This window comes from Acipenser ruthenus, chromosome 38 (genome assembly GCF_902713425.1).
Source record: "Acipenser ruthenus chromosome 38, fAciRut3.2 maternal haplotype, whole genome shotgun sequence".
Taxonomy (NCBI): Eukaryota; Metazoa; Chordata; class Actinopteri; order Acipenseriformes; family Acipenseridae; genus Acipenser; species Acipenser ruthenus.
In genome coordinates, this window is record NC_081226.1 from 9,743,948 (window position 1) to 9,888,126 (window position 144,179).

The window sequence follows — 144,179 nt, forward strand, 5'->3', positions numbered from 1 at the left end:
TAGCTGCAAGAGCAGCATTTCTGCTTCTGTGCTTCTGGCAGCATTTAGAAGTGCTGGAACCAGGCAGGAGCAGAGAAGGAGAAGGGAGTGACGTCACATCTGCAGACTGACCGCCGAACGGGGCTAAAACAAACAACACAAGGAGAACACGTGTAAGAAAGCATCCAGGGACACAAGAGACAAGCAAACACAACACACGTGTGCATCCGCACACACACACAAAACAACAACACAATAAACAACAAACAATTCAAAAAATAAATTGTTCAAGTCCCGCAAGGGCTGATGGGAATCCAGTCCCCTGGTTCTACTTCAACCATTTACGTTTGAACAACTAAAGTCAATTTGAATGTTCAACTAACTTAAAATGGACGAGTGTTATGAATACAATTTGAATTTGTAAGTGAATGTAACTTGATTTAATTTATTTAGAATGACTTTGGGGATTAGTGTGTATATACATACATATATATATATTAGCTCAAAGAGCCAGCTGCCCAACGTTTCGATATGTTGTACATATCTTTCTCAAGGGAGACTGTGTTTGAATCAAAACATATATATATATATATATATATATATATATATATATATATATATATATATTGGTTAATTTGTGCCAGGGCTGGCTAGGGCTCAGCCCGGCACCTCTGGTCTTGACGAGGCAAAGCGCCGGCACGTCTTCAGCTATGAGATTTAAAAATGTCATAAAATGTTTTGCTCTCAAATGCGTTGTCTTCCAATTCTCAACAGAGTTCCATCCATTCTGCACGTTCTTGCGTGCGCTAAACAGAGACAGCGCGGTCACGTTACCATTTCAGCTTCGTGCTATAAACATGAAACTGGCTGCGATAGAAGGGCTGCCACGCTCGTGTGTCATTTGTTAAACACAAATAAGTTTACCTGAGTTGAAAAACGTCTTGAACGATTAAAGCAAATTCCACACTACTGGGTTTGATTGAATGAGTCGCCCACAACAAGCTTCATTATGAAAGCTGAACATTAATTTCAATAAACACGTTTTTAATGAAAAACAAATTGTAGCCTACTTCACTAAAGTAAAAACTGGCTTCTGTTATTTTCAATTTGCCACTGCTTCCCATTATATCACTGCTTAATAACAGGAAGAACATTTTATTAAGGGTTAGTGTTGAAGTTAAACGCGTTGGTGCTGCCTGTCTCCCTATCCCCACGCAGGAACATTACCCTGCTAACCTCCCCTATTCAGCCATCAGCGGAGATGATTCAACCACGAACAGCGACATGGATGAGAATAGGAAAGTGGAGGAGGCTGACGCAGAGGATGAAGACATGGATATTGCAGAGTGATTGTAAATAATGAATAGACTGTCAGTTACCTGAATAGGTTTTTCCTGGTATCTGCTGTAATATTGTGAGCTGTGTGTGTGTGTGTCGGGTTTACAATCTACTTCAATTATATTCATCTTTTTTTTTCATTCATGTTTCCAAAGTGCAAAACAAAAACTACAACTGCAAAAGAGAAAAGGGAACCGATTATCAAGTGTAATAAAACTCTAAGATGTTATTTTTGTAATGATTTATCAATGGAAATTATAGAGGCATCGATACAGTACTGTGTGTATTACAGCCGTTAAATATAAAAAGGATGTGAACTCTTTCTTGTGTTAGTTTTGAATGGACGCTGTGCCTCTATGGAGCTCGATGGAGCAGCTGAGACTCAGCTTAAAAGCATAAAAGGAAGGTTTTATCATAATATCCAGAAAGAGGTGAATAAAGAGTTGTGAAGGAAAGAGGAAAGAGCGTTGGATAGGTTAAGGATTGGGCAGAGTTCATTAAATGAACATCTTTTAAGACTGGAGAAACATGAAGATGGAAAGTGTGAAAAATGTAAAGTAGCTGAAACAGTAGAACATTATTCATTAAAGTGTGAGAAATATGAGGAGCAGAGAAGGAATGTGGAGAGGAGGCTGAGAGAAATGGAGGTATAGGAAGTCAGTATAAAGAACTTGCTGGGGAAAGAGGACGGGAGACTGAATAGAGAAAGGATACTGACGAAATATATAAAGGAAACAGGAAAAGAAGGGAAGTTATAATAAATAAAGATGACAGAAAAATAAAGTAAAACAAAGACACACAAAGGAGTACAGATGGAGGGCGCTCATCATCTAATATAATAGATGGGATGCGTCCTATAGATTAACCAGAAGAAGAGCCTCCGCCTCGGAGCATGCGCACAAACTGCATCCGGGAACGCGGCGCTGCTGGCGTTTCAAACACACAGCAGGAGGTAAACACGGAGCCCTGCGGAGGATTTTATATTTGTGTGTTTAGTTAAACGATATTACATACCCGTTTGTAAGGCGTGGACGAGACTAAAAGGTAAGTTACAGTATTATTCATTTTAATTGAAGGTTATTTGTTTGTGACGCTTTGTTTGTTAAATGAACAGGCGTGACGTCATCAACAACACCGAGTCCATTTAAAATATAACAATTTAATCAATAAAAAATAAGGTACCGACGTTTTTATGTTTAATATTAATGACAACGTGTTTGAGTCTTAGTGTGTTAGCTGGGTATTTACATTGAGGGGCAGGCCAACTACCGCTATACCATAGTGTGTGTACAACACTGATCAACGAGGGGCGCGAAAACTGACTCATATATATATATATATATAGAGTTTAGCAGACACCTTTATCCAAGACAACTTACAGAGACTATAGGGTGTGTGTGAACTATGCATAAACAGCGTCTCACCCGAAACACGGAGCACAAGGAGGTTAATAATAGGGGCCGAGTTATTTTCGCAGGTTTTTACTGTTAGATTTGTGGCTATAACTCTTTAACTATAAAGGTTACAGGTATATGTCATACATGAAATGAATGCACACACACTAGACTTCCATATAATATAAATTAAATAGCCTGAGACTCCCCCTGCTCAATACAGATAACAAAAACCACAGAAAAAGGAAAGGTGGTTTTTAGAAAAACACATTTATTGTTTGTAAAAGATGTTTTAGCATGGCCAGCTCAAATCTGGCATTGCGCAATAAAACTTCAACATGTAGGGACATGAACATTTATTTTGGAACAAATTGGACTCAAAATAAAGCAATTATTGCCATATATACAAAAGGGACAAAAAAGCAACCAAAAAAAAAAGATTAATTGAAAATGTGCAAAAGAAAAAAAAAACATTCAAATGGTTTGTCCGAGGCACCCTGATTATGTGGCACACGATGGGGCTGCTCACTGTGGTTTGAATAGCCAGCAAGGTGGCAACCAGGGCAACATAACCCTAAACAGCTCCAGGCATCTGAGCCACAAACATGGGAGATTATATATATATATATATATATATATATATATATGTGTGTGTGTGTGTGTATAGTATATATATATATATATGTGTGTGTGTGTATAATATATATATATAGTATGTGTATGTATGTGTGTGAAAATAGGTCCTTGTGCCTTCGATGTCGCCATTTCATTTATATTGATTTTGGGTGTTTAAATACATCGCACAGACTCTTACATCTCGATTTGTATTTCATTACTGACAGTTTATCAATTTTCCAAAAACTGGAGGTCATGCTGTTTTACTAAACATTTTTAAACTTAAATACATAAATAATTACCATAACACACAGGATCGTAATATAGGGCCAATTGCAATGAACTTGCAGAGTTAGTACAGAGCTGCGTACAAAGTTGCGTACTAGCTAGTCCGGTACTATCTCGGGATCATCCCCAGCTGCGGACTAAGTTACTACCAATTGCATCAAAAAAACAAGCGGATCAAAGTTGGAGACTAGCTGATCCCCCAGCTTTAGTACGGTACTGAGGATCAAGCATTGTTGTTGTTCCCAAACAGGATCTGAAGGGGGCTCTGAATCATTCTTTCATTCATTCATTATCAGAACCGCTTCATCCTTTTACAGGCAGCCAGACACGGCTCAAGGCGGGGTGGCTCTGAATCAGATTTATTTAAAAGTGGTTTCTGTGAAGTGGTATGGTTTATATATTGCTAATGCTGCTTTAGTATTGACTTCAATATAATGCATACTGTATGTTTTCTAGGTTTGAAAGTGCTGTTGAAAAAGTTATTGAAGTTTATTGTAGTTTAATTAGAATAAAAAATAAATAATCAGGAGCCTTTTTGTGACTTTCTGCCCCTAGAAGGATGTTATTAGAATAATCGTAACTGATAATCAAATTGACTTGTAAAAGTGATAATGTCTCATCACTAATCCATGCCTCCGATATGATATGCTAGTCATTCACAATACAGATGCAGCTTCAAATAGCAGAGTGAAGAAATAAAAATGAATCTCTGTCAACTTTCCCCTGTGTAGTCAGTCTATATCAAAAAGTGTTCTCTTAGGAGGTATTCCTACATGCAGAGACTACTGGGTATGTTCCAAATCTGAAACAAATGTTAGAACATGTTGCTCGAAAGAAATCTGCAATAAATAATATATGGAATGGATACATTATGTAAACATTTCAACAGATAAAATCCTCTGGTATTATGAAGTTATTACAAGAAATTGTATGTCCCTTCATTAGCAAAGCCACCCCTGCTATTAAGGACAGATGTTGTCGGCCCCTTGAATGGCCTTCATAACCCTGTATTTAAATAAATACATGCATTTGTTTTTCAGCTGTTAAGCAGAATCCCGCGTGCTGCCATGGACAGTGTGAAGATGGAATCTGTCCAGATTAAAGAGGAGTTCCTTGAACTTGTCCCCATTAGAGTGGAGTTCTCTGGGCTGGCTTCCCTCCCCATTAAACAGGAGCTCTGTGAGATGCAATGTGACAGCAGTCAGCCAGAGGACTCTGAGGTTAAAGCTGAGCACAATGAATTGGAGATCCCCCAGACAGAAGAACCCCTTCCTGTTAAACAAGAAGAGGTGCTGGAAAATGTCCGTATTAAACAGGAGCCCTCTGAAGTAGAGTTTGACCACACGGAACCAGGGAAGGAAGAATCCGAGGACTTCAAACCAAACATCCCTGAGCTGGAGCCTGTACGCCTGCGGGAGTGTAGCGTGGTGCTGGAGAGAATCTGCGTGAGAGAGCAAGGCGCTGGAGAGGAAGGCTCTCCCAACAGCATGCAAGGAGGTGGAAAGGAAGACGGGCGCTCCCATTCAGAATGCAGTCTAGCAGGTGAGTGACTCCCAGTAGCTGTGACATTGTCATTCTAGATTGCGTGATATCCACAGTGTGGTTGAGAGGGAGGGAGGGAGGGAGCATGTAGGTTACATTACTAGCTGTTTGTTTTTTGCTGTACCACTCCAACCAGTTCAAGATAGGACTCAATACTGGTGAACTTCAGATACAGATAGAATGTAGTCATTGCTCTGGGAGTGGGGGTAATTATACCAAGTGGGAGAAACACTAAAGTACTGTATATATCATTATAAATGTTTAGTGTAACAGTATATGGATATTTTTGTAAATGTGTAAAGTAATGCTATTTAAAGATATAATTGTAGCGTGTGTTGGAGGAAATAGACCTGAAACATTACAGGAGGTCTTTGAAGGCAGGTTTTGATCCCAAGGCTCGGTTTCACCAGCATCAGTCTTTACTGACTCTGCTTTTACACATAAAGTAAAGACTTTGTTTATTTGGTTCTCTTAAGCTGTTGTAACCTATTGCAAGCCCCCACAGCTGAAATTCACATGCTTTAATCCACTCCACCACCTGCCCTAAGCCAGGGATGGAAATAAGACTCTGTTGCATAGCAGATTCACCTGTTCCAGGTTTTAAAATGAGCCTGATTAGCCCCAATGTATAGGTAACAAGCACAGGTGTGTCTTATTAAACTGCTAGTAAAACCAGGAAGGGATCAAACTGCTATGCAAAGGGAGGCTTATTTCCATTATTATTTATTTCTTAGCAGACGCCCTTATCCAGGGCGACTTACAATTGTTACAAGATATCACATTATACATTATTTCACATTATACAGATATCACATTATTTTTACATACAATTACCAATTTATACAGTTGGGTTTTTACTGGAGCAATCTAGGTAAAGTACCTTGCTCAAGGGTACAACAGCAGTGTCCCCCACGGGGGGGATTGAACCCACAACCCTCCAGTCAAGAGTCCAGAGCATAACCACTACTCCTGCCTAAGCCAACAAGCAGCCCCTCTTACTTTCTTTCCTTTTCATTTTTTCCAGGTTCCAGTCCAGCAGCTAAAACGAGGGCGGGCGCTGCAGAATATCCTGACTGTGGGAAAGGTATCACCCAGTTAGAGCATTTAAAAATGCACCAGCGAACTCACACAGGAGAGAAACCGTACCACTGCTCTGACTGTGGGAAGAGTTTCAGTAGGTCAGGAGACATGAAAGCACACCAGCGAATTCACACAGGAGAGAAACCGTATTCCTGCACTCGCTGTGGGAAGAGTTTCAGTCAGTCAAACAACCTTGTTTCACACCAGCGAATTCACACAGGAGAGAAACCGTATTCCTGCTCTGACTGTGGGAAGAGTTTCAGTCAGTCAAACAACCTTGTTTCACACCAGCGAATTCACAGAGGAGAGAAACTGTATCGCTGCTCTGATTGTGGGAAGAGTTTCAGTCGGGCAGGAACCCTGAAAGCACACCAGCAAATTCACACAGGAGGGAAAACATATTGTTGCTCTGACTGTGGAAAGAGTTTCAGTCATTCAAACAGCCTTGTTTTCCACCAGCGAATTCACACAGGAGAGAAACCGTATCGCTGCTCTGACTGTGGAAAAAGTTTCAGTGTTTCAGGACAACTGACAACACACCAGCGAATTCACACAGGAGATCAACCGTATCGCTGCTCTGACTGTGGAAAGAGTTTCAGTCAGTCAGCCAGCCTTAAAACACACCAGCGAATTCACACAGGAGAGAAACCGTATCACTGCTCTGACTGTGGGAAGAGTTTCAGTTATTCAGGAAACCTGAAAACACACCAGCGAATTCACACAGGAGAGAAACAGTACCACTGCTTTGACTGTGGGAAGAGTTTCCGTCTTAAACAAGGCCTTCAAAAACACCAGCGAATTCACACAGGAGAGAAACCGTATCGCTGCTCTGACTGTGAGAAGAGTTTTAGTCGGTTAGACAACCTTGTTTCACACCAGCGAATTCACTCTGGAGAGGATCCGTATTGCTGCTCTGACTGTGGGAAGAGTTTCCGTTTTAAACAAGGCCTTCAGAAACACCAACAAATCCACAGAGGAGAGAAACCTTAACCTTTAGCGGTCCATTTATTCAGCGCGTCTCAGGCGCGTCAGGTCCAATTTATTTTCACACGCGCAGTTTATTTTAGAACTGCTGTTTAAAAGTATTTTTTTCACAGTAAAATAGGTTACAGGACACTCAGTACTGCATCTCCAGCCCCGCCCCACCCCTTGTTGACTATTTTTCACATACGTCTTAATAATAGTACATACCGATAAATCATTTCCTGATCACTTGTTTTATCATCATTTATTTTATTACTATAACATCTAAAAAAAGCTCTGCAAATGTCTGATGTTCTTTGAGCGCTGGATGCAGAAGCAGCTATCTTGTTTGTGTATGTCCGTGTTATCTATGTGGTGTCGGGGCGATCTGTATTCATGAGATACGTCCTTTTTTATTTCGGCTCCTATCGGTCTCACTCGGCCATTGAATGGTTTTCTCGGCTTTTTCCGGAGAAAAAACGACTAGAGACCTGTGTTTTACGTTTAAGGGGAAATTGCGATGTCGGACCAGGTCTGACATAGGACCGCAAAGGATTAAAGACTGTTCTGTCATGAGGAAAAAAAATGTTAACCTTGCATTATGAATCTCAAACAAAAACACTTTGGAAATGTGAAATGCCAAGTTATCAAAAGAGCCCAGCCATTTAAAGTAGAGATATCAAAAACACAAGACAAGTTTCAAGAAACCATTGGGGCAACCTTGCTCAGCAGAAAACAAACAGGCACAACTGTAAAACCGATGAGGTCCAAGGTTGCCCCAGTTGTTTCTTCTAACTTGTATCAAAAACACAAGTTAACTTGGAAGAAACAATTGAGGCAACCTTGGCCAGCACCAAGCAAACAGGCACAACTATCAAAGAGGTGGGGGCCAAGGTTGCCCCAATTTCACAATTAACACATTTCTCATTTTTAATTCAGAAATCAATTGTTTCTACTAACTGGGCTTGTGTTTTTCAGACACAGTAAAAGCCGATCAAATGTATGAAAAACACAAGCCAAGTTAGTAGAAACAATTGGTTTCTGAATTAAAACTGAGAAATGTGTTAGTTGTGAAATTAATTTGTAAAGGAGGGATGAAAAGAAAACCAGAAGCCCAAATATACTGTAATGCAATGTAAGGTCTCTCTGAGAATTATTATCATTATTATTATTTAAAAGAAAAATAATCTTCCAACTGAATGTGCATTTAAAAAAATGTCGGGTTTACAGTCTACTTTAGTTATATTCATCTGTTTTTTTTTTCTTTCATGTTTCCAAAGTGCAAAACAAAAACTACAACTGAAAGAGAAAAGGGAACCTATTATCAAGTGTAATAAAACTCTAAGATGTTATTTTGTAATGATTTATCAATGGAAATTACAGAGGCATCGATACAGTACTGTATGTATTACAACCGTTAAATAATAATAAAAAGCATTCTTGTTGTGCTAGTTTTGAACAGTGTGGTTATGTACGTGTTCACATGTTCAAAAACGATTATAGATATATGCTACTTGAAAGAAAAAAGTACACCACCACAGAAAGCCAATTCTTACATTCGTGCATAACATGATCATTCATATAAAGTAATCGCCCATAGTTTGTTCTATCAGTACAGTGTAATACCACATTATATTTTAATGGTAAGGTTGTGGAAAGCAGATCACTCTCTCTCTCTCTCTGATCACAATGTTAAAAATGCCTGCACGCTTTTCCACTCGTGTGACGACACATTCATGTGACAGACATGGACCAATCAAAACGCGAGGCTGTTGTGCGGTTCCATCCCAGAGAGCGGGTGTGCGTCATCATCCGGGAACTCCGAGCTGCTGACGCTTCAAACAGAGCGCGGCGTTTCTCAAACAGCGCGAGATAAACACCGAGCCGTGAGGAGGCGGGTTAATTATTATCATTATTATTATTTGTGTGTTTAGTTAAACGATATTACATACCCGTTTGTAAGGCGTGGACGAGACTAAAAGGTAAGTTACAGTATTATTCATTTTAATTGAAGGTTATTTGTTTGTGACGCTTTGTTTGTTAAATGATCAGGCGTGACGTCATCAACAACACCGAGTCCATTTAAAATATAACAATTTAATCAATAAAAAATAAGGTACCGACGTTTTTATGTTTAATATTAATGACAACATGTTTGTATATTTGATATATTTTATATATTTTTTAGCTCAATGTATATATAGTTTATCCAAGGCAACTTACAGAGACTATAGGGTGTGTGTGAACTATGCATAAACAGCGTCTCACCCGAAACACGGAGCACAAGGAGGTTAATAATAGGGTCCGAGTTATTTTCACATGTTTTTACTGTTAGATTTGTGGCTATAACTCTTTAACTATAAAGGTTACAGGTGCATGTCATACATGAAATGAATGCGAACACACTAGACTTCCATAAAATAAATTAAGTAGCCTGAGACGCACCCTGATCAATATAGATAACAAAAACCACAGAAAAAGGAGAGGTGATTTTTAGAAAAACACATTTATTGTTTGTAAAAAATATTTTGGCATGGCCAGCTCAAATCTGGCATTGCACAATGAAACTTCAACATGTAGGGACATGGACATTTATTTTGGAACAAATTGGACACCAAATAAAGCAGTTATGGCCATATATACAAAAGGGACAAAAAAGCAACCAAAAAAAAAAAAGATTAATTGAAAATGTGCAAAAGAAAGAAAAAAAAACATGGGAGATATATATATATATGTGTGTGTGTGTGTAATATATATATATATATATATATATATATAATGTATCCGTAGCTATTCTTTGCAAAATATATTTTCCGGTATTCTGCCGCATTCATGTCTATGGCAGTGTGTGTGTGTGTATAATATATGTGTATATTTATTATATAGTATGTATGTATTTATGTATGTGTGTGAAAATAGGTCCTTGTGCCTTCGATGTCGCCATTTCATTTATATTGATTTTGGGTGTTTAAATACATCGCACAGACTCTTGCATCTCAATTTGTATTTCATTACTGACAGTTTATCAATTTTCCAAAAACTGGAGGTCATGCTGTTTTACTAAACATTTTAAAACTTAATACATAAACAATTACCATAACACACAGGATCGTAATATAGGGCCAATTGCAATGAACTTGCAGAGTTAGTGCGGAGCTGCGTACAAAGTTGCGTACTAGCTAGTACGGTACTATCTCAGGATCATCCCCAGCTGCGTACTAAATTAGTACCAATTGCATCGAAAAAACAAGCGGATCAAAGTTGGAGACTAGCTGATCCCCAGATTTAGTACGGTACTGAGGATCAAGCATTGTTGTTGTTCCCAAACAGGATCTGAAGGGGGCTCTGAATCATTCTTTCATTCATTCATTATCAGAACCGCTTCATCCTTTTACAGGGAGCCAGACACGGCGCAAGGCGGGGTGGCTCTGAATCAGAACATTTGAAATATTTGTAACAGTAATGTATGTATTTTACAATATTATGAGCTAATAATCATTTTTACTATGTTATAAATAGGCCGACAGTTACACATAGATATTAAGTCGTCTCTAACATATATTTATATGTCTGCACGTAATATTTTTTTTTTTTTTATTTAAGATATATATGCATGGTAAAGTACTCCATATCAGGGCACACGGACTTCCTATAAAATACTCAACCAAGTGCAATGCCATGAAATAAACCAAGCTGGTTTAATGTTGACACTCAACACACACGAGCTGTTTCGACACCGTTGTCATTGGACCACAGGTAGTACAAAACAGGGAAGGGGTGGTATTCCGAAGACGTATCCTAGATAATCACTTCTAAAAACACCCTGAGAAGAGCACTGATTATTTTATTTTTCAATGTGCCCCCAGGTCCTACTACATAAAATAACACTTAAATCACATTCTACCCACTGTGTCCCTACTCCTCAATATCTCTGCTCACCCCTAAGAACCACCAGTGTCGAGTCCCCTCAACTTAAAGGGAATGAAAAGACTTGCTGCCCCCCCGCCCCCCCAAAAAACCTACTATCGCATCCTACAGGCTCTACATGCATGACTGTAATGCTCCCCACACCTTCCTTCATTATTAGTAGTTAACAGTATTGTAGTCATAGTGAAATTTTATGTTACTATTACAATATCCGTACAGGCAGCAGATGCTTCAAATATAGTGATGGCATATATATATATATATATATATGTGTGTATTATATGCACACATTATTATTTCAGCAAAAATCAACTGCCAGTACATTCTGGGACTTTCACATGTCTTCCACTATTCCTCTTAGTATGATATTAAAATTCTTAGTCCATAGCAAGAGTTAAACTAAGTTAGTCCCATACTTAGTGTCCTCTAGAGGACAGCAGCAGTTATTTTTGGCTTCGGTGCAATTGAGACCATTTTTAGTACGCAGTTGCGTACTAACCACGGGATCATCCCCAGTAGTCACTTCAATATAATGCATACTGTATGTTTTCTAGGTTTGAAAGTGCTGTTGAAAAAGTTATTGAAGTTTATTGTAGTTTAATTAGAATAAAAAAAAAATAATCAGAAACCTTTTTGTGACTTTCTGCCTCTAGAAGGATGTTATTAGAATAATCGTAACTGATAATCGATAATCAAATTGACTTGTAAAAGTGATAATGTCTCATCACTAATCCATGCCTCCGATATGATACGCTAGTCATTCACAATACAGATGCAGCTTCAAATAGCAGAGTGAAAAAATAAAAATGAATCTCTGTCAACTTTCCCCTGTGTAGTCAGTCTATATCAAAAAGTGTTCTCTTAGGAGGTATTCCTATATGCAGAGATTACTGGGTATGTTCCAAATCTGAAACAAATGTTAGAACATGTTGCTCGAAAGAAATCTGCAATAAATAATATATGGAATGGATACATTATGTAAACATTTCAACAGATAAAATCTTCTGTTATTATGAAGTCATTACAAGAAATTGTATGTCCCTTCATTAGCAAAGCCACCCCTGCTATTAAAGACAGATGTTGTCGGCCCCTTGAATGGCCTTCATAACCCTGTATTTAAATAAATACATGCATTTGTTTTTCAGCCGCTACTAAACAGAATCCCGTGTGCTGCCATGGACAGTGTGAAGATGGAATCTGTCCAGATTAAAGAGGAGTTTCCTGAACTTGAACTTGTCCCCATTAGAGTGGAGTTCTCTGGGCTGGCTTCCCTCCCCATTAAACAGGAGCTCTGTGAGATGCAATGTGACAGCAGTCAGCCAGAGGTCTCTGACATTAAAGCTGAGCACAATGAATTGGAGATCCCCCAGACAGAAGAACCCCTTCCTGTTAAACAAGAAGAGGTGCTGGAAACTGTCCGTATTAAATGGGAGCCCCCTGAAGTAGAGTTTGACCACATGGAACCAGTGAAGGAAGAATCTGAGGACTTCAAACCAAACATCCCTAACGTGGAGCCTGTACGCCTGCAGGAGTGTAGCGTGGTGCTGGAGAGAATCTGCGTGAGAGAGCAAGGCGCTGGAGAGGAAGGCTCTCCCAACAGCATGCAAGGAGGTGGAAAGGAAGACGGGCGCTCCCATTCAGAATGCAGTCTAGCAGGTGAGTGACTCCCAGTATCTGTGACATTGTCATTCTAGATTGCGTGATATCCACAGTGTGGTTGAGAGGGAGGGAGGGAGTGAGCATGTAGGTTACATTACTAGCTGTTTGTTTTTTGTTGTACCACTCCAACCAGTTCAAGATAGGACTCAATACTGGTGAACTTCAGATACAGATATAATGTAGTCATTGCTCTGGGAGTGGGGGGAATTATACCAAGGATTAGAAACACTAAAGTACTGTATATATCATTATAAATGTTCAGTGTAACAGTATATGGATATTTTTGTAAATGTGTAAAGTAATGCTAATTAAAGATATAATTGTAGCATGTGTTAGAGGAAATAGACCTGAAACATTACAGGAGGTCTTTGCATATTAATATAATATTAATATAAATAGCGGATTCACCTATTCCAGGTTTTAAAATGAGCCTGATTAGCCCCAATGTAGAAGGTAACAAGCACAGGTGTGTCTTATTAAACTGCTAGTAAAACCAGGAAGGGATCAAACTGCTGTGCAAAGGAGGGCTTATTTCCATCCCTACCTAAGCCTACAAGCAGTCCCTCTTACTTTCTTTCCTGTTCATATTTTCCAGATTCCAGTCCAGCAGCTAAAGTGAGGGCGGGCGCTGGAGAATATCCTGACTGTGGGAAAGATTTCACCCAGTTAGAGCATTTTAAAATACACCAGCGAACTGACACAGGAGAGAAACCGTATTCCTGCTCTGACTGTGGGAAGAGTTTCAGTCTGTTAGGCAACCTTAAAACACACCAGCGAATTCACACAGGAGAGAAACCGTATCGCTGCTCTGACTGTGGGAAGAGTTTCAGTCAGTCAGGAGACATGAAAAAACACCAGCGAATTCACACAGGAGAGAAACCGTATCGCTGCTCTGACTGTGGGAAGAGTTTCAGTTATTCAGGAAACCTGAGAATACACCAGCGAATTCACACAGGAGAGAAACAGTACCACTGCTTTGACTGTGGGAAGAGTTTCCGTCTTAAACAAGGCCTTCAGAATCACCAGCTAATTCACACAGGAGAGAAACCGTATCGCTGCTCTGACTGTGGGAAGAGTTTCTGTTTTAAACAAGGCCTTCAAAAACACCAGCGAATTCACAGAAGAGAGAAACCTTAAAGACTATGTTAATTGGGACTGTTCTATCATGAAGAAAAAACTGTTAACCTTGCATTATGAATTTGAAACAAAAACACTTTGGAAATGTGAAAAAAGTTCTCAAAAGTACCCAGCCATTTAAAGTAGAGATATCAAAAAGACAAGACAAGCTTCATGAAACCTTTGGGGCAACCTTGCTCAGCAGAAAACAAACAGGCACAACTGTAAAACCGATGAGGTCCAAGGTTGCCCCAGTTGTTTCTTCTAACTTGTATCAAAAACACAAGTTAACTTGGAAGAAACAATTGGGGCAACCTTGGCCAGCACCAAGCAAACAGGCACAACTATCAAAGAGGTGGGGGCCAAGGTTGCCCCAATTTCACAACTAACACATTTCTCAGTTTTAATTCAGAAACCAAGTGTTTCTACTAACTTGGCTTGTGTTTTTCAGACACAGTAAAAGCAGATCAAATGCATGAAACAATTGGTTTCTGAATTAAAACTGAGAAATGTGTTAATTGTGAAATTAATTTATAAAGGAGGGACGAAAAGTCAGACGAAAACCAGAAGCCCAAATATTATGTAATGCAATGTAAGGTCTCTCTGAGAATTATTATTATTTTTTTTTTTTAAAGAAAAATAATCTTCCAACTGAATGTGCATTTAAGATTGAGTTCCAGCGCTCTGCCTCTCTGAGTCCTTCTCAGTGCTGGAGATTGAATTCTAGCGCTCTGCCTCTCTGAGTCCTTCTCAGTGCTGGAGATTGAGTTCTAGCGCTCTGCCTCTCTGAGTCCTTCTCAGTGCTGGAGATTGAGTTCTAGCGCTCTGCCTCTCTGAGTCCTTCTCAGTGCTGGAGATTGAGTTCCAGTGCTCTGCCTCTCTGAGTCGTTCTCAGCGCTGGAGATTGAGTTCTAGCGCTCTGCCTCTCTGAGTCGTTCTCAGTGCTGGAGATTGAGTTCTAGCGCTCTGCCTCTCTGAGTCGTTCTCAGTGCTGGAGATTGAGTTCTAGCGCTCTGCCTCTCTGAGTCCTTCTCAGTGCTGGAGATTGAGTTCTAGCGCTCTGCCTCTCTGAGTCCTTCTCAGTGCTGGAGATTGAGTTCCAGCGCTCTGCCTCTCTGAGTCCTTCTCAGTGCTGGAGATTGAGTTCTAGCGCTCTGCCTCTCTGAGTCCTTCTCAGTGCTGGAGATTGAGTTCTAGTGCTCTGCCTCTCTGAGTCGTTCTCAGTGCTGGAGATTGAGTTCCAGTGCTCTGCCTCTCTGAGTCGTTCTCAGTGCTGGAGATTGAGTTCTAGCGCTCTGCCTCTCTGAGTCGTTCTCAGTGCTGGAGATTGAGTTCCAGTGCTCTGCCTCTCTGAGTTCAACAAGGATGTTTTAGTATTTTGGAAAAAAAATATCTTAAAACAACCAATCAGCAAGGAGTAATTTTGTCCTCGGACATTAAATTTACATTTGTTTACAAAACCTGATGTGTGATACAATGCTGCAGGAACTTTCTCAAGCTCTGAATATTTTTTAAAGATTTACACAAACATTGCCAACATATTTGAGGCCTAATTCCTTTTTTGAGGTGCAGGCACCCCAGCATGCAAGCCCCTGCAGGACCAACAGCACCAATTAGGCTTCAAATCGACAAAACTCCTTTATCGTGCCAAGAATGGAAAGAAAACCAGGGTTTAGAAACAACCGCAACGATAAACAAACAAAAAAAGAAACAACATTCATTTATTACATTCTGGAATGAAAATGATATTCAGACTTTGTTTAATAAAGTTTTTTTCCCTTTCTGCCTGTTCTTTGTTTCTCTTTCCATTGTTTTCAAATGTACAATCTGGGGGAATAAAAACGCTCTTCCCATGGTCTGACACCTCAGTGGCCAATGACAAAGCATTACATCACAGCCAGCCAATGAAATTCAACATTACATTTAGGTTGCTTTTTCAGAGCAGCCAGCGAATCAAATAGCACTAATTTGCTTTCAGTTCTGGCTTCCACTTTGCAGTCATCCACATGTCTTTTATTCGCTCAAAATAAACAGGTGCTGTTATTAACTTCTTATTAAATTATCTACACAGAAAACAAGCTGTAAAAGTATGTGTGGCAGTGAAGCGTTTTGTTAATAATCAGAGGTTTGCTAGTTATATTCCTGGATATTAATAGTGAAGACATTTTATAATAATAATAATCTTTATTTTATAAAGCTCCTAGATGCACGCATCTCAAAGCGTAGAAACACAGAAACCACAGAGAACCATCTATCCATGCAGCATATTAAGAGTATACATAATATAACAAGAAATTACACAAATGAAAAACCAAACCATGATCAAAATGTCTGAACGTACCCATCATTCCCCGGGGCGCATGACGGCTCTCTGCGGCTCTGAGTGGAGGAGGCTGAAGTAGAGATATTGAGAGTGATTGTAAATAATGAATAGACTGTTAGTTACCTGAATAGGTTTTTCCTGGTATCTGCTGTAATATTGTGAGCTGTGTGTGTGTGTGTGTCGGGTTTACAGTCTACTTCAATTATATTCATCTGTGTTTTTTACTTTCATGGTTCCAAAGTGCAAAACAAAAACAACAACTGCAAAAGAGAAAAGGGAACCGATTATCAAGTGTAATAAAACTCTAAGATGTTATTTTTGTAATGATTTATCAATGGAAATTACAGAGGCATTGATACAGTACTGTATGTATTACAAGCGTTAAATAAAAAAAAAAGCATTCTTGTTGTGTTAGTTTTGAACAGTGTGGTTATGTACATGTTCACATGTTCAAAAACGATTATAGATATATGCTACTTGAAAGAAAAAAGTACACCACCACAGAAAGCCAATTCTTACATTCGTGCATAACATGATCATTCATATAAAGTAATCACCCATAGTTTGTTATATCAGTACAGTGTAATACCACATTATATTTTAATGGTAAGGTTGTGGAAAGCAGATCACTCTCTCTCTCTCTCTCTGATCACAATGTTAAAAATGCCTGCACGCTTTTCCACGCGTGTGACGACACATTCATGTGACAGACATGGACCAATCAAAACGCGAGACTGTTGTGCGGTTCCATCCCAGAGAGCGGGTGTGCGTCATCATCCGGGAACTCCGAGCTGCTGACGCTTCAAACAGAGCGCGGCGTTTCTCAAACAGCGCGAGATAAACACCGAGCCGCGAGGAGGCGGGTTAATTATTATCATTATTATTATTTGTGTGTTTAGTTAAACGATATTACATACCCGTTTGTAAGGCGTGGACGAGACTAAAAGGTAAGTTACAGTATTATTCATTTTAATTGAAGGTTATTTGTTTGTGACGCTTTGTTTGTTAAATGAACAGGCGTGACGTCATCAACAACACCGAGTCCATTTAAAATATAACAATTTAATCAATAAAAAATAAGGTACCGACGTTTTTATGTTTAATATTAATGACAACGTGTTTGAGTCTTAGTGTGTTAGCTGGGTATTTACATTGAGGGGCAGGCGAACTACCGCTATACCATAGTGTGTGTACAACACTGATCAACGAGGGACGCGAAAACTGACTCATATATATATATATATATATATATATATATATATATATATATATATATATATATATATAAATTAGTGCCTTGCAAAAGCATTCAGACCCCTGACCAATTCTCTCATATTACTGAATTACAAATGGTACATTGAAATTTCGTTCTGTTTGATATTTTATTTTAAAACACTGAAACTCAAAATCAATTATTGTAAGGTAACACTGGTTTTATGTTGGGAAATATTTTTAAGAAAAATAAAAAACTGAAATATCTTGCTTGCATAAGTATTCAACCCCCACACATATATTTGGTAAAGCCACCTTTCGCTGCAGTAACAGCTTTAAGTCTTTTGGGGTAAGTATGTACCAGCTTTGCACACAGTGTCGCAGTGATTTTGGCCCATTCTTCTTGGCAGATTTGCTCCAGGTTGTTCAGGTTGGTTGGACGACGCTTGTGGACCGCAATTTTCAAATAGTGCCACAGATTCTCAATGGGATTGAGATCAGGACCTTGACTGGGCCACTGTAGGACATTCACCTTTTTGTTCTTGAGCCACTCCAATGTTGCTTTGGCCTTGTGCTTGGGATCATTGTCCTGCTGAAAGGTGAATTTCCTCCCAAGCTTCAGTTTTTAAGCGGACTGAAGCAGGTTCTCTTGCAGTATTTCCCTGTATTTTGCTCCATCCATTCTTCCTTCAATTTTAACAAGATGCCCAGTCCCTGCTGATGAGAAGCATCCCCACAGCATGAAGCTGCCACAACCATACTTCACTGTAGGGATGGTGTGTCTTGAGGCATGGGCAGTGTTAGGTCTGCGCCACACATAGCGCTTTGAGATTTGGCCAGAAAGCTCTATCTTGGTCTCGTCTGACCACAAAACCTTTTCCCACATCGCAGCTGGGTCACTCTCATGCTTTCTGGCAAACTCCAGACGTGCTTTCAGATGGTACTTTTTGAGTAACGGCTTCTTTCTTGCCACCTTCCCATACAGGCCAGTGTTATACAGAGCTCTTGATATGGTTCACTGGTGCACCATTACTCCACTCCCAGCCACTGAACTCTGTAGCTCCTTCATAGTGATTGTTGGCCTCTCTCTGGCTTCTCTCACAAGTCTCCTTCTTGTTTGAGCGCTGAGTTTTGAGGGACGGCCTTTTCTTGGCAGTGCCTGGGTGGTGTGATGCAGCTTCCACTTCCTGATTATTGATCCAACTGTGCTCACTGGGATATCCAAACACTTGGATATTGTTTTGTACCCTTTCCCTGATCTATGCATTTGTATTACTTTATCTCTAACTTCTATAGAATGCTCTTTGGTCTTCATTTTCCTTCAGATTCACAGCCTGACCAATGATCCTTCAACAGTGGGGTTTTTATCCAGAAAATGTGACAGCAACTTTAATGGTTCACAGGTGGAAGCCAATGGTAAGGTAATTGTGTCCTCGTTAGGGCAATTTCTTTCATCGGTGTAAACTGGGAGCTTCCACAGCACAAGGGTTGAATACTTATGCAAGCAAGATATTTCAGTTTATTTCTTAAAAATATTTCCCAACATAAAACCAATGACATCCTTACAATAATTGATTTAGAGTTTCAGTGTTTTAAAATAAAATATGAAACAGAACGAAATGTCAATGTACCATTTGTAATTCAGTAATATGAGAGAATTGGTCAGGGGTCTGAATACTTTTGCAAGGCACTGTATATGTGTGTATATTATATGCACACATTATTATTTCAGCAAAAATAAACTGCCAGTACATTCTGGGACTTTCACATGTCTTCCACTATTCCACTTAGTACGATACTAAAATTCTTAGTCCATGGCAAGAGTTAAACTAAGTTAGTCCCGTACTTGGTATCCTCTAGAGGGCAGCAGCAGTTATTTTTGGCTTCGGTGCAATTGATACCTTTTTTAGTACGCAGCTGGGGACTAACTTCAGCCTCCAAGTTCGTTGCAATTGGTATCTAACTTGCGCACTAGTTTAGTACGGAGCTGCGTACTAACCACGGGATCATCCCCAGTTAGTACGCTGCTTTCAGTTCAGTGCAGTTGACCCACTGAGGATAAAGGGAACATTGACTGATTCTGCCAGAAAATGCCACGACAAAGATCCCACGTTGCAAATATATCAGCAAACGAGAGACTAAAAGATTTTCATTGCTTTGCTTTGAGCACTGTGAAGGTGACGCCCGATGCGATCCACAGGGGAAATTCGACATTGACTTGTTTTGGTCAGGGACGGGTGACCGTCTTCTTCATGTGAAAACATTCGCTTTCAGATACATCGATGCAGTAAATACAGCCGATGCCGAGCGCAGCACCTCGCTGTGGAATCTTGTCCTGTCCGATCGGAGGCGTTCTCTTTCGGAAGACAAACTGAAGGAGCTGGTGTTCCTTTATATCAGTCATGGAATTTAGAAAAAAATCCATTGTTTTCTAGTTATTATTTTTCAACTTATGCTAGTATTTTCATATCCAGTATGAGAGAAGGACCCAATACAACTGCACAATAGTTTTGTTACTTTGCACACACTTGTTCAGAGATACTGCATCATTTTGGATATTTTTTTTTTCTGTGCATAATTCCCTGGGGTGTAAGAGATTCGAAAGACTTTAAGAGAAGATTCAGGCAGTTGAGAGCATGAGAGTGCATTGTCAGATTGTGTGTGTGCTTTTCTTCTTTATTTAAAAGTGGTTTCTGTGAAGTGGTATGGTTTATATATTGCTTATGCTGCTTTAGTATTGACTTCAATATAATGCATACTGTATGTTTTCTAGGTTTGAAAGTGCTGTTGGAAAAGTTACTGAAGTTTATTGTAGTTTAATTAGAATAAAAAAATAATAATCAGGAACCTTTTTGTGACTTTTTGCCCCTAGAAGGATGTTATTAGAATAATCGTAACTGATAATCGATAATCAAATTGACTTGTAAAAGTGATAATGTCTCATCACTAATCCATGCCTCCGATATGATACGCTAGTCATTCACAATACAGATGCAGCTTCAAATAGCAGAGTGAAAAAATAAAAATGAATCTCTGTCAACTTTCCCCTGTGTAGTCAGTCTATATCAAAAAGTGTTCTCTTAGGAGGTATTCCTACATGCAGAGACTACTGGGTATGTTCCAAATCTGAAACAAATGTTAGAACATGTTGCTCGAAAGAAATCTGCAATAAATAATATATGGAATGGATACATTATGTAAACATTTCAGCAGATAAAATCCTCTGGTATTATGAAGTCATTACAAGAAATTGTATGTCCCTTCAATAGTAAAGCCACCTCTGCTATTAAGGTCAGATTTTGTCGGCCCCTTGAATGGCCTTCATAACCCTGTATTTAAATAAATACATGCATTTGTTTTTCAGCAGCTACTAAACAGAATCCCGCGTGCTGCCATGGACAGTGTGAAGATGGAATCTGTCCAGATTAAAGAGGAGTTCCTTGAACTTGTCCCCATTAGAGTGGAGTTCTCTGGGCTGGCTTCCCTCCCCATTAAACAGGAGCTCTGTGAGATGCAATGTGACAGCAGTCAGCCAGAGGACTCTGAGGTTAAAGCTGAGCACAATGAATTGGAGATCCCCCAGACAGAAGAACCCCTTCCTGTTAAACAAGAAGAGGTGCTGGAAACTGTCCGTATTAAATGGGAGCCCCCTGAAGTAGAGTTTGAGCACATGGAACCAGTGAAGGAAGAATCTGAGGACTTCAAACCAAACATCCCTGAGCTGGAGCCTGTACGCCTGCGGGAGTGTAGCGTGGTGCTGGAGAGAATCTGCGTGAGAGAGCAAGGCGCTGGAGAGGAAGGCTCTCCCAACAGCATGCAAGGAGGTGGAAAGGAAGACGGGCGCTCCCATTCAGAATGCAGTCTAGCAGGTGAGTGACTCCCAGTAGCTGTGACATTGTCATTCTAGATTGCGTGATATCCACAGTGTGGTTGAGAGGGAGGGAGGGAGGGAGCATGTAGGTTACATTACTAGCTGTTTGTTTTTTGTTGTACCACTCCAACCAGTTCAAGATAGGTCTCACTACTGGTGAACTTCAGATACAGATATAATGTAGTCATTGCTCTGGGAGTGGGGGGAATTATACCAAGGATTAGAAACACTAAAGTACTGTATATATCATTATAAATGTTCAGTGTAACAGTATATGGATATTTTTGTAAATGTGTAAAGTAATGCTAATTAAAGATATAATTGTAGCATGTGTTAGAGGAAATAGACCTGAAACATTACAGGAGGTCTTTGCATATTAATATAATATTAATATAAATAGCGGATTCACCTATTCCAGGTTTTAAAATGAGCCTGATTAGCCCCAATGTAGAAGGTAACAAGCACAGGTGTGTCTTATTAAACTGCTAGTAAAACCAGGAAGGGATCAAACTGCTGTGCAAAGGAGAGCTTATTTCCATCCCTACCTAAGCCTACAAGCAGTCCCTCTTACTTTCTTTCCTGTTCATATTTTCCAGGTTCCAGTCCAGCAGCTAAAGCGAGGGCGGGCGGTGGAGAATATCCTGACTGTGGGAAAGGTTTCACCCAGTTAGAGCATTTTAAAATACACCAGCGAACTGACACAGGAGAGAAACCGTATTCCTGCTCTGACTGTGGGAAGAGTTTCAGTCTGTTAGGCAACCTTAAAACACACCAGCGAATTCACACAGGAGAGAAACCGTATCGCTGCTCTGACTGTGGGAAAAGTTTCAGTCAGTCAGGAGACATGAAAAAACACCAGCGAATTCACACAGGAGAGAAACCGTATCGCTGCTCTGACTGTGGGAAGAGTTTCAGTTATTCAGGAAACCTGAGAATACACCAGCGAATTCACACAGGAGAGAAACAGTACCACTGCTTTGACTGTGGGAAGAGTTTCCGTCTTAAACAAGGCCTTCAGAATCACCAGCTAATTCACACAGGAGAGAAACCGTATCGCTGCTCTGACTGTGGGAAGAGTTTCTGTTTTAAACAAGGCCTTCAAAAACACCAGCGAATTCACAGAAGAGAGAAACCTTAAAGACTATGTTAATTGGGACTGTTCTATCATGAAGAAAAAACTGTTAACCTTGCATTATGAATTTGAAACAAAAACACTTTGGAAATGTGAAAAAAGTTCTCAAAAGTACCCAGCCATTTAAAGTAGAGATATCAAAAAGACAAGACAAGCTTCATGAAACCTTTGGGGCAACCTTGCTCAGCAGAAAACAAACAGGCACAACTGTAAAACCGATGAGGTCCAAGGTTGCCCCAGTTGTTTCTTCTAACTTGTATCAAAAACACAAGTTAACTTGGAAGAAACAATTGGGGCAACCTTGGCCAGCACCAAGCAAACAGGCACAACTATCAAAGAGGTGGGGGCCAAGGTTGCCCCAATTTCACAACTAACACATTTCTCAGTTTTAATTCAGAAACCAAGTGTTTCTACTAACTTGGCTTGTGTTTTTCAGACACAGTAAAAGCAGATCAAATGCATGAAACAATTGGTTTCTGAATTAAAACTGAGAAATGTGTTAATTGTGAAATTAATTTATAAAGGAGGGACGAAAAGTCAGACGAAAACCAGAAGCCCAAATATTATGTAATGCAATGTAAGGTCTCTCTGAGAATTATTATTATTTTTTTTTTTTAAAGAAAAATAATCTTCCAACTGAATGTGCATTTAAGATTGAGTTCTAGCGCTCTGCCTCTCTGAGTCCTTCTCAGTGCTGGAGATTGAGTTCTAGCGCTCTGCCTCTGAGTCGTTCTCAGTGCTGGAGATTGAGTTCTAGCGCTCTGCCTCTCTGAGTCGTTCTCAGTGTAGGAGATTGAGTTCTAGCGCTCTGCCTCTCTGAGTCGTTCTCAGTGCTGGAGATTGAGTTCTAGCGCTCTGCCTCTCTGAGTCGTTCTCAGTGTAGGAGATTGAGTTCTAGCGCTCTGCCTCTCTGAGTCCTTCTCAGTGCTGGAGATTGAGTTCTAGCGCTCTGCCTCTATGAGTCGTTCTCAGCGCTGGAGATTGAGTTCTAGCGCTCAGCCTCTCGGAGTCCTTCTCAGTGCTGGAGATTGAGTTCTAGCGCTCTGCCTCTCTGAGTCGTTCTCAGTGCTGGAGATTGAGTTCTAGCGCTCTGCCTCTCTGAGTTGTTCTCAGTGCTGGAGATTGAGTTCTAGCGCTCTGCCTCTCTGAGTCGTTCTCAGTGCTGGAGATTGAGTTCTAGCGCTCAGCCTCTCGGAGTCCTTCTCAGTGCTGGAGATTGAGTTCTAGCGCTCTGCCTCTCTGAGTCGTTCTCAGTGCTGGAGATTGAGTTCCAGTGCTCTGCCTCTCTGAGTTCAACAAGGATGTTTTAGTATTTTGGAAAAAAAAATATCTTAAAACAACCAATCAGCAAGGAGTAATTTTGTCCTCGGACATTAAATTTACATTTGTTTACAGAACCTGATGTGTGATACAATGCTGCAGGAACTTTCTCAAGCTCTGAATATTTTTTAAAGATTTACACAAACATTGCCAACATATTTGAGGCCTAATTCCTTTTTTGAGGTGCAGGCACCCCAGCACGCAAGCCCCTGCAGGACCAACAGCACCAATTAGGCTTCAAATCGACAAAACTCCTTTATCGTGCCAAGAATGGAAAGAAAACCAGGGTTTAGAAACAACCGCAACGATAAACAAACAAAAAAAGAAACAACATTCATTTATTACATTCTGGAATGAAAATGATATTCAGACTTTGTTTAATAAAGTTTTTTTCCCTTTCTGTCTGTTCTCTCTGTCTCTCTCCATTGTTTTCAAATGTACAATCATCTGGGGGAATAAAAACGCTCTTCCCATGGTCTGACACCTCAGTGGCCAATGACAAAGCATTACATCACAGCCAGCCAATGAAATTCAACATTACATTTAGGTTGCTTTTTCAGAGCAGCCAGCGAATCAAATAGCACTAATTTGCCTTCAGTTCAGGCTTCCACTTTGCAGTCATCCACATGTCTTTTATTCGCTCAAAATAAACAGGTGCTGTTATTAACTTCTTATTAAATTATGTACACAGAAAACAAGCTGTAAAAGTATGTGTGACAGTGAAGCGTTTTGTTAATAATCAGAGGTTTGCTAGTTATATTCCTGGATATTAATAGTTAAGACATTTTATAATAATAATAATAATAATAATAATCTTTATTTTATAAAGCTCCTAGATGCACGCATCTCAAAGCGTACAAACACAGAAACCACAGAGAAGCATCTATCCATGCAGCATATTAAGAGTATACATAATATAACAAGAAATTACACAAATGAAAAACCAAACCATGATCAAAATGTCTGAACGTACCCATCATTCCCCGGGGCGCATGACGGCTCTCTGCGGCTCTGAGTGGAGGAGGCTGAAGTAGAGATATTGCAGAGTGATTGTAAATAATGAATAGACTGTCAGTTACCTGAATAGGTTTTTCCTGGTATCTGCTGTAATATTGTGAGCTGTGTGTGTGTGTGTCGGGTTTACAGTCTACTTCAATTATATTCATCTGTGTTTTTTACTTTCATGTTTCCAAAGTGCAAAACATAAACTTCAACTGCAAAAGAGAAAAGAGAACCGATTATCAAGTGTAATAAAACTGTAAGATGTTATTTTGTAATGTTTTATCAATGGAAATTACAGAGGCATTGATACAGTACTGTGTGTATTACAGCCGTTAAATAATAAAAAAGCATTCTTGTTGTGTTAGTTTTGAACAGTGTGGTTATGTACATGTTCACATGTTCAAAAACGATTATAGATATATGCTACTTGAAAGAAAAAAGTACACCACCACAGAAAGCCAATTCTTACATTCGTGCATAACATGATCATTCATATAAAGTGATCACCCATAGTTTGTTCTATCAGTACAGTGTAATACCACATTATATTTTAATGGTAAGGTTGTGGAAAGCAGATCACTCTCTCTCTCTCTCTCTGATCACAATGTTAAAAATGCCTGCACGCTTTTCCACGCGTGTGACGACACATTCATGTGACAGACATGGACCAATCAAAACGCGAGACTGTTGTGCGGTTCCATCCCAGAGAGCGGGTGCGCGTCATCATCCGGGAACTCCGAGCTGCTGACGCTTCAAACAGAGCGCGGCGTTTCTCAAACAGCGCGAGATAAACACCGAGCCGTGAGGAGGCGGGTTAATTATTATCATTATTATTATTTGTGTGTTTAGTTAAACGATATTACATACCCGTTTGTAAGGCGTGGACGAGACTAAAAGGTAAGTTACAGTATTATTCATTTTAATTGAAGGTTATTTGTTTGTGACGCTTTGTTTGTTAAATGAACAGGCGTGACGTCATCAACAAGACCGAGTCCATTTAAAATATAACAATTTAATCAATAAAAAATAAGGTACCGATGTTTTTATGTTTAATATTAATGACAACATGTTTGTATATTTTATATATTTTTTAGCTCAATGTATATATAGTTTATCCAAGACAACTTACAGAGACTATAGGGTGTGTGTGAACTATGCATAAACAGCGTCTCACCCGAAACACGGAGCACAAGGAGGTTAATAATAGGGTCCGAGTTATTTTCGCATGTTTTTACTGTTAGATTTGTGGCTATAACTCTATTTATTTTTCTATTTACTTTATTTTTCTGAAAAATATTTCCCAACATAAAACCAATGTCACCGTACAATAATTGATTTAGAGTTTCAGTGTTTTAAAATAAAATATCAAACAGAACGAAATTTCAATGTACCATTTGTAATTCAGTAATATGAGAGAATTGGACAGGGGTCTGAATACTTTTGCAAGGCTATGTATGTATGTGTGTGTATATATATATATATATATATATGTATATATGTATCTGTGTGTGTGTGTATGTGTGTGTGTGTGTGTTTGTGTATATATATATATATATATATATATAGTGTGTGTGTGTATTGTATATATTGTGGCAGAGCAGTGCTCTGCCCTTGGAAATACTGGCAGGAATGGAGTTTAATTCTCCTCCCTGCCCAGGTTGATTGCATCAGGTGGGAGCAATCCACCAATTAATTATTCAATTACTATTCAACCACCTGGCATAAAAGGAGGCCTCAGCCTGCCAGCAGGGGGAGAGTTCTGGAAGGAGAAGAAGCGTTTTTCTGTGTGTGCTGTTTTGTTAGTTTTTGAAACCAGTGAAGGCAATGCCCAGCCTGGAAGCCGTATTTGTGTTGTAAGTTTTGTTTTGTGTTGATTGTTTGTGTTTGAAATCTTTTTGTTTTGGTGCTCGTGCCTGTTTATTTGGTGTATTTTGTTTAAATAAAAACTTTATTTTTGAACTTTTAAACTGTCTCTGAGCCTCACCCTCTGCCAATCTTGTCATATATATATATATATAATTATATTATATAGTATGTGTATGTATGTGTGTTAAAATAGGTCTTTGTGCCTTCGATGTCGCCATTTCATTTATATTGATTTTGGGTGTTTAAAAACATCGCACAGACTCTTACATCTCGATTTGTATTTCATTACTGACAGTTTATCAATTTTCCAAAAACTGGAGGTCATGCTGTTTTACTAAACATTTTAAAACTTAATACATAAACAATTACCATAACACACAGGATCGTAATATAGGGCCAATTGCAATGAACTTGCAGAGTTAGTACGGAGCTGCGTACAAAGTTGCGTACTAGCTAGTCCGGTACTATCTCGGGATCATCCCCAGCTGCGGACTAAGTTAGTACCAATTGCATCGAAAAAACAAGCGGATCAAAGTTGGAGACTAGCTGATCCCCAGATTTAGTACGGTACTGAGGATCAAGCATTGTTGTTGTTCCCAAACAGGATCTGAAGGGGGCTCTGAATCATTCTTTCATTCATTCATTATCAGAACCACTTCATCCTTTTACAGGGAGCCAGACACGGCGCAAGGCGGGGTGGCTCTGAATCAGAACATTTGAAATATTTGTAACAGTAATGTATGTATTTTACAATATTATGAGCTAATAATCATTTTTACAATGTTACAAATAGGCCGACAGTTACACATAAATATTAAGTCTTCTCTAACATATATTTATATGTCTGCATGTAATAATTTATTTTTTTTTGATTTAAGATATATATGCATGGTAAAGTACTCCATATCATGGCACACAGACTTCCTATAAAATACTCAACCAAGTGCAATGCCATGAAATAAACTAAGCTGGTTTAATGTTGACACTCAACACACACGGGCTGTTTCGACACCGTTGTCATTGGACCACAGGTAGTACAAAACAGGGAAGGGGTGGTATTCCGAAGACGTATCCTAGATAATCACTTCTAAAAACACCCTGAGAAGAGCACTGATTATTTTATTTTTTCAATGTGCCCCCAGGTCCTACTACATAAAATAACACTTAAATCACATTCTACCCACTGTGTCCCTACTCCTCAATATCTCTGCTCACCCCTAAGAACCACCAGTGTCGAGTCCCCTCAACTTAAAGGGAATGAAAAGACTTGCTGCCCCCCCGCCCCCCCAAAAAACCTACTATCGCATCCTACAGGCTCTACATGCATGACTGTAATGCTGCCCACACCTTCCTTCATTATTAGTAGTTAACAGTATTGTAGTCATAGTGTAATTTTATGTTACTATTACAATATCCGTACAGGCAGCAGATGCTTCAAATATAGTGATGGCATATATATATATATATGTGTGTATTATATGCACACATTATTATTTCAGCAAAAATAAACTGCCAGTACATTCTGGGACTTTCACATGTCTTCCACTATTCCTCTTAGGATGATATTAAAATTCTTAGTCCATAGCAAGAGTTAAACTAAGTTAGTCCCATACTTGGTATCCTCTAGAGGACAGCAGCAGTTATTTTTGGCTTCGGTGCAATTGAGACCATTTTTAGTATGCAGTTGCGTACTAACCACGGGATCATCCCCAGTAGTCACTTCAATATAATGCATACTGTATGTTTTCTAGGTTTGAAAGTGCTGTTGAAAAAGTTATTGAAGTTTATTGTAGTTTAATTAGAATAAAAAAAAAATAATCAGAAACCTTTTTGTGACTTTCTGCCTCTAGAAGGATGTTATTAGAATAATCGTAACTGATAATCGATAATCAAATTGACTTGTAAAAGTGATAATGTCTCATCACCAATCCATGCCTCCGATATGATACGCTAGTCATTCACAATACAGATGCAGCTTCAAATAGCAGAGTGAAAAAATAAAAATGAATCTCTGTCAACGTTCCCCTGTGTAGTCAGTCTATATCAAAAAGTGTTCTCTTAGGAGGTATTCCTATATGCAGAGACTACTGGGTATGTTCCAAATCTGAAACAAATGTTAGAACATGTTGCTCGAAAGAAATCTGCAATAAATAATATATGGAATGGATACATTATGTAAACATTTCAACAGATAAAATCCTCTGGTATTATGAAGTTATTACAAAAAATTGTATGTCCCTTCATTAGCAAAGCCACCCTTGCTATTAAAGACAGATGTTGTCGGCCCCTTGAATGGCCTTCATAACCCTGTATTTAAATAAATACATGCATTTGTTTTTCAGCCGCTACTAAACAGAATCCCGTGTGCTGCCATGGACAGTGTGGAGATGGAATCTGTCCAGATTAAAGAGGAGTTCCTTGAACTTGTCCCCATTAGAGTGGAGTTCTTTGGGCTGGCTTCCCTCCCCATTAAACAGGAGCTCTGTGAGATGCAATGTGAGAGCAGTCAGCCAGAGGTCTCTGACATTAAAGCTGAGCACAATGAATTGGAGATCCCCCAGACAGAAGAACCCCTTCCTGTTAAACAAGAAGAGGTGCTGGAAACTGTCCGTATTAAATGGGAGCCCCCTGAAGTAGAGTTTGACCACATGGAACCAGTGAAGGAAGAATCTGAGGACTTCAAACCAAACATCCCTAACGTGGAGCCTGTACGCCTGCAGGAGTGTAGCGTGGTGCTGGAGAGAATCTGCGTGAGAGAGCAAGGCGCTGGAGAGGAAGGCTCTCCCAACAGCATGCAAGGAGGTGGAAAGGAAGACGGGCGCTCCCATTCAGAATGCATTCTAGCAGGTGAGTGACTCCCAGTATCTGTGACATTGTCATTCTAGATTGCATGATATCCACAGTGTGGTTGAGAGGGAGGGAGGGAGTGAGCATGTAGGTTACATTACTAGCTGTTTGTTTTTTGTTGTACCACTCCAACCAGTTCAAGATAGGACTCAATACTGGTGAACTTCAGATACAGATATAATGTAGTCATTGCTCTGGGAGTGGGGGGAATTATACCAAGGATTAGAAACACTAAAGTACTGTATATATCATTATAAATGTTCAGTGTAACAGTATATGGATATTTTTGTAAATGTGTAAAGTAATGCTAATTAAAGATATAATTGTAGCATGTGTTAGAGGAAATAGACCTGAAACATTACAGGAGGTCTTTGCATATTAATATAATATTAATATAAATAGCGGATTCACCTATTCCAGGTTTTAAAATGAGCCTGATTAGCCCCAATGTAGAAGGTAACAAGCACAGGTGTGTCTTATTAAACTGCTAGTAAAACCAGGAAGGGATCAAACTGCTGTGCAAAGGAGGGCTTATTTCCATCCCTACCTAAGCCTACAAGCAGTCCCTCTTGCTTTCTTTCCTGTTCATATTTTCCAGATTCCAGTCCAGCAGCTAAAGCGAGGGCGGGCGGTGGAGAACATCCTGACTGTGGGAAAGGTTTCACCCAGTTAGAGCATTTTAAAATACACCAGCGAACTGACACAGGAGAGAAACCGTATTCCTGCTCTGACTGTGGGAAGAGTTTCAGTCTGTTAGGCAACCTTAAAACACACCAGCGAATTCACACAGGAGAGAAACCGTATCGCTGCTCTGACTGTGGGAAGAGTTTCAGTCAGTCAGGAGACATGAAAAAACACCAGCGAATTCACACAGGAGAGAAACCGTATCGCTGCTCTGACTGTGGGAAGAGTTTCAGTTATTCAGGAAACCTGAGAATACACCAGCGAATTCACACAGGAGAGAAACAGTACCACTGCTTTGACTGTGGGAAGAGTTTCTGTTTTAAACAAGGCCTTCAGAAACACCAGCGAATTCACAGAAGACAGAAACCTTAAAGACTATGTTAATTGGGACTGTTCTATCATGAAGAAAAAACTGTTAACCTTGCATTATGAATTTGAAACAAAAACACTTTGGAAATGTGAAAAAAGTTCTCAAAAGTACCCAGCCATTTAAAGTAGAGATATCAAAAAGACAAGACAAGCTTCATGAAACCTTTGGGGCAACCTTGCTCAGCAGAAAACAAACAGGCACAACTGTAAAACCGATGAGGTCCAAGGTTGCCCCAGTTGTTTCTTCTAACTTGTATCAAAAACACAAGTTAACTTGGAAGAAACAATTGGGGCAACCTTGGCCAGCACCAAGCAAACAGGCACAACTATCAAAGAGGTGGGGGCCAAGGTTGCCCCAATTTCACAACTAACACATTTCTCAGTTTTAATTCAGAAACCAAGTGTTTCTACTAACTTGGCTTGTGTTTTTCAGACACAGTAAAAGCAGATCAAATGCATGAAACAATTGGTTTCTGAATTAAAACTGAGAAATGTGTTAATTGTGAAATTAATTTATAAAGGAGGGACGAAAAGTCAGACGAAAACCAGAAGCCCAAATATTATGTAATGCAATGTAAGGTCTCTCTGAGAATTATTATTATTTTTTTTTTTTAAAGAAAAATAATCTTCCAACTGAATGTGCATTTAAGATTGAGTTCCAGCGCTCTGCCTCTCTGAGTCCTTCTCAGTGCTGGAGATTGAGTTCTAGCGCTCTGCCTCTCTGAGTCCTTCTCAGTGCTGGAGATTGAGTTCTAGCGCTCTGCCTCTCTGAGTCCTTCTCAGTGCTGGAGATTGAGTTCTAGCGCTCTGCCTCTCTGAGTCCTTCTCAGTGCTGGAGATTGAGTTCTAGCGCTCTGCCTCTCTGAGTCCTTCTCAGTGCTGGAGATTGAGTTCTAGCGCTCTGCCTCTCTGAGTCGTTCTCAGTGCTGGAGATTGAGTTCCAGTGCTCTGCCTCTCTGAGTCGTTCTCAGCGCTGGAGATTGAGTTCTAGCGCTCTGCCTCTCTGAGTCGTTCTCAGTGCTGGAGATTGAGTTCTAGCGCTCTGCCTCTCTGAGTCGTTCTCAGTGCTGGAGATTGAGTTCTAGCGCTCTGCCTCTCTGAGTCCTTCTCAGTGCTGGAGATTGAGTTCTAGCGCTCTGCCTCTCTGAGTCCTTCTCAGTGCTGGAGATTGAGTTCCAGCGTTCTGCCTCTCTGAGTCCTTCTCAGCGCTGGAGATTGAGTTCCAGTGCTCTGCCTCTCTGAGTCGTTCTCAGCGCTGGAGATTGAGTTCTAGCGCTCTGCCTCTCTGAGTCGTTCTCAGTGCTGGAGATTGAGTTCTAGCGCTCTGCCTCTCTGAGTCGTTCTCAGTGCTGGAGATTGAGTTCTAGCGCTCTGCCTCTCTGAGTCGTTCTCAGTGCTGGAGATTGAGTTCCAGCGCTCTGCCTCTCTGAGTCCTTCTCAGTGCTGGAGATTGAGTTCTAGCGCTCTGCCTCTCTGAGTCCTTCTCAGTGCTGGAGATTGAGTTCTAGTGCTCTGCCTCTCTGAGTCCTTCTCAGTGCTGGAGATTGAGTTCTAGTGCTCTGCCTCTCTGAGTCGTTCTCAGTGCTGGAGATTGAGTTCTAGCGCTCTGCCTCTCTGAGTCCTTCTCAGTGCTGGAGATTGAGTTCCAGTGCTCTGCCTCTCTGAGTCGTTCTCAGTGCTGGAGATTGAGTTCTAGCGCTCTGCCTCTCTGAGTCGTTCTCAGCGCTGGAGATTGAGTTCTAGCGCTCTGCCTCTCTGAGTCCTTCTCAGTGCTGGAGATTGAGTTCTAGCGCTCTGCCTCTCTGAGTCCTTCTCAGTGCTGGAGATTGAGTTCCAGTGCTCTGCCTCTCTGAGTCCTTCTCAGTGCTGGAGATTGAGTTCTAGCGCTCTGCCTCTCTGAGTCCTTCTCAGTGCTGGAGATTGAGTTCTAGCGCTCTGCCTCTCTGAGTCCTTCTCAGTGCTGGAGATTGAGTTCTAGCGCTCTGCCTCTCTGAGTCGTTCTCAGCGCTGGAGATTGAGTTCTAGCGCTCTGCCTCTCTGAGTCCTTCTCAGTGCTGGAGATTGAGTTCTAGCGCTCTGCCTCTCTGAGTCGTTCTCAGCGCTGGAGATTGAGTTCTAGCGCTCTGCCTCTCTGAGTCCTTCTCAGTGCTGGAGATTGAGTTCCAGTGCTCTGCCTCTCTGAGTTCAACAAGGATGTTTTAGTATTTTGGAAAAAAAAATATCTTAAAACAACCAATCAGCAAGGAGTAATTTTGTCCTCGGACATTAAATTTACATTTGTTTACAAAACCTGATGTGTGATACAATGCTGCAGGAACTTTCTCAAGCTCTGAATATTTTTTAAAGATTTACACAAACATTGCCAACATATTTGAGGCCTAATTCCTTTTTTGAGGTGCAGGCACCCCAGCACGCAAGCCCCTGCAGGACCAACAGCACCAATTAGGTGGCAAGTCGACAAAACTCCTTCATCGTGCCAAGAATGGAAAGAAAACCAGGGTTTAGAAACAACCGCAACGATAAACAAACAAAAAAAGAAACAACATTCATTTATTACATTCTGGAACGAAAATGATATTCAGACTTTGTTTAATAAAGTTTTTTTCCCTTTCTGCCTGTTCTTTGTTTCTCTTTCCATTGTTTTCAAATGTACAATCTGGGGGAATAAAAACGCTCTTCCCATGGGCTGACACCTCAGTGGCCAATGACAAAGCATTACATCACAGCCAGCCAATGAAATTCAACATTACATTTAGGTTGCTTTTTCAGAGCAGCCAGCGAATCAAATAGCACTAATTTGCTTTCAGTTCAGGCTTCCACTTTGCAGTCATCCACATGTCTTTTATTCGCTCAAAATAAACAGGTGCTGTTATTAACTTCTTATTAAATTATGTACACAGAAAACAAGCTGTAAAAGTATGTGTGGCAGTGAAGCGTTTTGTTAATAATCAGAGGTTTGCTAGTTATATTCCTGGATATTAATAGTGAAGACATTTTATAATAATAATAATCTTTATTTTATAAAGCTCCTAGATGCACGCATCTCAAAGCGTAGAAACACAGAAACCACAGAGAAGCATCTATCCATGCAGCATATTAAGAGTATACATAATATAACAAGAAATTACACAAATGAAAAACCAAACCATGATCAAAATGTCTGAACGTACCCATCATTCCCCGGGGCGCATGGCGGCTCTGAGTGGAGGAGGCTGAAGTAGAGATATTGCAGAGTGATTGTAAATAATGAATACACTGTCAGTTACCTGAATAGGTTTTTCCTGGTATCTGCTGTAATATTGTGAGCTGTGTGTGTGTGTGTCGGGTTTACAGTCTACTTCAATTATATTCATCTGTGTTTTGCTTTCATGTTTCCAAAGTGCAAAACATAAACTTCAACTGCAAAAGAGAAAAGAGAACCGATTATCAAGTGTAATAAAACTCTAAGATGTTATTTTTGTAATGATTTATCAATGGAAATTACAGAGGCATTGATACAGTACTGTATGTATTACAACCGTTAAATAAAAAAAAAAAAGCATTCTTGTTGTGTTAGTTTTGAACAGTGTGGTTATGTACATGTTCACATGTTCAAAAACGATTATAGATATATGCTACTTGAAAGAAAAAAGTACACCACCACAGAAAGCTAATTCTTACATTCGTGCATAACATGATCATTCATATAAAGTAATCACCCATAGTTTGTTCTATCAGTACAGTGTAATACCACATTATATTTTAATGGTAAGGTTGTGGAAAGCAGATCACTCTCTCTCTCTCTCTCTCTCTCTGATCACAATGTTAAAAATGCCTGCACGCTTTTCCACGCGTGTGACGACACATTCATGTGACAGACATGGACCAATCAAAACGCGAGGCTGTTGTGCGGTTCCATCCCAGAGAGCGGGTGTGCGTCATCATCCGGGAACTCCGAGCTGCTGACGCTTCAAACAGAGCGCGGCGTTTCTCAAACAGCGCGAGATAAACACCGAGCCGTGAGGAGGCGGGTTAATTATTATCATTATTATTATTTGTGTGTTTAGTTAAACGATATTACATACCCTTTTGTAAGGCGTGGACGAGACTAAAAGGTAAGTTACAGTATTATTCATTTTAATTGAAGGTTATTTGTTTGTGACGCTTTGTTTGTTAAATGAACAGGCGTGACGTCATCAACAACACCGAGTCCATTTAAAATATAACAATTTAATCAATAAAAAATAAGGTACCGACGTTTTTATGTTTAATATTAATGACAACGTGTTTGAGTCTTAGTGTGTTAGCTGGGTATTTACATTGAGGGGCAGGCGAACTACCGCTATACCATAGTGTGTGTACAACACTGATCAACGAGGGACGCGAAAACTGACTCATATATATATATATATATATAGAGTTTAGCAGACACCTTTATCCAAGACAACTTACAGAGACTATAGGGTGTGTGTGAACTATGCATAAACAGCGTCTCACCCGAAACACGGAGCACAAGGAGGTTAATAATAGGGTCCGAGTTATTTTCGCATGTTTTTTACTGTTAGATTTGTGGCTATAACTCTATTTATTTTTCTATTTACTTTATTTTTCTTAAATATATTTCCCAACATAAAACCAATGTCACCTTACATTAATTGATTTTGAGTTTCAGTGTTTTAAAATAAAATATCAAACAGAACGAAATTTCAATGTACCATTTGTAATTCAGTAATATGAGAGAATTGGTCAGGGGTCTGAATACTTTTGCAAGGCACTGTATATGTGTGTATTATATGCACACATTATTATTTCAGCAATAATAAACTGCCAGTACATTCTGGGACTTTCACATGTCTTCCACTATTCTTAGTCCATAGCAAGAGTTAAACTAAGTTAGTCCCATACTTTGTATCCTCTGGAGGGCAGCAGCAGTTATTTTTGGCTTCAGTGCAATTGATACCTTTTTTAGTACGCAGCTGAGGACTAACTTCAGCCTCAAGTTCGTTGCAATTGGTATCTAACTTGCGCACTAGTTTAGTACGGAGCTGCGTACTAACCACGGGATCATCCCCAGTTAGTACGCTGCTTTCAGTTCATTGCAGTTGACCCACTGAGGATAAAGGGAACATTGACTGATTCTGCCAGAAAATGCCACGACAAAGATCCCACGTTGCAAATATATCAGCAAACGAGAGACTAAAAGATTTTCATTGCTTTGCTTTGAGCACTGTGAAGGTGACGGCCGATGCGATCCACAGGGGAAATTCGACATTGACTTGTTTTGGTCATCGACAGCTGACCGTCTTCTTAATGTGAAAACATTAGCTTTCAGATACATCGATGCAGTAAATACAGCCGATGCCGAGCGCAGCACCTCGCTGTGGAATCTTGTCCTGTCCGATCGGAGGCGTTCTCTTTCGGAAGACAAACTGAAGGAGCTGGTGTTCCTTTATATCAATCATGGAATTTAGAAAAAAATCCATTGTTTTCTAGTTATTATTTTTCAACTTATGCTAGTATTTTCATATCCAGTATGAGAGAAGAACCCAATACAACTGCACAATAGTTTTGTTACTTTGCACACACTTGTTCACAGATACCGCATCATTTTGGATATTTTTTTTCTGTGCATAATTCCCTGGGGTGTAAGAGATTCGAAAGACTTTAAGAGAAGATTCAGGCAGTTGCGAGCATGAGAGTGCATTGTCAGATTGTGTGTGCTTTTCTTTATTTAAAAGTGGTTTCTGTGAAGTGGTATGGTTTATATATTGCTTATGCTGCTTTAGTATTGACTTCAATATAATGCATACTGTATGTTTTCTAGGTTTGAAAGTGCTGTTGAAAAAGTTACTGAAGTTTATTGTAGTTTAATTAGAATAATAAAAAGAAAAATTAATCAGAAACCTTTTTGTGACTTTTTGGCCCTTGAAGGATGTTATTAGAATAATCGTAACTGATAATCGATAATCAAATTGACTTGTAAAAGTGATAATGTCTCATCACTAATCCATGCCTCCGATATGATACGCTAGTCATTCACAATACAGATGCAGCTTCAAATAGCAGAGTGAAAAAATAAAAATGAATCTCTGTCAACTTTCCCCTGTGTAGTCAGTCTATATCAAAAAGTGTTCTCTTAGGAGGTATTCCTATATGCAGAGACTACTGGGTATGTTCCAAATCTGAAACAAATGTTAGAACATGTTGCTCGAAAGAAATCTGCAATAAATAATATATGGAATGGATACATTATGTAAACATTTCAACAGATAAAATCCTCTGGTATTATGAAGTCATTACAAGAAATTGTATGTCCCTTCATTAGCAAAGCCACCCCTGCTATTAAGGACAGATGTTGTCGGCCCCTTGAATGGCCTTCATAATCCTGTATTTAAATAAATACATGCATTTGTTTTTCAGCCGCTACTAAACAGAATCCCGTGTGCTGCCATGGACAGTGTGAAGATGGAATCTGTCCAGATTAAAGAGGAGTTCCTTGAACTGGTCCCCATTAGAGTGGAGTTCTCTGGGCTAGCTTCCCTCCCCATTAAACAGGAGCTCTGTGAGATGCAATGTGACAGCAGCCAGCCAGAGGTCTCTGAGGTTAAAGCTGAGCACAATAAATGGGAGATCCCCCAGACAGAAGAACCCCTTCCTGTTAAACAAGAAGAGGTGCTGGAAACTGTCCGTATTAAACAGGAGCCCCCTGAAGTAGAGTTTGACCACATGGAACCAGTGAAGGAAGAATCTGAGGACTTCAAACCAAACATCTCTGAGCTGGAGCCTGTACGCCTGCGGGAGTGTAGCGTGGTGCTGGAGAGAATCTGCGTGAGAGAGCAAGGCGCTGGAGAGGAAGGCTCTCCCAACAGCACGCAAGGAGGTGGAAAGGAAGACGGGCGCTCCCATTCAGAATGCAGTCTAGCAGGTGAGTGACTCCCAGTAGCTGTGACATTGTCATTCTCGATTGCGTGATATCCACAGTGTGGTTGAGAGGGAGGGAGCATGTAGATTACATTACTAGCTATTTGTTTTTCCTGTACCACTCCAATCAGTTCAAGATAAGACTCAATACTGGTGAACTTCAGATACAGATATAATGTTGCCATTGCTCTGGGAGGGGGAGGGGATTATACCAAGGGGGAGAAACTCTAAAGTACTGTATAGATCATTATAAATGTAAAGGCTTTAAGTTTATTTGCTTTTTTAAGCTGTTGTAATGTATTGCAAGCCCCCACAGCTGAAATTCACATGCTTTAATCCACTCCACCACCTGCTGTAAGCCAGGGATGGAAATAAGACTCCCATTGCATAGCAGATTCACCTGTTCCAGGTTTTAAAATGAGCCTGATTAGCCCCAATGTATAGGTAACAAGCACAGGTGTGTCTTATTAAACTGCTAGTAAAACTAGGAAGGGATCAAACTGCTATGCAAAGGGGGGCTTATTTCAATCCCTACCTAAGCCTACAAGCAGTCCCTCTTATTTTCTTTCCTGTTCATATTTTCCAGGTTCCAGTCCAGCAGCTAAAGTGAGGGCGGGAGCTGGAGAATATCCTGATTGTGGGAAAGGTTTCACCCAGTTTGGGCATTTTAAAACACACCAGCGAACTGACGCAGAAAAGAAACCGTATCGTTGCTCTGACTGTGGAAAGAGTTTCAGTCAGTCAGGTACCCTGAAAACACACCAGCGAATTCACACAGGAGAGAAACCGTATTCCTGCACTCACTGTGGGAAGAGTTTCAGTCAGTCAAACAACCTTGTATCACACCAGCGAATTCACACAGGAGAGAAACCGTATCGCTGCTCTGATTGTGGAAAGAGTTTCAGTCAGTCAAACAACCTTGTTTCACACCAGCAAATTCACAGAGGAGAGAAACTGTATTGCTGCTCTGATTGTGGGAAGAGTTTCAGTTACTCAGGAACCCTGAAAGCACACCAGCAAATTCACACAGGAGGGAAAACATATTGTTGCTCTGACTGTGGGAAGAGTTTCAGTCATTCAAACAGCCTTCTTTTCCACCAGCGAATTCACACGGGAGAGAAACCGTATCGCTGCTCTGACTGCGGGAAGAGTTTCAGTTACTCAGGAGACATGAAAGCACACCAGCGAATTCACACAGGAGAAAAACCGTATTGCTGCTCTGACTGTGGGAAGAGTTTCAGTCGGTCAAACAGCCTTGTTTCACACCAGCGAATTCACACAGGAGAGAAACCATATCGCTGCTCCGACTGTGGGAAGAGTTTCGGTTATTCAGGAAACCTGAAAACACACCAGCGCATTCACACAGGAGAGAAACCGTATTACTGCTCTGACTGTGGGAAGAGTTTCAGTCAGTCAGCCAGCCTTAAAACACACCAGCGAATCCACATAAGAGAGAAACCTTAAAGACTATGTTAATTGGGACTGTTTTATCATGAAGAAAAAAATGTTAACCTTGCATTATGAATTTGAAACAAAAACACTTTGGAAATGTGAAAAAACGCCAAGTTCTCAAAAGTGCCCAGCCATTTAACGTAGAGATATCAAAAACACAAGACAAGCTTCAAGAAACAAGTGGGGCAACCTTGCTCAGCACCAAGCAAATGGGCACAACTGTAAAACCGATGAGGGCCAAGGTTGCCCCAATTTCACAACTAACACATTTCTCAGTTTTAATTCAGAAATCAATTGTTTCTACTAACTTGGCTTGTGTTTTTCATGCATTTGATCCGCTTTTACTGTGTCTGAAAAACACAAGCCAAGTTAGTAGAAACAATTGATTTCTGAATTAAAACTGAGAAATGTGTTAATTGTGAAATTAATTGATTAATTATTTAACAATAGTAAGCAACACTAAAACAACACCTATGTCTAACTTGTATTTAAATTAGCAAAATGTACTTTTTAAAGGTTGTTGTATCAAATTGAGTTCTATCGCTCTGCCTCTCTGAGTCGTTGTCAGTGCTGGAGCCTTCATCATGTGACGCAGCACCCAGGCAGACTCTGCATTCAGAGGATATAGAGGACTGCTGGGAAAGAGCCTTTTTGGTAGTGAAAAAAACATGAAAATAAAAAGTCACAACTAATCATGCATTTTTTAAAATGATCCAATGTGCAATAAATTTTATTTTTTAGATGTGTTTATTATTTTTATTTGTCATGATTTGTGTATTTTAATGCTGCACAGAATTCATGTTGTTTAGCAAGATGCTGGTTAATCTTCCCCTCTAGTTCCAGCTAGCACACAGCTCCTGGGTATTGCAACACTTCAGCATGTTTAGAGCTTGGCTGCAGTACAGGGAGCTCCTCTTTAACTCTCTGAGGCCCCAGCCAAAACAACCACATGCAGAGCGCAGGCTGCTCTTAATATAAGCTTATCCTCACTGCTCATTGGTCGGGCTTGAGTAGGTGATTTGCATAACTTTCCACCACTCGCACAGCATAGCGAGCCCGCAGGGGGCGGTGCGCACACACACACACACACACACACACACAGGAAAACAACAGGCAGCAGCTCATACAGAGAAGTTAGATGTAATTTTTAGTTTGTTTGAAAATGTTTAATTAATTTTAGCAATAAAAAGTGAGCTGAGGAAACAGTGTGAAACCAGCAAGTTATTTTATTAGCTGCAAGAGCAGCATTTCTGCTTCTGTGCTTCTGGCAGCATTTACAAGTGCTGGAACCAGGCAGGAGCAGAGAAGGAGAAGGGAGTGACGTCACATCTGCAGACTGACCGCCGAACGGGGCTAAAACAAACAACACAAGGAGAACACGTGTAAGAAAGCACCCAGGGACACAAGAGACAAGCAAACACAACACACGTGTGCATCCGCACACACACACAAAACAACAACACAATAAACAAACAATTCAAAAAATAAATTGTTCAAGTCCCGCAAGGGCTGATGGGAATCCAGTCCCCTGGTTCTACTTCAACCATTTACGTTTGAACAACTAAAGTAAATTTGAATGTTCAACTAACTTAAAATGGACCAGTGTTATAAATACAATTTGAATTAGTAAGTGAATGCAACTTGATTAAATTTATTTAGAGTGACTTTGGGGGTTACATTGTGTGTGTGTGTATATATATATATATATAAAAATAAATATATATATTGGTTAATTTGTGCCAGGGCTGGCTGGGACTCAGCCCGGCACCTCTAGGCTTGACGAGGCATAGCGCCGGCACCTCTTCAGCTATGAGATTTAAAAATGTCATAACATGTTTTGCTCTCAAATGCGTTGTCTTCCAATTCTCAACAGAGTTCCATCCATTCTGCACGTTCTTGCGTGCGCTAAACAGAGACAGCGCTGTCACGTTACCATTTCAGCTTCGTGCTATAAACATGACACTGGCTGCGATAGAAGGACTGCCAGGCTCGTGTGTCGTTTGTTATACACAAATAAGCTTACTTGAGTTGAAAAACGTCTTGAACGATTAAAGCAAATTCCACACTACTGGGTTTGATTGAATGAGTCGCCCACAACAAGCTTCAATATGAAAGCTGAACATTAATTTCAATAAACACGTTTTTAATGAAAAACAAATTGTAGCCTACTTCACTAAAGTAAAAACTGGCTTCTGTTATTTTCAATTTACCACTGCTTCCCATTATACCACTGCTTAATAACAGGAAGAACATTTTATTAAGGGTTAGTGTTGAAGTTAAACGCGTTGGTGCTGCCTGTCTCCCTATCCCCACGCAGGAACATTACCCTGCTAACCTCCCCTATTCAGCCATCAGCGGAGATGATTCAACCACGAACAGCGACATGGATGAGAATAGGAAAGTGGAGGAGGCTGACGTAGAGGATGAAGACATGGATATTGCAGAGTGATTGTAAATAATGAATAGACTGTCAGTTACCTGAATAGATGTTTCCTGATATCTGCTGTAATATTGTGAGCTGTGTGTGTGTGTGTCGGGTTTACAATCTACTTCAATTATATTCATCTGTTTTTTTTTTCTTTCATGTTTCCAAAGTGCAAAACAAAAACTACAACTGCAAAAGAGAAAAGAGAACCGATTATCAAGTGTAATAAAACTCTAAGATGTTATTTTGTAATGATTTATCAATGGAAATTACAGAGGCATTGATGCAGTACTGTATGAATTACAGCCGTTAAATAAAAAAAGGATGTGAACTCTTTCTTGTGTTAGTTTTGAATGGACGCTGTGCCTCTATGGAGCTCGATGGAGCAGCTGAGACTCAGCTTAAAAGCATACAAGGAAGGTTTTATCATAATATCCAGAAAGAGGTGAATAAAGAGTTGTGAAGGAAAGAGGAAAGAGCGTTGGATAGGTTAAGGATTGGGCAGAGTTCTTTAAATAAACATCTTTTAAGACTGGAGAAACATGAAGATGGAAAGTGTGAAAAATGTAAAGTAGCTGAAACAGTAGAACATTATTTATTAAAGTGTGAGAAATATGAGGAGCAGAGAAGGAATGTGGAGAGGAGGCTGAGAGAAATGGAGGTATAGGAAGTCAATATAAAGAACTTGCTAGGGAAAGAGGACGGGAGACTGAATAGAGAAAGGATACTGACGAAATATATAAAGGAAACAGGAAAAGAAGGGAAGTTATAATAAATAAAGATGACAGAAAAATAAAGTAAAACAAAGACACACAAAGGAGTACAGATGGAGGGCGCTCATCATCTAATATAATAGATGGGATGCGTCCTATAGATTAACCAGAAGAAGAGCCTCCGCCTCGGAGCATGCGCACAAACTGCATCCGGGAACGCGGCGCTGCTGGCGTTTCAAACACACAGCAGGAGGTAAACACGGAGCCCTGCGGAGGATTTTATATTTGTGTGTTTAGTTAAACGATATTACATACCCGTTTGTAAGGCGTGGACGAGACTAAAAGGTAAGTTACAGTATTATTCATTTTAATTGAAGGTTATTTGTTTGTGACGCTTTGTTTGTTAAATGAACAGGCGTGACGTCATCAACAACACCGAGTCCATTTAAAATATAACAATTTAATCAATAAAAAATAAGGTACCGACGTTTTTATGTTTAATATTAATGACAACGTGTTTGAGTCTTAGTGTGTTAGCTGGGTATTTACATTGAGGGGCAGGCGAACTACCGCTATACCATAGTGTGTGTACAACACTGATCAACGAGGGGCGCGAAAACTGACTCATATATATATATATATATATAGAGTTTAGCAGACACCTTTATCCAAGACAACTTACAGAGACTATAGGGTGTGTGTGAACTATGCATAAACAGCGTCTCACCCGAAACACGGAGCACAAGGAGGTTAATAATAGGGTCCGAGTTATTTTCACATGTTTTTTACTGTTGTTAGATTTGTGGCTAGTATAACTCTATAAAGGTTAGAGGTACATCATGTCATATACGTGAAAATCAGGGACATGAAATGAATGCGCACACACTAGGGTTCCATTAAAAAAAAAACACTAAGTACCCTGAGACTCGCCCTGTTCAATTCAGATTCACAAGAAACACAGAAAAAGGAGAGGTGATTTTTAGAAAAAACAAAACAACAAAAAAAACATTTATTCTTTTTGAAAAAAATGTTTTAGCATGACCAGCTCAAATCTGGCATGGATACTTTTTTTTTTTTTTTTTTTTTTTTAAATTGGACACAAAATAAAGTAATTATGGCCATATATACAAAACGGACAGAAAAGCAACCAAAAAAAAAAGATTAATTGAAAATGTGTAAAAGAAAAAAACAACATTCAAATGGTTTGTCCGAGGCACCCTGATTATGTGGCACACGATGGGGCTGCTCACTGTGGCTTGAATAGCCAGCAAAGTGGCAACCAGGACAACATAACCCTAAACAGCTCCCGGCATCTGAGCCACAAACATAGGAAGTTACAAAAATAGGTCCTCGTGTCTTTGATGTTGCCATTCATCTTATTGTGTAAAGATTGTGTGTGGAAATGTTTGTTTACAGCACTGAGGCAGGTCTGACTTCAGCAACAACATTCCACAACACTCCTATTCAAGACTCTCCTAATATGAGCGTCTACCAGAAACACACAAGCAGGGCTGGCTCTCATAGTGTCTGAGTAAAAAAGAGTTAAAAGGCCAGGTGGGATATTGAACATCAGACAGACCCTGAAAGGATTTCAGTGACTTGCTCAGAGCCACACAGCGAGTCGGTGAGGGAGCCTGGATTCGAACCAGGGACCTCCTGGTTACAAGTCCTTTCCTTTAACCAGCAGACCACACAGCCCCCTAGAGAAACAGTGTGAGTAGAAGGAGGGGGGTTGACATCTTCTATGCATATAAACAAGCAATTGTGCTACAGTTGTACATCAGCGAAAAAAACAAAGACCACAACAATCGCAGAGCAAAAAGTCAAACTAAACTCATCACAGCCGTCACCAGTCAGCAGTCCAAAACAAGGGCAACGAAACGCAAATATATAGTCTAGCGAAGTGCGTGGTTTTGTTTTTTGTATAGTGTGAACGTGTCAATTATAGTTATCAAATGTAGTTTCAAGACGCCGGCTGTCAAATTTGTATACCGATCACAGTAATGTTACGAAGAAACGGCAAACGGATGGACAGAATTTAATTAATTAAAAAATGTAAATCTAGGTTAATGTATCCAGTGCACTATTTTACGTCAACAAGAAAACTTTAAATGTTTGAACTGGCACGGTAGCACAGTGTTATTTACTAATGTCATAACTGAGGTTTACACTGGGGAAGCAGTGTGGAGTAGTGGTTAGGGCTCTGGACTCTTGACCGGAGGGTTGTGGGTTCAATCCCAGGTGGAGGACACTGCTGGGAACTTTTATAATTTAAGGTATAGTTGTACAGTATAAACCTCTCCGTTTTGACATCACCCATAATTTCACAATTCAACGAGTATACAAGACTATGGCATGTAAATACAGTAATATAAGACTTGTTACCGTGAACCAGTCTTCTGCTGAAAAATAATCCAAGAATAATTAGCGTTGGCCACACAGTGTCAGTCTTCTTAAATCCACGTATTATTTTTTTTGAACCATCAATGATAGGCTACAACAAAACCGCATTTCTCGCTATTGTGTAACTTAAAAACTATCGCGTGGATTTTCACGAAACTTTGATAAAAAATAGTAAATGATCAGCCAGATGCTGCAATTGCGTAACTGTTTGTGAGCAATTTATTTTGAGATTTTTGTGTTAGGAAACAAACCCTCAAACATTTGGTAATATAAATGATCATGCACATTATGTTATCGTACATATTAGTATTACACTTGCATGCTTATGTTTTAAAGTGTATATAAACTAAATTCAGTAGATGCTGAGTAATATCTTGGCTGTAAATGTTTAAAAGAGGTACATTTTCATTCGTTGCTACATCAAGAACTGAAAATAATGAAATGGATAGTGTCAGGATCCACAAGACATAAGTGACCTGAGCAATTCAGATTAACTGACCCACAGAGAATGATTAAAGTGACGAATCCCCACTAACTTACTCTCTGTGGTGGAGCCTGACTGCGCAGGCGTAACATTTGAGTTAGCGGAAATTTAAATAACTTGCGAAATATTCAATTATTCCGGTTCCAAAAAGGGCACTCCTAGTCAATGAGTACTATCTGCCTGTCGGATGTGGTGTTTAAATACGCAGCCGTTTTTGAGTGCAAAAAAACTGACTAATTTGTCCAAACTAAAAGTACCGCACAGATTTTCATGAAACTTGGACAAAAAAGAATCTCCATCACACGGACATGGAGCATATGAAATGCCGTCCCAATCCGTTTTGAAAACACACCCAGCCATTCTTCCCCTCGCTAAGAGAACACCACTCGGGAAGCAAGCAAAGTGTTCTTATAGCGGAAGTGTTCTCTAAGACGGAGTCAGCCACCAGACACAATAGGAATCAATCAGTAAATAAATACATATGTATTACTTGTTATAAAGCACGTGCATCAACTTATGAAGTTAACTGAAGAAGTAAAAGAAAAGCAATTAATAAACTACAATAATAAAGTAACAGACAAACTAACGTTACTGAACTGTCAAACTAAATAAACCCAGCACCCTACCATACACACGTTACAAAATACAGCAGCAACATACCAGACATGCACATTATTTAACAGAATGGTGAAGCAACTCACCAGAACAGGAAACACCAGATTGCTCTGCGACTTGTGTCTGATTTCAGGTTTTTTTCAAGAGCTCGAACAGTTTCCAACTTTTTATAGCAAGAGAAACTGAGGCGCATTTCGCCATTTGATCACATGGTATTTTGTAGCGATGAGCTACACTGATAGGACGGTGGTTCTGTACAGATTGAATAAACCAGTCAGTGTGCCTCAAGACACACTCGCGATGGCAAGTCATATTTTAAAAGATTGAATTGACCATTTTAATTTAAGTTTGATGACGATGAGTTATCAGGTTACACAGTAGAAATTGTTATCGGTGCCAACAAGGTGTTCTTTTAAGTGAAGTTCCTGTTCCTTTAGCCAGAGCATTTCCAATGGAGAAAATCTGTTTCACCACAAGGTGTTAGGCGAAGTGTTCTCTTAGGAGGTGTTCCTGTATGCAGAGACTACTGTATGTATGTATGTTGCAGATCTGAAACAAATGTTAGAACATGTTAATCGACAGAAATCCGCAGTAAATAATATATGGAATGGATAAATTATGTAAACATTTCAACAGATAAAATCCTCTGGTATTATGAACAGAAATTCTGTATTTCTTCAATAGTAAAGCCACCCCTGCTATTAAGGACAGATCTTGTCAACCCCTTGAATAGCCTTAATAGCCCTGTATTTAAATAAATACATACTTTTTTTTTTTTTTTTTTTTTTTTTCCAGCAGCTACTAAACAGAATCCCGCGTGCTGCCATGGACAGTGTGAAGATGGAATCTGTCCAGATTAAAGAGGAGTTCCCTGAACTTGAACTGGTCCCCATTAGAGTGGAGTTCTCTGGGCTGGCTTCCCTCCCCATTAAACAGGAGCTCTGTGAGATGCAATGTGACAGCAGTCAGCCAGAGGTCTCTGAGATTAAAGCAGAGCACAATGAATTGGAGATCCCCCAGACAGAAGAACCCCTTCCTGTGAAACAAGAAGAGGTGCTGGAAACTGTCCGTATTAAATGGGAGCCCCTTGAAGTAGAGTTTGAGCACATGGAACCAGTGAAGGAAGAATCCGAGGACTTCAAACCAAACATCCCTGAGCTGGAGCCTGTACGCCTGCGGGAGTGTAGCGTGGTGCTGGAGAGAATCTGCATTAGAGAGCAAGGCGCTGGAGAGGAAGGCTCTCCCAACAGCACGCAAGGAGGTGGAAAGGAAGACGTGCGCTCCCATTCAGAATGCAGTCTAGCAGGTGAGTGACTCCCAGTAGCTGTGACATTGTCATTCTAGTTTGCGTGATATCCACAGTGTGGTTGAGAGGGAGGGAGGGAGCATGTAGATTACATTACTAGCTGTTTGTTTTTCCTGTACCACTCCAACCAGTTCAAGATAGGACTCACTACTGGTGAACTTCAGATACAGATATAATGTTGCCATTGCTCTGGGAGGGGGGGGGAATTATACCAAGGATTAGAAACACTAAAGTACTGTATATATCATTATAAATGTTCAGTGTAACAATATATGGATCTTTTTGTAAATGCGTAAAGTAATGCTATTTAAAGATATAACTGTAGCATGTGTTAGAGGAAATAGACCTGAAACATTACAGGAGGTCTTTGCATATTAATATAATATTAATATAAATAGCAGATTCTGTTGTAATGTATTGCAAGCCCCCACAGCTGAAATTCACATGCTTTAATCCACTCCACCACCTGCCCTAAGTGAGGGATGGAAATAAGACTCCTATTGCATAGCAGATTCACCTATTCCAGGTTTTAAAATGAGCCTGATTAGCCCCAATGTAGAAGGTAACAAGCACAGGTGTGTCTTGTTAAACTGCTCGTAAAACCAGGAAGGGATCAAAGTGCTATGCAAAGAGAGGCTTATTTCCATCCCTACCTAAGCCTACAAGCAGTCCCTCTTACTTTCTTTCCTGTTCATATTTTCCAGGTTCCAGTCCAGCAGCTAAAGCGTGGGCGGGCGGTGGAGAATATCCTGACTGTGGGAAAGGTTTCAACCAGTTAGGGCATTTAAAAATACACCAGCGAACTGACACAGGAGAGAAACCGTACCACTGCTCTGACTGTGGGAAGAGTTTCAGTAGGTCAGGAGACATGAAAGCACACCAGCGAATTCACACAGGAGAGAAACCGTATTCCTGCACTCGCTGTGGGAAGAGTTTCAGTCAGTCAAACAACCTTGTTTCACACCAGAGAATTCACACAGGAGGGAAAACATATTGTTGCTCTGACTGTGGAAAGACTTTCAGCTATTCAAACAGCCTTGTTGTCCACCAGCGAATTCACACAGGAGAGAAACCGTATCGCTGCTCTGACTGTGGGAAGAGTTTCAGTCAGTCAGCCAGCCTTAAAACACACCAGCGAATTCACACAAGAGAGAAACCGTATCACTGCTCTGACTGTGGGAAGAGTTTCGGTTGGGCAGGAACCCTGAAAGCACACCAGCGAATTCACACAAGAGAGGAACCGTATCACTGCTCTGACTGTGGGAAGAGTTTCAGTTATTCAGGAAACCTGAGAATACACCAGCAAATTCACACAGGAGAGAAACAGTACCACTGCTTTGACTGTGGGAAGAGTTTCCGTCTTAAACAAGGCCTTCAGAAACACCAACGAATTCACACAGGAGAGAAACCGTATCGCTGCTCTGACTGTGGGAAGAGTTTCAGTCAGTCAGCCAGCCTTAAAACACACCAGCGAATTCACACAAGAGAGAAACCGTATCACTGCTCTGACTGTGGGAAGAGTTTCGGTTGGGCAGGAACCCTGAAAGCACACCAGCGAATTCACACAAGAGAGAAACCGTATCACTGCTCTGACTGTGGGAAGAGTTTCGGTTGGGCAGGAACCCTGAAAGCACACCAGCGAATTCACACAAGAGAGAAACCGTATCGCTGCTCTGACTGTAGGAAGAGTTTCAGTTATTCAGGAAACCTGAAAACACACCAGCGAATTCACACAGGAGAGAAACCGTATCGCTGCTCTGACTGTGGGAAGAGTTTCCGTCTTAAACAAGGCCTTCAGAAACACCAGCAAATCCACAGAAGAGAGAAACCTTAAAGACTATGTTAATTGGGACTGTTCTATCATGAAGAAAAAAATGTTAACCTTGCATTATGAATTTGAAACAAAAACACTTTGGAAATGTGAAAAAACGCCAAGTTATCAAAAGTGCCCAGCCATTTAAAGTAGAGATATCAAAAACACAAGACAAGTTTCATAAAACCTTTGGGGCAACCTTGCTCAGCAGAAAGCAAAGAGACACAACTGTAAAACCGATGAGGTCCAAGGTTGCCCCAGTTGTTTCTTCTAACTTGTATGAAAAACACAAGTTAACTTGGAAGAAACAATTGGGGCAACCTTGGCCAGCACCAAGCAAACAGGCACAACTATCAAAGAGGTGGGGGCCAAGGTTGCCCCAATTTCACAACTAACACATTTCTCAGTTTTAATTCAGAAACCAATTGTTTTTACTAACTTGGCTTGTGTTTTTCAGACACAGTAAAAGCAGATCAAATGCATGAAACAATTGATTTCTGAATTAAAACTGAGAAATGTGTTAATTGTGAAATTAATTTATAAAGGAGGGACAAAAAGTCAGACGAAAACCAGAAGCCCAAATATTATGTAATACAATGTAAGGTCTCTCTGAGAATTATTATTTATTTATTTTTTTTTTAAAGAAAAATAATCTTCCAACTGAATGTGCATTTAAGATTGAGATCTAGCGCTCTGCCTCTCTGAGTCGTTCTCAGCGCTGGAGATTGAGTTCTAGCGCTCTGCCTCTCTGAGTCCTTCTCAGCGCTGGAGATTGAGTTCTAGCGCTCTGCCTCTCTGAGTCCTTCTCAGTGCTGGAGATTGAGTTCTAGCGCTCTGCCTCTCTGAGTCCTTCTCAGTGCTGGAGATTGAGTTCCAGTGCTCTGCCTCTCGGAGTCCTTCTCAGTGCTGGAGATTGAGTTCCAGTGCTCTGCCTCTCGGAGTCCTTCTCAGTGCTGGAGATTGAGTTCTAGCGCTCTGCCTCTCTGAGTCCTTCTCAGTGCTGGAGATTGAGTTCCAGTGCTCTGCCTCTCGGAGTCCTTCTCAGTGCTGGAGATTGAGTTCTAGCGCTCTGCCTCTCTGAGTCCTTCTCAGCGCTGGAGATTGAGTTCTAGCGCTCTGCCTCTCTGAGTCCTTCTCAGTGCTGGAGATTGAGTTCTAGCGCTCTGCCTCTCTGAGTCCTTCTCAGTGCTGGAGATTGAGTTCCAGTGCTCTGCCTCTCGGAGTCCTTCTCAGTGCTGGAGATTGAGTTCTAGCGCTCTGCCTCTCTGAGTCGTTCTCAGCGCTGGAGATTGAGTTCTAGCGCTCTGCCTCTCTGAGTCCTTCTCAGTGCTGGAGATTGAGTTCTAGCGCTCTGCCTCTCTGAGTCCTTCTCAGCGCTGGAGATTGAGTTCTAGCGCTCTGCCTCTCTGAGTCCTTCTCAGTGCTGGAGATTGAGTTCTAGCGCTCTGCCTCTCTGAGTTCAACAAGGATGTTTTAGTATTTTGGATAAAAACAACCAATCAGCAAGGAGTAATTTTGTCCTCGGACATTAAATTTACATTTGTTTACAAAACCTGATGTGTGATACAATGCTCCAGGAACTTTCTCAAGCTCTGAATATTTTTTAAAGATTTACACAAACATTGCCAACATATTTGAGGCCTAATTCCTTTTTTGAGGTGCAGGCACCCCAGCACGCAAGCCCTTGCAGGACTAACAGCACCAATTAGGCGGCAAGTCGACAAAACTCCTTTATCGTGCCAAGAATGGCAAGAAAACCAGGGTTTAGAAACAACCGCAACGATAAACAAACAAAAAACAAAAAAAGAAACAACATTCATTTATTACATTCTGGAATGAAAATGATATTCAGACTTTGTTTAATAAAGTTTTTTTTCCCTTTCTGCCTGTTCTCTCTGTCTCTTTCCATTGTTTTCAAATGTACAATCATCTGGGGGAATAAAAACGCTCTTCCCATGGTCTTACACCTCAGTGGCCAATGACAAAGCATTACATCACAGCCAGCCAATGAAATTCAACATTACATTTTGGTTGCTTTTTCAGAGCAGCCAGCGAATCAAATAGCACTAATTTGCCTTCAGTTCAGGCTTCCACTTTGCAGTCATCCACATGTCTTTTATTCGCTCAAAATAAATAGGTGCTGTTATTAACTTCTTATTAAATTATGTACACAGAAAACAAGCTGTAAAAGTATGTGTGGCAGTGAAGCGTTTTGTTAATAGTCAGAGGTTTGCTAGTTATATTCCTGGATATTAATAGTTAAGACATTTTATAATAATAATAATAATAATAATAATCTTTATTTTATAAAGCTCCTAGATGCACGCATCTCAAAGCGTAGAAACACAGAAACCACAGAGAACCATCTATGCATGCAGCATATTAAGAGTATACATAATATTAAAAGAAATTACAGAAATGAAAAACCAAACCATGATAAAAATGTCTGAATGTACCCATCATTCCCCGGGGCGCATGACGGCTCTCTGCGGCTCTGAGTGGAGGAGGCTGAAGTAGAGATGTTGCAGAGTGATTGTAAATAATGAATAGACTGTCAGTTACCTGAATAGGTTTTTCCTGGTATCTGCTGTAATATTTTGAGCTGTGTGTGTGTCGGGTTTACAGTCTACTTCAATTATATTCATCTGTTTTTTTCGTTCGTGTTTCCAAAGTGCAAAACAAAAACTACAACTGCAAAAGAGAAAAGGGAACCGATTACACTATGTAACACAATTTTTGTTCCTGGGTAGTAAGTGTTATTTCCTAATTGCTTATGCCTCAAAAGTATAGAAAATGGCTATTATTCCCCACAAACTTTGCTTTTGTGACCAGGACAGTGATATTTTGAAATTTACCTATTTTCAATGAGAAAACGGGCGAATTTGTGTCTTTTCATTCACATAAAGTCAGAAAAAATCAACATATGAATCCAAATTAACATGTATTTGTACTAAAGTAATACAAAAATGACTACAAAAGATTTAGAAGTGAGTAGTTTTTCGAGATTTACGATTATACTGTAAATCACTTTCACGAATCAGACCCCAAATGTAGTCTCCCATCATGTTCTCGTTATACTGTCCTTGGTAGCGGCGTTCAAAGTCCAGTATATCGCTCGCCTTGCTCCTCCGAGTACGCTCCCATGTTCTCCTTGAATTTATCAAGATGAGCATCAAGGATATGGACTTTGAGGGACATCCTACAGCCCATTGTGCCGTAGTTCTTCACCAGAGTCTCAACCAGCTCCACATAGTTTTTGGCCTTGTGATTGCCCAGGAAGCCCCGAACCACTGACAAAGCTGTTCCAAGCCGCTTTCTCCTTACTAGTGAGCTTCTTGGGGAATTCATTGCACTCCAGGATCTTCTTTATCTGTGGTCCGACGAAGACACCGGCTTTGACCTTTGCCTCAGACAGCTAAGGGAAGAAGTCTTGAAGGTACTTGAAGGCTGCCGACTCCTTATCTAGAGCTCTGACAAATTGTTTCATAAGGCCCAATTTGATGTGCAGTGGTGGCATCAGCACCTTCCGGGGGTCCCAGCCGTACTCATCATACTTCAAGGCATCCAGCAAGGTCTTGATGCTGTTGTAATCCTCTTTGAGGTGCACCGAGTGAGCCAGGGGAAGAGACGGGTACTTGTTACCATTATGGAGCAGCACGACTTTGAGGCTCCTGGATGAGCTGTCAGTGAAGGACAGTATAACGAGAGAGACTACATTTGGGAGACTACATTTGGGGGCTGATTCGTGAAAGTGATTTACAGTATAATCGTAAATCTCGAAAAACTACTCACTTCTAAATCTTTTGTAGTCATTTTTCTATTACTTTAGTATAAATACATGTTAATTTGGATTCATATGTTGTTTTTTTCTGACTTTATGTGAACGAAAAGACACAAATTCGCCCGTTTTCTCATTGGAAATAGGTACATTTCAAAATATCACGGTCCTGGTCACAAAAGCAAAGTTTGTGGGGAATAATAGACATTTTCTATACTTTTGAGGCATAAGCAATTAGGAAATAACACTTACTACCCAGGAACAAAAAAAAAAAAAAAAAAATTGTTACACAGTGTTATCAAGTGTAATAAAACTCTAAGATGTTATTTTTGTAATGATTTATCAATGGAAATTACAGAGGCATTGATACAGTACTGTGTGTATTACAAGCGTTAGTTTTGAACAGTGTGGTTATGTACATGTTCACATGTTCAAAAACGATTATAGATATATGCTACTTGAAAGAAAAAAGTACACCACCACAGAAAGCCAATTCTTACATTCGTGCATAACATGATCATTCATATAAAGTAATCACCCATAGTTTGTTATATCAGTGCAGTGTAATACCACATTATATTTTAATGGTAAGGTTGTGGAAAGCAGATCACTCTCTCTCTCTCTCTCTCTCTGATCACAATGTTAAAAATGCATGCACGCTTTTCCACGCGTGTGACGACACATTCATGTGACAGACATGGACCAATCAAAACGCGAGACTGTTGTGCGGTTCCATCCCAGAGAGCGGGTGCGCGTCATCATCCGGGAACTCCGAGCTGCTGACGCTTCAAACAGAGCGCGGCGTTTCTCAAACAGCGCGAGATAAACACCGAGCCGTGAGGAGGCGGGTTAATTATTATCATTATTATTATTTGTGTGTTTAGTTAAACGATATTACATACCCGTTTGTAAGGCGTGGACGAGACTAAAAGGTAAGTTACAGTATTATTCATTTTAATTGAAGGTTATTTGTTTGTGACGCGCGCGCGCGTGTGAGACGCTTTGTTTGTTAAATGAACAGGCGTGACGTCATCAACAACACCGAGTCCATTTAAAATATAACAATTAAACTAAAATATAACAATTTAATCAATAAAAAATAAGGTACCGACGTTTTTATCTCCGTGAAGCTAGCAACAACTTCACTTCCGGCGTATGCTGCTTCCGCATCTCGATGTCGAAACCGGCTGTTTTTTTCCAAAATAAAAGTCCCTCCATCCTGTCACTCTCATATAACGACTGAAAGAGACAGTAAAAGCAGCAGCAAGAAGTATACATTGCTCATCATTCATTATTCATTTAATTATTAATATTATTAATGACCAAAGTCTCCTGTATTTATTTATATATATATATATATATATATATATATATATATATATATATATATATATATATTATATAATATATTAGTTGTTTTTGCATATACTGTATAAATTACTGTAACCTATAAATGCAAAAACAAGATGATAAATGATCATTTATTAGGCTTAATATATGTTAACAGAGACCAAGACTTCAACACCAGGTAATTTATTATTTATTAATTGATTTTGCTCTGTAGGAATGAGAGAGGCTACTTCTGAAATAATAATAATTTGGGAGTCACTGCCTTAAACAATGTAATAATAATCTCGAGTTGTATAGTGCAATCAATGTGTAATACAGTGGCTCAAAGCGCTTTACAAGCAGAATCCAGCAGAGTGAAGTACAGAAACATACAGTACAATTATTAAAAGCAGCCCAAAGCACTTGGTAAGCAGAATACAGAATAAAATACAGAAATAGAAAAAAGTACTATTAATAATAAAAAATATATATATATAAAAACACTTTTAAACAAGATTTATTATTATTATTATTATTATTATTTATTTCTAAGCAGACACCCTTATCCAGGGCGACTTACAATTGTTACAAGATATCATATTATTTCACATATCCTGTTATTAAAAGTGCATTCACTTAAATAAACTGATTAAAATGAAAATAATGTAGAAGCTTATTGTATTGTAAGCAATGGATTCTCCATTATACGGCAGTGGTTCACACCACAGACCAAGAAAGTGCTCCACATCACTCACTGGGTACCAGCACAAAACCATTTTTGCTGGTGATGCTGGAGCAAATAAAAAGATCATTTTCTTTTTAGTGTTGATGTGTTTTTTTAAGCCATCTCATTCAAGTTTGTACCTTTAATGACTGCTGGTGTAGACCCCCATACTAATGGAAATAAGATGTGTCTTATAGGATTCTGTTAACACATACTAAGGTATGCTGTGAATGAGTACAAACATACAGTATAGCTGTTCAAGTGAAAACACGAAAATAATCTATGTGACTTACATACCTTCAGAAATGCATTGCTAATAATGTATTATCTATGTGTTTAAATCTCTTTTTAGTTTGTGATGGTACTTGGCAACTAGAGGGTTGTGTATTTCAGCCATTCCTGAAAAAATTAAGGATTGTAACTCAGTAAAAGGGGGTTCAAATGTAATGACCAGACTCGTAGTGAATAGAAAATAGGGTTGGTTGTGCCAGATTTACGTCCCTGCTATTGTTGCTGGGGTTTTAGTAATGCTCGGGTGCTGAAAACATGACATTTTAGCTGGTAGGTTGTGTATTTCAGTCAGTCCTAAAAATTGAAATGTGTTTGTTTTTTTATTGCTTTGTTTAACATCATGAATGGCATTTGCAGTTACTGTATAATCTAATGGATTTGCTTTTTTTCCTTTATGTTTTTTGTGTTTGGTTGTGGTTGGACTTCCTCCCTTAAGTTTAGTAATATTCAGTGTAATGTTTAGTGTATTCATCACACCTGCACCTGCAGTCCTACCTCTCTCCTGTAGTCTTACTTCCATGCTTCACACCTGTAGTCTTACCTCCCTCCTTCACCTGAGCTGTAGTCCTACCTACCTCCTTCTCCATCACCTCACCTGTAATCAGCCCTACTTCCTTATTAGACACCTTTTTTTAAGACCGTTCACCCTTCACTTTGTTTTTATATACAATCCACGTTAATGTAATGTAATTCAGCTACACATTGAGGAAATGTAATTCAGATAATAGCACAGAACTGACAATCACTCAGATTGTTTTGCATATTTTATTGTCTAATGCCAAAGAACATCAAATTAAAACAACACAAATGAAGTTTTAATACTTACAGACATCATCTCCAGGAATAGCTCCTCCGCTGCCTTCTCGGTGGTAGCGTGCTTCACCTCGGCCCACTGGAAAGGATCAGCTCTGCTGATTACTGGTGCTGACCCTCTCACAATCACACGTGGAGTGAGGCCAGGTTTACTGCTCTGCAAACCTGCTGATCGCTAGTGCTGACCCTCTCACAATCACACGTGGAGTGAGGCCAGGTTTACTGCTCTGCAAACCTGCTGATCGCTAGTGCTGACCCTCTCACAATCACACGTGGAGTGAGGCCAGGTTTACTGCTCTGCAAACCTGCTGATCGCTGGTGCTGACCCTCTCACAACCACACGTGGAGTGAGGCCAGGTTTACTGCTCTGCAAACCTGCTGATCACTGGTGCTGACCCTCTCACAACCACACCTGGAGTGAGGCCAGGTTTACTGCTCTGCAAACCTGCTGATCACTGGTGCTGACCCTCTCACAACCACACGTGGAGTGAGGCCAGGTTTACTGCTCTGCAAACCTGCTGATCACTGGTGCTGACCCTCTCACAACCACACCTGGAGTGAGGCCAGGTTTACTGCTCTGCAAACCTGCTGATCACTGGTGCTGACCCTCTCACAACCACACGTGGAGTGAGGCCAGGTTTACTGCTCTGCAAACCTGCTGATCACTGGTGCTGACCCTCTCACAACCACACGTGGAGTGAGGCCAGGTTTACTGCTCTGCAAACCTGCTGATCGCTGGTGCTGACCCTCTCACAACCACACGTGGAGTGAGGCCAGGTTTACTGCTCTGCAAACCTGCTGATCGCTGGTGCTGACCCTCTCACAACCACACGTGGAGCGAGGCCAGGTTTACTGCTCTGCAAACCTGCTGATCGCTGGTGCTGACCCTCTCACAACCACACGTGGAGTGAGGCCAGGTTTACTGCTCTGCAAACCTGCTGATCGCTGGTGCTGACCCTCTCACAACCACACGTGGAGTGAGGCCAGGTTTACTGCTCTGCAAACCTGCTGATCGCTGGTGCTGACCCTCTCACAACCACACGTGGAGTGAGGCCAGGTTTACTGCTCTGCAAACCTGCTGATCGCTGGTGCTGACCCTCTCACAACCACACGTGGAGTGAGGCCAGGTTTACTGCTCTGCAAACCTGCTGATCACTGGTGCTGACCCTCTCACAATCACACGTGGAGTGAGGCCAGGTTTACTGCTCTGCAAACCTGCTGATCACTGGTGCTGACCCTCTCACAACCAGACGTGGAGTGAGGCCAGGTTTACTGCTCTGCAAACCTGCTGATCGCTGGTGCTGACCCTCTCACAACCAGACATGGAGTGAGGCCAGGTTTACTGCTCTGCAAACCTGCTGATCACTGGTGCTGACCCTCTCACAACCACACGTGGAGTGAGGCCAGGTTTACTGCTCTTCAAACCTGCTGATCGCTGGTGCTGACCCTCTCACAACCACACGTGGAGTGAGGCCAGGTTTACTGCTCTGCAAACGTGCTGATTACTGGTGCTGACCCTCTCACAACCACACGTGGAGTGAGGCCAGGTTTACTGCTCTGCAAACCTGCTGATCGCTGGTGCTGACCCTCTCACAACCAGACGTGTAGTGAGGCCAGGTTTACTGCTCTGCAAACCTGCTGATCACTGGTGCTGACCCTCTCACAACCACACGTGGAGTGAGGCCAGGTTTACTGCTCTGCAAACGTGCTGATTACTGGTGCTGACCCTCTCACAACCACACGTGGAGTGAGGCCAGGTTTACTGCTCTGCAAACCTGCTGATCGCTGGTGCTGACCCTCTCACAACCACATGTGGAGTGAGGCCAGGTTTACTGCTCTGCAAACCTGCTGATCGCTGGTGCTGACCCTCTCACAACCACACGTGGAGTGAGGCCAGGTTTACTGCTCTGCAAACCTGCTGATCGCTGGTGCTGATCCTCTCACAACCACACGTGGAGTGAGGCCAGGTTTACTGCTCTGCAAACCTGCTGATCGCTGGTGCTGACCCTCTCACAACCACACGTGGAGTGAGGCCAGGTTTACTGCTCTGCAAACCTGCTGATCACTGGTGCTGACCCTCTCACAACCACACATGGAGTGAGGCCAGGTTTACTGCTCTGCAAACCTGCTGATCGCTGGTGCTGACCCTCTCACAACCACACGTGGAGTGAGGCCAGGTTTACTGCTCTGCAAACCTGCTGATTACTGGTGCTGACTCTCTCACAACCAGACGTGGAGTGAGGCCAGGTTTACTGCTCTGCAAACCTGTTGTTGCTGGTTTGGTCTCTTGTGCAGTAAACAGTAAGCTGCACACCACATGAGCTGTGCAAGGAGATTCATTCCACAGTCATCACTGAGATGTACACCATCAGTACACCACAGACCTGAGCATGTGACGGGGAAGTGTTCAGATATTGAGAGGTATCGGACCTTCATGCACAGCCATGGTTTTCCTGGCACAACAGATCTTAAAGCCCAAGGTCAACGATAAGCTGGGTCAGAAAATCTAATACTTCCACCTACCAACAGGGAGCTTAAACAGGGTTACATTAACATACAAAGAATAAAATATCCCTATTGTTTTAGTTACAATCATTATTTTATTTTTGAGTGAATTAGTTACATTTAACCCCCTTTTATTGAGTTATAATCTTTAATTTTTTCAGGAATGGCTGAAATACACAACCTACCAGTCAAAATGTCGTGTTTTCAGCACCCGAGCACTACTAAAACCCCAGCAACAATAGCAGGGACGTAAATCTGGCACAACCAACCCTATTTTCTATTCACTATGAGTCTCTTCATTACATTTCATCCGCCTTTTACTGAGTTACAATCCTTAATTTTTTCAGGAATGTATGAAATATACACATGACAGATTTTTACATACAAAATATATAATATAATAGAAATACAAACAAATAGAAATACAATAAGCAACATAAACAAAAATAAAGATAAATACAGTAAGGCATTTTTTTAGCAGATTATTTGAGACTTTTATTTTGAAATACGCGTAAACTGACCTATATATATATATATATATATATATATATATATATATATATATATATAAATAATTAGTTTAGCAGACGCCTTTATCCAAGGCAACTTACAGAGACTATAGGGTATGTGTGAACTATGCATACACAGCGTCTCACCCGTAATACGGAGCACAAGGAGGTTAATAATAGGGTCCGAGTTATTTTCACATGTTTTTACTGTTAGATTTGTGGCTATAACTCTTTAATTATAAAGGTTACAGGTATACGTCATACGTGAAATTGGAACAAATTGGACACAAAATAAAGCAATTATGGCCATATATACAAAAGGGACAAAAAAGCAACCAAAAAAAAAAAAGATTAACTGAAAATGTGCAAAAGAAAAAAACAAAAAACATTCAAATGGTTTGTCCGAGGCACCCTGATTATGTGGCACACGATGGGGCTGCTCACTGTGGCTTGAATAGCCAGCAAGGTGGCAACCAGGACAACATAACCCTAAACAGCTCCCGACATCTGAGCCACAAACATGGGAGATATATATATATATATATATGTGTGTGTGTGTATATATATATGTGTGTGTGTGTGTGTGTGTGTATATATACAGTGCCTTGCAAAAGTATTCAGACCCCTGACCAATTCTCTCATATTACTGAATTACAAATGGTACATTGACATTTCGTTCTGTTTGATATTTTATTTTAAAACACTGAAACTCAAAATCAATTATTGTAAGGTGAGATTGGGAAATATTTTTAAGAACAATAAAACAAACTGAAATATCTTGCTTGCATAAGTATTCAACCACCACACATTAATATTTGGTAGAGCCACCTTTTGCTGCAATAACAGCTTTAAGTCTTTTGGGGTAAGTATGTACCAGCTTTGCACACAGTGTCGGCCAAAAAGCAACACTCTCATGCTTTCTGGCAAACTCCAGACGTGCTTTCAGATGGTACTTTTTGAGTAACGGCTTCTTTCTTGCCACCTTCCCATACAGGCCAGTGTTATGCAGAGCTCTTGATATGGTTGACTGGTGCACCATTACTCCACTCCCAGCCACTGAACTCTGTAGCTCCTTCAAAGTGATTGTTGGCCTCTCTGTGGCTTCTCTCACAAGTCTCCTTCTTGTTTGAGTGCTGAGTTTTGAGGGACGGCCTTTTCTTGGCAGTGCCTGGGCGGTGTGATGCAGCTTCCACTTCCTGATTATTGATCCAACTGTGCTCACTGGGATAGCCAAACACTTGGATATTATTTTGTACCCTTTCCCTGATCTATGCATTTGTATTACTTTATATCTATCTTCTATAGAATGCTCTTTGGTCTTCATTTTCCTTCAGATTCACAGCCTGACCAATGATCCTTCAACAGTGGGGTTTTTATGCAGAAAATGTGACGGCAACTTTAATGGTTCACAGGTGGAGGCCAATGGTAAGGTAATTGTGTCCTCGTTAGGGCAATTTCTTTCATCGGTGTAAACTGGGAGCTTCCACAGCACAAGGGTTGAATACTTATGCAAGCAAGATATTTCAGTTTATTTCTTAAAAATATTTCCCAACATAAAACCAATGACATCCTTACAATAATTGATTTTGAGTTTCAGTGTTTTAAAATAAAATATCAAACAGAACGAAATGTCAATGTACCATTTGTAATTCAGTAATATGAGAGAATTGGTCAGGGGTCTGAATACTTTTGCAAAGCACTGTATATGTGTGTATTATATGCACACATTATTATTTCAGCAAAAATAAACTGCCAGTACATTCTGGGACTTTCACATGTCTTCCACTATTCCACTTAGTACGATACTAAAATTCTTAGTCCATGGCAAGAGTTAAACTAAGTTAGTCCCGTACTTGGTATCCTCTAGAGGGCAGCAGCAGTTATTTTTGGCTTCGGTGCAATTGATACCTTTTTTAGTACGCAGCTGGGGACTAACTTCAGCCTCCAAGTTCGTTGCAATTGGTATCTAACTTGCGCACTAGTTTAGTACAGAGCTGTGTACTAACCACGGGATCATCCCCAGTTACTACGCTGCTTTCAGTTCAGTGCAGTTGACCCACTGAGGATAAAGGGAACATTGACTGATTCTGCCAGAAAATGTTATGACAAAGATCCCACGTTGCAAATATATCAGCAAACGAGAGACTAAAAGATTTTCATTGCTTTGCTTTGAACACTGTGAAGGTGACGGCCGATGCGATCCACAGGGGAAATTCGACATTGACTTGTTTTGGTCATCGACAGCTGACCGTCTTCTTAATGTGAAAACATTAGCTTTCAGATACATCGATGCAGTAAATACAGCCGATGCCGAGCGCAGCACCTCGCTGTGGAATCTTGTCCTGTCCGATCGGAGGCGTTCTCTTTCGGAAGACAAACTGAAGGAGCTGGTGTTCCTTTATATCAATCATGGAATTTAGAAAAAAATCCATTGTTTTCTAGTTATTATTTTTTAACTTATGCTAGTATTTTCATATTCAGTATGAGAGAAGAACCCAATACAACTGCACAATAGTTTTGTTACTTTGCACACACTTGTACAGAGATACTGCATCATTTTGAATATTTTTTTTTCTGTGCATAATTCCCTGGGGTGTAAGAGATTCGAAAGACTTTAAGAGAAGATTCAGGCAGTTAAGAGCATGAGAGTGCATTGTCAGATTGTGTGTGTGCTTTTCTTCTTTATTTAAAAGTGGTTTCTGTGAAGTGGTATGGTTTATATATTGCTTATGCTGCTTTAGTATTGACTTCAATATAATGCATACTGTATGTTTTCTAGGTTTGAAAGTGCTGTTGAAAAAGTTACTGAAGTTTATTGTAGTTTAGAATAAAAAACCTTTTTGTGACTTTTTGCCCCTAGAAGGATGTTATTAGAATAATCGTAACTGATAATTGATAATCAAATTGACTTGTAAAAGTGATAATGTCTCATCACTAATCCATGCCTCCGATATGATACGCTAGTCATTCACAATACAGATGTAGCTTGTAGATTCACAATGTAGATGTAGGAGGCTGTGTGGTCCAGTGGTTAAAGAAAGGGGCTTGGAACCAGAAGATCCCCGGTTCAAATCCCACCTCAGCCACTGACTCACTGTGTGACCCTGAGCAAGTCACTTAACCTCCTTGTGTTCCGTCTTTCGGGTGAGATGTAGTTGTAAGTGACTCTGCAGCTGATGCATAGTTCACACACCCTAGTCTCTGTAAGTCGCCTTGGATAAAGGCGTCTGCTAAATAAACAAATAATAATAATAATAATAATAATAAAATAGCAGAGTGAAAAAATAAAAATGAATCTCTGTCAACTTTCCCCTGTGTAGTCAGTCTATATCAAAAAGTGTTCTCTTAGGAGGTATTCCTACATGCAGAGACTACTGGGTATGTTCCAAATCTGAAATAAATGTTAGAACATGTTGCTCAAAAGAAATCTGCAATAAATAATATATGGAATGGATACATTATGTAAACGTTTCAACAGATAAAATCCTCTGGTATTATGAAGTTATTATAAGAAATTGTATGTCCTTTCATTAGCAAAGCCACCCCTGCTATTAAGGACAGATGTTGTCGACCCCTTGAATGGCCTTCATAACCCTGTATTTAAATAAATACATGCATTTGTTTTTCAGCTATTAAACAGAATCCCGTGTGCTGCCATGGACAGTGTGAAGATGGAATCTGTCCAGATTAAAGAGGAGTTCCCTGAACTTGAACTGGTCCCCATTAGAGTGGAGTTCTCTGGGCTGGCTTCCCTCCCCATTAAACAGGAGCTCTGTGAGATGCAATGTGACAGCAGTCAGCCAGAGGTCTCTGACATTAAAGCTGAGCACATTGAATTGGAGATCCCCCATACAGAAGAACCCCTTCCTGTTAAACAAGAAGAGGTGCTGGAAACTGTCCGTATTAAATGGGAGCCCCTTGAAGTAGAGTTTGAGCACATGGAACCAGTGAAGGAAGAATCTGAGGACTTCAAACCAAACATCCCTGAGCAGGAGCCTGTACGCCTGCGGGAGTGTAGCGTGGTGCTGGAGAGAATCTGCGTGAGAGAGCAAGGCGCTGGAGAGGAAGGCTCTCCCAACAGCATGCAAGGAGGTGGAAAGGAAGACGGACGCTCCCATTCAGAATGCAGTCTAGCAGGTGAGTGACTCCCAGTAGCTGTGACATTGTCATTCTAGATTGCGTGATATCCACAGTGTGGTTGAGAGGGAGGGAGGGAGCATGTAGGTTACATTACTAGCTGTTTGTTTTTTGCTGTACCACTCCAACCAGTTCAAGATAGGACTCGCTACTGGTGAACTTCAGATACAGGTAGAATGTAGTCATTGCTCTGGGAGTGGGGAGAATTATACCAAGGATTAGAAACACTAAAGTACTGTATATATCATTATAAATATTCAGTGTAACAGTATATGGATATTTTTGTAAATGCGTAAAGTAATGCTATTTAAAGATATAATTGTAGCATGTGTTGGAGGAAATAGACCTGAAACGTCACAGGAGGTCTTTGAAGGCAGATTTTGATCCCAGGGCTCGGTTTCACCAGCATCAGTCTTTACTGACTGCTTTTACACATAAAGCAGAGATGCCAACAGCTACGATTTGGCTGAAGCAGATACTATTTGGGAGGTTCTGCTGCAGCGCTACGTCAAAGAGGTATAATACTGTAACTTGTATTAAATAAATAGATGATGTGTACTTTACTGACTGCTTTTACACATAAAGTAAAGGCTTTGTTTAGTTGTTTTTTTTAAGCTGTTGTAACCTATTGCAAGCCCCCACAGCTGAAATTCACATGTTTTAATACACTCCCCCACCTGCCCTAAGCCAGGGATGGAAATAAGACTCCTGTTGCATAGCAGATTCACCTGTTCCAGGTTTTAAAATGAGCCTGATTAGCCCCAATGTATAGGTAACAAGCACAGGTGTGTCTTATTAAACTGCTAGTAAAACCAGGAGGGGATCAAACTGCTATGCAAGGGGAGCTTATTTCCATCCCTGCCTAAGCCAGCAAGCAGTCCCTCTTACTTTCCTGTTCGTATTTTCCAGGTTCCAGTCCAGCAGCTAAAGCGAGGGCGGGCGCTGGAGAATATCCTGACTGTGGGAAAGGTTTCACCCAGTTAGAGCATTTTAAAACACACCAGCGAACTCACACAGGAGAGAAACCGTATCACTGTTCTGACTGTGGGAAGAGTTTTAGTAGGTCAGGAAACATGAAAGCACACCAGCGAATTCACACAGGAGAAAAAACGTATTGCTGCTCTGACTGTGGGAAGAGTTTCAGTCAGTCCGGACACCTTGTTTCACACCAGCAAATTCACACAGGTGAGAAACCGTATCGCTGCTCTGACTGTGGGAAGAGTTTCATTAGGTCAAGAGACATGAAAACACACCAGCAAATTCACACAGGAGAGAAACCGTATCGCTGCTCTGACTGTGGGAAGAGTTTCAGTTACTCAGGAGACATGAAAAAACACCAGCGAATTCACACAGGAGAGAAACCATATTCCTGCTCTGACTGTGGGAAGAGTTTCAGTCAGTCCGGACACCTTGTTTCGCACCAGCAAATTCACACAGGAGAGAAACCGTATCGCTGCTCTGACTGTGGGAAGAGTTTCAGTTACTCAGGAGACATGAAAAAACACCAGCGAATTCACACAGGAGAGAAACCATATTCCTGCTCTGACTGTGGGAAGAGTTTCAGTCAGTCCGGACACCTTGTTTCACACCAGCGAATTCACACAGGAGAGAAACCGTATCGCTGCTCTGACTGTGGGAAGAGTTTCAGTTACTCAGGAGACATGAAAAAACACCAGCGAATTCACACAGGAGAGAAACCATATCACTGTTCTGACTGTGGGAAGAGTTTCAGTCATTCAAACAACCTTGTTTCGCACCAGCGAATTCACACAGGAGAGAAACCGTATCACTGCTCTGACTGTGGGAAGAGTTTCAGTTACTCAGGAGACATGAAAAAACACCAGCGAATTCACACAGGAGAGAAACCATATTCCTGCTCTGACTGTGGGAAGAGTTTCAGTCATTCAAACAACCTTGTTTCGCACCAGCGAATTCACACAGGAGAGAAACCGTATCGCTGCTCTGACTGTGGGAAAAGGTTCCATCTTAAACAAGGACTTCAAAAACACCAGCGAATTCACAGAAGAGAGAAACCTTAAAGACTATGTTAATTGGGACTGTTCTATCATGAAGAAAAAAATGTTAACCTTGCATTATGAATTTGAAACAAAAACACTTTGGAAATGTGAAAAAACGCCAAGTTCTCAAAAGAGCCCAGCCATTTAAAGTAGAGATATCAAAAACACAAGACAAGTTTCATGAAACCATTGGGGCAACCTTGCTCAGCAGAAAGCAAACAGGCACAACTGTAAAACCGATGAGGTCCAAGGTTGCCCCAGTTGTTTCTTCTAACTTGTATCAAAAACACAAGTTAACTTGGGAGAAACAATTGGGGCAACCTTGGCTAGCACCAAGCAAATAGGCACAACTATCAAAGAGGTGGGGGCCAAGGTTGCCCCAATTTCACAACTAACACATTTCTCAGTTTTAATTCAGAAACCAAGTGTTTCTACTAACTTGGCTTGTGTTTTTCAGACACAGTAAAAGCAGATCAAATGCATGAAACAATTGGTTTCTGAATTAAAACTGAGAAATGTGTTAATTGTGAAATTAATTTATAAAGGAGGGACGAAAAGTCAGACGAAAACCAGAAGCCCAAATATTATGTAATGCAATGTAAGGTCTCTCTGAGAATTATTATTTATTTATTTTTTTTAAAGAAAAATAATCTTCCAACTGAATGTGCATTTAAGATTGAGTTCTAGCGCTCTGCCTCTCTGAGTCCTTCTCAGTGCTGGAGATTGAGTTCTAGCGCTCTGCCTCTCTGAGTCCTTCTCAGTGCTGGAGATTGAGTTCCAGCGCTCTGCCTCTCTGAGTCCTTCTCGGCGCTGGAGATTGAGTTCTAGTGCTCTGCCTCTCTGAGTCCTTCTCAGTGCTGGAGATTGAGTTCTAGCGCTCTGCCTCTCTGAGTCCTTCTCAGTGCTGGAGATTGAGTTCCAGTGCTCTGCCTCTCTGAGTCCTTCTCAGTGCTGGAGATTGAGTTCTAGCGCTCTGCCTCTCTGAGTCCTTCTCAGTGCTGGAGATTGAGTTCTAGCGCTCTGCCTCTCTGAGTCCTTCTCAGTGCTGGAGATTGAGTTCTAGCGCTCTGCCTCTCTGAGTCGTTCTCAGCGCTGGAGATTGAGTTCTAGCGCTCTGCCTCTCTGAGTCCTTCTCAGTGCTGGAGATTGAGTTCTAGCGCTCTGCCTCTCTGAGTCCTTCTCAGTGCTGGAGATTGAGTTCTAGCGCTCTGCCTCTCTGAGTCCTTCTCAGTGCTGGAGATTGAGTTCTAGCGCTCTGCCTCTCTGAGTCGTTCTCAGCGCTGGAGATTGAGTTCTAGCGCTCTGCCTCTCTGAGTCGTTCTCAGCGCTGGAGATTGAGTTCTAGCGCTCTGCCTCTCTGAGTCGTTCTCAGCGCTGGAGATTGAGTTCTAGCGCTCTGCCTCTCTGAGTCGTTCTCAGCGCTGGAGATTGAGTTCCAGTGCTCTGCCTCTCTGAGTTCAACAAGGATGTTTTAGTATTTTGGAAAAAAAAATATCTTAAAACAACCAATCAGCAAGGAGTAATTTTGTCCTCGGACATTAAATTTACATTTGTTTACAAAACCTGATGTGTGATACAATGCTGCAGGAACTTTCTCAAGCTCTGAATATTTTTTAAAGATTTACACAAACATTGCCAACATATTTGAGGCCTAATTCCTTTTTTCAGGTGCAGGCACCCCAGCACGCAAGCCCCTGCAGGACCAACAGCACCAATTAGGCTTCAAATCGACAAAACTCCTTCATCGTGCCAAGAATGGAAAGAAAACCAGGGTTTAGAAACAACCGCAACGATAAACAAACAAAAAAAGAAACAACATTCATTTATTACATTCTGGAATGAAAATGATATTCAGACTTTGTTTAATAAAGTTTTTTTCCCTTTCTGCCTGTTCTCTCTGTCTCTCTCCATTGTTTTCAAATGTACAATCATCTGGGGGAATAAAAACGCTCTTCCCATGGGCTGACACCTCAGTGGCCAATGACAAAGCATTACATCACAGCCAGCCAATGAAATTCAACATTACATTTAGGTTGCTTTTTCAGAGCAGCCAGCGAATCAAATAGCACTAATTTGCTTTCAGTTCAGGCTTCCACTTTGCAGTCATCCACATGTCTTTTATTCGCTCAAAATAAACAGGTGCTGTTATTAACTTCTTATTAAATTATGTACACAGAAAACAAGCTGTAAAAGTATGTGTGGCAGTGAAGCCTTTTGTTAATAATCAGAGGTTTGCTAGTTATATTCCTGGATATTAATAGTGAAGACATTTTATAATTATAATAATCTTTATTTTATAAAGCTCCTAGATGCACGCATCTCAAAGCGTACAAACACAGAAACCACAGAGAAGCATCTATCCATGCAGCATATTAAGAGTATACATAATATAACAAGAAATTACACAAATGAAAACCCAAACCATGATCAAAATGTCTGAACGTACCCATCATTCCCCGGGGCGCATGACGGCTCTCTGCGGCTCTGAGTGGAGGAGGCTGAAGTAGAGATGTTGCAGAGTGATTGTAAATAATGAATACACTGTCAGTTACCTGAATAGGTTTTTCCTGGTATCTGCTGTAATATTGTGAGCTGTGTGTGTGTGTGTGTCGGGTTTACAGTCTACTTCAATTATATTCATCTGTGTTTTTTACTTTCATGTTTCCAAAGTGCAAAACAAAAACTACAACTGCAAAAGAGAAAAGGGAACCGATTATCAAGTGTAATAAAACTCTAAGATGTTATTTTTGTAATGATTTATCAATGGAAATTACAGAGGCATCGATACAGTACTGTATGTATTACAACCGTTAAATAAAAAAAAAAGCATTCTTGTAGTGTTAGTTTTTAGCAGTGTGGTTATCTACATGTTCAGAGTTGTTGTGTTTACCCGCTGCCCCGGCCTGCTGAAGACTAAGCCGTGTAGAGTGTGTTTTAATGACCCCTGCAGGCACACACCACCATGCAACCCCTGCAGGCACACACCGCCATGCAACCCCTACATGCACACACCACCATGCAACCCCTACACACACACACCACCATGCATCCCCTGCACACACACACACCACCATGCAACCCCTACACGCACACACCACCATGCAACCCCTGCACACACACACCACCATGCAACCCCTGCACACACACACACCACCATGCATCCCCTGCACACACACACACCACCATGCAACCCCTGCACGCACACACCACTATGCAACCCCTGCACGCACACACCACCATGCAACCCCTGCAGGCACACACCCACCATGCAACCCCTGCAGGCACACACCCACCATGCAACCCCTGCACGCACACACCACCATGCAACCCCTGCAGGCACACACCCACCATGCAACCCCTACACACACACACCACCATGCATCCCCTGCACACACACACACCACCATGCAACCCCTACACGCACACACCACCATGCAACCCCTGCACACACACACCACCATGCAACCCCTGCACACACACACACCACCATGCATCCCCTGCACACACACACACCACCATGCAACCCCTGCACGCACACACCACTATGCAACCCCTGCACGCACACACCACCATGCAACCCCTGCAGGCACACACCCACCATGCAACCCCTGCACGCACACACCACCATGCAACCCCTGCACGCACACACCACCATGCAACCCCTGCACACACACACACCACCATGCAACCCCTGCACACACACACCACCATGCAACCCCTGCACGCACACACCACCATACAACCCCTGACCCCCCTATGAAAATGGGGCCCCGCCGCAAAATAAAATCAAGTTCCTAACCCCCACAGAACCTGAGATACGCCCTGTCAAAAATGTCCAAAAACTACCCTTTTCGGGGTCATATCTCCATGACCCCGGGTCCTAGAAACCGGGTTGAACTTCCTAGGGTCATGTCTGGGGGCCCTCTCTCACAGGGAGCCACCCGTTTTCAAATGGTACATTTTCAACAAATTTACACATTTTCAGCATGATGGCATGTCAAGGTTGCATTTCCAATATCTTTTGAGCTCCAGGTTGGCAAAAAAAGTCTAAATTGGTGTCCTTTCTAGCTGGGGACACGTCGCTTGGAGGGATCGACAGGGGACACAAGGTGGACCTCCGTACTGATTTTCAAGTCTCGGGGACCCCCAGAACCCGAGATATAGCACCCTGAAAAATGTCTATGGGAAATCCCATTATAAAACCCCTTTGGGGCAACGCCCACCATCTGGTGGTGGGGTGGCGTTTGAACCCATGGCCGATGTCTTTCTTTAGCTAAGAATCTTGTACACACAAAGAGTGCCCTTCTGAGGTCGTTGCCCAGGGGTCTTGGAGATACGGGTACAATAAGAGACCACCCCCTTCCCTATGGCAAATCCCATTATAGGAGTGTAACAGGGCGAGCAGCCCTGTACATTGTTTATTTATTTTTAGATCGGGGTCTCCCCCTCCGCCCCTGTGCAGATTGTTTTGTATTGTTTATTTACATTTATTGTATTTGTCGGCGAGCGCCGTATGTGTTATTGTTTTGTTTATTTTTAAAACGTGTCCTGGCAGAGGCGAGATCGGTGCTCGTCCTCTGCCAGGAGTAATAATTAAAACTCGTGCAGAAGGTGGCCATCTCCCGAATTAATTAGGTGATTTAATTTGTTGCTAATCGGGAGATGGTCACCTGTTATAAAAAGCCTGCAGCTCGCTAACTCTGGGTGGGTGTTTTAGGTGGGTGTCAGAAGGAGAGTGTGTGCGAGAGGAGTGACGAGAAACGAGAGAAAGAAAATAACATAGGAACAGTGAAGGCAATCTGCCCAGCCTGACCTGTGTTTGATTTATTTTGTGTTCGTGATTTGTTTTTGTTTAACCTTTTATTTTGCTCGGTGAGCGAGTGTTTTTGTTTAAATATTTATTTTTTGTTTGCTTTAAATAAAAAAGCTGCACTGCACCATAACTTTTTGTTTTGGTTGTCCCTTCTTCTGCCGTGACGTCAGACCCTCAGTCATTCCTGTCACAAGGAGGCTGTGTGGTCCAGTGGTTAAAGAAACGGGCTTGTAACCAGGAGGTCCCTGGTTCAAATCCCACCTCAGCCACTGACTCATTGTGTGACCCTGAGCAAGTCACTTAACCTCCTTGTGCTCCGTCTTTCGGGTGAGACATAATTGTAAGTGACTCTGCAGCTGATGCATAGTTCACACACCCTAGTCTCTGTAAGTCACCTTGGATAAAGGCGTCCGCTAAATAAATAAACAAATAATAATTATAAAAACACCATCGGGGTAAGGCTCGGCCAATGGCGTTCGTGGGTCGTACGAACTCGAAGGACTCCATTTTCTTTAGCTAAGACTGTTGTGCATCTAAAGAGATTTGGCCCAGGATTTGTGGACTCATGGGTTACGACAGGAGGACCCCCCCCCCCCCCGACCTCGATTTCCTATAGCAAAATACATACAAAAAATGTCCTTTATATATAAGACCTGAAATGTGCACATTCTGTAGTGTATTTATGCAACAGAAGCACCAATTTAAGTCCATTCCAAGTGTTTTTTGATCACAGTATCAGCCTGAGTGTATCGGAGCACAGTTTTGCATTAAAAGCGAGCAGAGGCGATAAAACTGGCAGCAGTGTGGAGTAGTGGTTAGGGCTCTGGATTCTTGACCGGAGGGTCGTGGGTTCAATCCCTGGTAGGGGACACTGCTGCTGTACCCTTGAGCAAGGTACTTTACCTAGATTGCTCCAGTAAAAACCCAACTGTATAAATGGGTAATTGTATGTAAAAAAATAATGTGATATGTTGTAACAATTGTAAGTCGCCCTGGATAAGGGCGTCTGCTAAGAAATAAATAATAATAATAATAATAAAGCACTATATACCCTATTCTTTAAGATATCACTTTGCAGTGCAAATTTGAGGAACGCAACCACTTAGCAACTTGAAAATTGGTACTGCAATTTAAAGGCCTGTAGTGTCAGACTGGTAGTCCCTAACTGATTCAAGTGTTTTTGGAATTATTCTTTTAAATACTGATTTATAAGAAAAAAGAGAGATTGACAAACAGCATTTTGCTTTATATGCAGAAACGGGCAACTACAAGAGGGTGTCAAACAAGCTGTGAGTGTCCTAGGAGGCTACAGAGTACCTCTGGGTATGAATCCAGATGCTCGCAGTACCTGTTCTTAGATGTCCGAAACCACTGTATCGCTGTATAACTGTATACCCTATAAATATCACTTTTTATTGTGCATTTGAGAAACACAGTCTATATGTACAGAAGTTCTGATAACCCCCATACGCCTCACTTTATATTGATTGACAGTAAATAAGCAAATGAGATGTCCTTCCTTTTATTTATTTATTTTTTTTTTTTTTTGGTATACCATGTTCCTAAATGTTTTCTGGGGAGACTAAAAAATACATTAACCTTGATTCATGTACTAAGGGTTACTCTCAAATGAATTAACGGTTCAGTTTATGTTAAACTGTGCATGCATGACTTAGAAACTTGGCTGTCAGCTAAGCAGAATATCTCAAAAACTCTGGCCTGAATTCCTGGGGTACCGAGCTGCCTTCCCACATATTACACAATATTCTAGTTAAGGGGGGAAATGAAAGGGCTTGGTGACCACACTTTATACCCTCCTTCTCCAGGCATCATACAAACCTTTGGTGATTAATACTGTTTGGAAAAGGGACTTATCCTTTGTGGATAAAGAAATATCTTGGGTCACAGTGTGGAATAATTTAAGGACAGCTTCTAAGAATCCTAATCATCAGCTTATCCACTTCAACTTTCTTCATAGAACATACTTAACCCCTCTCAAAAGATGTCATATGAAACTGGCCCCTACCCCCCTCTGCATGCTCTGTCCCCAGTGTACTGTAGGTACATTCTTACATATGCTCTGGGAATGTCTTGATGAGCTTGTGTTCTGGAAGCAGGTCGCTACAACCCTATCTGTTATTCTTGACAGTGAGATTCCTTGTTCACCTAAAATATTATTATTAGATGATGTCTCTTCATTTGATCTTTCTGTTAATGAGAAACGGATCTGGTTATCCGGCATCACTGCCCTTCACTGGCAGCCCCCCCACTCCCTTCCCTGGCATCAATGGATTCTCTCTTTCCTGGACATTGTTCATTTGGAGCTTTCCACCACTCGGATCCAAGGTGCCGGGGAGGGGACTGTGCGGGCCTGGGAGTTGGCTTCAGACTTCATCAGGAGCTTCCTGGACAGACCTTCACCTCTTATTGACTGAATTCTGCTTCTCGGGTCCTTCTTGGGGTGGGCGGGGCGGGTTGGATGGGGGGGGGGGGTCTAATTGTTTTGTGCATTGTCTTGTTTTCTTTAATTAAATAAATAAAAAATTGATCACAAATAAAAAACTCAATTCGAAAATGCCGAATTTGGGACGTTATCTAAAAACCAGAGCAGCCCAGAAATTGGGATGTTATCAGAGCGGCCCAGAATTTGGGACATTATCTGAAAAGCAAAGCGAGCCAGAATTTGGGAAGTAAATGTAAACAGGGGCAGTGTATATGTAAAACTGTGATTACATTAGAGATAAACTAATACATCCTCTAACAAAACTGCAATAGAGTATACATTTTATATTAAAATATATCGCAAAAACGATTATAGATATATGCTACTTGAAAGAAAAAAGTACACCACCACAGAAAGCCAATTCTTACATTCGTGCATAACATGATCATTCATATAAAGTAATCGCCCATAGTTTGTTATATCAGTGCAGTGTAATACCACATTATATTTTAATGGTAAGGTTGTGGAAAGCAGATCACTCTCTCTCTCTCTCTCTGATCACAATGTTAAAAATGCATGCACGCTTTTCCACGCGTGTGACGACACATTCATGTGACAGACATGGACCAATCAAAACGCGAGACTGTTGTGCGGTTCCCTCCCAGAGAGCGGGTGCGCGTCATCATCCGGGAACTCCGAGCTGCTGACGCTTCAAACAGAGCGCGGCGTTTCTCAAACAGCGCGAGATAAACACCGAGCCGTGAGGAGGCGGGTTAATTATTATCATTATTATTATTTGTGTGTTTAGTTAAACGATATTACATACCCGTTTGTAAGGCGTGGACGAGACTAAAAGGTAAGTTACAGTATTATTCATTTTAATTGAAGGTTATTTGTTTGTGACGCTTTGTTTGTTAAATGAACAGGCGTGACGTCATCAACAACACCGAGTCCATTTAAAATATAACAATTTAATCAATAAAAAATAAGGTACCGACGTTTTTATGTTTAATATTAATGACAACGTGTTTGAGTCTTAGTGTGTTAGCTGGGTATTTACATTGAGGGGCAGGCGAACTACCGCTATACCATAGTGTGTGTACAACACTGATCAACGAGGGACGCGAAAACTGACTCATATATATATATATATATATAGAGTTTAGCAGACACCTTTATCCAAGACAACTTACAGAGACTATAGGGTGTGTGTGAACTATGCATAAACAGCGTCTCACCCGAAACACGGAGCACAAGGAGGTTAATAATAGGGTCCGAGTTATTTTCGCATGTTTTTTACTGTTGTTAGATTTGTGGGTATAACTCTATAAAGGTTAGAGGTACATCATGTCATATACGTGAAAATCAGGGACATGAAATGAATGCGCACACACTAGGGTTCCATTAAAAAAAAAACTAAGTACCCTGAGACTCACCCTGTTCAATTCAGATTCACAAAAAACACAGAAAAAGGAGAGGTGATTTTTAGAAAAAACAAAACAACAAAAAAAACATTTATTCTTTGTGAAAAAAAAATATTTTAGCATGGCCAGCTGAAATCTGGCATTGCACAATGAAACAATGTAGGGACATGGATTTATTTATTTAACAAATTTGAAAAAAAGTGAATCAGTTATGACCATATGCAGTGTGGAGTAGTGGTGAGGGCTCTGGACAGGGTAGCAGTGTGGAGTAGTTGTGAGGGCTCTGAACAGGGCAGCAGTGTGGAGTAGTGGTGAGGGCTCTGGACAGGGTAGCAGTGTGGAGTAGTGGTCAGGGCTCTGAACAGGGCAGCAGTGTGGAGTAGTGGTTAGGGCTCTGGACAGGGCAGCAGTGTGGAGTAGTGGTGAGGGCTCTGGACAGGGTAGCAGTGTGGAGTAGTGGTGAGGGCTCTGGACAGGGTAGCAGTGTGGAGTAGTGGTGAGGGCTCTGGACAGGGTAGCAGTGTGGAGTAGTGGTGAGGGCTCTGGACAGGGTAGCAGTGTGGAGTAGTGGTCAGGGCTCTGGACAGGGTAGCAGTGTGGAGTAGTGGTCAGGGCTCTGGACAGGGTAGCAGTGTGGAGTAGTGGTGAGGGCTCTGGACAGGGTAGCAGTGTGGAGTAGTGGTGAGGGCTCTGGACAGGGTAGCAGTGTGGAGTAGTGGTGAGGGCTATGGACTCTTGACCGGAGGGTTGTAATTTAAGGTATAGTTGAACAGTATAAACCTCTCAGTTTTGACATCACCCATAATTTCACTATTCAATGAGTATACAAGACTATGGCATTTAAATACAGTAATATAAGACTTGTTACCGTGAACCAGTCTTTTGCTGAAAAATAATCCAAGAATAATTAGTGTTGGCCATACAGTGTCAGTCTTCTTAAATCCACGTATTTTTTTTTTTAACCATCATGATAGGCTATATCAAAACCGCATTTCTCGCTATTGTGTAACTTAAAAACTACCGCGCAGATTTTTGTGAGCAATTTATTTTGTGATTTTTGTGTTAGCAAACAAACCCTCAAACATTTGGTAATATAAATTATCATGCACATTATGTTATCGTACATATTAGTATTACACTTGCATGCTTATGTTTTAAAGTGTATATAAACTAAATTCAGTAGATGCTGAGTAATATCTTGGCTGTAAATGTTTAAAAGAGGTACACTTTCATTCGTTGCTACATCAAGTCCTGAAAATAATGAAATGGATAGTGTCAGGATCCACAAGACATAAGTGACCTGAGCAATTCAGATTAACTGACCCACAGAGAATGATTAAAGTGACGAATCCCCACTAACTTACTCTCTGTGGTGGAGCCTGACTGCGCAGGCGTAACATTTGAGTTAGCGGAAATTTAAATAACTTGCGAAATATTCAATTTTTTCGTTTCCAAAAAGGGCACTCCTAGTCAATGAGTACTATCTGCCTGTCGGATGTGGTGTTTAAATACGCAGCCGTTTTTGAGTGCAAAAAAACTGACTAATTTGTCCAAACTAAAAGTACCGCACAGATTTTCATGAAACTTGGACAAAAAAGAATCTCCATCACACGGACATGGAGCATATGAAATGCCGTCCCAATCCGTTTTGAAAACACACCCAGCCATTCTTCCCCTCGCTAAGAGAACACCACTCGGGAAGCAAGCAAAGTGTTCTTATAGCGGAAGTGTTCTCTAAGACGGAGTCAGCCACCAGACACAATAGGAATCAATCAGTAAATAAATACATATGTATTACTTGTTATAAAGCACGTGCATCAACTTATGAAGTTAACTGAATAAGTAAAAGAAAAGCAATTAATAAACTATAATAATAAAGTAACAGACAAACTAACGTTACTGAACTGTCAAACTAAATAAACCCAGCACCCTACCATACACACGTTACAAAATACAGCAGCAACATACAAGACATGCACATTATTTAACAGAATGGTGAAGCAACTCACCAGAACGGGAAACACCAGATTGCTCTGCGACTTGTGTCTGATTTCAGGTTCTTTTCAAGAGCTCGAACAGTTTCCAAACTGAGGCGCATTTCGCCATTTGATCACATGGTATTTTGTAGCGATGAGCTACACTGAAAGAACGGTGGTTCTGTACAGATTGAATAAACCAGTCAGTGTGCCTCAAGACACACTCGCGATGACAAGTCATATTTTAAAAGATTGAATTGACCATTTTAATTTGTTTGATGACGATGAGTTATCAGGTTACACAGTAAAAATTGTTATCGGTGCCAACAAGGTGTTCTTTTAAGTGAAGTTCCTGTTCCTTTAGCCAGAGCATTTCCAATGGAGAAAATCTGTTTCACCACAAGGTGTTAGGCGAAGTGTTCTCTTAGGAGGTGTTCCTGTATGCAGAGACTACTGTATGTATGTTGCAGATCTGAAACAAATGTTAGAACATGTTACTCGAAAGAAATCAGCAGTAAATAATATATGGAATGGATACATTATGTAATCATTTCAACAGATAAAATCCTCTGGTATTATGAACAGAAATTCTGTATTTCTTCAATAGTAAAGCCACCCCTGCTATTAAGGTCAGATGTTGTCGGCCCCTTGAATGGCCTTCATAACCCTGTATTTAAATAAATACATGCATTTGCTTTTCAGCCGCTATTAAACAGAATCCCTTGTGCTGCCATGGACAGTGTGAAGATGGAATCTGTCCAGATTAAAGAGGAGTTCCTTGACCTTGTCCCCATTAGAGTGGAGTTCTCTGGGCTGGCTTCCCTCCCCATTAAACAGGAGCTCTGTGAGATGCAATGTGACAGCAGTCAGCCAGAGGTCTCTGACATTAAAGCTGAGCACAATGAATTGGAGATCCCCCAGACAGAAGAACCCCTTCGTGTTAAACAAGAAGAGGTGCTGGAAACTGTCTGTATTAAACATGAGCCCCCTGAAGTAGAGTTTGAGCACATGGAACCAGGGAAGGAAGAATCCGAGGACTTCAAACCAAACATCCCTGAGCTGGAGCGTGTACGCCTGCGGGAGTGTAGCGTGGTGCTGGAGAGAATCTGCGTGAGAGAGCAAGGCGCTGGAGAGGAAGGCTCTCCCAACAGCATGCAAGGAGGTGGAAAGGAAGACGGGCGCTCCCATTCAGAATGCAGTCTAGCAGGTGAGTGACTCCCAGTAGCTGTGACATTGTCATTCTAGATTGTGTGATATCCACAGTGTGGTTGAGAGGGAGGGAGGGAGCATGTGGGTTACATTACTAGCTATTTGTTTTTCCTGTACCACTCCAAACAGTTCAAGATAGGACTCGCTACTGGTGAACTTCAGATACAGATATAATGTAGTCATTGCTCGGGGAGTGGGGGGAATTATACCAAGGGGGAGAAACACTAAAGTACTGTATATATCATTATAAATGTTCAGTGTAAAAATATATGGATATTATTGTAAATGTGTAATGTAATGTTATTGAAAAATATATAATTGTAGCGTGTGTTAGAGGAAATAGACCTGAAACATCACAGGAGAACTCGGAAGGCAGATTTTGATCCCAGGCCTCGGTTTCTCCAGCATCAGTCTTTACTGACTCTGCTTTTACACATAAAGTAAAGACTTTGTTTATTTGGTTCTCTTAAGCTATTGTAACCTATTGCAAGCCCCCACAGCTGAAATTCACATGTTTTAATCCACTCCACCACCTTCCCTAAGCCAGGGATGGAAATAAGACTCCTATTGCATAGCAGATTCACCTGTTCCAGGTTTTAAAATGAGCCTGATTAGCCCCAATGTATAGGTAACAAGCACAGGTGTGTCTTATTAAACTGCTAGTAAAACCAGGAAGGGATCAAACTGCTGTGCAAAGGGGAGCTTATTTCCATCCCTGCCTAAGCCAACAAGCAGTCCCTCTTACTTTCTTTCCTGTTCATATTTTCCAGGTTCCAGTCCAGCAGCTAAAGTGAGGACGGGCGCTGGAGAATATCCTGACTGTGGGAAAGGTTTCACCCAGTTAGAGCATTTAAAAATACCCCAGAGAGCTGACACAGGAGAGAAACCGTACCACTGCTCTGACTGTGGGAAGAGTTTCATTAGGCCAGGAGACATGAAAGCACACCAGCGAATTCACACAGGAGAGAAACCGTATTCCTGCTCTCGCTGTGGGAAGAGTTTCAGTCAGTCAAACAACCTTGTTTCACACCAGCGAATTCACACAGGAGAGAAACCGTATTCCTGCTCTGACTGTGGGAAGAGTTTCAGTCAGTCAAACAACCTTGTTTCACACCAGCGAATTCACACAGGAGAGAAACTGTATCGCTGCTCTGATTGTGGGAAGAGTTTCAGTCGGGCAGGAACCCTGAAAGCACACCAGCAAATTCACACAGGAGGGAAAACATATTGTTGCTCTGACTGTGGAAAGAGTTTCAGTCATTCAAACAGCCTTGTTTTCCACCAGCGAATTCACACAGGAGAGAAACCGTATCACTGCTCTGACTGTGGGAAGAGTTTCAGTGTTTCAGGACAACTGACAACACACCAGCGAATTCACACAGGAGATCAACCGTATCGCTGCTCTGACTGTGGAAAGAGTTTCAGTTATTCAGGAAACCTGAAAACACACCAGCGAATTCACACAGGAGAGAAACAGTACCACTGCTTTGACTGTGGGAAGAGTTTCCGTCTTAAACAAGGACTTCAAAAACACCAGCGTACTCACACAGGAGATCAACCGTATCGCTGCTCTGACTGTGGAAAGAGTTTCAGTCAGTCAGCCAGCCTTAAAACACACCAGCGAATTCACACAGGAGAGAAACCGTATCACTGCTCTGACTGTGGGAAGAGTTTCAGTTATTCAGGAAACCTGAAAACACACCAGCGAATTCACACAGGAGAGAAACAGTACCACTGCTTTGACTGTGGGAAGAGTTTCCGTCTTAAACAAGGACTTCAAAAACACCAGCGTACTCACACAGGAGATCAACCGTATCGCTGCTCTGACTGTGGAAAGAGTTTCAGTCAGTCAGCCAGCCTTAAAACACACCAGCGAATTCACACAGGAGAGAAACCGTATCACTGCTCTGACTGTGGGAAGAGTTTCAGTTATTCAGGAAACCTGAAAACACACCAGCGAATTCACACAGGAGAGAAACAGTACCACTGCTTTGACTGTGGGAAGAGTTTCCGTCTTAAACAAGGACTTCAAAAACACCAGCGTACTCACACAGGAGAGAAACCGTATCGCTGCTCTGACTGTGAGAAGAGTTTTAGTCGGTTAGACAACCTTGTTTCACACCAGCGAATTCACTCTGGAGAGGATCCGTATTGCTGCTCTGACTGTGGGAAGAGTTTCCGTTTTAAACAAGGCCTTCAGAAACACCAGCAAATTCACAGAGGAGAGAAACCTTAACCTTTAGCGGTCCATTTATTCAGCGCGTCTCAGGCGCGTTGGGTCCAATTTATTTTCACACGCGCAGTTTATTTTAGAACCGCTGTTTAAAAGTATTTTTTTCACAGTAAAACAGGTTTAAAAGGCACTGCATATCAACAGGACACTCAGTACTGCATCTCCAGCCCCGCCCCACCCCTTGTTGACTATATTTTTCACATACGTCTTAATAATAGTACATACCGATAAATCATCTCCTGATCACTCGTTTTATCATAATTTATTTTATTACTATAATATCTAAAAAAAGCTCTGCAAATGTCTGTGATATTCTTTGAGCGCTGGATGCAGAAGCAGCTATCTTGTTTGTGTATGTCCGTGTTATCTATGTGGTGTCGGGGCGATCTGTATTCATGAGATACGTCCTTTTTTATTTCGGCTCCTATCGGTCTCACTCGGCCATTGAATGGTTTTCTCGGCTTTTTCCAGAGAAAAAACGACTAGAGACCTGTATTTTACGTTTAAGGGGAAATTGCGATGTCGGACCAGGTCTGACATAGGACCGCAAAGGGTTAAAGACTGTTCTGTCATGAGGAAAAAAAATGTTAACCTTGCATTATGAATCTCAAACAAAAACACTTTGGAAATGTGAAATGCCAAGTTATCAAAATTGCCCAACCATTTAAAGTAGAGATATCAAAAACACAAGACAAGCTTCATGAAACCTTTGGGGCAACCTTGCTCAGCAGAAAGCAAACAGACACAACTGTAAAACCGATGAGGTCCAAGGTTGCCCCAGTTGTTTCTTCTAACTTGTATCAAAAACACAAGTTAACTTGGAAGAAACAATTGGGGCAACCTTGGCCAGCACCAAGCAAACAGGCACAACTATCAAAGAGGTGGGGGCCAAGGTTGCCCCAATTTCACAATTAACACGTTTCTCAGTTTTAATTCAGAAATCAATTGTTTCTACTAACTTGGCTTGTGTTTTTCAGACACAGTAAAAGCCGATCAAATGCATGAAAAACACAAGCCAAGTTAGTAGAAACAATTGATTTCTGAATTAAAACTGAGAAATGTGTTAGTTGTGAAATTAATTTGTAAAGGAGGAATGAAAAGAAAACCAGAAGCCCAAATATACTGTAATGCAATGTAAGGTCTCTCTGAGAATCATTATCATTATTATTATTATTATTATTATTATTATTATTATTATTATTTAAAAGAAAAATAATCTTCCAACTGAATGTGCATTTAAAAAAATGTCGGGTTTACAGTCTACTTCAGTTATATTCATCTGTTTTTTTTTTCTTTCATGTTTCCAAAGTGCAAAACAAAAACTACAACTGCAAAAGAGAAAAGGGAACCGATTATCAAGTGTAATAAAACTCTAAGATGTTATTTTTGTAATGATTTATCAATGGAAATTACAGAGGCATTGATACAGTACTGTGTGTATTACAGCTGTTAAATAAAAAAAGGATGTGAACTCTTTCTTGTTGTGTTAGTTTTGAACAGTGTGATTATGTACATATTAAGAACATAAGAAAGTTTACAAACAAGAGGAGGCCATTCAGCCCATCGTGCTCGTTTTGGTTGTTAGTAGCTTATTGATCCCAGAATCTCATCAGGCAGCTTCTTGAAGGATCCCAGGGTGTCAGCTTCAACAACATTACTGAGGAGTTGGTTCCAGACCCTCACAATTCTCTGTGTAAAAAAGTGTCTCATATTTTCTGTTCTGAATGCCCTTTATCTAATCTCCATTTGTGACCCCTGGTCCTTGTTTCTTTTTTCAGGTCGAAAAAAAAGTCCCCAGGGTTGATATTGTCAATACCTTTTTCAATTCTGAATGCTTTAATCAGATCGTCAAGACTGAATAGATTCAGTTGTTTTAGCCTGTCTGCATACGACATGCCTTTTAAACCTGGGATAATTCTGGTTGCTCTTCTTTGCACTCTTTCTAGAGCAGCAATATCCTTTTTGTAACAAGGTGACCAGAACTGAACACAATATTCGAGGTGAGGTCTTACTAATGCATTGTAAAGTTTTAACATTACTTCCCTTGATTTAAAATAAACACTTCTCATAATATATCCGAGCATCCTGTTGGCCTTTTTTTATAGCTTCCCCACATTGTCTAGATGAAGACATTTCTGAGTCAACATAAACTCCTAGGTCTTTTTCATAGATTCCTTCTTCAATTTCAGTATCTCCCATATGATATTTATAATGCACATTTTTATTGCCTGCATGCAATACTTTACACTTTAATCTATTAAATGTCATTTGCCATGCGTCTGCCCAGTTCTGAATGCTGTCTAGATCATTTTGAATGATCTTTGCTGCTGCAACAGTGTTTGCCACTCCTCCTATTTTTGTGTCGTCTGCAAATTTAACAAGTCTGCTTACTATACCAGAATCTAAATCATTAATGTAGATTAGGAATAGCAGAGGACCTAATACTGATCCCTGTGGTACACGACTGCTTACCTCGCTCCATTTTGAGGTTTCTCCTCTAATCAGTACTTTCTGTTTTCTACATGTTAACCACTCTCTAATCCATGTGCATGCATTTCCTTGAATCCCTACTGCGTTCAGTTTGAGAATTAATCTTTTATGCGGGACTTTGACAAAAGCTTTCTGGAAATCTAAATAGACCATCTTGTATGCTTTGCAGTTATCCATTTTCAATGTTGCATCCTCAAAAAAGTCAAGTTGGTTAGTTAGACATGATCTCCCTTTCCTAAAACCATGCTGGCTGTCTCCCAGGATATTGTTACCATATATGTAATTTTCCATTTTGGATCTTATTATAGTCTCCATAAGTTTCCATATAATAGAAGTCAGGCTTATTGGTCTGTAGTTACCTGGTTCGGTTTTGTCTCCCTTTTTGTGGACCGGTATTACATTTGCAATTTTCCAGTCTGTCGGTACAACCCCTGTGTCAAGAGACTGTTGCATGATCTTGGTTAGCGGTTAAGAGTAGTCTCCTCTTGGATGTACGCATCATCTTAAACTCAATTTCTCCAAATCAGACCTTTTCTTCACACTCCTCCTCCTCCTCCACCACCACTGATTACTCCACACAGCTCCATGCCCTGGTACTGTCCCGCCTTGACTTCTGCAACTCCCTCCTGGCCGGCCTCCCTGCCTCTGCTATCCGTCCGCTCCAGCTCATACAAAACTCTGCTGCTCGCCTTGTCTTTTCCCTTCCTCGTTTCTCCCACGCTGCTCTGCTCTGCACTGGCTCCCTATCGCTGCTCGCATCCAATTCAAAACTTTTGTACTCGCCTATCGCTGTCTTGACCTTTCTGCTCCCTCCTATCTCCAGACTATCTTTTCTCCCTACACCCCCCCCCCCCCTGCTCCTCCACCACTGGGTAGATTAGCTGTACCCCACTCTGCTTCCAGAGCCCTCTCCTTCTCCCTCGCCCGTCAGTAGTGGAATGACCTGCCCACGGGTATCAGGACTGCTCAGTCCCTGACCACCTTCCAGCACCTCCTCAAGACTTACCTGTTCAGAGAGCATCTGTAAACCTCACAACTCTCCACTACACTGGACTAGATGGCACTCAATTGTACCAGTACTTGCATCAGCTTGTACTTGCACTGAACTGCTCCGTACCTCGCTGTGTTCTACTGCTGCTCTTAATTATAATCATTTCCTTTATCTTGTATTTGATTTTACTCTCATAGGTATCCGTATTCACGGTTTTTTTTGTAATTGCTTTAATTTGAAACCGTTCTCATCCTCTTATCATACTTAATATGTGCTCTTAATGGACTTTACTCGTAAGAGCAATTAACTATGTTAACTGCTCTTAGTTGAATTCGCTCTTAAATGTAATTATTTACCGCATTCGTTATTTTGCTCTTAACTGAATTTGATCTTATTTGCTACTGATTCTACAGTAGTTTGTAACTGCTCTTATCTGTAATGTGATATTCTGTAATAATAATAATACAGTGCTGTATGTATGACAGCTGTTAAATACAATGAAGCATGTGAGCTCTTTCTTGCAGTGTTGGTTTTGAGCAGTGTGCTTGTGTGCATGTTCAGAGTTGTTGTGTAGACCCGCTCCCCCGGGAATGGACGCTCTGTCTGTGTGGAGCCCCTGAGACTCTGCTCAGGAGCACGCGCACAAAATCCATCCGGGAACTCCGCCCTGCTGAAGACTAAGCCGTGTAGAGAGTGTTTTGTTTAAACGGTATTGCATACCAGTTTGTAAGGCGTGGACGATAAAAACAATAATATATAAATATATATAAAGTTGAGTTACGTTATGTTATTAGTTAAAGTGTAGTTGTTTGAGACGCACGGATGTTGCAGACTGTTTGCTGAATGAACAGGCATGACGCCATCAACAAGACCGAGTCAATGTGAAATATAACAATTAAACTAAAAGGCGCCGGGAAATCAATACACAATCAGGTAACGATGATTTTATGTTTAATATTATTGATTAGCTACTGGAGGCCGAGTTATTTTTTGAGGTGCTGGCAAACTACCGATATACTATAGGGTGTACACTGATAAACGAGAGACGCGTAAATTAACTGTAATTATTTATAATATTTTATTTTTAATTTATATATATATATATATATATATATATATATATATATATATATATATATAATTCAAACACTGTCTCGTTTTGAATCACTCGACAACACCCACAGTACAGAAATGTTCATTAATGAGCAACAAAATGAGAATACGCTATAAAGTAAAAAGAAGTCAAGCTGGTACATTCGTATCTCAGAGAAACTGGAGAGGAACGGGAAATTAAAACAAGGTAAAGGCGATCATCCAAATAAAGCTGCAGCTCTAACGGATAACGACACAGAACGTCTGTACAGCATTGAAATTGGGAGACTCAAATGCTTGCAAGTCCTTCTCCCGCATTATGAAAATAAGTAATTTTCTGCCTAAGGTCTTCAGATAGCGCTTTACTTGTTCCCATATTGACTGACTGGTAATGACAGCAATCGTCCTATGCCTAGCCGTTTTATACTCTCTTAAGATTGTTCCCTTAAGATCCAGTATTTATAGACTTTTCTAGGATTAGATTCTGCATTATCATATTGAAATTTCTAGTACCTTGTAGACAATGCTGTCATAGCATCAAAGGGTATAAATACTTTGCTGAATGCTGAAATAAATAATTGTAGACATCTATTTCTTGTAACTTTATTTTCCTCATTTTACATAATAATAATAATAATAATAATAATGGCAACAAAAGATTTTTCCTAAAATGCTGTTTGAGAAATGTCTAGAAATTATACATTTCCATTGGGGTCTCTCTCTGTCTAATATTCATATATATATATATACACACACTACATTTACTAAGAAAGCAGGGAAGCACCCATTCAAATCTGGTACGTTATGCTGTTAAGTTTTTGGTATACAAACCACATTCTGATGATGTACCACTTTCTAACGCTACACCGGCTCTGTGGTCCAGATCACGGCTTCTATCAAAGTGAAAAACAACGTCCACAAACTTGAAGCTTATCTATAAAATTCAGGTACATTCAAACAGTATTCAAAGTGACAGACAAGTTGAAAAGGGCAAGCAAATAGAATAATCTAGCTATTTTATAGCAGTATTTTTTTATTATTTGTACATCTTTCCTGAGGGATATCGGGCAACGTCTGTTGGGTAAACTCTTCCCCCGGTACTACCACTACATGAATGCAAATTGATTTGAGTTTGTTTCACGGACTCGTGATTCGGACTCGACTACACGTTGATTATATATATATATATATATATATATATATATATATATATATATATATATATATATATATATTCAAATATTCAAAGAGGTAACAGTTGGGTGAACAAAGAGTTGTGAAGGAAAGAGGAAAGAGCGTTGGATAGGTTAAGGATTGGGCAGAGTTCTTAAAATAAACATCTTTTAAGACTGGGGAAACATGAAGATGGAAAGTGTGAAAAATGTAAAGTAGCTGAAACAGTAGAACATTATTTATTAAAGTGTGAGAAATATGAGGAGCAGAGAAGGAATGTGGAGAGGAGGCTGAGAGAAATGGAGGTATAGGAAGTCAATATAAAGAACTTGCTTGGGAAAGAGGACGGGAGACTGAATAGAGAAAGGATACTGACGAAATATATAAAGGAAACAGGAAAAGAAGGGAAGTTATAATAAATAAAGATGACAGAAAAATTAAGTAAAACAAAGACACACAAAGGAGTAGAGATGGAGGGCGCTCATCATCTAATATAATAGATGGGATGCGTCCTATAGATTAACCAGAAGAAGAGCCTCCGCCTCGGAGCATGCGCACAAACTGCATCCGGGAACGCGGCGCTGCTGGCGTTTCAAACACACAGCAGGAGGTAAACACGGAGCCCTGCGGAGGATTTTATATTTGTGTGTTTAGTTAAACGATATTACATACCCGTTTGTAAGGCGTGGACGAGACTAAAAGGTAAGTTACAGTATTATTCATTTTAATTGAAGGTTATTTGTTTGTGACGCGCGCGCGCGCGAGACTCTTTGTTTGTTAAATGAACAGGCATGACGTCATCAACAACACCGAGTCCATTTAAAATCTAACAATTTAATCAATAAAAAATAAGGTACCGACGTTTTTATGTTTAATATTAATGACAACGTGTTTGAGTCTTAGTGTGTTAGCTGGGTATTTACATTGAGGGGCAGGCGAACTACCGCTATACCATAGTGTGTGTACAACACTGATCAACGAGGGACGCGTAAACTGACTCATATATATATATATATATATATATATATATAGAGTTTAGCAGACACCTTTATCCAAGACAACTTACAGAGACTATAGGGTGTGTGTGAACTATGCATAAACAGCGTCTCACCCGAAACACGGAGCACAAGGAGGTTAATAATAGGGTCCGAGTTATTTTCGCATGTTTTTTACTGTTAGATTTGTGGCTATAACTCTTTAACTATAAAGGTTACAGGTGCATGTCATACATGAAATGAATGCGAACACACACTAGACTTCCATAAAATATAAATTAAATAGCCTGACACGCACCCTGCTCAATACAGATAACAAAAACCACAGAAAAAGGAGAGGTGATTTTTAGAAAAACACATTTATTGTTTGTAAAAAATATTCCAGCATGGCCAGCTCAAATCTGACTTTAAACAATTCAACTTGTCAATTCAATTCGACATGTATATATATATTTTTTTAAACAAATTGGACACAAAGTAAAGTAATTATGGCAATATATACAAAAGGGTGAAAAAAGCAACCAAAAAAAAGATTAATTGAAAATGTGCAAAAGAAAAAAAAAAAAAAAAACATTCAAATGGTTTGTCCGAGGCACCCTGATTATGTGGCACACGATGGGGCTGCTCACTGTGGCTTGAATAGCCAGCAAGGTGGCAACCAGGGCAACATAATTATATATAATATGTATATACTGCATATATATATATATATATATATATATATATATATATATATATTAATTATAATTATATAGTATGTGTATGTATGTGTGTGAAAATAGGTCCTTGTGCCTTCGATGTCGCCATTTCATTTATATTGATTTTGGGTGTTTAAATACATCGCACAGACTCTTACATCTCGATTTGTATTTCATTACTGACAGTTTATCAATTTAACAAAAACTGGAGGTCATGCTGTTTTACTAAACATTTTAAAACTTAATACATAAACAATTACCATAACACACAGGATCGTAATATAGGGCCAATTGCAATGAACTTGCAGAGTTAGTACGGAGCTGTGTACAAAGTTGCGTACTAGCTAGTACGGTACTATCTCGGGATCATCCCCAGCTGCGGACTAAGTTAGTACCAATTGCATCGAAAAAACAAGCGGATCAAAGTTGGAGACTAGCTGATCCCCAGATTTAGTACGGTACTGAGGATCAAGCATTGTTGTTGTTCCCAAACAGGATCTCAAGGGGGCTCTGAATCATTCTTTCATTCATTCATTATCAGAACCGCTTCATCCTTTTACAGGGAGCCAGACACGGCGCAAGGCGGGGTGGCTCTGAATCAGAACATTTGAAATATTTGTAACAGTAATGTATGTATTTTATGATATTATGAGCTAATAATCATTTTTACAATGTTACAAATAGGCCGACAGTTACACATAAATATTAATTCTTCTCTAACATATATTTATATGTCTGCATGTAATAATAATTTTTTATTTATTTAAGATATATATGCATGGTAAAGTACTCCTTATCAGGGCACACAGACTTCCTATAAAATATTCAACCAAGTGCAATGCCATGAAATAAACTAAGCTGGTTTAATGTTGACACTCAACACACACGGGCTGTTTCGACACCGTTGTCATTGGACCACAGGTAGTACAAAACAGGGAAGGGGTGGTATTGCGAAGACGTATCCTAGATAATCACTTCTAAAAACACCCTGAGAAGAGCACTGATTATTTTATTTTTCAATGTGCCCCCAGGTCCTACTACATAAAATAACACTTAAATCACATTCTACCCACTGTGTCCCTACTCCTCAATATCTCTGCTCACCCCTAAGAACCACCAGTGCCCAGTCCCCTCAACTTAAAGGGAATGAAAAGACTTGCTGCCCAACCCCCCCCCCCCCCCCCCCCCCCCACCCTAAAAATAAAGTCTCTCAAATGTTAAAGCTACTATCGCATCCTACAGGCTCTACATGCATGACTGTAATGCTGCCGACACCTTCCTTCATTATTAGTAGTTAACAGTATTGTAGTCGTAATGTAATTTTATGTTACTATTACAATATCCGTACAGGCAGCAGATGCTTCAAATATAGTGACTGCATATATATGTGTGTATTTTATGCACACATTATTATTTCAGCAAAAATCAACTGCCAGTACATTCTGGGACTTTCACATGTCTTCCACTATTCCACTTAGTACGATATTAAAATTCTTAGTCCATAGCAAGAGTTAAACTAAGTTAGTCCCATACTTAGTGTCCTCTAGAGGACAGCAGCAGTTATTTTTGGCTTCGGTGCAATTGAGACCATTTTTAGTACGGCGTTGTGTACTAACCACGGGATCATCCCCAGTAGTGACTTCAATATAATGCATACTGTATGTTTTCTAGGTTTGAAAGTGCTGTTGAAAAAGTTATTGAAGTTTATTGTAGTTTAATTAGAATTAAAAAAAAATAATCAGGAACCTTTTTGTGACTTTCTGCCCCTAGAAGGATGTTATTAGAATAATCGTAACTGATAATTCTGTATTTCTTCAATAGTAAAGCCACCCCTGCTATTAAGGTCAGATTTTGTCGGCCCCTTGAATGGCCTTCATAACCCTGTATTTAAATAAATACATGCATTTGTTTTTCAGCTATTAAACAGAATCCCGTGTGCTGCCATGGACAGTGTGAAGATGGAATCTGTCCAGATTAAAGAGGAGTTCCTTGAACTTGTCCCCATTAGAGTGGAGTCCTTTGGGCTGGCGTCCCTCCCCATTAAACAGGAGCTCTGTGAGATGCAATGTGACAGCAGCCAGCCAGAGGTCTCTGAGATTAAAGCTGAGCACAATGAATTGGAGATCCCCCAGACAGAAGAACCCCTTCCTGTTAAACAAGAAGAGGTGCTGGAAACTGTCCGTATTAAACAGGAGCCCCCTGAAGTAGAGTTTGAGAACATGGAACCAGGGAAGGAAGAATCGGAGGACTTCAAACCAAACATCCCTGAGCTGGAGCCTGTACGCCTGCGGGAGTGTAGAGTGGTGTTGGAGAGAATCTGCGTGAGAGAGCAAGGCGCTGGAGAGGAAGGCTCTCCCAACAGCATGCAAGGAGGTGGAAAGGAAGACGGGCGCTCCCATTCAGAATGCAGTCTAGCAGGTGAGTGACTCCCAGTAGCTGTGACATTGTCATTCTAGATTGTGTGATATCCACAGTGTGGTTGAGAGGGAGGGAGGGAGCATGTAGATTACATTACTAGCTATTTGTTTTTCGTGTACCACTCCAATCAGTTCAAGATAAGACTCACTACTGGTGAACTTCAGATACAGATATAATGTAAGCTGTTGTAATGTATTGCAAGCCCCCACAGCTGAAATTCACATGCTTTAATCCACTCCACCACCTGCCCTAAGTGAGGGATGGAAATAAGACTCTGTTGCATAGCAGATTCACCTATTCCAGGTTTTAAAATGAGCCTGATTAGCCCCAATGTATAAGTAACAAGCACAGGTGTGTCTTATTAAACTGCTAGTAAAACCAGGAAGGGATCAAACTGCTATGCAAAGGGAGGCTTATTTCCATCCCTACCTAAGCCTACAAGCAGTCCCTCTTACTTTCTTTGCTGTTCATATTTTCCAGTTTCCAGTCCAGCAGCTAAAGTGAGGATGGGCGCTGGAGAATATCCTGATTGTGGGAAAGGTTTCAACCAGTTTGGGCATTTTAAAACACACCAGCGAACTGACGCAGAAAATAAACCGTATCATTACTCTGACTGTGGAAAGAGTTTCAGTTGGGCAGGAACCCTGAAAACACACCAGCGAATTCACACAGGAGAGAAACCATATTGCTGCTCTGACTGTGGGAAGAGTTTCAGTCAGTTAGGCGGCCTTAAAACACACCAGCGAATTCACACAGGAGAGAAACCGTATCGCTGCTCTGACTGTGGGAAGAGGTTCAGTCACTCAGTATCCCTGAGAACACACCAGCGAATTCACACAGGAGAGAAACCGTATCGCTGCTCTGACTGTGGGAAGAGGTTCAGTCACTCAGTATCCCTGAAAACACACCAGCGAATTCACATAGGAGAGAAACCATATTGCTGCTCTGTCTGTGGGAAGAGTTTCAGTTGTTCAGGAAACCTGAAAACACACCAACGAATTCACACAGGAGAGAAACCATTTCACTGTTCTGACTGTGGGAAGAGTTTCAGTCGGTCAGACAGCCTTGTTTCACACCAGAGAATTCACACAGGAGAGAAACCGTATCGCTGCTCTGACTGTGGGAAGAGTTTCAGTCAGTCAGACAACCTTGTTTCACACCAGCGAATTCACACAGGAGAGAAACCGTATCGCTGCTCTGACTGTGGAAAGAGTTTGCTTTTTAAACAAGGCCTTCAGAAACACCAGTGAATCCACAGAAGAGAGAAACCTTAAAGACTATGTTAATTGGGACTGTACTATCATGAAGAAAAAAATGTTAACCTTGCATTATGAATTTGAAACAAAAACACTTTGGAAATGTGAAAAAACGCCAAGTTCTCAAAAGTACCCAGCCATTTAAAGTAGAGATATCAAAAACACAAGCCAAGCTTCATGAAACCTTTGGGGCAACCTTGCTCAGCAGAAAGCAAACAGACACAACTGTAAAACCGATGAGGTCCAAGGTTGCCCCAGTTGTTTCTTCTAACTTGTATCAAAAACACAAGTTAACTTGGAAGAAACAATTGGGGCAACCTTGGCCAGCACCAAGCAAACAGGCACAACTATCAAAGAGGTGGGGGCCAAGGTTGCACCAATTTCACAATTAACACGTTTCTCAGTTTTAATTCAGAAATCAATTGTTTCTACTAACTTGGCTTGTGTTTTTCATGCATTTGATCTGCTTTTACTGTGTCTGAAAAACACAAGCCAAGTTACTAGAAACAATTGATTTCTGAATTAAAAATGAGAAATGTGTTAATTGTGAAATTAATTGATTAATTATACAACACAATAGTAAGCAACACTAAAACAACACCTATGTCTAACTTGTATTTAAATTAGCAAAATGTACTTTTTAAAGGTTGTTGTATCAAATTGAGTTCTGTCGCTTTGCCTCTCTGAGTCGTTGTCAGTGCTGGAGCCTTCATCATGTGATGCAGCACCCAGGCAGGCTCTGCAGCCAGAGGATATAGAGGACTGCTGGGAAAGAGCCTTTTAGGTAGTGAAAAAAACATGAAAATAAAGTCACAACTAATCATGTATTTTTTAAAATGATCCAATCTGCAATAAATTTTATTTTTTAGATGTGTTTATTATTTTTATTTGTCATGATTTGTGTGTTTAATGCTGTACAGAATTCCTGTTTAGCAAGATACTGGTTAATCTTCCACTCTAGTTCCAGCTAGCACACAGCTCTCCTGGGTATTGCAACACTTCAGCATGTTTAGAGCTCGAATGCAGTACAGGGAGCTCCTCTTTAACTCTCTGAGTCCCCAGCCAAAACAACCACATGCAGAGTGCAGGCTGCTCTTAATATAAGCTTATCCTCACTGCTCATTGGTCGGGCTTGAGTAGGTGATTTGCATAACTTTCCACCACTCGGACAATGCATCCGGGGACACAAGAGACAAGCAAACACAACACACGTGTGCAACCGCACACACACGCAAAACAACAACACAATAAACAAACAATTCAAAAAATAAATTGTACAAGCCCTGCAAGGGCTGATGGGAATCCAGTCCCCTGATTCTACTTCAACTGTTTACGTTTGAACAACTAAAGTCAATTTGAATGTTCAACTAACTTAAAATGGAGGAAAGCAATTTGAGATTTTAAGTGAATGTAATTTGATTTCATTTATTTAGAATGACTTTGGGGGTTACAGTACATAGATATATATAAACAGTGGTTAATTTATGCCATTTCAGCTGCGTGCTATAAACATGACACTGGCTGCGATAGAAGGACTGCCACGCTCTTGTGTCGTTTGTTATACACAAATAAGCTGACTTGATTTGAAAAACGTCTTGAACAATTAAAGCAAATTCCACACTACTGGGTTTGATTGAATGAGTCGCCCACAACACGCTTCAATATGAAAGCTGAACATTAATTTCAATAAACACGTTTTTAATGAAAAACAAATTGTAGCCTACTTCACTAAAGTAAAAACTGGCTTCTGTTATTTTTAATTTACCACTGCTTCCCATTATACCACTGCTTAATAACAGGAAGAACATTTTATTAAGGGTTAGTGTTGAACTTAAACGCGTTGGTGCTGCCTGTCTCCCTACCCCCACGCAGGAACATTACCCTGCTAACCTACCCTATTCAGCCATCAGCGGAGATGATTCAACCACGAACAGCGACATGTATGAGAATAGGAAAGTGGAGGAGGCTGACGTAGAGGATGAAGACATGGATATTGCAGAGTGATTGTAAATAATGAATAGACTGTCAGTTCCCTGAATAGGTTTTTCCTGGTATCTGCTGTAATATTGTGAGCTGTGTGTGTGTGTGTCGGGTTTACAGTCTACTTCAATTATATTCATCTGTGTTTTTTTTCTTTCATGTTTCCAAAGTGCAAAACAAAAACTACAACTGCAAAAGAGTAAAGGGAACCGATTATCAAGTGTAATAAAACTCTAAGATGTTATTTTTGTAATGATTTATCAATGGAAATTACAGAGGCATTGATACAGTACTGTATGAATTACAGCCGTTAAATAAAAAAAGGATGTGAACTCTTTCTTGTGTTAGTTTTGAATGGACGCTGCGCCTCTATGGAGCTCGATGGAGCAGCTGAGACTCAGCTTAAAAGCATAAAAGGAAGGTTTTATCATAATATCCAGAAAGAGGTGAATAAAGAGTTGGGAAGGAAAGAGGAAAGAGTGTTGGATAGGTTAAGGATTGGGCAGAGTTCTTTAAATAAACATCTTTTAAGACTGGAGAAACATGAAGATGGAAAGTGTGAAAAATGTAAAGTAGCTGAAACAGTAGAACATTATTTATTAAAGTGTGAGAAATATGAGGAGCAGAGAAGGAAAGTGGAGAGGAGGCTGAGAGAAATGGAGGTATAGGAAGTCAATATAAAGAACTTGCTGGGGAAAGAGGACGGGAGACTGAATAGAGAAAGGATACTGACGAAATATATAAAGGAAACAGGAAAAGAAGGGAAGTTATAATAAATAAAGATGACAGAAAAATAAAGTAAAACAAAGACACACAAAGGAGTAGAGATGGAGGGCGCTCATCATCTAATATAATAGATGGGATGCGTCCTATAGATTAACCAGAAGAAGAGACTCCGCCTCGGAGCATGCGCACAAACTGCATCCGGGAACGCGGCGCTGCTGGCGTTTCAAACACACAGCAGGAGGTAAACACGGAGCCCTGCGGAGGATTTTATATTTGTGTGTTTAGTTAAACGATATTACATACCCGTTTGTAAGGCGTGGACGAGACTAAAAGGTAAGTTACAGTATTATTCATTTTAATTGAAGGTTATTTGTTTGTGACGCGCGCGCGTGTGTGAGACTCTTTGTTTGTTAAATGAACAGGCGTGACGTCATCAACAAGACCGAGTCCATTTAAAATATAAAAATTAAACTAAAATATAACAATTAAATCGATAAAAAAATAAGGTACCGATGTTTTTATCTCCGTGAAGCTAGCAACAATTTCTCTTCCGGCGTATGCTACTTCCGCATCTCGATGTCGAAACCGGCTGTTTTTTTCCAAAATAAAAGTCCCTCCATCCTGTCACTCTCATATAACGACTGAAAGAGACAGTAAAAGCAGCAGCAAGAAGTATACATTATTAATTTAATTATTAATATTATTAATGACCAAAGTCTCCTGTATTTATTTATATATATATATATATATATATATATATATATATATATATATATATATATATATATATTATATAATATATTAGTTGTTTTTGCATATACTGTATAAATTACTGTAACCTATAAATGCAAAAACAAGATGATAAATGATCATTTATTAGGCTTAATATATGTTAACAGAGACCAAGACTTCAACACCAGGTAATTTATTATTTATTAATTGATTTTGCTCTGTAGGAATTAGAGAGGCTACTTCTGAAATAATAATAATTTGGGAGTCACTGCCTTAAACAATGTAATAATAATCTTGAGTTGTATAGTGCAATCAATGTGTAATACAGTGGCTGAAAGCGCTTTACAAGCAGAATCCAGCAGAGTGAAGTACAGAAACATACAGTACAATTATTAAAAGCAGCCCAAAGCACTTGGTAAGCAGAATACAGAATAAAATACAGAAATAGAAAAAAGTACTATTAATAATAAAAAAATATATATTAAAACACTTTTAAACAAGATTTAAAAATAACAATGTGGGTCCTTTGTTATTAAAAGTGCATTCACTTAAATAATCTCATTAAAATGAAAATAATGTAGAAGCTTATTGTATTGTAAGCAATGGATTCTGCATTATACAGCAGTGGTTCAGGCCACAGACCAAGAAAGTGCTCCACATCACTCACTGGGTACCAGCACAAAACCATTTTTGCTGGTGATGCTGGAGCAAATAAAAAGATCATTTTCTTTTTAGTGTTGATGTGTTTTTTTAAACCATCTCATTCAAGTTTGTATCTTTAATGACTGCTGGTGTAGACCCCCATACTAATGGAAATAAGATGTGTCTTATAGGATTCTGTTAACACATACTAAGGTATGCTGTGAATGAGTACAAACATACAGTATAGCTGTTCAAATGAAAACACGAAAATAATCTATGTGACTTACATACCTTCAGAAATGCATTGCTAATAATGTATTATCTATGTGTTTAAATCTCTTTTTAGTTTGTGATGGTACTTGGCAACTAGAGGGTTGTGTATTTCAGCCATTCCTGAAAAAATTAAGGATTGTAACTCAGTAAAAGGGGGTTCAAATGTAATGACCAGACTCATAGTGAATAGAAAATGAGGTTGGTTGTGCCAGATTTACGTCCCTGCTATTGTTGCTGGGGTTTTAGTAGTGCTCGGGTGCTGAAAACACGACATTTTAGCTGGTAGGTTGTGTATTTCAGTCAGTCCTAAAAATTGAAATGTGTTTGTTTTTTTATTGCTTTGTTTAACATCATGAATGGCATTTGCAGTTACTGTATAATCTAATGGATTTGCTTTTTTTCCTTTATGTTTTTTGTGTTTGGTTGTGGTTGGACTTCCTCCCTTAAGTTTAGTAATATTCAGTGTAATGTTTAGTGTATTCATCACACCTGCACCTGCAGTCCTACCTCTCTCCTGTAGTCTTACTTCCATGCTTCACACCTGTAGTCTTACCTCCCTCCTTCACCTGAGCTGTAGTCCTACCTACCTCCTTCTCCATCACCTCACCTGTAATCAGCCCTACTTCCTTATTAGACACCTTTTTTTAAGACCGTTCACCCTTCACTTTGTTTTTATATACAATCCACGTTAATGGAATGTAATTCAGCTACACATTGAGGAAATGTAATTCAGATAATAGCACAGAACTGACAATCACTCAGATTGTTTTGCATATTTTATTGTCTAATGCCAAAGAACATCAAATTAAAACAACACAAATGAAGTTTTAATACTTACAGACATCATCGCCAGGAATAGCTCCTCCGCTGCCTTCTCGGTGGTAGCGTGCTTCACCTCGGCCCACTGGAAAGGATCAGCTCTGCTGATTACTGGTGCTGACCCTCTCACAATCACACGTGGAGTGAGGCCAGGTTTACTGCTCTGCAAACCTGCTGATCACTGGTGCTGACCCTCTCACAACCACACGTGGAGTGAGGCCAGGTTTACTGCTCTGCAAACCTGCTGATCACTGGTGCTGACCCTCTCGCAACCACACGTGGAGTGAGGCCAGGTTTACTGCTCTGCAAACCTGCTGATCACTGGTGCTGACCCTCTCACAACCAGACGTGGAGTGAGGCCAGGTTTACTGCTCTGCAAACCTGCTGATCGCTGGTGCTGATCCTCTCACAACCACACCTGGAGTGAGGCCAGGTTTACTGCTCTGCAAACGTGGTGATCGCTGGTGCTGACCCTCTCACAACCACACGTGGAGTGAGGCCAGGTTTACTGCTCTGCAAACCTGCTGATCGCTGGTGCTGACCCTCTCACAACCAGACGTGGAGTGAGGCCAGGTTTACTGCTCTGCAAACCTGCTGATCGCTGGTGCTGATCCTCTCACAACCACACGTGGAGCGAGGCCAGGTTTACTGCTCTGCAAACCTGCTGATCGCTGGTGCTGACCCTCTCACAACCACACGTGGAGCGAGGCCAGGTTTACTGCTCTGCAAACCTGCTGATCGCTGGTGCTGATCCTCTCACAACCACACGTGGAGCGAGGCCAGGTTTACTGCTCTGCAAACCTGCTGATCGCTGGTGCTGACCCTCTCACAACCACACGTGGAGTGAGGCCAGGTTTACTGCTCTGCAAACCTGTTGTTGCTGGTTTGGTCTCTTGTGCAGTAAACAGTAAGCTGCACACCACATGAGCTGTGCAAGGAGATTCATTCCACAGTCATCACTGAGATGTACACCATCAGTACACCACAGATCTGAGCATGTGACGGGGAAGTGTTCAAATATTGAGAGGTATCGGACCTTCATGCACAGCCATGGTATTCCTGGCACAACAGATCTTAAAGCCCAAGGTCAACGATAAGCTGGGTCAGAAAATCTAATACTTCCACCTACCAACAGGGAGCTTAAACAGGGTTACATTAACATACAAAGAATAAAATATCCCTATTGTTTTAGTTACAATCATTATTTTATTTTTGAGTGAATTAGTTACATTTAACCCCCTTTTATTGAGTTATAATCTTTAATTTTTTCAGGAATGTCTGAAATACACAACCTACCAGTCAAAATGTCGTGTTTTCAGCACCCGGGCACTACTAAAACCCCAGCAACAATAGCAGGGACGTAAATCTGACACATCCAACCCTATTTTCTATTCACTATGAGTCTCTTCATTACATTTCACCCGCCTTTTACTGAGTTACAATCCTTAATTTTTTCAGGAATGTATGAAATATACACATGACAGATTTTTACATACAAAATATATAATATAATAGAAATACAAACAAATAGAAATACAATAAGCAACATAAACAAAAATAAAGGCATTTTTTTAGCAGATTATTTGAGACTTTTATTTTGAAATACGCGTAAACTGACCTATATATATATATATATATATATATATATATATATATATATATATATATATATAAATAATTAGTTTAGCAGACGCCTTTATCCAAGGCAACTTACAGAGACTATAGGGTATGTGTGAACTATGCATACACAGCGTCTCACCCGAAATACGGAGCACAAGGAGGTTAATAATAGGGTCCGAGTTATTTTCACATGTTTTTACTGTTAGATTTGTGGCTATAACTCTTTAATTATAAAGGTTACAGGTATACGTCATACGTGAAATTGGAACAAATTAAAGCAATTATTGTCATATATACAAAAGGGACAAAAAAGCAACCAAAAAAAAAAAAGATTAACTGAAAATGTGCAAAAGAAAAAAACAAAAAACATTCAAATGGTTTGTCCGAGGCACCCTGATTATGTGGCACACGATGGGGCTGCTCACTGTGGCTTGAATAGCCAGCAAGGTGGCAACCAGGACAACATAACCCTAAACAGCTCCCGGCATCTGAGCCACAAACATGGGAGATATATATATATATATATATGTGTGTGTGTGTATATATATATGTGTGTGTGTGTATATATACAGTGCCTTGCAAAAGTATTCAGACCCCTGACCAATTCTCTCATATTACTGAATTACAAATGGTACATTGACATTTCGTTCTGTTTGATATTTTATTTTAAAACACTGAAACTCAAAATCAATTATTGTAAGGTGAGATTGGGAAATATTTTTAAGAACAATAAAACAAACTGAAATATCTTGCTTGCATAAGTATTCAACCCCCACACATTAATATTTGGTAGAGCCACCTTTTGCTGCAATAACAGCTTTAAGTCTTTTGGGGTAAGTATGTACCAGCTTTGCACACAGTGTCGGCCAAAAAGCTCTGTCTTGGTCTCATCTGACCACAAAACCTTTTCCCACATCGCAGCTGGGACACTCTCATGCTTTCTGGCAAACTCCAGACGTGCTTTCAGATGGTACTTTTTGAGTAACGGCTTCTTTCTTGCCACCTTCCCATACAGGCCAGTGTTATACAGAGCTCTTGATATGGTTGACTGGTGCACCATTACTCCACTCCCAGTCACTGAACTCTGTAGCTCCTTCAAAGTGATTGTTGGCCTCTCTGTGGCTTCTCTCACAAGTCTCCTTCTTGTTTGAGTGCTGAGTTTTGAGGGACGGCCTTTTCTTGGGTGGTGTGATGCAGCTTCCACTTCCTGATTATTGATCCAACTGTGCTCACTGGGATAGCCAAACACTTGGATATTATTTTGTACCCTTTCCCTGATCTATGCATTTGTATTACTTTATATCTATCTTCTATAGAATGCTCTTTGGTCTTCATTTTCCTTCAGATTCACAGCCTGACCAATGATCCTTCAACAGTGGGGTTTTTATGCAGAAAATGTGACAGCAACTTTAATGGTTCACAGGTGGAGGCCAATGGTAAGGTAATTGTGTCCTCGTTAGGGCAATTTCTTTCATCGGTGTAAACTGGGAGCTTCCACAGCACAAGGGTTGAATACTTATGCAAGCAAGATATTTCAGTTTATTTCTTAAAAATATTTCCCAACATAAAACCAATGACATCCTTACAATAATTGATTTAGAGTTTCAGTGTTTTAAAATAAAATATCAAACAGAACGAAATGTCAATGTACCATTTGTAATTCAGTAATATGAGAGAATTGGTCAGGGGTCTGAATACTTTTGCAAGGCACTGTATATGTGTGTATATTATATGCACACATTATTATTTCAGCAAAAATAAACTGCCAGTACATTCTGGGACTTTCACATGTCTTCCACTATTCCACTTAGTACGATACTAAAATTCTTAGTCCATTAGAGTTAAACTAAGTTAGTCCCATACTTTGTATCCTCTAGAGGGCAGCAGCAGTTATTTTTGGCTTCGGTGCAATTGAGACCTTTTTTAGTACGCAGCTGGGGACTAACTTCAGCCTCCAAGTTCGTTGCAATTGGTATTTAACTTGCGCACTAGTTTAGTACAGAGCTGCGTACTAACCACGGGATCATCCCCAGTTACTACGCTGCTCTCAGTTCAGTGCAGTTGACCCACTGAGGATAAAGGGAACATTGACTGATTCTGCCAGAAAATGCCACGACAAAGATCCCACGTTGCAAATATATCAGCAAACGAGAGACTAAAAGATTTTCATTGCTTTGCTTTGAACACTGTGAAGGTGACGCCCGATGCGATCCACAGGGGAAATTCGACATTGACTTGTTTTGGTCATCGTCAGCTGACCGTCTTCTTAATGTGAAAACATTAGCTTTCAGATACATCGATGCAGTAAATACAGCCGATGCCGAGCGCAGCACCTCGCTGTGGAATCTTGTCCTGTCCGATCGGAGGCGTTCTCTTTCGGAAGACAAACTGAAGGAGCTGGTGTTCCTTTATATCAATCATGGAATTTAGAAAAAAATCCATTGTTTTCTAGTTATTATTTTTCAACTTATGCTAGTATTTTCATATCCAGTATGAGAGAAGGACCCAATACAACTGCACAATAGTTTTGTTACTTTGCACACACTTGTACAGAGATTCTGCATCATTTTGAATATTTTTTTTTTTTCTGTGCATAATTCCCTGGGGTGTAAGAGATTCGAAAGACTTTAAGAGAAGATTCAGGCAGTTGAGAGCATGAGAGTGCATTGTCAGATTGTGTGTGCTTTTCTTCTTTATTTAAAAGTGGTTTCTGTGAAGTGGTATGGGTTATATATTGCTTATGCTGCTTTAGTATTGACTTCAATATAATGCATACTGTATGTTTTCTAGGTTTGAAAGTGCTGTTGGAAAAGTTACTGAAGTTTATTGTAGTTTAATTAGAATAAAAAAACATTTAATCAGGAACCTTTTTGTGACTTTTTGCCCCTAGAAGGATGTTATTAGAATAATCGTAACTGATAATCGATAATCAAATTGACTTGTAAAAGTGATAATGTCTCATCACTAATCCATGCCTCCGATATGATACGCTAGTCATTCACAATACAGATGCAGCTTCAAATAGCAGAGTGAAAAAATAAAAATGAATCTCTGTCAACTTTCCCCTGTGTAGTCAGTCTATATCAAAAAGTGTTCTCTTAGGAGGTATTCCTATATGCAGAGACTACTGGGTATGTTCCAAATCTGAAACAAATGTTAGAACATGTTGCTCGAAAGAAATCTGCAATAAATAATATATGGAATGGATACATTATGTAAACATTTCAACAGATAAAATCCTCTGGTATTATGAAGTCATTACAAGAAATTGTATGTCCCTTCAATAGTAAAGCCACCTCTGCTATTAAGGTCAGATTTTGTCGGCCCCTTGAATGGCCTTCATAACCCTGTATTTAAATAAATACATGCATTTGTTTTTCAGCTACTAAACAGAATCCCGTGTGCTGCCATGGACAGTGTGAAGATGGAATCTGTCCAGATTAAAGAGGAGTTCCTTGAACTTGTCCCCATTAGAGTGGAGTTCTCTGGGCTGGCTTCCCTCCCCATTAAACAGGAGCTCTGTGAGATGCAATGTGACAGCAGTCAGCCAGAGGACTCTGAGGTTAAAGCTGAGCACAATGAATTGGAGATCCCCCAGACAGAAGAACCCCTTCCTGTTAAACAAGAAGAGGTGCTGGAAACTGTCCGTATTAAATGGGAGCCCCCTGAAGTAGAGTTTGAGCACATGGAACCAGTGAAGGAAGAATCTGAGGACTTCAAACCAAACATCCCTGAGCTGGAGCCTGTACGCCTGCGGGAGTGTAGCGTGGTGCTGGAGAGAATCTGCGTGAGAGAGCAAGGCGCTGGAGAGGAAGGCTCTCCCAACAGCATGCAAGGAGGTGGAAAGGAAGACGGGCGCTCCCATTCAGAATGCAGTCTAGCAGGTGAGTGACTCCCAGTAGCTGTGACATTGTCATTCTAGATTGCGTGATATCCACAGTGTGGTTGAGAGGGAGGGAGGGAGGGAGCATGTAGGTTACATTACTAGCTGTTTGTTTTTTGTTGTACCACTCCAACCAGTTCAAGATAGGTCTCACTACTGGTGAACTTCAGATACAGATATAATGTAGTCATTGCTCGGGGAGTTGGGGGAATTATACCAAGGGGGAGAAACACTAAAGTACTGTATATATCATTATAAATGTTCAGTGTAACCGTATATGTATATTTTTGTAAATGCGTAAAGTAATGCTAATTAAAGATATATTTGTAGCATGTGTTAGAGGAAATAGACCTGAAACATTACAGGAGGTCTTGGAAGGCAGATTTTGATCCCAGGGCTCGGTTTTACCAGCATCAGTCTTTACTGACTGCTTTTACACATAAAGTAAAGGATTTGTTTATTTGTTTTTTTAAAGCTGTTGTAACCTATTGCAAGCCCCCACAGCTGAAATTCACATGTTTTAATCAAATCCACCACCTGCCCTAAGTGAGGGATGGAAATAAGACTCCTGTTGCATAGCAGATTCACCTTTTCCAGGTTTTAAAATGAGCCTGATTAGCCCCAATGAATAGGTAACAAGCACAGGTGTGTCTTATTAAACTGCTAGTAAAACCAGGAAGGGATCAAACTGCTATGCAGAGGGGGGGCTTATTTCCATCCCTGCCTAAGCCAACAAGCAGTCCCTCTTACTTTCTTTCCTGTTCATATTTTCCAGGTTCCAGTCCAGCAGCTAAAGCGAGGGCGGGCGGTGGAGAATATCCTGACTGTGGGAAAGGTTTCACTCAGTTAGGAAACCTGAAAAATCACAAGCGAACTCACACAGGAGAGAAACCGTATCACTGCTCTGATTGTGGGAAGAGTTTCAGTAGGTCAGGAGACATGAAAGCACACCAGCGAACTCACACAGGAGAAAAACCGTATCGCTGCTCTGACTGTGGGAAGAGTTTCAGTCAGTCAAACAGCCTTGTTTCACACCAGCGAATTCACACAGGAGAGAAACCGTATCGCTGCTCTGACTGTGGGAAGAGTTTCAGTTACTCAGGAGACTTGAAAGCACACCAGCGAACTCACACAGGAGAGAAACCGTATCGCTGCTCTGACTGTGGGAAGAGTTTCAGTCAGTCAAACAACCTTGTTTTACACCAGCGAATTCACACAGGAGAGAAACCGTATCGCTGCTCTGACTGTGGGAAGAGTTTCAGACAGCCAGGAACTCTGAAAGCACACCAGCGAACTCACACAGGAGAGAAACCGTATTGGTGCTCTGACTGTGGGAAGAGTTTCAGTCGGTCAAACAGCCTTGTTTTACACCAGCGAACTCACACAGGAGAGAAACCGTATCGCTGCTCTGACTGTGGAAAGAGTTTCAGTCGGTCAAAAGGCCTTGTTTCACACCAGCGAATTCACACAGGAGAGAAACCGTATCACTGCTCTGACTGTGGGAAGAGTTTCAGTCAGTCAAACAACCTTGTTTTACACCAGCGAATTCACACAGGAGAGAAACCGTATCGCTGCTCTGAATGTGGGAGGAGTTTCAGTCAGCCAGGAACTCTGAAAGCACACCAGCGAACTCACACAGGAGAGAAACCGTATCGCTGATCTGACTGTGGGAAGAGTTTCAGTTACTCAGGAGACATGAAAGCACACCAGCGAATTCACACAGGAGAGAAACCGTATTCCTTCTCTGACTGTGGGAAGAGTTTCAGTCAGTCAAACAACCTTGTTTAACACCAGCGAATTCACACAGGAGAGAAACCTTAAAGACTATGTTAATTGGGACTGTTCTATCATGAAGAAAAAAATGTTAACCTTGCATCATGAATTTGAAACAAAAACACTTTGGAAATGTGAAGAATCACCAAGTTCTCAAAAGTTCCCAGCCATTTAAAGTAGAGATATCAAAAACACAAGACAAGTTTCAAGAAACCTTTGGGGCAACCTTGCTCAGCAGAAAGCAAATGGGCACAACTGTAAAACCGATGAGGTCCAAGGTTGCCCCAGTTGTTTCTTCTAACTTGTATCAAAAACACAAGTTAACTTGGAAGAAACAATTGGGGCAACCTTGGCCAGCACCAAGCAAACAGGCACAACTATCAAAGAGGTGGGGGCCAAGGTTGCCCCAATTTCACAACTAACACATTTCTCAGTTTTAATTCAGAAATCAATTGTTTCTCCTAACTTGGCTTGTGTGTTTCATGCATTTGATCGGCTTTTACTGTGTCTGAAAAACACAAGCCCAGTTACTAGAAACAATTGATTTCTGAATTAAAAATGAGAAATGTGTTAATTGTGAAATTAATCAATTAATTATACAACACAATAGTAAGCAATGCTAAAACAACACCTATGTCTAACTTGTATTTAAATTAGCAAAATGTACTTTTTAAAGGTTGTTGTATCAAATTGAGTTCTATCGCTCTGCCTCTGTGAGTCGTTGTCAGTGCTGGAGCCTTCATCATGTGACGCAGCACCCAGGCAGACTCTGCATTCAGAGGATATAGAGGACTGCTGGGAAAGAGCCTTTTAGGTAGTGAAAAAAACATGAAAATAAAAAGTCACAACTAATCATGCATTTTTTAAAATGATCTAATGTGCAATAAATTATATTTTTTAGATGTGTTTATTATTTTTATTTGTCATTATTTGTGTGTTTTAATGCTCCACAGAATTCCTGTTGTTTAGCAAGATACTGGTTAATCTTCCCCTCTAGTTCCAGCTAGCACACAGCTCTCCTGGGTATTGCAACACTTCAGCATGTTTAGAGCTCGAATGCAGTACAGGGAGCTCCTCTTTAACTCTCTGAGGCTCCAGCCAAAACAACCACACGCAGGCTGCTCTTAATATAAGCTTATCCTCACCGCTCATTGGTCAGGCTAGAGTAGGTGATTTGCATAACTTTCCACCACTCGCACAGCAGAGCGAGCCCGCAGGGGGCGGTGCACACACACACACGCACACACACACACAGGAAAACAACAGGCAGCAGCTCATACACAGACGTTAGATGTAATTTTTTGTTCGTTTGAAAATGTTTAATTAATTTTAACAGTAAAAAGTGAGCTGAGGAAACAGTGTGAAACCAGCAAGTTATTTTATTAGCTGCAAGTGCAGCATTTCTGCTTCTGTGCTTCTGGCAGCATTTACAAGTGCTGGAACCAGGCAAGCGCAGAGATGCAGACAGAGGGAGAAGGGAGTGACGTCACATCCGCAGACTGACCGCCGAACGGGGCTGGCCACAAACAACACAAGGAGAACACGTGCAAGGGAGGCAGCCGGGGACACAAGAGACAAGCAAACACAACACACGTGTGCAACCGCACACACACACAAAACAACAACACAATAAACAAACAATTCAAAAAATAAATTGTACAAGCCCTGCAAGGGCTGATGGGAATCCAGTCCCCTGGTTCTACTTCAACCATTTACGTTTGAACAACTAAAGTAAATTTGAATGTTCAACTAACTTAAAATGGACCAGTGTTATAAATACAATTTGAATTAGTAAGTGAATGCAACTTGATTAAATTTATTTAGAGTGACTTTGGGGGTTACATTGTGTGTGTGTGTATATATATATATATATAAAAATAAATATATATATTGGTTAATTTGTGCCAGGGCTGGCTGGGACTCAGCCCGGCACCTCTAGGCTTGACGAGGCATAGCGCCGGCACCTCTTCAGCTATGAGATTTAAAAATGTCATAACATGTTTTGCTCTCAAATGCGTTGTCTTCCAATTCTCAACAGAGTTCCATCCTTTCTGCACGTTCTTGCGTGCGCTAAAAAGAGACAGCGCTGTCACGTTACCATTTCAGCTGCGTGCTATAAACATGACACTGGCTGTGATAGGACTGCCACGCTCGTGTGTCGTTTGTTAAACACAAATAAGCTTACTTGAGTTGAAAAACGTCTTGAACGATTAAAGCAAATTCCACACTACTGGGTTTGATTGAATGAGTCGCCCACAACAAGCTTCAATATGAAAGCTGAACATTAATTTCAATAAACACGTTTTTAATGAAAAACAAATTGTAGCCTACTTCACTAAAGTAAAAACTGGCTTCTGTTATTTTCAATTTACCACTGCTTCCCATTATACCACTGCTTAATAACAGGAAGAACATTTTATTAAGGGTTAGTGTTGAAGTTAAACGCGTTGGTGCTGCCTGTCTCCCTATCCCCACGCAGGAACATTACCCTGCTGACCTCCCCTATTCAGCCATCAGCGGAGATGATTCAACCACGAACAGCGACATGGATGAGAATAGGAAAGTGGAGGAGGCTGACGTAGAGGATGAAGACATGGATATTGCAGAGTGATTGTAAATAATGAATACACTGTCAGTTACCTGAATAGGTTTTTCCTGGTATCTGCTGTAATATTGTGAGCTGTGTGTGTGTGTGTCGGGTTTACAGTCTACTTCAATTATATTCATCTGTGTTTTTACCTTTAATGTTTCCAAAGTGCAAAACAAAAACTACAACTGCAAAAGAGAAAAGGGAACCGATTATCAAGTGTAATAAAACTCTAAGATGTTATTTTTGTAATGATTTATCAATGGAAATTACAGAGGCATCGATACAGTACTGTATGTATTACAGCTGTTAAATAAAATAAAAAAAAGCATTCCTGTAGTGTTAGCTTTGAGCATTGTGGTTGTGTACCCAGCTACCTCCAGACCCTCATCTCTCCCTACACCCCCACTCGACCTCTCCGCTCCGTCTGCACTAGAAGACTGGCTCTACCTCCGCTACGCTCCCCTGCCTCCAGAGCCCGCTCCTTCTCCACCCTTGCTCCGCAGTGGTGGAATGACCTTCCTACAGATGTCAGGACTGCCCAGTCCCTGACCACATTCCGGCGCCTCCTTAAGACTCACCTCTTCAAACAGCACCTGTAGAACTCCTCTGTTGTATCCTGGGACACTATCACCCTTCATTTAAATGTGCTTTATTTTGCTCTTATCTGCCCCCTATTTTACTGCATTTAATCCTGTACTTCAGAATATTGTAATCTGCCAAGTGTTTAACCTGTAGTATTTTGTACTTAATCATATCCTGATGTAACTATCACTATTTAATCATATCCTGATGTAACTTTCACTATTATCTGCTGTATTATTGAATTGTGGTTTGTCACACTTGAACAAAAATGATTGTATTTCTTGCTCTTATTGTATGACTTGTATTGTAACACTTGAATGTATTTGTATTTGCTTGCGATTGTAAGTCGCCCTGGATAAGGGCGTCTGCTAAGAAATAAATAATAATAATAATAATAATTGTGTGCATGTTCAGAGTTGTTGTGTATACCCGCTGCCCCGGGAATGGACGCTCTGTCTGTGTGGAGCGGCTGAGACTCTGCTCAGGAGCACGCACACAAAATCCATCCGGGAACTCCGCCCTGCTGAAGACTAAGCCGTGTAGAGAGTGTTTTAATAACCCCTGCGCCCACACACCACCATGCAACCCCTGCACGCACACACCACCATGCAACCCCTGCACGCACACACCACCATGCAACCCCTGCACGCACACACCACCATGCAACCCCTGCACGCACACACCACCATGCAACCCCTGCACGCACACACCACCATGCAACCCCTGCACGCACACACCACCATGCAACCCCTGCAGGCACACACCACCATGCAACCCCTGCACGCACACACCACCATGCAACCCCTACACGCACACACCACCATGCAACCCTTGCACACACACACCACCATGCAACCCCTGCACGCACACACCACCATGCAACCCCTGCACGCACACACCCACCATGCAACCCCTGCACGCACACACCACCATGCAACACCTGCACGCACACACCACCATGCAACCCCTGCACGCACACACCACCATGCAACCCCTGCACGCACACACCACCATGCAACCCCTGCACGCACACACCACCATGCAACCCCTGCACACACACACCACCATGCAACCCCTGCACGCACACACCACCATGCAACCCCTGCACGCACACACCACCATGCAACCCCTGCACGCACACACCACCATGCAACCCCAGTTTATGTTCAACTGAGCATGCATGACTTAGAAACTTGGCTGTCAGCTAAGCAGAATATCTCAAAAACTCTGGCCTGAATTCCTGGGGTACCGAGCTGCCTTCACACATATTACACAATATTCTAGTTAAGGGGGGAAATGAAAGGGCTTGGTGACCACACTTTATACCCTCCTTCTCCAGGCATCATACAAACCTTTGGTGATTAATACTGTTTGGAAAAGGGACTTATCCTTTGTAGATAAAGAAATATCTTGGGTCACAGTATGGAATAATATAAGGACAGCTTCTAAGAATCCTAATCATCAGCTTATCCACTTCAACTTTCTTCATAGAACATACTTAACCCCTCTCAAAAGATGTCATATGAAACTGGCCCCTACTCCCCTCTGCATGCTCTGTCCCCAGTGTACTGTAGGTACATTCTTACATATCGTGTGACGACACATTCATGTGACAGACATGGACCAATCAAAACGCGAGACTGTTGTGCGGTTCCATCCCAGAGAGCGGGTGCGCGTCATCATCCGGGAACTCCGAGCTGCTGACGCTTCAAACAGAGCGCGGCGTTTCTCAAACAGCGCGAGATAAACACCGAGCCGTGAGGAGGCGGGTTAATTATTATCATTATTATTATTTGTGTGTTTAGTTAAACGATATTACATACCCGTTTGTAAGGCGTGGACGAGACTAAAAGGCAAGTTACAGTATTATTCATTTTAATTGAAGGTTATTTGTTTGTGACGCTTTGTTTGTTAAATGAACAGGCGTGACGTCATCAACAACACCGAGTCCATTTAAAATATAACAATTTAATCAATAAAAAATAAGGTACCGACGTTTTTATGTTTAATATTAATGACAACGTGTTTGAGTCTTAGTGTGTTAGCTGGGTATTTACATTGAGGGGCAGGCGAACTACCGCTATACCATAGTGTGTGTACAACACTGATCAACGAGGGACGCGAAAACTGACTCATATATATATATAAATTAGTGCCTTGCAAAAGCATTCAGACCCCTGACCAATTCTCTCATATTACTGAATTACAAATGGTACATTGAAATTTCGTTCTGTTTGATATTTTATTTTCTTGGCAGTGCCTGGGTGGTGTGATGCAGCTTCCACTTCCTGATTATTGATCCAACTGTGCTCACTGGGATAGCCAAACACTTGGATATTATTTTGTACCCTTTCCCTGATCTATGCATTTGTATTACTTTATCTCTAACTTTTGTAGAATGCTCTTTGGTCTTCATTTTCCTTCAGATTCACACCCTGACCAATGATCCTTCAACAGTGGGGTTGTTATCCAGAAAATGTGACAGCAACTTTAATGGTTCACAGGTGGAAGCCAATGGTAAGGAAATTGTGTCCTCGTTAGGGCAATTTCTTTCATCAGTGTAAACTGGGAGCTTCCACAGCACAAGGGTTGAATACTTATGCAAGCAAGATATTTCAGTTTTTTATTTCTTAAATATTTCCCAACATAAAATCAATGTCACCTTACAATAATTGATTTTGAGTTTCAATGTTTTAAAATAAAATATCAAACAGAACGAAATTTCAATGTACCATTTGTAATTCAGTAATATGAGAGAATTGGTCAGGGGTCTGAATACTTTTGCAAGGCACTGTATATGTGTGTATTATATGAACTTCAGATACAGATATAATGTAGTCATTGCTCTGGGAGTGGGGGGAATTATACCAAGGGGGAGAAACACTAAAGTACTGTATATATCATTATAAATGTTCAGTGTAACAGTATATGGATATTTTTGTAAATGTGTAAAGTAATGCTAATTAAAGATATAATTGTAGCATGTGTTGGAGGAAATAGACCTGAAACATTACAGGAGGTCTTTGAAGGCAGGTTTTGATCCCAAGGCTTTACTGACTGCTTTTACACATAAAGTAAAGGCTTTGTTTATTTGGTTCTCTTAAGCTGTTGTAACCTATTGCAAGCCCCCACAGCTGAAATTCACATGCTTTAATCCACTCCACCACCTGCCCTAAGCCAGGGATGGAAATAAGACTCCTGTTGCAAGTTCGTTGCAATTGGTATTTAACTTGCGCACTAGTTTAGTACGGAGCTGTGTACTAACCACGGGATCATCCTCAGTTACTACGCTGCTTTCAGTTCGTTGTAGTTGACCCACTGAGGATAAAGGGAACATTGACTGATTTTTGCCAGAAAATGTTATGACAAAGATCCCACGTTGCAAATATATCAGCAAACGAGAGACTAAAAGATTTTCATTGCTTTGCTTTGAACACTGTGAAGGTGACGGCCGATGCGATCCACAGGGGAAATTCGACATTGACTTGTTTTGGTCATCGACAGCTGACCGTCTTCTTAATGTGAAAACATTAGCTTTCAGATACATCGATGCAGTAAATACAGCCGATGCCGAGCGCAGCACCTCGCTGTGGAATCTTGTCCTGTCCGATCGGAGGCGTTCTCTTTCGGAAGACAAACTGAAGGAGCTGGTCTTCCTTTATATCAATCATGGAATTTAGAAAAAAAATCCATTGTTTTCTAGTTATTATTTTTCAACTTATGCTAGTATTTTCATATCCAGTATGAGAGAAGGACCCAATACAACTGCACAATAGTTTTGTTACTTTGCACACACTTGTTCAGAGATACCGCACCATTTTGGATATTTTTTTTCAGTACATAATTCCCTGGGGTGTAAGAGATTCGAAAGACTAAGAGAAGATTCAGGCAGTTGAGAGCATGAGAGTGCATTGTCAGATTGTGTGTGTGCTTTTCTTCTTTATTTAAAAGTGGTTTCTGTGAAGTGGTATGGTTTATATATTGCTTATGCTGCTTTAGTATTGACTTCAATATAATGCATCCTGTATGTTTTCTAGGTTTGAAAGTGCTGTTGGAAAAGTTACTGAAGTTTATTGTAGTTTAATTAGAATAAAAAAATAATAATCAGGAACCTTTTTGTGACTTTTTGCCCCTAGAAGGATGTTATTAGAATAATCGTAACTGATAATCGATAATCAAATTGACTTGTAAAAGTGATAATGTCTCATCACTAATCCATGCCTCCGATATGATACGCTAGTCATTCACAATACAGATGCAGCTTGAAATAGCAGAGTGAAAAAATAAAAATGAATCTCTGTCAACTTTCCCCTGTGTAGTCAGTCTATATCAAAAAGTGTTCTCTTAGGAGGTATTCCTATATGCAGAGACTACTGGGTATGTTCCAAATCTGAAATAAATGTTAGAACATGTTGCTCGAAAGAAATCTGCAATAAATAATATATGGAATGGATACATTATGTAAACATTTCAACAGATAAAATCCTCTGGTATTATGAAGTTATTACAAGAAATTGTATGTCCCTTCATTAGCAAAGCCACCTCTGCTATTAAGGACAGATGTTGTCGGCCCCTTGAATGGCCTTCATAACCCTGTATTTAAATAAATACATGCATTTGTTTTTCAGCAGCTACTAGACAGAATCCCGCGTGCTGCCATGGACAGTGTGAAGATGGAATCTGTCCAGATTAAAGAGGAGTTCCCTGAACTTGAACTTGTCCCCATTAGAGTGGAGTTCTCTGGGCTGGCGTCCCTCCCCATTAAACAGGAGCTCTGTGAGATGCAATGTGACAGCAGTCAGCCAGAGGTCTCTGATATTAAAGATGAGAACAATGAATTGGAGATCCCCCAGACAGAAGAACCCCTTCCTGTGAAACAAGAAGAGGTGCTGGAAACTGTCTGTATTAAACAGGAGCCCCCTGAAGTAGAGTTTGAGCACATGGAACCAGGGAAGGAAGAATCCGAGATCTTCAAACCAAACATCCCTGAGCTGGAGCCTGTACGCCTGCGGGAGTGTAGCGTGGTGCTGGAGAGAATCTGCGTGAGAGAGCAAGGCGCTGGAGAGGAAGGCTCTCGCAACAGCATGCAAGGAGGTGGAAAGGAAGACGGACGCTCCCATTCAGAATGCAGTCTAGCAGGTGAGTGACTCCCGGTAGCTGTGACATTGTCATTCTAGATTGCGTGATATCCACAGTGTAGTTGAGAGGGAGGGAGGGAGCATGTAGATTACATTACTAGCTATTTGTTTTTCGTGTACCACTCTAATCAGTTCAAGATAAGACTCACTACTGGTGAACTTCAGATACAGATATAATGTAAGCTGTTGTAATGTATTGCAAGCCCCCACAGCTGAAATTCACATGCTTTAATCCACTCCACCACCTGCCCTAAGTGAGGGATAGAAATAAGACTCTGTTGCATAGCAGATTCACCTATTCCAGGTTTTAAAATGAGCCTGATTAGCCCCAATGTATAGGTAACAAGCACAGGTGTGTCTTATTAAACTGCTAGTAAAACCAGGAAGGGGTCAAACTGCTATACAAAGGGGGGCTTATTTCCATCCCTACCTAAGCCTACAAGCAGTCCCTCTTACTTTCTTTGCTGTTCATATTTTCCAGTTTCCAGTCCAGCAGCTAAAGTGAGGATGGGTGCTGGAGAATATCCTGATTGTGGGAAAGGTTTCAACCAGTTTGGGCATTTTAAAACACACCAGCGAACTGACGCAGAAAATAAACCGTATCATTGCTCTGACTGTGGAAAGAGTTTCAGTCAGTCAGGTAACCTGAAAACACACCAGCGAATTCACACAGGAGAGAAACCATATTCCTGCACTCGCTGTGGAAAGAGTTTCAGTTGGGCAGGAACCCTGAAAGCACAGCAGCAAATTCACACAGGAGGGAAAACATATTGTTGCTCTGACTGTGGGAAGAGTTTCAGTCGGTCAGACAACCTTGTTTCACACCAGCGAATTCACATAGGAGAGAAACCATATTGCTGCTCTGACTGTGGGAAGAGTTTCAGTTGGGCAGGAACCCTGAAAACACACCAGCGAATTCACACAGGAGAGAAACCATATTGCTGCTCTGACTGTGGGAAGAGTTTCAGTCAGTTAGGCGGCCTTAAAACACACCAGCGAATTCACACAGGAGAGAAACCGTATCGCTGCTCTGACTGTGGGAAGAGTTTCAGTCATTCAAACAACCTTGTTTCACACCAGCGAATTCACACAGGAGAGAAACCGTATCGCTGCTCTGACTGTGGGAAGAGGTTCAGTCGGTCAGACAACCTTGTTTCACACCAGCGAATTCACACAGGAGCGAAACCATATCGCTGCTCTGACTGTGGGAAGAGTTTCAGTAAGTCAAACAACCTTGTTTCACACCAGCGAATTCACACAGGAGAGAAACCGTATCGCTGCTCTGACTGTGGGAAGAGTTTCAGTCACTCAGTATCCCTGAAAACACACCAGCGAATTCACACAGGAGAGAAACTGTATCGCTGCTCTGACTGTGGGAAGAGTTTCAGTCATTCAAACAACCTTGTTTCACACCAGCGAATTCACACAGGATAGAAACCGTATCGCTGCTCTGACTGTGGGAAGAGTTTCAGTAGGTCAAGAGACATGAAAGCACACCAGCGAATTCACACAGGAGAGAAACCGTATCACTGCTCTGACTGTGGGAAGAGTTTCAGTCATTCAAACAACCTTGTTTCACACGAGCGAATTCACACAGGAGAGAAACCGTATTTCTGCTCTGACTGTGGGAAGAGGTTCAGTCAGTCAAACAACCTTGTTTCACACCAGCGAATTCACACAGGAGAGAAACCGTATCGCTGCTCTGACTGTGGGAAGAGTTTCAGTCACTCAGTATCCCTGAAAACACACCAGCGAATTCACACAGGAGAGAAACCGTATTCCTGCTCTGACTGTGGGAAGAGTTTCAGTCGGTCAGACAAGCTTGTTTCACACCAGAGAATTCACACAGGAGAGAAACCATATCACTGCTCTGACTGTGGGAAGAGTTTCTCTAGGTCAGCAGACATGAAAGCACACCAGCGAATTCACACAGGAGAGAAACCATATCACTGCTCTGACTGTGGGAAGAGTTTCAGTCTGTCAGACAGACTTGTTTCACACCAGGTAATTCACACAGGAGAGAAACCATATTGCTGCTCCGACTGTGGGAAGAGTTTCAGTCAGTCAAACAGGCTTGTTTCACACCAGCGAATTCACACAGGAGAGAAACCGTATCGCTGCTCTGACTGTGGGAAGAGTTTCAGTCGGTCAGACAGCCTTGTTTCACACCAGCGAATTCACACAGGAGAGAGACCGTATCGCTGCTCTGACTGTGGGAAGAGTTTCCGTCTTAAACAAGGCCTTCAGAAACACCAGCTAATTCACACAGGAGAGAAACCGTATCGCTGCTCTGACTGTGGGAAGAGTTTCTGTTTTAAACAAGGCCTTAAAACACACCAGCGAATCCACAGAAGACAGAAACCTTAAAGACTATGTTAATTGGGACTGTTCTATCATGAAGTAAAAAATGTTAACCTTGCATTATGAATTTGAAATTAAAACACTTTGGAAATGTGAAAAATCACCAAGTTCTCAAAAGTACCCAGCCATTTAAAGTAGAGATATCAAAAACACAAGACAAGCTTCAAGAAACCATTGTGGCAACCTTGCCCAGCACCAAGCAACTGGGCACAACTGTAAAACCGATGAGGTCCAAGGTTGCCCCAATTTCACAACTAACACATTTCTCAGTTTTAATTCAGAAATCAATTGTTTTTTCTAACTTGGCTTGTGTTTTTTATGCATTTGATCGGCTTTTACTGTCTGAAAAACACAAGTCCCGTTAGTAGAAACAATTGGTTTCTGAATTAAAACTGAGAAATGTGTAAATTGTGAAATTAATTGATTAATTATACAACACAATAGTAAGCAACAATAAAACAACACCTATGTCTAGCTTGTATTTAAATTAGCAAAATGTACTTTTTAAAGGTTGTTGTATCAATTTGAGTTCTATCGCTCTGCCTCTCTGAGTCGTTGTCAGTGCTGGAGCCTTCATCATGTGACGCAGCACCCAGGCAGACTCTGCATTCAGAGGATATAGAGGACTGCTGGGAAAGAGCCTTTTAGGTAGTGAAAAAAACATGAAAATAAAAAGTCACAACTAATCATGCATTTTTTAAAATGATCCAATGTGCAATAAATTTTATTTTTTAGATGTGTTTATTATTTTTATTTGTCATGATTTGTGTGTTTTAATGCTGCACAGAATTCCTGTTGTTTAGCAAGATACTGGTCAATCTTCCCCTCTAGTTCCAGCTAGCACACAGCTCTCCTGGGTATTGCAACACTTCAGCATGTTTAGAGCTCGAATGCAGTACTGGGAGCTCCTCTTTAACTCTCTGAGTCCCCAGCCAAAACAACCACATGCAGAGCGCAGGCTGCTCTTAATATAAGATTATCCTCACCGCTCATTGGTTGGGTTAGAGTAGGTGATTTGCATAACTTTCCACCACTCGCACAGCACAGCGAGCCCGCAGGGGGCGGTGCACACACACACACACACACACAAGAAAACAACAGGCAGCAGCTCATACACAGACGTTAGATGTAATTTTTTGTTCGTTTGAACCTTTTTTAATTTTAACAATAAAAAGTGAGCTGAGGAAACAGTGTGAAACCAGCAAGCTATTTTATTAGCTGCAAGTGCAGCATTTCTGCTTCTGTGCTTCTGGAAGCATTTACAAGTGCTGGAACCAGGCAAGCGCAGAGATGCAGACAGAGGGAGAAGGGAGTGACGTCACATCCGCAGACTGACCGCCGAACGGGGCTGGCCGCAAACAACACAAGGAGAACACGTGCAAGGGAGGCAGCCGGGGACACAAGAGACAAGCAAACACAACACACGTGTGCATCCGCACACACACACAAAACAACAACACAATAAACAACAAACAATTCAAAAAATAAATTGTACAAGTCCCGCAAGGGCTGATGGGAATCCAGTCCCCTGTTTCTACTTCAACTAATTACGTTTGAACAACTAAAGTCAATTTGAATGTTCAACTAACTTAAAATGGAGGAATGCAATTTGAATTTTTAAGTGAATGTAATTTGATTTAATTTATTTAGAATGACTTTGGGGATTACAGTGTGTATATACACTACCGGTCAAAAGTTTTAGAACACCCCCATTTTTCCAGTTTTTATTGAAATTTAAGCAGTTCAAGTCCAGTGAATAACCTGAAATGGTACAAAGGTAAGCTGTAAACTACCTGAGGTTAAAAAAAATTGTTTAGGTTACCAAAAACTGAAAAATAATGTACATTTTTTTTCCCTGTCACAACATATACAGCAGTAACTCGACAGCACACTTAAGCTGACCCTTCTTTCCTTTGCTGTCTTCCACAGTGAAATCCCTCTGGTCACGGCACATTCTTCTGGGGTTCTTGTGTGGAGGAATTATTGTACATTTCGCCACAATTCTGTTTTAAATCTTCCATATCTTAATTGTAATATATCTTTAAATCCCGCTAACAAGCCTCCATCCTGATTGTAATCTCGTTTTAAATCTCGCAAGCGGAGTCTCCAATAGAAATGTAGGAATGTGCTGTCATTCAGTAGTTGGGGCTGGTTTAAAGTATTGAGAACGAATCAATGATAGATACGAGTCAGGAAGGAGGGACGTTGCCCAGCAGCACTGGGAAATGTATTTATTATTATTTTTGTAGTAGGTTTTATTTTCTAATGGTTAAAGGGTAAAGTCAACGTGAATTGATCAACCATTTCCACAGTTTTTCCGGTGTTTTCCGTGTTTATTGGCTAGCCACCGATTTCATTTTTTTTTTTTCGGGTGTGTTTTATCGGGTTTTATCTATTAAAACCGAAAATCACATTCCGATAATTACACTAAATCGTACATTTATAAAAATGTATTTTATACCCTCAGCTCTGCCATAAAAAACACGTAATTAACCAGATCACATGAAAAGAAATTGCTTGATTATGATATTTATCTTTTTGTTCAACAAGGATGTTTTAGTATTTTGGATAAAAAATATCTTAAAACAACCAATCAGCAAGGAGTAATTTTGTCCTCGGACATTAAATTTACATTTGTTTACAAAACCTGATGTGTGATACAATGCTGCAGGAACTTTCTCAAGCTCTGAATATTTTTTAAAGATTTACACAAACATTGCCAACATATTTGAGGCCTAATTCCTTTTTTGAGGTGCAGGCACCCCAGCACGCAAGCCCCTGCAGGACCAACAGCACCAATTAGGCTTCAAATCGACAAAACTCCTTCATCGTGCCAAGAATGGAAAGAAAACCAGGGTTTAGAAACAACCGCAACGATAAACAAACAAAAAAAGAAACAACATTCATTTATTACATTCTGGAATGAAAATGATATTCAGACTTTGTTTAATAAAGTTTTTTTTCCCCTTTCTGCCTGTTCTCTCTGTCTCTCTCCATTGTTTTCAAATGTACAATCATCTGGGGGAATAAAAACGCTCTTCCCATGGGCTGACACCTCAGTGGCCAATGACAAAGCATTACATCACAGCCAGCCAATGAAATTCAACATTACATTTAGGTTGCTTTTTCAGAGCAGCCAGCGAATCAAATAGCACTAATTTGCTTTCAGTTCAGGCTTCCACTTTGCAGTCATCCACATGTCTTTTATTCGCTCAAAATAAACAGGTGCTGTTATTAACTTCTTATTAAATTATGTACACAGAAAACAAGCTGTAAAAGTATGTGTGGCAGTGAAGCGTTTTGTTAATAATCAGAGGTTTGCTAGTTATATTCCTGGATATTAATAGTGAAGACATTTTATAATAATAATAATAATAATAATAATAATAATAATAATAATAATCTTTATTTTATAAAGCTCCTAGATGCACGCATCTCAAAGCGTAGAAACACAGAAACCACAGAGAAGCATCTATCCATGCAGCATATTAAGAGTATACATAATATAACAAGAAATTACACAAATGAAAACCCAAACCATGATCAAAATGTCTGAACGTACCCATCATTCCCCGGGGTGCATGACGGCTCTCTGCGGCTCTGAGTGGAGGAGGCTGAAGTAGAGATATTGCAGAGTGATTGTAAATAGTGAATAGACTGTCAGTTACCTGAATAGGTTTTTCCTGGTATCTGCTGTAATATTGTGAGCTGTGTGTGTGTGTGTGTCGGGTTTACAGTCTACTTCAATTATATTCATCTGTTTTTTTTTCGTTCATGTTTCCAAAGTGCAAAACAAAAACTACAACTGCAAAAGAGAAAAGGGAACCGATTATCAAGTGTAATAAAACTCTAAGATGTTATTTTTGTAATGATTTATCAATGGAAATTACAGAGGCATTGATACAGTACTGTATGTATTACAAGCGTTAAATAAAAAAAAAGCATTCTTGTTGTGTTAGTTTTGAACAGTGTGGTTATGTACATGTTCACATGTTCAAAAACGATTATAGATATATGCTAGTTGAAAGAAAAAAGTACACCACCACAGAAAGCCAATTCTTACATTCGTGCATAACATGATCATTCATATAAAGTAATCTCCCATAGTTTGTTCTATCAGTGCAGTGTAATACCACATTATATTTTAATGGTAAGGTTGTGGAAAGCAGATCACTCTCTCTCTCTCTCTCTCTCTGATCACAATGTTAAAAATGCCTGCACGCTTTTCCACGCGTGTGACGACACATTCATGTGACAGACATGGACCAATCAAAACGCGAGACTGTTGTGCGGTTCCATCCCAGAGAGCGGGTGCGCGTCATCATCCGGGAACTCCGAGCTGCTGACGCTTCAAACAGAGCGCGGCGTTTCTCAAACAGCGCGAGATAAACACCGAGCCGTGAGGAGGCGGGTTAATTATTATCATTATTATTATTTGTGTGTTTAGTTAAACGATATTACATACCCGTTTGTAAGGCGTGGACGAGACTAAAAGGTAAGTTACAGTATTATTCATTTTAATTGAAGGTTATTTGTTTGTGACGCTTTGTTTGTTAAATGAACAGGCGTGACGTCATCAACAACACCGAGTCCATTTAAAATATAACAATTTAATCAATAAAAAATAAGGTACCGACGTTTTTATGTTTAATATTAATGACAACGTGTTTGAGTCTTAGTGTGTTAGCTGGGTATTTACATTGAGGGGCAGGCGAACTACCGCTATACCATAGTGTGTGTGCGCAACACTGATCAACGAGGGGCGCGAAAACTGACTCATATATATATATATATATATAGAGTTTAGCAGACACCTTTATCCAAGACAACTTACAGAGACTATAGGGTGTGTGTGAACTATGCATAAACAGCGTCTCACCCGAAACACGGAGCACAAGGAGGTTAATAATAGGGTCCGAGTTATTTTCACATGTTTTTTACTGTTAGATTTGTGGCTATAACTCTTTAACTATAAAGGATACAGGTATATGTCATACATGAAATGAATGCGAACACACACTAGACTTCCATATAATATAAATTAAATAGCCTGAGACGCACCCAGTTCAATACAGATAACAAAAACCACAGAAAAAGGAGAGGTGATTTTTAGAAAAACGCATTTATTGTTTGTAAAAAATCCATTCTTTTCTAGTTATTATTTTTTAACTTATGCAAATATTTTATAAATAAAAATTTGCAAAATATGCAAATATTTTGCAAATATCCAGTATGAGAGAAGAACCCAGTACAACTGCACAATAGTTTTGTTACTTTGCACACACTTGTACAGAGATACCGCATCTTTTTGGATATTTTTTTTTTCTGTGCATAATTCCCTGGGGTGTAAGAGATTCGAAAGACTTTAAGAGAAGATTCAGGCAGTTGCGAGCATGAGAGTGCATTGTCAGATTGTGTGTGCTTTTCTTTATTTAAAAGTGGTTTCTGTGAAGTGGTATGGTTTATATATTGCTTATGCTGCTTTAGTATTGACTTCAATATAATGCATACTGTATGTTTTCTAGGTTTGAAAGTGCTGTTGAAAAAGTTACTGAAGTTTATTGTAGTTTAATTAGAATAAAAAAACATTTAATCAGGAACCTTTTTGTGACTTTCTGCCCTAGAAGGGTGTTATTAGAATAATCGTAACTGATAATCGATAATCAAATTGACTTGTAAAAGTGATAATGTCTCATCACTAATCCATGCCTCCGATATGATACGCTAGTCATTCACAATACAGATGCAGCTTCAAATAGCAGAGTGAAAAAATAAAAATGAATCTCTGTCAACTTTCCCCTGTGTAGTCAGTCTATATCAAAAAGTGTTCTCTTAGGAGGTATTCCTATATGCAGAGACTACTGGGTATGTTCCAAATCTGAAACAAATGTTAGAACATGTTGCTCGAAAGAAATCTGCAATAAATAATATATGGAATGGATACATTATGTAAACATTTCAACAGATAAAATCCTCTGGTATTATGAAATTATTACAAGAAATTGTATGTCCCTTCATTAACAAAGCCACCCCTGCTATTAAGGACAGATGTTGTCGGCCCCTTGAATGGCCTTCATAATCCTGTATTTAAATAAATACATGCATTTGTTTTTCAGCTATTAAACAGAATCCCGTCTGCTGCCATGGACAGTGTGGAGATGGAATCTGTCCAGATTAAAGAGGAGTTCCCTGAACTTGAACTTGTCCCCATTAGAGTGGAGTTCTCTGGGCTGGTTACCCTCCCCATTAAACAGGAGCTCTGTGAGATGCAATGTGACAGCAGCCAGCCAGAGGTCTCTGAGGTTAAAGCTGAGCACAATAAATGGGAGATCCCCCAGACAGAAGAACCCCTTCCTGTTAAACAAGAAGAGGTGCTGGAAACTGTCCGTATTAAACAGGAGCCCCCTGAAGTAGAGTTTGACCACATGGAACCAGTGAAGGAAGAATCAGAGGACTTCAAACCAAACATCTCTGAGCTGGAGCCTGTACGCCTGCGGGAGTGTAGCGTGGTGCTGGAGAGAATCTGCGTGAGAGAGCAAGGCGCTGGAGAGGAAGGCTCTCCCAACAGCACGCAAGGAGGTGGAAAGGAAGACGGGCGCTCCCATTCAGAATGCAGTCTAGCAGGTGAGTGACTCCCAGTAGCTGTGACATTGTCATTCTCGATTGCGTGATATCCACAGTGTGGTTGAGAGGGAGGGAGCATGTAGATTACATTACTAGCTATTTGTTTTTCCTGTACCACTCCAATCAGTTCAAGATAAGACTCAATACTGGTGAACTTCAGATACAGATATAATGTTGCCATTGCTCTGGGAGGGGGAGGGGATTATACCAAGGGGGAGAAACTCTAAAGTACTGTATAGATCATTATAAATGTAAAGGCTTTAAGTTTATTTGCTTTTTTAAGCTGTTGTAATGTATTGCAAGCCCCCACAGCTGAAATTCACATGCTTTAATCCACTCCACCACCTGCTGTAAGCCAGGGATGGAAATAAGACTCCCATTGCATAGCAGATTCACCTGTTCCAGGTTTTAAAATGAGCCTGATTAGCCCCAATGTATAGGTAACAAGCACAGGTGTGTCTTATTAAACTGCTAGTAAAACTAGGAAGGGATCAAACTGCTATGCAAAGGGGGGCTTATTTCAATCCCTACCTAAGCCTACAAGCAGTCCCTCTTATTTTCTTTCCTGTTCATATTTTCCAGGTTCCAGTCCAGCAGCTAAAGTGAGGGCGGGAGCTGGAGAATATCCTGATTGTGGGAAAGGTTTCACCCAGTTTGGGCATTTTAAAACACACCAGCGAACTGACGCAGAAAAGAAACCGTATCGTTGCTCTGACTGTGGAAAGAGTTTCAGTCAGTCAGGTACCCTGAAAACACACCAGCGAATTCACACAGGAGAGAAACCGTATTCCTGCACTCACTGTGGGAAGAGTTTCAGTCAGTCAAACAACCTTGTATCACACCAGCGAATTCACACAGGAGAGAAACCGTATCGCTGCTCTGACTGTGGAAAGAGTTTCAGTCAGTCAAACAACCTTGTTTCACACCAGCAAATTCACAGAGGAGAGAAACTGTATTGCTGCTCTGATTGTGGGAAGAGTTTCAGTTACTCAGGAACCCTGAAAGCACACCAGCAAATTCACACAGGAGGGAAAACATATTGTTGCTCTGACTGTGGGAAGAGTTTCAGTCATTCAAACAGCCTTCTTTTCCACCAGCGAATTCACACGGGAGAGAAACCGTATCGCTGCTCTGACTGCGGGAAGAGTTTCAGTTACTCAGGAGACATGAAAGCACACCAGCGAATTCACACAGGAGAAAAACCGTATTGCTGCTCTGACTGTGGGAAGAGTTTCAGTCGGTCAAACAGCCTTGTTTCACACCAGCGAATTCACACAGGAGAGAAACCATATCGCTGCTCCGACTGTGGGAAGAGTTTCAGTTATTCAGGAAACCTGAAAACACACCAGCGCATTCACACAGGAGAGAAACCGTATTACTGCTCTGACTGTGGGAAGAGTTTCAGTCAGTCAGCCAGCCTTAAAACACACCAGCGAATCCACATAAGAGAGAAACCTTAAAGACTATGTTAATTGGGACTGTTTTATCATGAAGAAAAAAATGTTAACCTTGCATTATGAATTTGAAACAAAAACACTTTGGAAATGTGAAAAAACGCCAAGTTCTCAAAAGTGCCCAGCCATTTAACGTAGAGATATCAAAAACACAAGACAAGCTTCAAGAAACAAGTGGGGCAACCTTGCTCAGCACCAAGCAAATGGGCACAACTGTAAAACCGATGAGGGCCAAGGTTGCCCCAATTTCACAACTAACACATTTCTCAGTTTTAATTCAGAAATCAATTGTTTCTACTAACTTGGCTTGTGTTTTTCATGCATTTGATCCGCTTTTACTGTGTCTGAAAAACACAAGCCAAGTTAGTAGAAACAATTGATTTCTGAATTAAAACTGAGAAATGTGTTAATTGTGAAATTAATTGATTAATTATTTAACAATAGTAAGCAACACTAAAACAACACCTATGTCTAGCTTGTATTTAAATTAGGAAAATGTACTTTTTAAAGGTTGTTGTATCAAATTGAGTTCTATCGCTCTGCCTCTCTGAGTCGTTGTCAGTGCTGGAGCCTTCATCATGTGACGCAGCACCCAGGCAGACTCTGCATTCAGAGGATATAGAGGACTGCTGGGAAAGAGCCTTTTAGGTAGTGAAAAAAACATGAAAATAAAAAGTCACAACTAATCATGCATTTTTTAAAATGATCCAATGTGCAATAAATTATATTTTTTAGATGTGTTTATTATTTTTATTTGTCATGATTTGTGTGTTTTAATGCTGCACAGAATTCCTGTTGTTGAGCAAGATACTGGTTAATCTTCCCCTCTAGTTCCAGCTAGCACACAGCTCCTGGGTATTGCAACACTTCAGCATGTTTAGAGCTCGAATGCAGTACAGGGAGCTCCTCTTTAACTCTCTGAGTCCCCAGCCACAACAACCACATGCAGAGCGCAGGCTGTTCTTAATATAAGCTTATCCTCACCGCTCATTGGTTGGGTTAGAGTAGGTGATTTGCATAATTTTCCACCACTCGCACAGCAGAGCGAGCCCGCAGGGGGCTGTGCACACACACACACACACACACACACACAGACACACACACACACACACACACACACACACAGGAAAACAACAGGCAGCAGCTCATACACAGAAGTTAGATGTAATTTTTTGTTCGTTTGAACCTTTTTTAATTTTAGCAATAAAAAGTGAGCTGAGGAAACAGTGTGAAACCAGCAAGTTATTTTATTAGCTGCAAGTGCAGCATTTCTGCTTCTGTGCTTCTGGAAGCATTTACAAGTGCTGGAACCAGGCAAGCGCAGAGATGCAGACAGAGGGAGAAGGGAGTGACGTCACATCCGCAGACTGACCGCCGAACGGGGCTGGCCACAAACAACACAAGGAGAACACGTACAAGGGAGGCAGCCGGGGACACAAGAGACAAGCAAACACAACACACGTGTGCAACCGCACACACACACAAAACAACAACACAATAAACAACAAACAATTCAAAAAATAAATTGTACAAGTCCTGCAAGGGCTGATGGGAATCCAGTCCCCTGGTTCTACTTCAACTAATTACGTTTGAACAACTAAAGTCAATTTGAATGTTCAATTAAATTAAAATGGAGGAAAGTAATTTGAGTTTTTTAAGTGAATGTAAATTGATTTCATTTATTTAGAATGACTTTGGGGGTCACAGTACATTGATATATATATATATATATATATATATATATATATATATATATATATATATATATATATATATATATATACAGTGGTTAATTTATGCCAGGGCTGGCTGGGACTCAGCCCGGCACCTCTGGTCTTGACGAGGCAAAGCGCCGGCACGTCTTCAGCTATGAGATTTAAAAATGTCATAAAATGTTTTGCTCTCAAATGCGTTGTCTTCCAATTCTCAACAGAGTTCCATCCATTCTGCACGTTCTTGCGTGCGCTAAACAGAGACAGCGCCGTCACGTTACCATTTCAGCTGCGTGCTATAAACATGACACTGGCTGTGATAGAAGGACTGCCACGCTCGTGTGTCGTTTGTTAAACACAAAGAAGCTTACTTGAGTTGAAAAACGTCTTGAACGATTAAAGCAAATTCCACACTACTGGGTTTGATTGAATGAGTCGCCCACAACAAGCTTCAATATGAAAGCTGAACATTAATTTCAATAAACACGTTTTTAATGAAAAACAAATTGTAGCCTACTTCACTATAGTAAAAACTGGCTTCTGTTATTTTCAATTTACCACTGCATCCCATTATACCACTGCTTAATAACAGGAAGAACATTTTATTAAGGGTTAGTGTTGAACTTAAACGCGTTGGTGCTGCCTGTCTCCCTATCCCCACGCAGGAACATTACCCTGCTGACCTCCCCTATTCAGCCATCAGCGGAGATGATTCAACCACGAACAGCGACAAAAGTGCAAAACATAAACTTCAACTGCAAAAGAGAAAAGGGAACCGATTATCAAGTGTAATAAAACTCTAAGATGTTATTTTGTAATGATTTATCAATGGAAATTACAGAGGCATTGATACAGTACTGTATGTATTACAAGCGTTAAATAAAAAAAAAAGCATTCTTGTTGTGTTAGTTTTGAACAGTGTGGTTATGTACATGTTCACATGTTCAAAAACGATTATAGATATATGCTACTTGAAAGAAAAAAGTACACCACCACAGAAAGCCAATTCTTACATTCGTGCATAACATGATCATTCATATAAAGTAGTCACCCATAGTTTGTTGTATCAGTGCAGTGTAATACCACATTATATTTTAATGGTAAGGTTGTGGAAAGCAGATCACTCTCTCTCTCTCTCTGATCACAATGTTAAAAATGCCTGCACGCTTTTCCACGCGTGTGACGACACATTCATGTGACAGACATGGACCAATCAAAACGCGAGACTGTTGTGCGGTTCCATCCCAGAGAGCGGGTGCGCGTCATCATCCGGGAACTCCGAGCTGCTGACGCTTCAAACAGAGCGCGGCGTTTCTCAAACAGCGCGAGATAAACACCGAGCCGTGAGGAGGCGGGTTAATTATTATCATTATTATTATTTGTGTGTTTAGTTAAACGATATTACATACCCGTTTGTAAGGCGTGGACGAGACTAAAAGGTAAGTTACAGTATTATTCATTTTAATTGAAGGTTATTTGTTTGTGACGCTTTGTTTGTTAAATGAACAGGCGTGACGTCATCAACAACACCGAGTCCATTTAAAATATAACAATTTAATCAATAAAAAATAAGGTACCGACGTTTTTATGTTTAATATTAATGAGAACGTGTTTGAGTCTTAGTGTGTTAGCTGGGTATTTACATTGAGGGGCAGGCGAACTACCGCTATACCATAGTGTGTGTACAACACTGATCAACGAGGGGCGCGAAAACTGACTCATATATATATATATATATATAGAGTTTAGCAGACACCTTTATCCAAGACAACTTACAGAGACTATAGGGTGTGTGTGAACTATGCATAAACAGCGTCTCACCCGAAACACGGAGCACAAGGAGGTTAATAATAGGGTCCGAGTTATTTTCGCATGTTTTCTTACTGTTGTTAGATTTGTGGATAACTCTATAAAGGTTAGAGGTACATCATGTCATATACGTGAAAATCAGGGACATGAAATGAATGCGCACACACTAGGGTTCCATTAAAAAAAAAACCACTAAGTACCCTGAGACTCACCCTGTTCAATTCAGATTCACAAAAAACACAGAAAAAGGAGAGGTGATTTTTAGGAATAACAAAACAACAAAAAAAAACATTTATTCTTTTTGAAAAAAATGTTTTAGCATGGCCAGCTCAAATCTAGCATGGATACATTTTTTTTTTTTTTTTTTTTTTTTAAATTGGACACAAAATAAAGTAATTATGTCCATATATACAAAACGGACAGAAAAGCAACCAAAAAAAAAGATTAATTGAAAATGTGCAAAAGAAAAAAAAAAAAACATTCAAATGGTTTGTCCGAGGCACCCTGATTATGTGGCACACGATGGGGCTGCTCACTGTGGCTTGAATAGCCAGCAAGGTGGCAACCAGGACAACATAACCCTAAACAGCTCCCGGCATCTGAGCCACAAACATAGGAAGTTACAAAAATAGGTCCTCGTGTCTTTGATGTTGCCATTCATCTTATTGTGTAAAGATTGTGTGTGGAAATGTTTGTTTACAGCACTGAGGCAGGTCTGTCTTCAGCAGCAACATTCCACAACACTCCCATTCAAGAGACTCCTAATATGAGCATCTACCAGAAACACACAAGCAGGGCTGGCTCTCATAGTGCCTGAGTAAAAGAGTTAAAAGGCCGGGTGGGATATTGAACATCAGACAGACCCTGAAAGGATTTCAGTGACTTGCTGAGAGCCACACAGCGAGTCGGTGAGGGAGCCTGGATTCGAACCAGGGACCTCCTGGTTACAAGTCCTTTCCTTTAACCAGCAGACCACACAGCCCCCTAGAGAAACAGTGTGAGTAGAAGGAGGGGGGTTGACATCTTCTATGCATATAAACAAGCAATTGTGCTACAGTTGTACATCAGCGAAAAAAACAAAGACCACAACAATCACAGAGCAAAAAGTGAAACTAAACTCATCACAGCCGTCAGCAGTCAGCAGTCCAAAACAAGGGCAACGAAACGCTAATATATAGTCTAGAGAAGTGCGTGGTTTTGTTTTTTGTATAGTGTGAACATGTCAATTATAGTTATCAAATGTAGTTTGAAGACGCCGGCTGTCAAATTTGTATACCGATCACAGTAATGTTACGAAGAAACGGCAAACGGATGGACAGAATTTAATTAATTAAAAAATGTAAATCTAGGTTAATGTATCCAGTGCACTATTTTATGTCAACAAGAATACTTTAAATGTTTGAACTGGCACGGTAGCACGGTGTTATTTACTAATGTCATGACCAAGTATAATTAACGTTGGGCACACAGTGTCAGTCTTATTAAATCCACGATTTTTTTTTTTGGACCATCAATGACAGGCTATATCAAAACAAAATTTTTCGCGATTGTGTAACTTAAAAACTATCGCGCGGATTTTCACGAATAGTAAATGATCAGCCAGATGCTGCAAATGCGTAATTGTTTGTGAGCAATTTATTTTGTGATTTTTGTGTTAGGAAACAAACCCTCAAACATTTGGTAATATTAATTATCATGCACATTATGTTATCGTACATATTAGTATTACACTTGCATGCTTATGTTTTAAAGTGTATATAAACTAAATTCAGTAGATGCTGAGTAATATCTTGGCTGTAAATGTTTAAAAGAGGTACACTTTCATTCGTTGCTACATCAAGTCCTGAAAATAATGAAATGGATAGTGTCAGGATCCACAAGACATAAGTGACCTGAGCAATTCAGATTAACTGACCCACAGAGATTGATTAAAGTGACGAATCCCCACTGACTTACTCTTGGTGGTGGAGCCTGACTGCTCAGGCGTAACATTTGAGTTAGCGGAAATTTAAATAACTTGCGAAATATTCAATTTTTTCGGTTCCAAAAAGGGCACTCCTAGTCAATGAGTACTATCTGCCTGTCGGATGTGGTGTTTAAATACGCAGCCGTTTTTGAGTGCAAAAAAACTGACTAATTTGTCCAAACTAAAAGTACCGCACAGATTTTCATGAAACTTGGACAAAAAAGAATCTCCATCACACGGACTCCACTACTCCGCTCGCTCCACTGGCTCCCGATCACCGCTCGCATCCAGTTCAAGACTCTTGTACTCGCCTACAGATGCCTTGACCAGTCTGCACCCAGCTACCTCCAGACCCTCATCTCTCCCTACACCCCCACTCGACCTCTCCGCTCCGCCTGCACTAGAAGACTAGCTCTACCACCGCTACGCTCCCCTGCCTCCAGAGCCCGCTCCTTCTCCACCCTCGCTCCGCAGTGGTGGAATGACCTTCCTACAGATGTCAGGACTGCCCAGTCCCTGACCACATTCCGGCGCCTCCTTAAGACTCACCTCTTCAGACAGTACCTGTAGAACTCCTCTGTTTGTATCCTGGGACACTATCACCCTTCATGTAAATGTGCTTTATTTTGCTCTTATCAGCCCCTATTTTACTGCATTTAATCCTGTACTTCAGAATACTGTAATCTGCCAAGTTTTTAACCTGTAGTACTTTGTATTTAATCACATCCTGATGTAACTATCACTATTACCTGCTGTATTATTGAATTGTGGTTTGTCAAACTTGTACTTTACTTGAGCAAAAGTTATTGTATTTCTTGCTCTTATTGTATTACTTGTATTGTAACACTTGAAATGTATTTGCTTACGATTGTAAGTCGCCCTGGATAAGGGCGTCTGCTAAGAAATAAATAATAATAATAATAATAATATGAAATGCCGTCCCAATCAGTTTTGAAAACATACCCAGCCATTCTTCCCCTCGCTAAGAGAACACCACTCGGGAAGCAAGCAAAGTGTTCTTATAGCGGAAGTGTTCTCTAAGACGGAGTCAGCCACCAGACAATAGGAATCAATCAGTAAATAAGTACATATGTATTACTTGTTATAAAGCACGTGCATCAACTTATGAAGTTAACTGAATAAATAAAAGAAAAGCAATTAATAAACTATAATAATAAAGTAACAGACAAACTAACGTTACTGAACTGTCAAACTAAATAAACCCAGCACCCTACCACACACACGTTACAAAATACAGCAGCAACATACAAGACATGCACATTATTTAACAGAATGGTGAAGCAACTCACCAGAACGGGAAACACCAGATTGCTCTGCGACTTGTGTCTGATTTCAGGTTTTTTTCAAGAGCTCGAACAGTTTCCAACTTTTTATAGCAAGAAAAACTGAGGCGCATTTCGCCATTTGATCACATGGTATTTTGTAGCGATGAGCTACACTGATAGGACGGTGGTTCTGTACAGATTGAATAAATCAGTCAGTGTGCCTCAAGACACACTCGCGATGGCAAATCATATTTTAAAAGATTGAATTGACCATTTTAATTTAAGTTTGATGACGATGAGTTATCGGGTTACACAGTAAAAATTGTTATCGGTGCCAAATGTAAACATTTCAACATATAAAATCCTCTGGTATTATGAACTTATCAGAAATTCTGTATTTCTTCAATAGTAAAGCCACCCCTGCTATTAAGGTCAGATTTTGTCGGCCCCTTGAATGGCCTTCATAACCCTGTATTTAAATAAATACATGCATTTGTTTTTCAGCTACTAAACAGAATCCTGTGTGCTGCCATGGACAGTGTGAAGATGGAATCTGTCCAGATTAAAGAGGAGTTCCTTGAACTTGTCCCCATTAGAGTGGAGTTCTCTGGGCTGGCTTCCCTCCCCATTAAACAGGAGCTCTGTGAGATGAAATGTGACAGCAGTCAGCCAGAGGACTCTGAGGTTAAAGCTGAGCACAATGAATTGGAGATCCCTCAGACAGAAGAACCCATTCCTGTTAAACAAGAAGAGGTGCTGGAAACTGTCCGTATTAAACGGGAGCCCCCTGAAGTAGAGTTTGAGCACATGGAACCAGGGAAGGAAGAATCCGAGGACTTCAAACCAAACATCCCTGAGCTGGAGCCTGTACGCCTGCGGGAGTGTAGCGTGGTGCTGGAGAGAATCTGCGTGAGAGAGCAAGGCGCTGGAGAGGAAGGCTCTCCCAACAGCATGCAAGGAGGTGGAAAGGAAGACGGGCGCTCCCATTCAGAATGCAGTCTAGCAGGTGAGTGACTCCCAGTAGCTGTGACATTGTCATTCTAGATTGCGTGATATCCACAGTGTGGTTGAGAGGGAGGGAGTGAGCATGTAGGTTACATTACTAGCTATGTGTTTTTCCTGTACCACTCCAGCCAGTTCAAGATAGGACTCACTAATGGTGAACTTCAGATACAGATAGAATGTAGTCATTGCTCTAGGAGTTGGGGGAATTATACCAAGGATTAGAAACACTAAAGTACTGTTTATATCATTATAAATGTTCAGTGTAACAGTATATGGATCTTTTTGTAAATGCGTAAAGTAATGCTATTTAAAGATATAACTGTAGCATGTGTTAGAGGAAATAGACCTGAAACATTACAGGAGGTCTTTGCATATTAATATAATATTAATATAAATAGCAGATTCACCTATTCCAGGTTTTAAAATGAGCCTGATTAGCCCCAATGTAGAAGGTAACAAGCACAGGTGTGTCTTATTAAACTGCTAGTAAAACCAGGAAGGGATCAAAGTGCTATGCAAATGGGGGCTTATTTCCATCCCTACCTAAGCCTACATGCAGTCCCTCTTACTTTCTTTCCTGTTCATATTTTCCAGGTTCCAGTCCAGCAGCTAAAGCGAGGGCGGGCGGTGGAGAATCTTCTGACTGTGGGAAAGGTTTCACCCAGTTAGAGCATTTTAAAAACACACCAGCGAATTCACACAGGAGAGAAACTGTACCACTGCTCTGACTGTGGGAAGAGTTTCAGTAGGTCAGGAGACATGAAAGCACACCAGCGAATTCACACAGGAGAGAAACCGTATTCCTGCACTCGCTGTGGGAAGAGTTTCAGTCAGTCATACCACCTTGTTTCACACCAGCGAATTCACACAGGAGAGAAACCGTATCGCTGCTCTGACTGTGGGAAGAGTTTCAGTCATTCAAACAACCTTGTTTCACACCAGCGAATTCACACAGGAGAGAAACCGTGTCGCTGCTCTGACTGTGGGAAGAGTTTCCGTCTTAAACAAGGCCTTCAAAATCACCAGAGAATTCACAGAAGAGAGAAACCTTAAAGACTATGTTAATTGGGACTGTTCCATCATGAAGTAAAAAATGTTAACCTTGCATCATGAATTTGAAACAAAAACACTTTGGAAATGTGAAAAAACGCCAAGTTCTCAAAAGTGCCCAGCCATTTAAAGTAGAGATATCAAAAACACAAGCCAAGTTTCATGAAACCTTTGGGGCAACCTTGCTCAGCAGAAAGCAAACAGGCACAACTGTAAAACCGATGAGGTCCAAGGTTGCCCCAGTTGTTTCTTCTAACTTGTATTAAAAACACAAGTTAACTTGGAAGAAACAATTGGGGCAACCTTGGCCAGCACCAAGCAAACAGGCACAACTATCAAAGAGGTGGGGGCCAAGGTTGCCCCAATTTCACAATTAACACATTTCTCAGTTTTAATTCAGAAACCAATTGTTTCTACTAACTGGGCTTGTGTTTTTCATGCATTTGATCTGCTTTTACTGTGTCTGAAAAACACAAGCCAAGTTAGTAGAAACAGTTGGTTTCTGAATTAAAACTGAGAAATGTGTTAATTGTGAAATTAATTGATTAATTATACAACACAATAGTAAGCAACGCTAAAACAACACCTATGTCTAGCTTGTATTTAAATTAGCAAAATGTACTTTTTAAAGGTTGTTGTATCAAATGGAGTTCTATCGCTCTGCCTCTCTGAGTCGTTGTCAGTGCTGGAGCCTTCATCATGTTGAGACGCAGCACCCAGGCATACTCTGCATTCAGAGGATATAGAGGACTGCTGGGAAAGAGCCTTTTAGGTAGTGAAAAAAACATGAAAATAAAAAGTCACAACTAATCATGCATTTTTTAAAATGATCTAATGTGCAATAAATTTTATTTTTTAGATGTGTTTATTATTTTTATTTGTCATGATTTGTGTGTTTTAATGCTGTACAGAATTCCTGTTGATTTTTAAGATACTGGTTAATCTGCCCCTCTAGTTCCAGCTAGCACAGCTCTCCTGGGTATTGCAACACTTCAGCATGTTTAGAGCTCGAATGCAGTACAGGGAGCTCCTCTTTAACTCTCTGAGTCCCCAGCCACAACAACCACATGCAGAGTGCAGGCTTCTCTTAATATAAGCTTATCCTCACCGCTCATTGGTCGGGCTTGAGTAGGTGATTTGCATAAATTTCCACCACTCGCACAGCAGAGCGAGCCCGCAGGGGGCGGTGCACACACACACACACACACACACACACACACACACACACACACACACACACACAGGAAAACAACAGGCAGCAGCTCATACACAGACGTTAGATGTAAATTTTGTTTGAAAATGTTTAATTTTAACAATAAAAAGTGAGCTGAGGAAACCAGCAAGTTTTTTTATTAGCTGCAGCATTTCTGCTTCTGTGCATTTACAGCATTTACAAGTGCTGGAACCAGGCAGGAGCAGAGAAGGAGAAGGGAGTGACGTCACATCCGCAGACTGAAGTCAGAACGGGGCTAAAACAAACAACACAAGGAGAACACGTGTAAGAAAGCATCCGGGGACACAAGAGACAAGCAAACACAACACACGTGTGCAACCGCACACACACGCAAAACAACAACACAATAAACAACAAACAATTCAAAAAATAAATTGTACAAGTCCCGCAAGGGCTGATGGGAATCCAGTCCCCTGGTTCTACTTCAACTATTTACGTTTGAACAAATAAAGTCAATTTGAATGTTCAACTAACTTAAAATGGACGAGTGTTATAAATACAATTTGAATTAGTAAGTGAATGCAACTTGATTAAATTTATTTAGAATGACTTTGGGGGTTACACACATATACACACACACACAGTGGTTAATTTGTGCCAGGGCTGGCTGGGGCTCAGCCCGGCACCTCTGGGCTTGACGAGGCATAGCGCTGGCACCTCTTCAGCTATGAGATTTAAAAATGTCATAACATGTTTTGCTTTCAAATGCGTTGTCTTCCAATTCTCAACAGAGTTCCATCCATTCTGCACGTTCTTGCGTGCGCTAAACAGAGACAGCGCTGTCACGTTACCATTTCAGCTGCGTGCTATAAACATGACACTGGCTGCGATAGAAGGACTGCCACGCTCGTGTGTCGTTTGTTAAACACAAAGAAGCTTACTTGAGTTGAAAAACGTCTTGAACGATTAAAGCAAATTCCACACTACTGGGTTTGATTGAATGAGTCGCCCACAACAAGCTTCAATATGAAAGCTGAACATTAATTTCAATAAACACGTTTTTAATGAAAAACAAATTGTAGCCTACTTCACTAAAGTAAAAACTGGCTTCTGTTATTTTCAATTTACCACTGTTTCCCATTATACCACTGCTTAATAACAGGAAGAACATTTTATTAAGGGTTAGTGTTGAAGTTAAACGCGTTGGTGCTGCCTGTCTCCCTATCCCCACGCAGGAACATTACCCTGCTAACCTCCCCTATTCAGCCATCAGCGGAGATGATTCAACCACGAACAGCGACATGGATGAGAATAGGAAAGTGGAGGAGGCTGACGTAGAGGATGAAGACATGGATATTGCAGAGTGATTGTAAATAATGAATAGACTGTCAGTTACCTGAATAGGTTTTTCCTGGTATCTGCTGTAATATTGTGAGCTGTGTGTGTGTGTGCCGGGTTTACAGTCTACTTCAATTATATTCATCTGTGTTTTACTTTCATGTTTCCAAAGTGCAAAACAAAAACTACAACTGCAAAAGAGAAAAGGGAACCGATTATCAAGTGTAATAAAACTCTAAGATGTTATTTTTGTAATGATTTATCAATGGAAATTACAGAGGCATCGATACAGTACTGTATGTATTACAGCCGTTAAATATAAAAAGGATGTGAACTCTTTCTTGTGTTAGTTTTGAATGGACGCTGTGCCTCTATGGAGCTTGATGGAGCAGCTGAGACTCAGCTTAAAAGCATAAAAGGAAGGTTTTATCATAATATCCAGAAAGAGGTGAATAAAGAGTTGTGAAGGAAAGAGGAAAGAGCGTTGGATAGGTTAAGGATTGGGCAGAGTTCATTAAATAAACATCTTTTAAGACTGGAGAAACATGAAGATGGAAAGTGTGAAAAATGTAAAGTAGCTGAAACAGTAGAACATTATTTATTAAAGTGTGAGAAATATGAGGAGCAGAGAAGGAATGTGGAGAGGAGGCTGAGAGAAATGGAGGTATAGGAAGTCAATATAAAGAACTTGCTAGGGAAAGAGGAAAGGATACTGACGAAATATATAAAGGAAACAGGAAAAGAAGGGAAGTTATAATAAATGAAGATGACAGAAAAATAAAGTAAAACAAAGACACACAAAGGAGTACAGATGGAGGGCGCTCATCATCTAATATAATAGATGGGATGCGTCCTATAGATTAACCAGAAGAAGAGCCTCCGCCTCGGAGCATGCGCACAAACTGCATCCGGGAACGCGGCGCTGCTGGCGTTTCAAACACACAGCAGGAGGTAAACACGGAGCCCTGCGGAGGATTTTATATTTGTGTGTTTAGTTAAACGATATTACATACCCGTTTGTAAGGCGTGGACGAGACTAAAAGGTAAGTTACAGTATTATTCATTTTAATTGAAGGTTATTTGTTTGTGACGCTTTGTTTGTTAAATGAACAGGCGTGACGTCATCAACAACACCGAGTCCATTTAAAATATAACAATTTAATCAATAAAAAATAAGGTACCGACGTTTTTATGTTTAATATTAATGACAACGTGTTTGAGGCTTAGTGTGTTAGCTGGGTATTTACATTGAGGGGCAGGCGAACTACCGCTATACCATAGTGTGTGTACAACACTGATCAACGAGGGGCGCGAAAACTGACTCATATATATATATATATATATATATAGAGTTTAGCAGACACCTTTATCCAAGACAACTTACAGAGACTATAGGGTGTGTGTGAACTATGCATAAACAGCGTCTCACCCGAAACACGGAGCACAAGGAGGTTAATAATAGGGTCCGAGTTATTTTCGCATGTTTTCTTACTGTTGTTAGATTTGTGGGTATAACTCTATAAAGGTTAGAGGTACATCATGTCATATACGTGAAAATCAGGAACATGAAATGAATGCGCACACACTAGGGTTCCATTAAAAAAAAAACACTAAGTACCCTGAGACTCGCCCTGTTCAATTCAGATTCACAAAAAACACAGAAAAAGGAGAGGTGATTTTTAGAAAAAACAAAACAACAAAAAAAACATTTATTCTTTTTGAAAAAAATGTTTTAGCATGACCAGCTCAAATCTAGCATGGATACATTTTTTTTTTTTTTTTTTTTTTTTTAAATTGGACACAAAATAAAGTAATTATGGCCATATATACAAAACGGACAGAAAAGCAACCAAAAAAAAAGATTAATTGAAAATGTGCAAAAGAAAAAAAAAAAACAACATTCAAATGTTTTGTCCGAGGCACCCTGATTATGTGGCACACGATGGGGCTGCTCACTGTGGCTTGAATAGCCAGCAAAGTGGTAACCAGGGCAACATAACCCTAAACAGCTCCCGGCATCTGAGCCACAAACATGGGAGATTATATATATGTGTGTATGTGTATATATATATATATACAGTGCCTTGCAAAAGTATTCAGACCCCTGACCAATTCTCTCATATTACTGAATTACAAATGGTACATTGACATTTCGTTCTGTTTGATATTTTATTTTAACACTGAAACTCAAAATCAATTATTGTAAGGTGACATTGGGAAATATTTTTAAGAAAAATAAAACAAACTGAAATATCTTGCTTGCATAAGTATTCAACCCCCACACATTAATATTTGGTAGAGCCACCTTTTGCTGCAATAACAGCTTTAAGTCTTTTGGGGCAAGTATGTACCAGCTTTGCACACAGTGTCGGAGTGATTTTAGCCCATTCTTCTTGGCAGATTTGCTCCAGGTTGTTCAGGTTGGTTGGACGACGCTTGTGGACCGCAATTTTCAAATAGTGCCACAGATTCTCAATGGGATTGAGATCAGGACCTTGACTGGGCCACTGTAGGACATTCACCTTTTTGTTCTTGAGCCACTCCAATGTTGCTTTGGCCTTGTGCTTGAGATCATTGTCCTGCTGAAAGGTGAATTTCCTCCCAAGCTTCAGTTTTTTAGCGTACTGGAGCAGGTTCTCTTGCAGTATTTCCCTGTATTTTGCTCCATCCATTCATCCTTCAGTTTTAACAAGATGCCCAGTCCCTGCTGATGAGAAGCATCCCCACAGCATGATGCTGCCACCACCATACTTCACTGTAGGGATGGTGTGTCTTGAGGCATGGGCAGTGTTAGGTTTGCGCCACACATAGTGCTTTGAGATTTGGCCAAAAAGCTCTATCTTGGTCTCATCTGACCACAAAACCTTTTCCCACATCGCAGCTGGGTCACTCTCATGCTTTCTGGCAAACTCCAGACGTGCTTTCAGATGGTACTTTTTGAGTAACGGCTTCTTTCTTGCCACCTTCTCATACAGGCCAGTGTTATGCAGAGCTCTTGATATGGTTCACTGGTGCACCATTACTCCACTCCCAGCCACTGAACTCTGTAGCTCCTTCATAGTGATTGTTGGCCTCTCTCTGGCTTCTCTCACAAGTCTCCTTCTTGTTTGAGCGCTGAGTTTTGAGGGACGGCCTTTTCTTGGCAGTGCCTGGGTGGTGTGATGCAGCTTCCACTTCCTGATTATTGATCCAACTGTGCTCACTGGGATATCCAAACACTTGGATATTATTTTGTACCCTTTCCCTGATCTATGCATTTGTATTACTTTATCTCTAACTTCTGTAGAATGCTCTTTGGTCTTCATTTTCCTTCAGATTCACAGCCTGACCAATGATCCTTCAACAGTGGGGTTGTTATCCAGAAAATGTGACAGCAACTTTAATGGTTCACAGGTGGAGGCCAATGGTAAGGTAATTGTGTCCTCGTTAGGGCAATTTCTTTCATCGGTGTAAACTGGGAGCTTCCACAGCACAAGGGTTGAATACTTATGCAAGCAAGATATTTCAGTTTATTTCTTAAAAATATTTTCCAACATAAAACCAATGACATCCTTACAATAATTGATTTTGAGTTTCAGTGTTTTAAAATAAAATATCAAACAGAACGAAATGTCAATGTACCATTTGTAATTCAGTAATATGAGAGAATTGGTCAGGGGTCTGAATACTTTTGCAAGGCACTGTATATGTGTGTATATTATATGCACACATTATTATTTCAGCAAAAATAAACTGCCAGTACATTCTGGGACTTTCACATGTCTTCCACTATTCCACTTAGTACGATACTAAAATTCTTAGTCCATGGCAAGAGTTAAACTAAGTTAGTCCCATACTTGGTATCCTCTAGAGGGCAGCAGCAGTTATTTTTGGCTTCGGTGCAATTGATACCTTTTTTAGTACGCAGCTGGGGACTAACTTCAGCCTCCAAGTTCGTTGCAATTGGTATCTAACTTGCGCACTAGTTTAGTACGGAGCTGCGTACTAACCATGGGATCATCCCCAGTTAGTACGCTGCTTTCAGTTCAGTGCAGTTGACCCACTGAGGATAAAGGGAACATTGACTGATTCTGCCAGAAAATGCCACGACAAAGATCCCACGTTGCAAATATATCAGCAAACGAGAGACTAAAAGATTTTCATTGCTTTGCTTTGAACACTGTGAAGGTGACGGCCGATGCGATCCACAGGGGAAATTCAACATTGACTTGTTTTGGTCATCGACAGCTGACCGTCTTCTTCATGTGAAAACATTAGCTTTCAGATACATCGATGCAGTAAATACAGCCGATGCCGAGCGCAGCACCTCGCTGTGGAATCTTGTCCTGTCCGATCGGAGGCGTTCTCTTTCGGAAGACAAACTGAAGGAGCTGGTGTTCCTTTATATCAATCATGGAATTTAGAAAAAAATCCATTGTTTTCTAGTTATTATTTTTCAACTTATGCTAGTATTTTCATATTCAGTATGAGAGAAGGACCCAATACAACTGCACAATAGTTTTGTTACTTTGCACACACTTGTACAGAGATACCGCATCATTTTGGATATTTTTTTTTTCTGTGCATAATTCCCTGGGGTGTAAGAGATTTGAAAGACTAAGAGAAGATTCAGGCAGTTGAGAGCATGAGAGTGCATTGTCAGATTGTGTGTGTGCTTTTCTTCTTTATTTAAAAGTGGTTTCTGTGAAGTGGTATGGTTTATATATTGTTTATGCTGCTTTAGTATTGACTTCAATATAAAACATACTGTATGTTTTCTAAGTTTGAAAGTGCTGTTGGAAAAGTTACTGAAGTTTATTGTAGTTTAATTAGAATAAAAAAACATTTAATCAGGAACCTTTTTGTGACTTTTTGCCCCTAGAAGGATGTTATTAGAATAATCGTAACTGATACTCGATAATCAAATTGACTTGTAAAAGTGATAATGTCTCATCACTAATCCATGCCTCCGATATGATACGCTAGTCATTCACAATACAGATGCAGCTTCAAATAGCAGAGTGAAAAAATAAAAATGAATCTCTGTCAACTTTCCCCTGTGTAGTCAGTCTATATCAAAAAGTGTTCTCTTAGGAGGTATTCCTATATGCAGAGACTACTGGGTATGTTCCAAATCTGAAACAAATGTTAGAACATGTTGCTCGAAAGAAATCTGCAATAAATAATATATGGAATGGATACATTATGTAAACATTTCAACAGATAAAATCCTCTGGTATTATGAAGTTATTACAAGAAATTGTATGTCCCTTCATTAGCAAAGCCACCCCTGCTATTACGGACAGATGTTGTCGGCCCCTTGAATGGCCATCTGTGACAGGATTGACCGAGGTTTGAGACGCAGAGACAGTATAAAGTTCAAAAATAAAGTTTTTAATAAACAAGAATACAAAATAAACCAGCACGAGGGCCAAACAAAAAGGTTTCAAACACAAAATACAAACACAAAACAAAAACTTACAAAATAAAGTTTTCAGGCTGGGCGTTGCCTTCACTGGAACAGAAAAACACAGCACAAACAAAACACTCCTTCTCCTTCCAGAACTCTCTCTACAACTCTCTCTCTAGCTAGGGCCTCCACCCTGGCTTTTATCCCCTGTGGCTGGAGCCCAATTATTCAATAATTGCTGATTAGTCAATTAGGGCTCCAGCCACATTCTCACATGTTTTCCTGGCAGGGAGGAATTTTACCCCCCTCCCTGCCAGTCCCAACCATGATCATAAAGACGGGGCAGTCCCCCGTTACACCATCATAACCCTGTATTTAAATAAATACATGCATTTGTTTTTCAGCAGCTACTAAACAGAATCCCGTGTGCTGCCATGGACAGTGTGAAGATGGAATCTGTCCAGATTAAAGAGGAGTTCCCTGAACTTGAACTGGTCCCCATTAGAGTGGAGTTCTCTGGGCTGGCTTCCCTCCCCATTAAACAGGAGCTCTGTGAGATGCAATGTGACAGCAGTCAGCCAGAGGTCTCTGAGATTAAAGATGAGAACAATGAATTGGAGATCCCCCAGACAGAAGAACCCCTTCCTGTTAAACAAGAAGAGGTTCTGGAAACTGTCCGTATTAAACAGGAGCCCCCTGAAGTAGAGTTTGAGCACATGGAACCAGGGAAGGAAGAATCCGAGGACTTCAAACCAAACATCCCTGAGCTGGAGCCTGTATGCTTGCGGGAGTGTAGCGTGGTGCTGGAGAGAATCTGCGTGAGAGAGGAAGGCGCTGGAGAGGAAGGCTCTCCCAACAGCATGCAAGGAGGTGGAAAGGAAGACGGGCGCTCCCATTCAGAATGCAGTCTAGCAGGTGAGTGACTCCCAGTAGCTGTGACATTGTCATTCTAGATTGCGTGATATCCACAGTGTGGTTGAGAGGGAGGGAGGGAGCATGTAGGTTACATTACTAGCTGTTTGTTTTTCCTGTACCACCAACCAGTTCAAGATAGGACTCACTACTGGTGAACTTCAGATACAGATATAATGTAGTCATTGCTCTGGGAGTGGGGGGAATTATACCAAGGATTAGAAACACTAAAGTACTGTATATATCATTATAAATGTTCAGTGTAACAGTATATGGATATTTTTGTAAATGCGTAAAGTAATGCTATTTAAAGATATAATTGTAGTGTGTGTTAGAGGAAATAGACCTGAAACAATACAGGAGGTCTTTGAAGGCAGATTTTGATCCCAGGGCTCGGTTCCACCAGCATCAGTCTTTACTGACGACTTTTACACATAAAGTAAAGGCTTTGTTTATTTGTTTTTTTGTTGTAACCTATTGCAAGCCCCCACAGCTGAAATTCACATGTTTTAATACACTCCACCATGTGCCCTAAGCCAGGGATGGAAAGAAGACTCCTGTTGCATAGCAGATTCACCTGTTCCAGGTTTTAAAATGAGCCTGATTAGCCCCAATGTATAGGTAACAAGCACAGGTGTGTCTTGTTAAACTGCTAGTAAAACCAGGAAGGGATCAAACTGCTATGCAAAGGGAGGCTTATTTACATTCTTAACTAAGCCTACAGGCAGTCCCTCTTACTTTCTTTCCTGTTCATATTTTCCAGGTTCCAGTCCAGTAGCTAAAGTGAGGGCGGGCGCTGGAGAATATCCTGACTGTGGAAAAGGTTTCACCCAGTTAGACCATTTTAAAACACACCAGCGAACTCACACAGGAGAGAAACCGTATCCCTGCTCTGACTGTGGTAAGAGTTTTAGTCAGTCAAGAGACCTGAAAACACACCAGCGAATTCACACAGGAGAGAAACCATATCTCTGCTCTGACTGTGGAAAGAGTTTCAGTCAGTTAGGCAACCTTGTTTCACACCAGCTAATTCACACAGGAGAGAAACCGTATTGCTGCTCTGACTGTGGGAAGAGTTTCAGTCAGTCAAACAGGCTTGTTTCACACCAGAGAATTCACACAGGAGAGAAACCGTATTCCTGCTCTGACTGTGGGAAGAGTTTCAGTCGGTCAGACAAGCTTGTTTCACACCAGAGAATTCACACAGGAGAGAAACCATATCACTGCTCTGACTGTGGGAAGAGTTTCTCTAGGTCAGCAGACATGAAAGCACACCAGGTAATTCACACAGGAAAGAAACCATATTGCTGCTCTGACTGTGGGAAGAGTTTCAGCAGGTCAGCAGACATGAATGCACACCAGCGAATTCACACAGGAGAAAAACCATATTCCTGCTCCGACTGTGGGAAGAGTTTCAGTCAGTCAAACAGGCTTGTTTCACACCAGCGAATTCACACAGGAGAGAAACCGTATTGCTGCTCTGACTGTGGGAAGAGTTTCCGTTTTAAACAAGGCCTTAAAACACACCAGCGAATCCACATAAGAGAGAAACCTTAAAGACTATGTTAATATGGACTGTTCTATCATGAAGAAAAAAATGTTAACCTTGCATTATGAATTTGAAATTAAAACACTTTGGAAATGTGAAAAATCACCAAGTTCTCAAAAGTACCCAGCCATTTAAAGTAGAGATATCAAAAACACAAGACAAGCTTCAAGAAACCATTGTGGCAACCTTGCCCAGCACCAAGCAACTGGGCACAACTGTAAAACCGATGAGGTCCAAGGTTGCCCCAATTTCACAACTAACACATTTCTCAGTTTTAATTCAGAAATCAATTGTTTTTTCTAACTTGGCTTGTGTTTTTCATGCATTTGATCGGCTTTTACTGTCTGAAAAACACAAGTCCCGTTAGTAGAAACAATTGCTTTCTGAATTAAAAATCAGAAATGTGTTAATTGTGAAATTAATTGATTAATTATACAACACAATAGTAAGCAACACTAAAACAACACCTATGTCTAACTTGTATTTAAATTAGCAAAATGTACTTTTTAAAGGTTGTTGTATCAAATTGAGTTCTATCGCTCTGCTTCTCTGAGTCGTTGTCAGTGCTGGAGCCTTCATCATGTGACGCAGCACCCAGGCAGACTCTGCATTCAGAGGATATAGAGGACTGCTGGGAAAGAGCCTTTTAGGTAGTGAAAAAAAACATGAAAATAAAAAGTCACAACTAATCATGCATTTTTTTTAAATGATCCAATGTGCAATACATTTTATTTTTTAGATGTGTTTATTATTTTTATTTGTCATGATTTGTGTGTTTTAATGCTGCACAGAATTCCTGTTTAGCAAGATACTGGTTAATCTTCCCCTCTAGTTCCAGCTAGCACACAGCTCTCCTGGGTATTGCAACACTTCAGCATGTTTAGAGCTCGGATGCAGTACAGGGAGCTCCTCTTTAACTCTCTGAGTCCCCAGCCAAAACAACCACATGCAGAGCGCAGGCTGTTCTTAATATAAGCTTATCCTCACCGTTCATTGGTCGGGCTTGAGTAGGTGATTTGCATAACTTTCCACCACTCGCACAGCACAGCGAGCCCGCAGGGGGCGGTGCACACACACACACACACACACACACACAGAGGAAAACAACAGGCAGCAGCTCATACACAGACGTTAGATGTAATTTTTAATTAGTTTAAAAATGTTTAATTAATTTTTAGCAATAAAAAGTGAGCTGAGGAAACAGTGTGAAACCAGCAAGTTATTTTATTAGCTGCAAGTGCAGCATTTCTGCTTCTGTGCTTCTGGCAGCATTTACAAGTGCTGGAACCAGGCAGCAGCAGAGATGCAGACAGAGGGAGAAGGGAGTGACGTCACATCCGCAGACTGACCGCCGAACGGGGCTGGCCACAAACAACACAAGGAGAACACGTGCAAGGGAGGCAGCCGGGGACACAAGAGACAAGCAAACACAACACACGTGTGCAACCGCACACACACAAAACAACAACACAATAAACAACAAACAATTCAAAAAATAAATTGTACAAGTCCCGCAAGGGCTGATGGGAATCCAGTCCCCTGGTTCTACTTCAACTAATTACGTTTGAACAACTAAAGTCAATTTGAATGTTCATTTAACTTAAAATGGAGGAAAGCAATTTGAGTTTTTTAAGTGAATGTAAATTGATTTCATTTATTTAGAATGACTTTGGGGGTCACAGTACATTGATATATATACACAGTGGTTAATTTGTGCTCAGCCCGGCACCTCTGGTCTTGACGAGGCAAAGCGCCGGCACCTCTTCAGCTATGAGATTTAAAAATGTCATAAAATGTTTTGCTCTCAAATGCGTTGTCTTCCAATTCTCAACAGAGTTCCATCCATTCTGCACGTTCTTGCGTGCGCTAAACAGAGACAGCGCCGTCACGTTACCATTTCAGCTTCGTGCTATAAACATGACACTGGCTGCGATAGAAGGACTGCCACGCTCGTGTGTCGTTTGTTAAACACAAAGAAGCTTACCTGATTTGAAAAACGTCTTGAACGATTAAAGCAAATTCCACACTACTGGGTTTGATTGAATGAGTCGCCCACAACAAGCTTCAATATGAAAGCTGAACATTAATTTCAATAAACACGTTTTTAATGAAAAACAAATTGTAGCCTACTTCACTATAGTAAAAACTGGCTTCTGTTATTTTTAATTTTCCACTGCTTCCCATAATACCACTGCTTAATAACAGGAAGAACATTTTATTTAGGGTTAGTGTTGAACTTAAACGCGTTGGTGCTGCCTGTCTCCCTATCCCCACGCAGGAACATTACCCTGCTAACCTCCCCTATTCAGCCATCAGCGGAGATGATTCAACCACGAACAGCGACAAAAGTGCAAAACAAAAACTACAACTGCAAAAGAGAAAAGGGAACCGATTATCAAGTGTAATAAAACTCTAAGATGTTATTTTGTAATGATTTATCAATGGAAATTACAGAGGCATTGATACAGTACTGTGTGTATTACAGCCGTTAAATATAAAAAGCATGTGAACTCTTTCTTGTGTTAGTTTTGAATGGACGCTGCGCCTCTATGGAGCTCGATGGAGCAGCTGAGACTCAGCTTAAAAGCATAAAAGGAAGGTTTTATCATAATATCCAGAAAGAGGTGAATAAAGAGTTGTGAAGGAAAGAGGAAAGAGCGTTGGATAGGTTAAGGATTGGGCAGGGTTCTTTAAATAAACATCTTTTAAGACTGGGGAAACATGAAGATGGAAAGTGTGAAAAATGTAAAGTAGCTGAAACAGTAGAACATTATTTATTAAAGTGTGAGAAATATGAGGAGCAGAGAAGGAATGTGGAGAGGAGGCTGAGAGAAATGGAGGTATAGGAAGTCAATATAAAGAACTTGCTAGGGAAAGAGGACGGGAGACTGAATAGAGAAAGGATACTGACGAAATATATAAAGGAAACAGGAAAAGAAGGGAAGTTATAATAAATAAAGATGACAGAAAAATAAAGTAAAACAAAGACACACAAAGGAGTACAGATGGAGGGCGCTCATCATCTAATATAATAGATGGGATGCGTCCTATAGATTAACCAGAAGAAGAGCCTCCGCCTCGGAGCATGCGCACAAACTGCATCCGGGAACGCGGCGCTGCTGGCGTTTCAAACACACAGCAGGAGGTAAACACGGAGCCCTGCGGAGGATTTTATATTTGTGTGTTTAGTTAAACGATATTACATACCCGTTTGTAAGGCGTGGACGAGACTAAAAGGTAAGTTACAGTATTATTCATTTTAATTGAAGGTTATTTGTTTGTGACGCTTTGTTTGTTAAATGAACAGGCGTGACGTCATCAACAACACCGAGTCCATTTAAAATATAACAATTTAATCAATAAAAAATAAGATACCGACGTTTTTATGTTTAATATTAATGACAACATGTTTGAGTCTTAGTGTGTTAGCTGGGTATTTACATTGAGGGGCAGGCGAACTACCGCTATACCATAGTGTGTGTACAACACTGATCAACGAGGGGCGCGAAAACTGACTCATATATATATATATATATATAGAGAGAGAGTTTAGCAGACACCTTTATCCAAGACAACTTACAGAGACTATAGGGTGTGTGTGAACTATGCATAAACAGCGTCTCACCCGAAACACGGAGCACAAGGAGGTTAATAATAGGGTCTGAGTTATTTTCGCAGGTTTTCTTACTGTTGTTAGATTTGTGGGTATAACTCTATAAAGGTTAGAGGTACATCATGTCATATACGTGAAAATCAGGGACATGAAATGAATGCGCACACACTAGGGTTCCATTAAAAAAAAAAACACTAAGTACCCTGAGACTCGCCCTGTTCAATTC

At 40.6% G+C, this 144,179-nt stretch overlaps 2 protein-coding genes and 3 pseudogenes across 2 annotated transcripts; all 5 read left to right on the forward strand.

Moving 5' to 3' along the window:
- Positions 1 to 4,658: 4,658 nt before the first annotated feature.
- Positions 4,659 to 14,771, forward strand: LOC131696736 (zinc finger protein 883-like). The gene is made up of 3 exons (XM_059009016.1): positions 4,659 to 5,156; positions 6,181 to 7,164; positions 13,441 to 14,771. Exons 1-3 carry the CDS (start codon positions 4,682 to 4,684, stop codon positions 13,920 to 13,922), a joined length of 1,941 nt encoding a protein of 646 aa, XP_058864999.1. The 5' UTR covers positions 4,659 to 4,681; the 3' UTR covers positions 13,923 to 14,771.
- Positions 14,772 to 17,015: 2,244 nt separating this feature from the next.
- Positions 17,016 to 39,619, forward strand: LOC131707004 (zinc finger protein 345-like; annotated as a pseudogene).
- Positions 39,620 to 47,620: 8,001 nt separating this feature from the next.
- LOC117968825 (zinc finger protein 850-like) lies at positions 47,621 to 79,846 on the forward strand. Its single transcript, XM_059008872.1, has 5 exons — positions 47,621 to 48,644; positions 62,223 to 62,724; positions 63,634 to 64,757; positions 76,101 to 76,605; positions 77,378 to 79,846. The coding sequence occupies exons 1-5, from the start codon at positions 47,694 to 47,696 to the stop codon at positions 78,841 to 78,843; spliced, it is 4,548 nt and encodes a 1,515-aa protein (XP_058864855.1). The 5' UTR covers positions 47,621 to 47,693; the 3' UTR covers positions 78,844 to 79,846.
- Positions 79,847 to 88,199: 8,353 nt separating this feature from the next.
- LOC131706927 (zinc finger protein 91-like) lies at positions 88,200 to 113,370 on the forward strand (annotated as a pseudogene).
- Positions 113,371 to 119,191: 5,821 nt separating this feature from the next.
- LOC131707003 (zinc finger protein 271-like) lies at positions 119,192 to 140,688 on the forward strand (annotated as a pseudogene).
- Positions 140,689 to 144,179: the final 3,491 nt, after the last annotated feature.

What these genes read in the sequence shown, in the direction of transcription:
- LOC117968825 (XM_059008872.1), top strand. Translation starts at nt 47,694, where the DNA reads ATGAAAGCACACCAGCGAATTCACACAGGAGAGAAACCGTATTCCTGC. An exon ending in AACACCAGCAAATCCACAGA is followed by an intron (nt 48,645 to 62,222) that starts AGAGAGAAACCT and finishes TTTCAGCTATTA; the next exon opens with AACAGAATCCCGTGTGCTGC. An exon ending in TTCAGAATGCAGTCTAGCAG is followed by an intron (nt 62,725 to 63,633) that starts GTGAGTGACTCC and finishes CGTATTTTCCAG; the next exon opens with GTTCCAGTCCAGCAGCTAAA.
- LOC131696736 (XM_059009016.1), top strand. Translation starts at nt 4,682, where the DNA reads ATGGACAGTGTGAAGATGGAATCTGTCCAGATTAAAGAGGAGTTCCTT. An exon ending in TTCAGAATGCAGTCTAGCAG is followed by an intron (nt 5,157 to 6,180) that starts GTGAGTGACTCC and finishes CATTTTTTCCAG; the next exon opens with GTTCCAGTCCAGCAGCTAAA. An exon ending in CTGCTCTGACTGTGGGAAGA is followed by an intron (nt 7,165 to 13,440) that starts GTTTCCGTTTTA and finishes ACTGTGGGAAAG; the next exon opens with ATTTCACCCAGTTAGAGCAT.